General features: G+C 49.2%; 3 protein-coding genes and 1 pseudogene across 16 annotated transcripts; 2 read left to right on the top strand and 2 right to left on the bottom strand.

Annotated features, from left to right (window-relative positions):
* The first annotated feature begins 12,907 nt into the window (after nucleotides 1-12,907).
* LOC131399572 (annexin A2-like) lies at nucleotides 12,908-13,912 on the top strand (annotated as a pseudogene).
* Nucleotides 13,913-35,554: 21,642 nt separating this feature from the next.
* MYOG (myogenin) lies at nucleotides 35,555-37,548 on the top strand. The gene is made up of 3 exons (XM_058533942.1): nucleotides 35,555-36,025; nucleotides 36,776-36,857; nucleotides 37,423-37,548. The coding sequence occupies exons 1-3, from the start codon at nucleotides 35,555-35,557 to the stop codon at nucleotides 37,542-37,544; spliced, it is 675 nt and encodes a 224-aa protein (XP_058389925.1). The 3' UTR covers nucleotides 37,545-37,548.
* A 5,143-nt stretch (nucleotides 37,549-42,691) lies between these two features.
* On the bottom strand, nucleotides 42,692-87,508 carry PPFIA4 (PTPRF interacting protein alpha 4). 13 transcript variants are annotated; one of them, XM_058533852.1, is made up of 29 exons: nucleotides 87,450-87,508; nucleotides 77,207-77,629; nucleotides 74,008-74,109; nucleotides 73,443-73,607; nucleotides 73,058-73,132; nucleotides 72,732-72,821; nucleotides 71,948-72,139; nucleotides 71,501-71,647; nucleotides 71,106-71,240; nucleotides 69,186-69,266; nucleotides 68,788-68,919; nucleotides 68,398-68,460; nucleotides 67,626-67,717; nucleotides 65,172-65,280; nucleotides 63,467-63,675; nucleotides 61,770-62,010; nucleotides 61,360-61,395; nucleotides 61,015-61,148; nucleotides 60,543-60,709; nucleotides 58,347-58,440; nucleotides 57,801-57,882; nucleotides 57,109-57,309; nucleotides 56,351-56,413; nucleotides 53,800-53,975; nucleotides 52,103-52,200; nucleotides 51,214-51,389; nucleotides 49,021-49,089; nucleotides 45,480-45,636; nucleotides 42,692-44,768 (listed from the first exon to the last, which is right to left on the bottom strand). In XM_058533852.1, exons 2-29 carry the CDS (start codon nucleotides 77,438-77,440, stop codon nucleotides 44,650-44,652), a joined length of 3,639 nt encoding a protein of 1,212 aa, XP_058389835.1. In that variant the 5' UTR covers nucleotides 77,441-77,629; nucleotides 87,450-87,508; the 3' UTR covers nucleotides 42,692-44,649. The 13 variants fall into 13 exon arrangements, with proteins under 13 accessions (XP_058389835.1, XP_058389840.1, XP_058389836.1 ...); XM_058533863.1 differs by lacking the exon at nucleotides 87,450-87,508 and adding an exon at nucleotides 55,740-55,766 and having other exon boundaries at nucleotides 44,682-45,074; nucleotides 77,207-79,680; XM_058533864.1 differs by lacking the exons at nucleotides 42,692-44,768; nucleotides 87,450-87,508 and adding exons at nucleotides 45,095-45,339; nucleotides 55,740-55,766 and having other exon boundaries at nucleotides 77,207-79,681.
* Nucleotides 87,509-90,109: 2,601 nt separating this feature from the next.
* TMEM183A (transmembrane protein 183A) lies at nucleotides 90,110-110,429 on the bottom strand. 2 transcript variants are annotated; one of them, XM_058533850.1, is made up of 8 exons: nucleotides 110,280-110,429; nucleotides 110,024-110,113; nucleotides 109,058-109,225; nucleotides 97,698-97,854; nucleotides 96,591-96,771; nucleotides 94,096-94,176; nucleotides 92,093-92,248; nucleotides 90,110-90,789 (listed from the first exon to the last, which is right to left on the bottom strand). In XM_058533850.1, exons 1-8 carry the CDS (start codon nucleotides 110,386-110,388, stop codon nucleotides 90,604-90,606), a joined length of 1,128 nt encoding a protein of 375 aa, XP_058389833.1. In that variant the 5' UTR covers nucleotides 110,389-110,429; the 3' UTR covers nucleotides 90,110-90,603. The 2 variants fall into 2 exon arrangements, with proteins under 2 accessions (XP_058389833.1, XP_058389834.1); XM_058533851.1 differs by having other exon boundaries at nucleotides 97,698-97,851.
* Between the last annotated feature and the right edge of the window lie 17,724 nt (nucleotides 110,430-128,153).

The following is a 128,153-nucleotide window of genomic DNA, read 5'->3' as shown; positions in this document are numbered from 1 at the left end:
TCAGGACACCATCAGGGAAGCGGGTGTTAAGGGAGGCATGGGGGAATGGATGAGGTGTTAGGATTCGCCTCTTTACCCTTCTAGCAGGCAGGTTATTTTGGTCCCTCTGTTGTTTCTCAGCATTGTTCTGGGCACTGTGAGGAGAAGAAAATGGGGAGGAGGGGAAGGAGGAGGAGGAGGAGGAGGGCTGCTCAAGGGCAGGTAGGTTGGAAGGAAAAGATTTCTGGATAGCAAGGAAGGCCCTGGCCTTTCCCCTGTCCCCCAAGCCCCGTCTGCCCCTGCAGTGCCTCCTCAAAGTTCCCTCCCTGTTCGGATTTGGAATCCAGGTCTCTTTCCCTCTCCCCTGTCCCTTCTCCCAGGTCAGAGGCTCCTGTGGGGGAGACACTGGGTCTGTGGGAAGGACCCTGTGCATCTGTGTTGGGGAGGCACACAATGGGTTGGCCTCCAGACAGCACGGAACTGTTGCTAAATCCTGAAGTGAGGATATCGCTTTCATTTCTTTCTTAACCTCATCGTTCTTTCATTCCTTCATTCATTTATTCTATTCAACAAACATTTACTGAACCCTTTTTTTGTGTCAGACAGTGAGCTGAGCACAGAAGATGGAGAGATGAGAAAGCCATCATCTCCCCCACAGTCTCCAGAAAGACCTCCAGACAGGTGGGGAGCATAAGGCACAAATGACCCGAACACACAGCCCTCCTGTGAGGCTCGGAGGTCTCTCCTACCCCCACTGATGAGTACCTCCTCTTGTTGATGGAAAAGAGCTGATGCCAGTGCCTGAGGATCTTTGATGCTATTTGCTAAGGACCCCTGAGGGCTCAGCAGAGGAGCCTCAGGACCTTGGAGGCTAGGAAGGAGGGTCGGGTCTTGGGGATTCAGAACACCGCCCCCACTTTAGCCAGAGCAACTCTGCTGTGACATTTCACGTACGGTTTCCTGGTATGAGATTTTATTTGAACATAAGATTTTATTAGCTCTGTAGCTTTAAAAATCTTGAAAGTCTGAGCTTCAACCCAACTTGTGCATTTTACAGATAAGGAAACTGAGACCCAAAGAGGCAATAACTTGTTCCAACCCATCTGTGAGTTGGGGGCAGAGCCTGGTGCCAGGGGAGACATCCAGGGTGAGCCACGCTCTGTGCCCAGCCCGGTCCCTCCCTGGGGAATCCCTTGAGCACCAGCCCTTTGAACTCAGAGCTTAGGGATGTCAGGGCTCCTGGCTTTCACACTCTCCGCAACTCACAGGCGAGGGAGGCAGGCTGCTAACACACCCAGAGAAACCGGCACCAAGGGGACACGCTTTCCTACAATAACAAAGGCCTCTTTTACAGCAGTTTAGTGTTTAAAGACACACAGCATGTCCCACATACAGTGTCCCATGTAATGCTCACCATACCCCTCAGAGGGAGCAAACCAGGTGTTACTAGGCCCTAATCATGGACGAGGAAACCGGGCTGGGAGAAGTTAAAGGGAGGCCGGGCGGCAGCCCTGATACTGACCCAGACATGCTGTTTTACTCAGGGTGTGGGGTCAGGGGATGACTGGAATCACTGAATCCGTTCGTCTGAAAGGGCTTCCTGGAGGAGGAACCCGCAGGCCCCCCACTCACTCACTTGTTCAAGCAGCATCTGTGAAGGGCTGCCTGTGAAGATGGCCCCACTCTAAGGGCCCTCAGAGCTCAGAGTGTGGGGCTGGAGGGTGGGGCTTGTGTCAAGCCTACTCCGAATTAGCTAGAGCTCCAGGCAGTGAGTCCCATCCTGGTGCCACAGACCAGGGAGAGAGGGCACTCGGCCCGCACAGGACCAGAAGGTCTTGGAGCAGGGCCAAGATGTCCGGTGTTTGTGGAGAAGGGCTGCTAGCATGGAGGAGGGTTTTGTGGGCAGACAGAAAGAACAAATAGTTGGAGCAAGAGAGGCATGTTCTGGGCAAGACCAGGGCCTGGCAAAGGCACTGGCCTCTGGCTGGGCAGCAAGGTGACAGCTAGGGGCCATGCTGCTGGAGGCCCCCTGGGAAGATTGGGAAGACTGGGGTGGGCAGTGCACCCAGTTAAAGCCAGAAAGCCTCAGCCCCCACCCTGGGTCCTCCTGTTAGCACTGGGTGGACCCTGACAACTCGCCAGATCTCTCTGAGCCTCGGTTCTCCCATCCGTAAGGGAAGAATAATCATATTACCTATCTTATTTATTTGAGAGTGCCTTTCAGGTTGTAATTCACTAGAGAGATATGGTCTACTCTACTGGTGATGGGAAGCCTTCGAGGGTTTTTGAGCAGGAGCCCAAAGGATCTGAAAGATGCTTTGGAAAGATGGTCTGTGACCCTGTGCAGAGTGGACTGGAGGCGGAGGAGGGTCAAGCATGAAGACCTGTCAGAGGCAACAGCAGTCCTGGCCAAACAAGATTAAAGCCAAACATAAAAGGAAGCAGTGGGGACAGAGAAGATGGACAAGAGAGATGTCATATAGGACTCCCGGCTTCTTGGCCAGCCAAGCAGAGTGGCCAGGGAAAATGGAGAAGCAAAGAGGGAGCTCGAGTTTCAAGCTTGGGCTCCTGGTGGTAAGTAAGATCCGAAGCAGAGAGGTTGGCTGCCAGGACGGGGAAGGGTGAGAAGTCCTCTCCCAGACAGGTGGGGTGGGATGTGCCTACTCAGGCGCAGGGTCCAGCAGGCTGTGGCAATGGCCAAGAGAATGAGCAGAGCTCCACCTGGGTCATCTCAATCGGGGTGGCAGTCAGAGCGCTGGGAGGGATGAGATCACTGTGGGAGAGGATGCAGAAGAGAAGCTGGAAAGAAGCAGGCTGTGCCCACAGCACTGGGGAAGGAGAAGTGGTAGGATGTGATGACAAGAAGGGGGAGAATGGCTAGAAGCACCATCTTACGCGTTAACACTGGAGCGAGTAGCAAAAGGTGGGGCTGTGGGTGCAGATGAGGCTTTGAAAGAACTTGGCAGGGGGAGAATAGAAGATGGACCGTTAGGTGCAGGAGACTGGGGTAGAAAAAAGGTGGTTGCAGATGGGGAGACCTGCGACTGCTCACAGCCTGAGGGAGGGAAGGAGTGGCAAGGAGGAGACATCAGAGGGAAGAGAAACTGAGAGCAGATCCTGCTCATCAGGGTTCTGAGTGGTTACTGACAGCTGGATGGGCACGGAGCTCCGGGTGCTCCTAGGCCTGGAAGTACTAGCTCTCCACCACCTCCAGGCCCCTCCCGCCCCCACCCCACTGAGTCCTGAGGGAGGCTCCCAGGCCTTCTGCCCCACCCCCGCCCCCACCCAACACTTGGCCAGCAGTGAGCCCGCAGTGTTGCACATCAGTTAAAGAATCAGCCTTCTCCCGGCACCAGCAACTCTCCATCTGGCAGCCCATGCCCGGCTCCCATGCCTGACGCTCGCCCACAGGGCGCCAGCCATGGATTTCTTGGCTTCTCTGCCCTGACTGCAGCCCAAGAGGTGCCTCTGGGCAACGCTGGCCAGCGCTGGAAAACCCGAGTCGGCTCCAGCACTCAGGGGACTGTGAGAGCTCCCACTACCCTCACAGTCCACACGTCCTGGCCAGTACCTTCACCCCCACCACCCGGGACTCCTCAAACCAACCTCCAGTGGTGCGAAGGCAAGGGTGCCCTGCTTCCTCCCCTCAGAGGGCAAGGGGAAATGGAGGCGGGGTTATGTGACTTCTGTTGGAGGGTGGGCAGGCCAGCGTCCCGACTCCCTAGTGCCTCCTTTATTCCTTTCCACCCATCAGGCAGGGTCCTTGACCCTTGAGAGGAGAAATATGCCCACTGCCTTCCATATGTTCTGAGAGGGGAAAGAAGGCCACGAAGACGGGGGGAAAGAGGGAAGGAAGGACGGGAGCAGGGTTGCCAGATCAACTTCAGGACACTCAGTTAAATTTTTTAAACAGCTTTATTGAGATAAAATTTACATATCGTAAATTCACCCATATAAAGTGTACAATTCAATGGTTTTTAGTATATTTGCAGAATTGTGCAACCATCACCATAATTTAATTTTAGAATACTTTTCTCACCCCCTAAAAAACCCTTGCACCCATTAGCAGTCATATCCCAGCCCCTCCTCACCCCTACTCAGCCCCCAGCAATTATTAATCTACTTCCAGTCTCTGTGGATCTACCTGTTCTGGACGTTTCATATAAATGGAACCACACAATACGTGGTCCTTTGTTACTGGCTGCTTCCACTTAGCATAAGGTTTTCAAAGCTCATCTATATTATACCATGAGTCAGTACTTCATTCCTTTTTATGGTGAATAATATTCCACCTTGTGGACATACCACATTTGTTTATCCATTCTTCAGTTGATGGACGTTTGGGTTGTTTCCACTTTTAGACTATTATGCATGATGCCTCTATGAACATTCGTGGACAAGTTTTTGTGTGGACATAAGTTTTCATTTGTCCCGGGCAGATACAGACAGAGGATGTGGCCCTTTCTCACGTTTATCTTGTGTGTCATCATGCTGCCTCGTTGGGAAGCTCTTATGATCCCCTTTAACAAAATAAAACACTGAGGCTCAGAGAGAGGCCTGGGACCACCAAAAGCTAGAACTGAAATGCGAGCTCAGGCCTCTCACTCCCAGCCCAGAGTTCTTTCCAACATGCCACAATAAGCCCCTCTCAGAGAGTCTGCAGTCCACCTAAGAGAACAAGACAGACAGAATGTGAAAAGCAGCATAAGCAATGTGAGCAATCATCTTGTCACTCTGAACCCCTAATTAGGTGCTGGGTGGACGTGTCCTGAGGTGAGGCTTAGACTGAAGCCAGAGGCTCCCTGGAAGAGCAAGGCAGAAAGCTAACAGGTAGAGTGGCCGCTCTCCTCCAGCAGACCCCTGCGACTCCTGGAAGCCTGTCAGAGAGCCCACCACACACAGGTTTTCACAGTGACTGTCGACAGGACCCCGCCCAGCATGGATGGAAGCAGGAGTCAACCGCCGGCATCAGCCTGTCACATGTGGGTCCAACCTGGGTGATGGGCCTGGGAAAAGAATGGTGAGGAGACCTTTGGAAAACTCAGGCTTGGCCACCGACTCCAGCCCCTTCTCTCAGCTCCAGTCTTAGCCTAGCCCTAATTCCCTGAACTTAAGCAGAACCCTAAATGTAGTCTGGAGTTAATCTGTTCCCGTCTGCCTTGCCCCCCTGCCCTGAACCCGAGGCCCCCTCACTGAGAGCACTGGGCTGCAAAAAGTCCCTCACTAAGTGCACTTCGCTGAAGTCGGGGCAGAAAGCTGGGCTGCGGCCTAGGCTCCCTGCCCCTCCCTGGGCCCACCCCAGAGTCCCAAATTCCAGGCCAGGGGAACAAACAGGAGCTTGCTAGGGGCATCCACCCATACCTAAGAGCCGCCCACTCTGCTGGTCAGGTGGGTGGGAGACGAAGAGGTTTCTATTTCAACCGCTGTCCCTGGCCCGAGAGTTGGATGCACTTCATCTAGGGGTTAAAACAGCTCCTGGTACATAGTAGAGCTCAAGAAACGTTTCCTGACTGCGGGATATTCAGAATAACACGATGAAACAAGAAGAAGGTCCAGCCACGTTTTGCTGTGAGACCTCATTGGCTCTCACAGCATTGCTGGTGAAGGAAGTGTAATTGTTTTCCCATTTCACAGAGCAGGAAACTGAGGCTGAGGGAGGCCTGTGGATCTGCTGAGGGATGGAATCCAGAGCCGGAGGAAGCCACCCAGCTCAGGCTGTTGCCTGGGGTTTGGGGTCCCCCTGCTGGCCAGACAGAGGCCTGGGCGGGCAAGGAGCTGGGAAGGGCCGGCCCTTACTCCCAGAGCTCCTGCCCTCCCTGGCCACTCTGTGCTGAGTCCTGAGGCTGGGAGGAGCGCATCTGCGCTCAGGGTTAGGGCAACTGGCAGGTGCACTGCGCAAGGCTCCAGGTGAGACACACCACCACACAAGGGACCAGACCGCACCCTACCCTGACCCTCGCGCTGTCACCTGGAGAGCAAGAGACCATGGGCACCAGTGCCCAGGAAGGCTAGCAAACATGCCACCCTGAGAAACAGAGGGGCTCTGGTCTCCTGGTGCCCAATCCAGTGTTTTTGTTCCCCTTTTTCCAGGTAAAGTCTCCTAGATCAGCCCAAAGTGAAGGCAACACTCCTATTTAGAGAAATCTCCAGAGAAAAGGATTTTCCAGCTTTCTTTACCTCCCCCCACCTCACCTAGCGGCTCTCCATCCTGACAGAGGAAAAGGCTCACTTAGGCCCACGCCCCTCTTGTTCCTCTGGAGATGGGAACTGCTGGCTTCCAGCTGGGGATCTTTTTAGTCAAGTCCTCCTCAAAGGTTGAGTTGGTCTCTCGTGTCAAACAAATTTGCATCAGATCTCACTCTCTCTTCTCAGTGTCTGACTTGAGCACATTTCTCAACCAAGTAGCTTGATTTCTCCCCTGTAAAATGGAAGTTATAATACTTCCACAGTGGGCCATTGGGAGGATTTGGTAACGTATCAAGTCGGTAGCCCTGTGCAGGCGGCGAGAGCTCAGTCAACGTTACTACTGATTATCGTTACTTCATAGTTCTTCCCCCGCCACTTCACTCAAGAGGGGCGGTAAGGGCACAGTAGGCAGGTAGGAGCTCTGCGCAGAAGAGGGTGGAGCGTCTTGCCATGTGCTGGAGATGTCCCCAACCTGGTCACCCTTGTCTGCAAGGGGAGGGGCAGCAGCTGCTTCTCTCCCCTGCCTGGGCCCTGACCCAGCCAGGGATGGCACAGCTGCCGGGATGCCCCAGATGCCTCTTCAGGGCTCGGTGGAGGACAGCTGGGGATGGGGGAGGAGGGTGAAGGGGCAGAGAAAGAGCTCTCTTCTCTCTCATTGTGTCCACTTACCTCGCAGCTTCCTAAGCCTTTCGGGTCAGCTTGGGACCTCTGACCTCACTCCTGCCCCAGCCCTGGGAGTGGGTGTTCCCTCCCTTGTCCTCTGCCCTCTCGTGCCTCCTCCCCAGTGGCTGAACCCACCCACCTGCCCCACCCCATGCCCTGCTCCCTCCCCTGCCCATGTGCTGCCCAGCTGTCACTGGCCTGAGCTGGGCACTCCGCCTGCCTGCACCATGCATGAATCGCCAGCATTCACACTCTGGCCCCAGAGCCTCCACCTGTTCCCCGCGGTCTGAGCAGCAGAGCTGTGTGGCCCCATCTGCTGTCCTCCATCCAGGACTGAGTGCAGGAGACTCAACTCCAAAACCCCCGGCTGCCACCTGCCAGCACAGGGGTGGGAGGACAGGCCGAGGGGCAGGTCTGAGTCGGGGGCCCCCTCATCTCCTGGAAGAGCCTTGTTCTCTGCATCCCAGGCCCACCAGAAACAACCTGCATTCCAGCGTGAAAAAGGCAAGAAGCCACTCCTCCCACAAGGACATTTGCATATTTAACGGCATTCTCTTATTACATTTCATTTCCTCTTGGCCAGCGCCTGAATCAGGGCTGGTCACTGTACAATGTAAACAGAAAGACACAACAGCGGCAACATTTGTTAAATTAATTTTTCATTATACAAGCAATATATGAACACACTTTCCTTGATAAAAAAAAAATGAAACCATTGCAAGCTCAGGATTTTAAGGGACTCAGAGTCTTGTGGGAGAGATGGGGGCATAGATATGTGAGCCAACAATGACAACCAGTCGACATGCTCAGAGGGAGGTCTAATACTCTGAAGGTGGAGGCTGTAGGGCCCCCGGCGGCTTCACCAGCAAGGGACACTTGCGTTGGGTCTCAAAGGATGGGCAGGAGGTTGTCAGGCAGGGCAAAGGGGGTAGTAGCATCCTAGGTAGACGTGCAAAGGCACTGGAGCCTGAACACACGCATGCACACAGATACACCACCATGTAGTGTTTAGACATAGGGTTCAGCAGGAACAGAGGCAAGAGATGAAGCCTTGAATCATTCTGAGGGCAGTAAGAAGCATTAAAGGGTTTCATAAGAGCAACACTTTAGAGAGATGACCCTTGGGGCCACGAGGAAAGCAGGTGGGAGTGGGGCAAATGGAGAGAAGGAACATCAGTTAGGAGATTATTGTGAAAGTCTGGAAGGAAGAGTAAGATCCTACATTGGGCACCTAAGGGGAAGTGGGGGTACAGGGATTAACTCAAGAAATTCTTGTGTAGAAATGATAGGACGTCATTCATTCATTCAGCGAATGTCTTTTGAGGACCTGCTACGGCACTGCGTATTCAGAGATCAAAGACAGTCACAGTCCTAAGAGGGAAAGATGGACAGGGAGACAGATGGTTACAGATCAACTACAATCCAATTGCTATGACAGAGGGAAGCCAGTGAGGGAGAGGCCAAGAGACCAGGCAGGGACGGGGTGTGCAGAGGGAGGGAAGAGAGTCTAGGGCGTTCCTAGATTTCCGCCTCAGAAGATGAGTGGAGACTGGAACCATCAGCAGGGCGAGGACACAGGGCAAGGGCATGTCTGGAGGCAGAGGGTCGTCTGGTCTGGGCCTCTCACTCCCTTTGCTCCTATCCCAGTGAGAAAAGCCAGACGTGGCTTAGGCTGCCTGTTGCCTTCCCAATTGAATGAATTACACAGAAAGCACCTAGAATAATTTCTGCGCAATAAATGTTAAGTTAAACAAAGAAAACATGTAAAAAGTGCAGAAACTTAAAGCAAGACTTGTACTCATCAGGGTACCTCTCTCTGTGAGCCCAGGGAGGGACCTGCGGCCCCCTGGGCCTGAAAGGCAGTCCAGCAAAGACTTCTGACGAAACCAGACCTCAACTTTCAAGGAAGATGTTGTTAAAAGAGAGTGTGGCCAGGACCCTCGCAGACCTTGCCCTATGTATCTCTGTATGGCTGTTCTTCTGTATCCTTTATCATATCTTTTAATAAACTGGTAAATATGAAAAAAAGAGAGAGTGTGGCTATAAACATGCAAACTTGGAGCTCTCTGCAGCAGACGGGGCTCCACAGAGGAAAGGCGAGACGGGCGAGCAGGCTCAGCAGTGCACTCCCTGCAGGAGGCCACAGCATCACTTGTCAGAAGGGTGTGTACCGTGCACTTTGCACATCATGCTCATTGCATGGTACAGTGGAGGAAGTCACCAAATTGTGAATTCTCTTTGTTCTTGTGCCTTAACTATCGTCAGTTTACTGAAATTTTGGAAGAAGATGAAGCAGAGTATGGAGACTGTTTATGTTGATGCTATTGGGTGGTGAAGTCATGGAAACTTGTTGGAAAGATTTTCTAAAGTGCTTCCCCACCACGGGGAATTAAAAGGCTTTGAGGGACCCGACTCATCAGACCTCAGGTGGCTCTCGTCTTACTGATGTGACAAGACTTGGAAACACAGCAATCTGGAAAGGGACCCTGCTGCTGCATCAGGTGCGGGAAGTGCTCGTGCTGAGCTTAAGCTGCACACGTGGACCAAGTCGCTGACCACGGAGACCTGCTTCCATTCTTACAGCGTGACCGCTCCGAACACAGTGAAATCACCGCGTAAAGAAACGCGGTGCTGTTTGATGGACATGAAGTCACGTTTGAGAAGAAATTCTCAGATTTTGATAAGTATGGATCTTGCTGTAAGCTGGGTTTTTTTAACCTTTGTGAAGTTACTGTGCAGTGAGGGCTTATGTGTTCCAGGCACTAGTGTCTTATGTGTGATCCATTCACACCTCACGACAACCCCATGGGGTAGTTTCTAGCATTACTTTCGTTTCACAAGTAATAAAATGGAGACACGGTGAGGTGAAGAGGAAAGCAGGGAGCCTGACCTGCGACCCCGGCAGTCCGACCTCAGTGGCTCCTCCACTTTGTGTGAAGGCGACATGTAGCTAAGTCACCAAGTATCAGCCAGCTGGGTGAGCCTTCAGCTCCAGGGAACTTATTACAGTCAAGTGAATTATGCTCACCAAGAAAACTCAGTTTTCCCAGGATATCAGAAAGCGCTGGATAAATCCCAGAATGTGAAGTGTCCTGTTGTGAGGTATGACTGTGAGCGATGTTTGGGTCCATTTTCTTCTCATGAAACAGCTGAGGCCAGCGCTGAGAGCCAACGCCAGTGACGCAAGCCTGGAGCCCGTGCTGAGACGCACCCAGCCCAGGCACACTCCGCCGCTCCCTTTGTTAAATGCTGTCCTGTCCTCACGGACCTCATTGATATTCTCAAAATTGACGCATCTAACACAGACCTACAAAAGTGCACTTTTGTATAAATGATGTTAATTAAGCTGTGTTTTTTTGTGTGTGTGAGAGTAAGATCAGCCCTGAGCTAAATCTGATGCCAATCCTCCTCTTTTTTCTGAGGAAGACTGGCCCTGGGCTAACATCCGTGCCCATCTCCCTCTACTTTATATGGGATGCCGCCACAGCATGGCTCGACAAGCAGTGTATCTGTACACGCCTGGGATCCGAACCGGCGAACCCCAGGCCACTGCATTGGAGTGCGCGCACTTAACCACTTGCGCCATGGGGCTGGCCCCTTAATTCAGTTGTTTTTGTACTGCTTTTGTGTTGCTGCAAAAAATCCATAAATTTGTTCAGCTACCTTCACTATTGTTATTAATTTTTAAAAGTTATGGACTTCAGTTTCTAAAGTAGTTTACTGATTGATCTTCTCACTGGAGACAACCAAAAATACCGGAAAAATCTTAAAAACCTCTTTTTACATGCATCAATGGACTGGAAAGGATGAAAGGTACGTTCAGAAGCCTAAAATTGTGTGAAAGCAGCCCAGAGAGATAAGCCTCACACTGATGAGCATTTACAATGAGCTTCAATTTTCACAAACCGTGCAAGAGCCAGAGGACTCGTCAAAGGGAGGAGTCTGACAGGAGACCACACACACTCGCAGCGTAAACCCGTAAACCTAGATCCCAAAGGCTGCAATTCATTACAAGGTGAATTCAGAATCAATCTGAGCCCTCCCTTCCTGCCTCAAACCTGGCACTGAATAGAAGGGAGGAAAACATCCCTCTCAAAGTGAAAACTACCAGCTGGCCCTGGGGCAGGTTTGCTGCCCAAATTCACAGTATCTCAACGGTTCAAAAACTCTAAAGCTGAGAATTTACCTTCTTGTTACCTTGAGCCAGCAGTGCCTGGAATAGCAGAGGAAAAACTGTCCTGGTGGGAAGCACCTTCAACCCAGGCATTAGGAATTCCCACAGACACAGTTCTAAGAAACATGAGCTTACAGTAAAGAAAAAAAATCATAAGCCACAAGGAAACAAGACACCATGAGTGAGGTCCCACAACGGGAAAAATAGAGAGTGTAGGGTTCGCGGCCCAGGGCAATTTTGCCCTCCAGGGGACATTTTTGATTGTCACAACTGGGAGGGGATTTGTGTGATGCTGGCATCTAGTGGGTAGAGGCCAGGGATGCTGCTGAACATCCTAGACTGCACAGGACTATTCTAGAGTGTAATCTGATTTTAGGGTCCATATCGACAATAGGGTTTACCACCTCCATGTTGGATCGGGACATCCCAGCCCCCAGGACAAAGCTTTATCCAGCCCAAGATGTTAATAGTGCTGAGGCTGAGAAACCCTGAGATGGCAGAATCATACCCGCAAAGCTTCTATTTTGGTATTATCAGAAAAAAACATATATAATAAATATAAATATAAACTTTAAGAAATAAAATAAGAAATTTAAAATGTGAGTCAAGAGCAGGGGAATATATTATCAAGCAGATATGAAGAAGAACCAATACAATTTCTAAAAATGAACTGAGTAAAACATATGAAATTAAAAATTCAGTGGAACAACCATTTTGGAAAATAGCTTGGAATTATCAAGTAAAGTTGAAGATATATGTAATCTGTGACCCAACAATTCCATTCCTGGTATATGGCCTAGAGAAACTCATGCTCATGTGTTCCAATATACATATACAATGACGTTCACAGCAGTATTGTTGAAAATAGTGTCTTCTCAAAAAAGGGAAAGAACTAACCCAAATATATCAAATAGAATGAAAAATTATAATATATTCATATGATAGACTACCTCACAGCAGTGAAGGCAAATGGACCACAGGTACAAACATGGATTAACTTTCAAACATTATGTTGAGTGAAAGAGGCAAGACCCCAAATATGTACAGATTATTAAGTTAAAAAAAATGGACATAGCTGACAAAACCATGGAAAGCAAATAACTGGTTACATTGAAGTCAGGGTGGCGGTTACCTCTGGTGGGGAAGGGCCAGGGATCAGGAAAGGACACACAGGGGGCTGCTGGACTCTGGGTGATGTTTGATTTCCAGGGTGATTACTTGGTATTTGTTTCATAATTAATTGTTAAGCTGTATATTTATATTTTTGCACCTTTCTGAATTGTGTTACATTTTCCCAATTTAAAAAATGTTTTAAAAATGAAGTGGACAAGGGGACCAGCCCTGTGGTGTAGTGGTTAAGTTTGGCATGCTCTGCTTCGGAGGCCCAGGTTCCTGGGTTCAGATCCCAGGCACAGGCGTGGACCTACACCACTTGTCAGCCATGTTGTGGCGGCAACCCACACACAAAGTAGAGGAAGATTGGCACAGATGTTAGCTCAGGGCTAATCTTCCTCAGCAAAAAAAAAAAAAAGAAGTAGACATGTTTAACAGCTGATGAGAAAAAGCTGCAGTGAGAATTACTGTGCTGGAAGACAGATCTGAAGAAATTATCCAGAATGGAAAGTTTGAAAGAAAGATTAAATTGGAATTCTAGAAAACAGGAGAGAAAGAAGGGGCAATATTTGAAGAGTTAATAGCTGAAATTTTCTCAGAACTGAAGAATAGATAATGGATAACAGTCCACTAAATTGGGAAGCTCAGCTAATCACAAGCAGTATAAATAAAAAGTAATCCACACCTAGAACACATCATGGAGAAACTTTCAGAATGTTTAAAATTAAAAGAAACATAGCTTTGCATCTGGGGACAGTTGCAGCTCTTGTGCCTGGCCCAGCTTCTTTCAAAATGTCTACTGTTCATGAAATTCAGGGCAAGGTCAGGTTGGAGGGTAACCACTCTACAGCCCCAAGTGCATACAGGTCAGTCAAAGTGCACACCAACTTTGATGCTGAGCAGACTCTTTGAACATTGATATGGTCAAGACCAAAGTTGTGGATGAGGTCACCATTGTCAACATTTTGACCAACCACAGCAACACACAGTGGCAGGATATTGTCTTCACCTACCAGAGAAGGACCAAAGGAGAACTTGCATCAGCACTGAAGTCAGCCTTGTCCGGCCACGTGGAGATGGTGATTGAGGGCCTATTGAAAACACCCACTCAGTATGATGCTTCCAAGAGGAAAGCCTCCATGAAGGGGCTGGAGACTGATGAGGACTCCCTCACTGAGATCATCTGCTCAAGGACCAACCAAGAGCTATAGGAAATTAACAGAGCCTACAAGGAAAGGTACAAGACTGATCTAGAGAAGGACATTGTTTCTGACACATCTGGTGACTTCCACAAGCTGATGGTTGCCCTTGCAGAGGGTAGAAGAGCAGAGGAAGGCTCTGTCATTGATTATGACCTGATTGACCAAGATGCCCGGGATCTCTAGGATGCTGGAGAGAAGGGGAAAGGAACCGATGTTCCCAAGTGGATCAGCATCACGATCGGGTGGAGCGTGTGTCACCTCCAGAAAGTACTTGAAAGGTACAAGAGCTATGGCCCTATGACATGTTGGAGAGCATCAAGAAGGAAGTCAAAGGAGACAGGGAAAATGCTTTCCTGAACCTGCTGTATTCAGAAAAAGCCCCTAAATTTTGCTGACCAACTGTATGACTCCATGAAGGTCAAGTGGTCATGTGATTAAAGTCCTTATTAGAATCATGGTCTCCCACAGTGAAGTGGACATGTTGAAAATTAGGTTTGAATTCAAGAGAAAGTACAGCGAGTCCCTGTACTACCACACCAGCAAGACACCAGGGGGGACCCCAAGAAAGTGCTGCCTGTGTGGTGGGAATGACTGAGCCTGAGACAGCACGAGCTCCAGAACTGGTGCTCCTAGGCTTCCAGCTACAGCTGTAGAAAATGAGCTTGCGATTAACAGCCCGCTGTGCCCACTGTGTGAGGATGACGTTAGCATCCCCGCCCCCCAACCTTGTTTTAGTTGCCTAAGACAAGGCACTACCTGCCTTTCCTGTCCAGTCTCTCCTTTTAGCCAAAGAAATGAATGTTCTAAGGGGTTGGAAGTGAAATCTATGCTGTGAAACACCTTGCCTCTTGTATAATGTGTTTTAAACAGATGAATAAACCGAATTTTTACTTTAAGAAATTAAAATATAATAAAAATTAAAAAGAATGAAAAGATATTAAAAGCAGTCAGAGAGAAAAGATATATAACCTTCAAGTAAAGGACAACTAGACTGACAGCTTTTTTCATGACAGTGAAAGGACAGTAGAATAATATCTTTAATGTGCTGAAGAAAAAACAGCTGTATTCCTAGAATTGTCATACTTTAGTGAAAATATCATTCATGAAAGAAAGAGATATAAAAACATTAAATAACTCATGGATTAAAGAGTACACTGTAATCGAAACTTAAAATGTTTACAAAAGCTTAAAAACAGTAACACTACGTGTCAAACATGTGAAGTACATTCAAGCCGCACATTAGAGGAAAATCATAGTCTTAACACGTATGTTAGAAAAGAAAACCGATTGAAAATCAGTGACAAAGCATTCAACCTTTGAAATTCAAGAAAGAACAACAGATTAAACTCAAAGAAAGTAGAAGGAAGAAAAGAATAAAGATAAGAACCAGAATTAATAAAATAGAAAACTGTAGAGAGGGTCAATAATGCCAAGTTAATGTTCTGAAAAGTCTAATAAAATTGATAAAACTCTGGCAAGAATGATCAAGTAAAAAAGAGAATATTAGGAATGAAAAGGGGGAACAGAATTACATTGGCTGAAAGGACTTTAAAAAGATAATAGGATGATATTAGGAAAAATGTTGTGCCAAAAACTTGAAAATTTAGACAAAATGGAAACATTTCTAAAAAATATAATTTATCAAAACTAACTCAAGAAGAAAAAATCTGAATAGCCTTTTAATCAATAAACCAATAAAGAAAGTGAGTCAATTGTTATACCAAAGATTCAAGAAACAATTCCAATCTTGTAAAAACTCTTCCAGAAGTATAAAAAAAGAAAAATGCTCAACTCACTCTATGAACCTAGAATCACCTTGATACCAAACTCAGATAAAAAACAATATCAGAATAGAATTTGACAGGCCATCCTACTCAAGAATCCATGCAAAATCTAAAGAAAATATCAGCAAACTAGATACAGAAAAAATATAAAAATGTACATCTTGACCAAGATGGGTTTATTCTAGGAATGAAATTTGCTTTATCATTTTTTTAAAAAATCAGTTAGAACAATTCACCACATTAACAGATGAAAGGAGAAAAGTCATCTTACTTGCTGCTGAAAAAGCATTTGATTAAATATCCATTCATGACAAACATTCTTAGCAAACTGGAAGCAGAAGGAAATTGATAGAAGATAGCTTTTAAAAACTCACAGCAAACATTATACTTAATGGCAAATCCTTGAAATCTTCCCTAGAAGATTGGGAACAAGAAGAGAATGTCCATTATCACCCCACCAACCTGGAAGTTCTAAGCAAGACACAGAAGGAAAGAAAGGAGAAAAGGAAGAGAGGGAGGAAAGTTATAAGAATTGATAAAGAGGAACCAAAATTGTTATTTTTCACAGATGATAAGATTATCTATGTGGCAAATCTTACGGAATCCACAGATAAATGATTAGAGTAAATAGAAGCACTTTGCAAGGTTACTGGACCAAAAAAAAAAGCAATGTACAAAAATCAGTTTCACTCAATCAATTTTATTTCCAAGAACCAGAAAAAACACATAAAGAATATAACCTTTAAAACTATGATCACTCAAAATAACATCAAAATCTAAAATAACTAGGAGAAAATCTAACAAAATATTGCAATATTTTTATGAAGAAATATCTAAAATTTTATTGAAAAACATTAATGGAGAATTATTATTTCATGTAACAAACACTTGTACAGAACCCACTACATGTCAAGTGGTTCTAAAGCTTTACAATTATTAACCTACTAAATCCTCATAACCACTCCCATGAGAAAGGCTCTTTTATTATAATCATCCCACTTACAGGCAAGGAAACTAGAAACTATCACAAGGTCACAAATCTACCGAGTGACAGAGCTAGCTAGGATTTGAACCCAGGCAGTCCGGCTATAGAATCCATGCTCTTGTATTATGTTGTCTTTCTTAGTGAATTAGATAAATAGAGAGAGAGATTCTATTTTGGTGTGGAATACACAAAATCATAAAGATGTTAATTCTCTCCAAAATTATAAGCATGTCAATTCCCCCCAAAATTAATCTATAGTTTCAATGCAACTCCAATCCAGGTCCTAGAAAATGCCATAGTGGTTCAGGTGCAGCATCCGTCCAGATCTTGAGGTCCACTTGCAGTGCAGAAGCAAATCAGATCTCTACTGGGACCCATGTAGAAGCTGAGGACTGGGCTGTCCCATTCATGAAGCACTCACTATGTTCCAGACACAGCTCTAGAAACGGGGATACAGTGATGAGACACCTGCTCTCATTGAGTTTTTAACCTAGGGGGGACTTTTGCTGCTACTTTTGAAAAAATAATTGGTATCAGATTATCCCTCATGGTGAGAACTTGAAAAGCTGGATAAAACTGTTTGAAGGTACAAAGCTGGCAGCCAGGACTTGAAGGGCCAAAGTCCAAAGTAAAGGAAAATGCACTTAGTTGAGCCCCATGTCCTAAAGACAATTTTCCATGAGGGCACTTGCCTCATTTGTGCATTTGTAAGGCAATGCTTCAAGAAACCCAACAGAAATTTTGGCAATGCTTACAGATCAGGGGAAATGAAATTAGAGTTTAGGGCTCCGGGTTTTCAGTTTAGACACCAGAAGAACCATATCCTACAAGTAAAGGTAACACAGAGGATCAAGTTAGTCTGATCATAGCCTATCTGCCTGCCAGGAGAAAACTAAGCCTCATCTGGAGGACATTAACATTGTAGAGAGCTTCTCCAGTTTCTTCAAATATTGATTTGATTACAATATCCAGCAATCAATCAAAAATTGACAACACACGAAAGATTGAAAGCCAAGAGGAAAAAAAAACACTCCTTCCCTGAAAAAGTCAGATTTTTTTTTTTTTTGGAGGAAGATTTGCCTTGAGCTAACATCTGTACCAATCTTCCTTTATTTTGTATGTGGGATGCCACCACAGCATGGCTTGATGAGCGGTGTATATGTCCATGCCTGGGATCCGAACCAGTGAACCCCGGGCTGCCAAGGTGGAGAGCGTGAACTTAACCACTATGCCACCGGGCAGCCCCTGATTCAGACTTTTTATTTATCAGATACAGATTTTAAAATAACTATGACTAATGTATTTAAGAAAATATATTCAAGGATAGCATATTTCAGCAGAGGACTAGAATCTTTCAAAAAAAATTGAATGGAAATCCTAGGACTGAAAAATACAATAACGTAAACTAAGAATTCATTTGATGAGTTTATCAACTGATTAGACAAAGCAAAAGAGAAAATTGGTAAACTGGAAGATAAATCAATAGAAAATATTCAGATTAAAATACACGCCCCCAAAAAGGGAGGAAAATGTGTGAGACATATAGCACATAGTTAAAATACCAACATACATGTAATTGGAGTGCCAGAAGGAGAGAAAGGAAAGACAAGTGCAGTATTTGAAGAGATACTTCAATAGAAGTGTTCCAAATCCTAGAATATTCCAAAATGGAGCCACAGACTCAAGAGTATCTATAAACCACGCCCCCCCCAAAACTAACTACATTATAATAAAACTGGAGGAAAAAAAAACAAAGAGAAATTTTAAAATCAGGCAGAGTAAAAACACACATTGTTGCAAAGGAGCAACTATAATCTTTCCACTGAACTTCTCAATAGAGATGATGGAAGCCAGAAGGCAATGGAATGACATCTTTAAAGTGCTGAAAACAGCTGCAAATTTAGAATTTTATAAACAGCAAAAATAACTTTGGAGGGACATCAACAAGATGGCAGAGTGAGAGACAGCAGCATTTGTCCCCACACAAAAAACAACACACAACTATATCCACAAACAAAATGGCCCTGGGAGGGCTCAAGAGTCCAATCAAGAACCTACAATAACATCGTGGAGCAAAGCACAGAGAATGGCTCACAGAGAGACCACTGGGAGACTGGCTCAGCTGAGATGGCAGAAGCCAGCTAGAAACAAAGAAGAGGGGTAGGTCTTCAGTGTCAGCCACACATTGGTGCCATCACAGCCCCAGTGGCCTGCTGTTTGCAGGAGCCCGGAAGCCTTGGCCGCTGAGGACCTCAACAGCTCCTGCAGCAGTTACACACTCCCCACAGCTTTCACAGCAGAGGACCCCGTGGTTTCCTTGGCACAGACCCCAGAGGCCTGCTCCTCGGAATGCACGGCAGCCTCACCATATACAAAGCTCAGTTCCAGACACAGAGACCTAACGTGAAAGTCAAAACAACAAAACTTCTGGAAGAAAATAGAAAAGGGCGTCTTCATGACCTTGCAATAGGCAAAGATTTCTTCAACGGGAACAAAAAGCATTTACTCTAAAAAAAGAGACATGAAGACGTTTTAGGGCAGTGAACAGGCAGACCAGAGTGGGAGAAGATAGTTGTCTTACCTACGTCTAACAAAGGACTACTCTTGAGAATATACGAGGAACTCCTACAATCAATAGGAAAATGACAAACAACCTAATAGGAAAATGGGCAAAATACTTGAACAGGAATTTCAAAAATGAAGAAATCTGAATGGCCGGTAAATGGAAAAATGCTCAACTCCATTAGTCATTGGGGATATGCAAACTTTAACCACAAGGGTGCCATTTTGTTCCTTCCAGATAAACAAAAACATTTTGAGTCTGACGATATTTGTATTAGTGAAGTGGAAGTTGTGCAATCACCTTGGAAAACGGCTGTTACATCATCTAGCAAAGTCTAGAATGCATATTCTCTGTGAGCCAGCAATTCCACCTGTATGTATGTACCCCAGAGCCGCTCTCCTACATATGCATCAGGAGGCACCAAGAAGAATACTCATGGCAGCGTAGTATCCAGTACTCCCAAACTGGGGGAAAAATACTTTCCACGGGCCATAGAATTGAGAAATAAGCTGTGGTACATTCACACAATGGATTCTGCACCATAATGAAAAGAAAATGAATTGCAGCACAGGCAACATAGGTGAAAGAAGCTAGTCACTAAAGATGTTCACTTTGATTGTACTGGTAAAATATTCAGAAATATATAAAATCAAACAATATGCCATTTAGGGATAGAAATGTGATAAAACTGTAAAGAAAAGCAGGAGGAATTATAACTACAAAATTGATGATGAGAGTGCCCTGGGGTCACCTCAGACTGGGGAGGGATGGGGAGGTCAGCGAGGCACGCGGGGCAGTGCTGCCGGGTCCCCTTCCTCAGCTGGATGGTGGGAATATGAGTGTCTGCTGAAGTGTTACTTTTATACCTTATAACTTATAAATGCCACTTTCTATGTAGTAAAATTTGATACAACATTGACAACTTCATGTGTTTCACATATGTATGGATTTCTGGTCATGAGGCTCATGATGGAGAAAATGTGGCTGCCTCTGGCTAGGTTCATAAGGAGCAGACCACAGTCACTAACGCGGTCTCCAGCTGATGCTCTTCCTGAGAAGATGGACTGTCCCGGCCATCCTGTTTGTATCCTGTGTTAGTCAGCTTGGCTGCCATAATAAAACATCACAGCCTGGGCGGCTTAAACAATAGAAACTTATCTCCTCACAGTTCTGGAGGCTGGAAGTCCAGGGTCAGGGCACCAGCACGTCAGGTCCTGGTGAGGACTCTCTTCCTGGCTTGCAGACAGCCACCTTCTTGCTCAGCTCACATGGCCTCTCCTCAGTGTATGCACACAGAGAGGAAGGAAGCTGTCTGGTGTCTCTTCTTACAGGGCGCTAATCCCATCATGAAGGCCCCACCCTCATGACCTCATCTAACCCTAGTGACCTCCCAAAGGCCCCATCTCCAAATATCATCATATTACGGGTTAGGGCTTCAACACACGAATTTGGGGGGGTCACAAACCTTTAGTCTATAGCATATAGCCACCCAGATTAGCTCATTATCACTCTGCAGGTTGAGAGGGGCTGAGGCACACAGGACTTACAGAGATTATATGTTTGCAGGGAGTGGAAATGAGAACGAAGACAGGTCCCAAGGACTCTCACTTCACCCCCCAACAAGGTTGAGGGCTTGTTTAGCGTGGGGGACTCAGAAAGCCGCTACCGCTGAGCCCCTTCGCTGCAGGAGGCGCCTGCCTCGCCGTCCCTCAGGTTCTCTGTGCACATTCCCCCCTGCGGGCCCTGCCCGGCCAAGGGCTAAGGAGGGAGCACACCGCTTCTGTGCAATTTCTTTAAATGGGCACTTCCTTCCGTGAGAACTATTCCCCAGAGATTTCCTTGACATCTGCCATGATAGAGAGTCTACACACAGGCTTGGGGCCTGGGGAAGAGGCACAAACGGGAGGAGCTTTAAATTCTAAAGCAGAGAAAAAAAAAATCCTGCCAGAGGCAGAGGAAAATGGGGAAGGGTGGAGACAGGGATCTAGGACGCTTCTGCTTGTGGTCTCAGTATCGGGGCTTCATAGAACAGATGGCCGGGGATTATTTATAACTTGCAACAGGCAGAGCTGAGATCCGTGAAATGTCAGGGGCTTGGCTGACAATGGATGAGGCCGAGGTGGGGATAGACCGCCACAGGGACTCCTAGCCTGCTGGTTTGGGGGGAGGGGTGCCATCATGGAAAGATCGTGGAGCCTGCGCCCCAGCTCCAGGCAAAGTGGGAAGTCCTCCAGAGAACCACTGCGTCTAAGGATAATGATAGTCCCACCAATAATAAGAAAGAAGAGCTAACACAATATTAGCTGACTGGGCGCCAGGCACGAAGTTAAGTGTGCTATTATCCCCATTTGCAAAGTGAGGAAACTGAGGCTTGGTGAGGGTGAGCAACTTAGGTAAATAACCTAAGGCCTCAGCTGTTAAGTGGTGAAGTTCTCTGCCGGGCTCGGGCTCGTGTGGGAGGGAGGAGAGGCCAAGGGTCTAGAGGTCTCTCACTGTCAAGATGACAGAGGTAGAGATCTGGGGCAGGAACTCTGATGGGAGTGGGGAGGGGGCAGTGAACGGCAGACCCAGGGGAGGTAGGAGGGAGGTTCCGGACAGTGCGTGTGGGGGTGTGCGCATGTGTGTGTGTGTGTGTGTGTGTGTGTGTGTGTGTGGTGTAGTGGTGTAGTGTGTACATACACCCAGGTGAAGGCAGTGTGATTTTATGGAGAAGACAATAAATGCTTATTAAATGAATATTTCCTGGCTCTTGAAAACAAGGCAGGCAGTCTGCTGAGGTCTGGTATGGCTTACCCCACTCTGCCGTCTGTCACCTTTGGCGAGTCCCTTCCTTCTCTCTAGTTCTCACTTTCTCCTCTTTAAAACGAGACCATTGGTCTGAGAGTCTTCCCAGCTCTGATCACCTGTGTGTCTATGATTTCACTGAGTAGCAAGTGTGGGGAGGGAGGGTCGGGACATCAGATGTCAGAAGTTAAGCTCTTGGCTACCGACCTCGAAGGCCAAGAGCCAAGCCCTGGCAAGGATAGCCAGCGAGAGCAAAGCAAAGGAAGACGCGTCAGGAGGTGCCGTCTGTTCCGTGTGGCAGGGAGCGAGGCACCGCGTGCACCACTGATGATGCCAACACCCACTCCCAGGGCTTCAGGCACTGGTGCCAGGCACACCCGCCAACGGGTGGATGGAATGTTCCTAAATTCACGACTCTAGGAGCGAGGCTGTCTGTCTCAGAATAAACAAAACCCCAGGCGACTTGATGCAGCTCAGGCTGCAACAACCGTTTTGAATGTCAAGGGGTCCATCCTCTTGCCCCTATTGGTTTACGATTCTGTGTCCCTCTGAATGACATCTTCATTTTTCCCAATGGGTACCACCAAGGTCCAAAGGGCCAGGAATTCACCCCAGGTCACAGAGCACATGGGCTATGACATTCAGGTCAACGCAGAGAAGAAGAAATGGCCCTGAACTCTCACTCTGCCATCGAAGGGACCTGCTTTGATCCCACGGGCTCCACTATTCGGCTCAGCTGGTCAGGAAGCATGTGGTGAACATCTGCCTTGAGCACCTGCTGAGTCCCTGCTCTGTACCCACTCTGAAGAGGAGCTGGTCACCAAGGCTGTCCAAGGCCTGAGTCTGAGGGAGTAGACCTTGATGGAGAAGACTGTCCACTGACTGTGAAGTCAGCCAGGCTGGCTTCTAATCCTGCCTCCACCTTCTATTAGTCCTAGCAAATTTCTTAAGCATGAGTCCAATCTGAAAATTGGAGTAATAATGCCTACCTCACAGACTCACTGTAGGGATTAAATAGTTAATATGTGTAAAACATTTATCACAGTGCCTGGTAAACAGGAAAGACCTAAATGATGATGCAGCTGTTGGTGATGACCTGGTAATGATGGTCACATTGTCGTCCTGGTCAATCCTACTCCAGGCCCAGGGTACTTCCCATGACCATGCAACACCTACCAGGTGACACTAGGTGGAGAATGCAGCTGGCTCTGGGCCCAGGAATCCAAGAAAACAGTGCTCCTCACCCTGGACCAGGAAATGTGAGATCCTCACTAGCCAGCAAAGGAAACAGTCACTTGCAGAAATCTGGTCATAGCCAAGAAAGATGACCAACAGCCACTGGAGCCTTGGAAGGCTGGACACAGTGTCGTGACAGCAGCGCCACTGGGCGGCGGGGAGGGGGGGGCAGCCCCACTGAGAGGGGGTGGGGGGCAGCTGCGCTGAGAGATGGGGTGGGGAGGGCTGGGATGGGGGAGGGCTGGTACCTGAGTTCTAGGCCCAGTTGTTCCCCAACCCACTTCCCAAGGCCTCAATTCCCCATTTATCAATGAGGAAAAGCAAACCGTAGGCTGAGGGAGCCACGGAGACACCTGAAGTCAGGGCTGTTTCTCCACTGTGGGGGAGCCAGGTGGGGGAGCCCTGGAGCATGTGAGGTGGGATGTCAGGTGAGGGAACTCCAGCGCTGGTCTGAGGGAGGAAGGCTGGGCACTTTAGGAATGGAGACAGCCTGCTGAGGAAGAGCGCCTGGGCCTGGAAGGGAGTCCACCCGACCCCACTCGCCACCAAGAGCCATCTCCTTTCAGCAGCAGAAAAGCGAATGGGACCTGCCTTGGGCTGGCCTGAGCCCCCACGGAGGCCGAACACCAACAGGCAATGTGGCTCGGGCACCAGCGTCTGGAGGGCAGAATGCAGTGTTCCCCCAGCCCGCTCTGCAGGGCACGCGCAGATGGAACTGCCCCGCTCCAGGGAGACACTCGGTTCTTGTCTCCATGACACACTGGAGAGGATGGTGAGGAGGCCCCCGGGAAGGACAAACAAGACAGAAGGGCAGGGAAGCCAATCCAAGAAACTGAGCACAAATTTCCTAAAATCCTTCCAGAGGCCTTGAGCAGGTGGTGACAAAATACCAAAGCTAGAAGGGACTTTCCAGAACACTGAATCCAGTTCCCTCATTTTACAGATCAGGAAACTGAGGCCCCTAGAGAAGCCAGCACAGCACATGGAAAGAGACTATGGAGGCAGGGACAGGAATGCACCACAAAAAAGCTGTGTGATTTGGTGCAAGTTCCTTAACTTCTCTGAGCCTCAGGTTTCTCCTTTGTAAATCGGGGACCCATCACCACTCCACAGCCTTGTGAGAAACGAGGAGGTAATGCACACGGACCCCTCAGCACCGTGGCCAGCACACAGTGGAGGCTCAGCAAACATCAGCTTCCATTTCCCAAGGTCACATAGGGGTTAACAGCAGGGCTGAGACTAGAATCCAGACATCCTGATTCTCAACCCAAGAGTTACCCCGAGTTCCTCATCCCAGCTACAGAAAGAGTCCAAGACGAGACGTGCCATCAGGGGTGCGTGGGGAGGGGGTGACGTGATGTCAGAGGGATTTCCTCATGACCAAAGCGCAGGAATGCATTACCACGGGTTCCATGCTGGGAGCCTGTTTGTGTGTGTGCCCGGGCTGGATTAAAGGCTGGGAGTGAGGTAAAGGTCACCCGGTGACCAGTTCAGCCGCAGATGCTGGAATTCAACCTACCGGGGGCAGGGCTGGTTATTCTGTTCCCTAACCCCCAAAAGAAAGGAAATGAATACGCATTCATTCATTCAACAAACATTCACTGAGTATGTGATATGCCCAGAGAAACAGGTTTTCTAATTACCATTTGCCTAGGAGGAAACGAAGGTTCCAAGATATTAAATGAATAAAAGGTCTCACAGCCAGCAAGTGGCAGAGCCAGGATTCAACACCATCTCGGTCTGCTCTTTGCCCCGTGCCACACTGAGTCTCCTGTCTTCCCATGGAAAGAAAGGAGTAAGACTGTGTCTAGGGCTGATGTCCTCAGAACAGAGGGCACAGACAGAGCGTCCTGGGAGAGCTCCCAGCTTGCCCCTTTCTGAGGGTAGAAGTGGCCCTTGGAGGCTGCCTTGTGACCTCATTCCTGGAGCTGCCCAGCTCTCTCTTGGGGCCACCCTGCCCTGGATAGGAATCTCTGTCCAAGACCCCACAGCTCCCTCCCCAGGGCCCGTCCCTGTGACATCCTGTGACGTCATCCTATGACGCCCAGAAGCCATATTCACATCCTCGTCCTGGGCACTGAGGGGCAGGCAAAGAAGGAAATTCAGGGCCTGGGGCGCAGGCACAGTGTCTGTCTGATGAGAGAGACACAGTCTCTGCCCCCAAGGAACCCCCACTCCTTAGGGAAGATGCAGCTCCTCTCCCCAGAGAGCTCCTGAGATGGCGGAGTAGTAGAAGAAGCACTCCTGCTCTCAAAGAGCTCCAGTCTGGTGGAGGAGATGTGGACAGTAGGACGTGGACAATGACAACAGCAGAGCGAAAGCTTATTGAGTACATGCAATGTGCCAAGCACTTTATAAATATGCACTCACTTAATAGATACAACAACTCTGTGAGACAGGTCCTATTTTTATCTTTATTAAAAGGACAAAGAAATGGAGGCACACAGAGGTCAAGCAACTTACACAATAATACAAAGCTAGAAAGTGATAACGCCAGGATTAAAACCCAGGCCGTCTAACTCAAGGGTCTCGCAAGTAAAACAGCAAGAAAAAGTGAGCCATTGGCGGTGCTGGGCAGTCTGGGGTTGCTCTGTTTACCGTGGATTCTAGGGGACCAGCGACAGTAGGTCTGGTCCGAGAAGGCTGCCTGAGGAGCATAGTGTCTCAGGTCTCGTCTGGAGCTCAGGACCCAGGAATAAGAGTCGAGAGAGCCCTAGGGCAGAAAGCAGGCCTGCTGAGATCAGGATGCGGAGGCAGGAGTGAAGGACGTGGAGGCGGGTCCCTATAGGAGGAAGGCTAGTGAAGAGGTTAGATTGAGCACCTGAGAAAGGCCGGTGAGCCTGCCACGGCAAGAGCTGGCAGGGGACAGAGGAGCCCCAAACAAAGAGGGTGTGGGTGGAGAAGAAGATAAGGAAGATAAGAAGATAAGGTCCAGTGGGAGACTCTCCATAGGGAAGGCTCTGGAGCACCAAGCCTGGGACAAGACCAGAGATGGGAACTGCTGAGGAGGCAAGAAAAGCTCAGCCACACACCCCCACCCCCAGGCCCCACAGGGCCACCCGGACACAGCTCTCTTTGGGGCACCCATCTCAAATGCTCTAACTAGTGGAATGTTGAGTAACACACTGATCATGAGCTGGGCTTTGGCGTGAGACGGATCTGAGTTTATGGTCCCAGCTTTACAACTTACCAGCTGCCTACCCTCTCTGAGCTCTGAGTCCTCATCTGCAAAATGATGATGATAGTAATGACCTTACGGGATTATTGTGAGGATTAAATGGGTTACCATTTATCCAGCACTTAGCACAGGGCCTGGCAGAAAGGGCTCAATAAGTAACAATCCACAGGTTATTTAAAAGTTTAATTTCCAAATATTTGGGGATTTTCTAGAAATTTCTGTTATTAATTTCTAATTTAATTCCATTGTGGTCAGGGCACATGCTCTTTATTATCAACATTTTAAAATTTACTGAGACTTGCTCTGTGGCCCAGATGTGGTCTATCTCAGTGAGTGTTCCATGTGCACTTATTGTTGGGGGAACATCCCACAAATGTCAGCTGGAAGAACTGATGGACAGAGTCGTTCCAGTCTTCTTTCCATGTTGATTTTATTTACTTGTTCTATGAATTACTGAGAGAGGATTTTTGGAATCTTTAGCTAAAATTTTGGATTTGTCTTTCTCCCCTCAGTTTTGTCAGTTTTTGCTTCATGTCTTTTGAAAATCTGTTATTAGGTGCATATACATTTAAGGTTAATATGTCTTATTGAGGAATTGACCCCTTCATCATTATGTAACGTCTCTCTTGATCCCCAGTAATATTTCTTGTTCTGAAATATACTTTTTCTGATGCTAATAGAGCCACTCCAGGTTTCTTATGATCAGTGTTCACATGGTCTATCTTTTTCTATCATTTTACTCTCACCTTATCTATGTCTTTTTGTGTCAGGTTAGTTTCCTGTAGACAGCTAAAGTTGGACCTTGCTTTTTTATCTAGCCAGACTACATCTAATACAGTATAGATACAGCTGGGTGTAAACCTACCATCTTGCTAATTGCTTTCAATTTGTCCCATCTGCTCTTTGTTCCTTTTTGCCTCTTTTCCTGTCTTCTTCTAGATTAACTGAGCATTTTTTAATATTCCAACTTATCTCCAGTATTGGCTTATTACCTATAGCCCTATGGTTTATTTTTTAGTAGTTGCTCTAGTGTTAACAATATGCATCTTTAACTGATCACAGTCTACCCCTCAAATAATATTATACCATGTCACGCGTAACCCAAGAACCTCACAACAGCAGACTTCTATTTCCCACCTTCCGTTCTCTCTGCTATTGTTGTCATACATTTTATTTTTCTGTTATAAACCCTACAACACATTGGTATTATTTTTACTTTAAATAGGGACCTATATTTTGAAGAAATTTAAAAATGAGGGAAAGTCTTTTTGTATTTACCCACGTTTACTGCTTCTGCCACTCCCCATTCCTTTATGTAGAGCCAAGTGTCCATTTTGTGTCCTCTCCTTCTTCCTAAAGAACTTCCTTTAACATTTATCACAGTGAATATCTGCTGGTGATAAATTCTGCTAGCTTATCTTTGTCTCTTTAATTCACTTCATTCTTAAAAGATATTTTTCTTGGGTATAAAATTCTTGGTTGACCAGTTTTGTTTTCCCTAAGCACCTTAAAGATGTTGTTCTGTTGTCTTCTGGCCTTCACAGTATCTGATGATAAATCAGCAGGATTTTTTTTTATCTTTGTTCCTTTATACATAGTATGCCTCTTTTTCTCTAACTGCTTTTAAAATTTTCTCTTTATCACTGGTTTTCAGAAATTTGATTATGATATGCCTTGGTGTGGTTTCCTTTGTGTTTATTTGTTTGGGGGTTCATTAAATGACTTAGATTGAGTTCATAGTTTTCATCAAATTTGGAAATTGGTAGCCTTTATTTTTTCTAATATTTTTCTGCCCCTTTTTGGAACTTCAATTACATGTATGTTAGTCTACTTGAGATTGTCCCACAGGTCAGTGAAGCTCCTTTTCATATATATTTTTTTCTCTGTTTTATTTTGAGTAGTTTCTATTGCTTTTTATTCAAATTCACTGAACATTTTCCTGCAATATCTAATCTGCTATTAATCTGTTATCGACTGAATGTTTGTGTCCCCCCAAAATTCATATGTTGAAGCCCTAACCCCCAATGTGACAGTATTTGAAGATGGAGCTTTGGGGAGGTAATTAGGTCATGAGCGTGGGAACCTGGTCTGATGGGATTATTATCCTTATAAGAAGAGACACCAGAGAGCTTGATCTCTCTCTCCCTCTCTCCCTCTCTCCCCCTCTCCCTCTCTCCCTCCCCCTCCCCCTCCCCCCCCCTCTGTGCACATACACTGAGGAAAGGCCATATGAGCACACAGCAAGAAGGCAGCCATCTGCAAGCCAGGAAGAGAGCTCTCACCAGAACCCAACCATGCTGGCACCCTGATCTCGGGCTTCCAGCCTCCAGAGTTGTGAGAAAAATTTATGTTGTTTAAGCCATCCAGTCTATGGTATTTTGTTATGGCAGCCAAGACAGACTAATACATAATCCTATCCAGGGAAATCTTGATTCCTTTTTATTTTTATATTTTCTATTTCTCTCTTTATTATGTTTATATTTTTCTTCAAATCTTTAAGCCTATTGAGCATATTTATAATAGCTCTTTTAATGGTCCTGTCTGCTAATTCTATCATCTCTATCATTTCTGGGTCTATTTCAATTGACTTATTTTTTCTCCCGATTATGGGTCACATTTTTTCTGCTTGTTTGCTGTCTACTAATTTTTGACTGGGGACCTGACATTGTGAATTTTGCATAACCAAGTGTTGAATTTTATCATATTCCTTTAAAGAGTGTTGGACTTTGTTCTGGCAGGCAGTTAAATCAGTTTGATCCTTTTGAGCTTGTCTAAACTTGTTAAAAGCAGATCTAGAGTAGTCTTTCCTTTCCTTTCCTACTAAGGTGTGACCCTTTTGTGAAGCTGTCACTCTGGCGAGTGGGAACGCAAACAATTCCTGGCCCTATGTGAGTCTAGGAATTGTTGAGATGGGCAGGGAAGCAGAGATTGAGGGACTTTTTGAATGACTGGATGTGGAAGGATGAGAGATGGAGAGGAATTACTGGGTGGATGGTGGCATCAGTCACCAATAGGGGGAATATTGGAATGGGGGAGGAGAATGAGTGGATTCCATATCAGACACATTTAATTTTAGGAGACTGCAAGACACATAAGTGGAGATGTCTACCATAACCTTGGATTTGTGATCTGCAGCTCAGAGAAGAGACCAAGGCTTAGAGTATGGACTTGGGAGTTATCAACATGTAACAGTTAAGACCAGCTACCATTTACCAAGCATTTAGTCACACGGTAGTTGAAACCCGGGTGGGAGAATGAGATTACCAAGGGAGATCGTTGAGAAGAGGACTAAGAATATAAGATCTCTCTTAAAGGGAGAAGCGCATGAAGAGACAGAAGAGGAGGGGAGGGAGAAGAAAGAAGAGAGGAGAAGGAATGGTGAGAAAAACCAGAGGGTCATAAAAGCTAAGAGAGCAGAGTTTCAAGGAGAGTGTGGCCAACATTGTCGAATGATAGACCAGTCAGGTAAGATTGAAACAGAAGTCTCCTGGAGTTGGCACCTGGTGAGGGTGTCTGGTGATCTTAGGATCAGCAGCTGTAGTGTCCCAGAGAAGATGGAAGTGAATCCGAGGTGAATGTGAAGTGGAAAGAGTGAGTGTAAATTTCTCTTTCTAGAAGCTTGGTGAGGAAGAGAAGGTTAGTGACAGAGCCAACACTGAAGGTGCTCCATGGAAAAGAAAGGGAGTTTTTGGTGGGAGAGACTTCAGCACGTTTATGGGCTCAGAGGAAAGGCCAGCAGAGAGGGAGAAGTTAAAGATACTTGAGAAAAAGAGGGACAATGGAATAAAGTCATAGAGAAGACAGGAGTAACAAGATTGATAGCACAGGAGGGTCCCCAAGTCTCTACAGTTATTAGGCAGCAAAACTACTCACAGTTGGTGGGAAGACATTATCCATCATCCCATTTTCAAGATAGAAAAATGAAGCCCAAAGGGGGAAGAGACTTGCCTCAAACCATACAGCGCGGGATTTGGCAGAAGAGAGCCTGTCCCACACCCCCAGCCCCTGACTTTCTCTCCCAGAAGGCTCCCTTTGTGTCAGTCTAGGGCCTGGGCCACCCCTGCAGGAACCCAGGGAAAGCTGGCTGTCTGCGTTTCAGAGAGGGGAATGCAGGGAGGATCCTACCAGCACATTCTGGGAAGGAGTGGCTATTGGGAGAGGTCCTGGGGGGAAGAGAGAGCCAGCAGAAAAGCAAAGGCATCTCCACCCAGGCAGCAGCTGCTCTCAAATATGTCACAACTTGTCAGAGAGGCAGGAATAGAAGCCATCCAGGGAGCGGGAGGGGTGGGGTGGCAGGCAAGTCTTCTGAGCCCACAGGGCGGGCAGCACAGGGGGGCTGGCAGGGAGGGGGACAGAGTCCAGAGGTAAGTGTGACAGATATGTGCGGGCAGTTCTAGGTGGGCTGCGACGGGTCCAGAGAACCATCCGTTGCCTTTCAGCGAGACTGAGTGTGGGAGCAGAAGTGGTGACGGGAAAAGGACAAAAGATCCAAGGAGACCTGCCCTCTCTGGTCCTGCGAGTCCATTCCTCAGGCAGAGGCCTGGTCCAGGCCTTCTCAGCACAGTCCTCCCGCCCTGACCCCACGGGCACTTCCTCCAGACCCACATGCTGAGTCAGAGGAAGAATGTCCCTCTCAAATGACCATTGGGATCATTCAGTCCAGCATCTTGATTTATAAATGGGGACACTGTGAGCCAGAGAGGAGAAAGGACAGCCCTGTGCCCTGATGCCTTACCCAGGGCTCCTTCCTCCACCTGCCCGTAACCTCCCGACAGGATTGCCGAACCAGGAGCTGAAGGCCCAGCTCTCTTGGGAACACGAAATACTCTCAAGAAATCCTCACCCATATTTCCAAAGGCCCCAAGGTTCACACCACCACACCCTGCTGAGCCCTGGTACGGTTATTTTTAAACCCAGCTCTGTGCTTTGCGTCCACTGCTCACCTCCCCGTGACCCCCACTCCCTGAGGACCCATCCCCTTCCACCTCCAGGCCGGCACCTCCTCCACCCCAAGGCAGAGATTCTTGATGAATGAGCCTGGCTCCGAGCTCCAGATTCCGGGCAGGGACGGATTTCCCAGTGGTTACCCGATGCTCAGTCCTCAATGGAAACAATGTGTGGCCTCTGGAGGCCTGGGGCCCTCGCCTCTCCCTCTCTCTCTCTCTCTCTCTCCCTCCCTCCCTCTCTCTCTCTCTCTCTGAACTCTCCATTCGAAGCCCAGAGCACCTCCAGCCCCTCGCTGCCTCCTACCTGTGGCCCCAGGCTCACCTGGAAAGCAAATACTCACGTGCAGACCCTCCTTCACCTGTCAGCCTCAGGGAGGGAGAGGAGGCACCTGGATTCAGCCTCCAGGCCTAAGATCAGGCAGCCCAAGAGCCAGCACCCTTCACACTCTGACACTAGTGCTCTGTGCACCCTTTGGCAAGTGACTCCCATTCTCTGGGCCTGTCTCCCGGCATGTAGAGGGAAGAAGGTGGACTAGCCGCTCCTTAGGGTACCCTCTAGCTCCAGCATCCTATGATTCTGTGATCTGTTCTCACCCTGCCACAAAGCCACTGCCCCACAAATAATCACTACGATTTGCATGCCGTGTTCAGGCATCTAGGTCCTGTTGAAATACACATGCCCACCACCCAACCCCCACCTAGTTCTCATCCATAACTCCCAGAGACCCAGCCTAGGAAAAAAGCTGGGGCCTGTTTGGAGAAGCCAGAGACTCCCACCCTCCCAGCCCCTTCTTCTTACTCCTCTATTCCCAGGCACGTGAGACTCGAGAATGGGAAACTTGCTTTGATGTTAGCCAAGCAACTTGGCAGCCCAGGTCAGCCCACCTGCAGGTCAGCAGGAACTGGAAGATGAGAGCTGAGCCTGGGTGTGAAGCTGAGGGGGAGGGGGTGCTAGGAGCAGGTGAAGGGGATTTCTGGCATTTGAAATCCAACCACTACCATGCAAATGAGAGCAGCCCGGCATGCAAATAGCATCAGATTGAGATGGCCGGGTCGGAGCACAAAGAGCCTGGCCTGGAGCCCCAGCTCGGGCACAAGGGTATCCTCTGGAGGGAGCAGGACTGCTGGAGGAGGATGCTGGTCGGGCAGGGGCCCCGTGTGCCCAGCCGGCAGGGGTGGGGATTAGGGCCGGACGCCCTGCTGTCAGCTTGGAGCTGATGGATCGCCGCTGGTGGTGGAGCACAAAGGCTGTTCTGTGCTTGGCACCAATGTGTTCCCATCCATCAGAGGGCAGCCTGCGTGGGGCGGAGTGTGCAGCGGGGGAGGCCGGCCTCTAGATGCGGCTTCCCCACAGCTCAGCTCTGAGAGGAACAAGGTGTGTGAAAGGACAGTCCCCCCCTCAGGGTTTTCAGAGGTCAGAGACACCTGCGCTGCCCTATTTTCCCAGTCCTAGGAGGGTCCGTGCCCCACCGCTGGGCCCTGACATGGTCCCTAGGCCACTTAGACAGACAGGCACAAACACGGAAACAGACAGGGATTCAGTGAAACCCAGACACACAAGGTCACCCTAACCTCCCAGCCCTGCCCTCACCTCTGGTCAGTGGCAGACATCACACAGACCTGGGGCCAAAACTACCCAACCTGAGGGCAAGGCTGAGCCCATGCACAGCTGGCCCAGGTCCAGCCTGCCGGGGCCAGACACAGAGCGGGCTCTCAGAAGACCAGGTTCAGCAGATGTAGGAGAATGAATGAATTCCTTCTCTGGATAATCTTAGCACATTCTCTGGCCTGCTCCTCCATCACCTAACACTTCCCACCTCGGCTGGATGACTTAGTGACCATCTTCCTCACTCGACTGTGAGTACGGTGCAGGCAGAGAGACCACGTCTCATTCACGTCAGTGACCCTGGCACCAGCACAAGGTGTGCAACACATGCTTCTGGATTGAAAGAGCGAGTGAATCAACATACACACGTGGGGCGGGGCCAGGTCCGCCCAGCCCTGCTGCGCTGGCTCCCGGGAGGCAATGAAGACAGCCAGGGGAACAGCGTGAGGGGGGAAGCCAGGACGGAGGAGAGGACAAAGCAAGGGAAGGCATTCATATTTACCGGGTGTTCCCATGTGCCCGGTGCCCTTTGACTAATGTAAGCACCATTCCCGTATCACACATGTGCACAATGCACTCATCACCCCTGTGCCAGGTGAAACACGCGTCCTCTCACGGCCAGATCCACCCTCCGGCCTCTGAATGGGTTGTTCGGACATTCAGCACCTCACTCCTAGATGCTCGTCAGGTCTTCCGTGTGTCTCCTCGCCTCCACACCCAGCTGGGCGTCCTCACATCTTTGCAGGCTTGTCCCATCACCCACTTACCTGAACCCCGAGCGCCACACAAACCTGTCTACCCGATGTCTGCCCCTCCTCTCCTCTTCTCATCCTAATGCTACTTGTTCTTCAAGACCCAGCCCAGTGCCCTCCTCCTCCACAGACCCCAACCTTCAGTGATCTTGACTTGCTATAAACTCCTAAACACTTGTTTGATGGACCTGCCATTTGCAATTGACCGTGGCCCCCATGTTTACTGCTGAATTTCAACAACTCTCTCTTGCACTGTAGTTTAACATTCACTTCAGTGTCCATACTTGCCAACCAGATAGTAAGATCCTGAAAATCACCACGGAACGAGCCCAGTTCTCCATCTTTCGTTTTTTAGAGGACATGGACCTTGTGAGACAGATTGGACCCAAAGGACTCAACAGTGCCACTCCTGGGTCTCCACAGTAACTCCAACATCACTCCTCAACTCAGGCTCAAAGGGTTCAAGTGCAAACTGCGGCAAAGTGCTTTTCTCTTTTTTCTTTTCTTGGTGGGGGTGTGTTAGAAATAGAGATTCTTCTTCAGTCCCGCTGGTCAGGGTTCAGAAGCCACAGGCCCTGTGCCGCACTCACTATCACATGAGGGAGGCCGAGAACCACTTTAGGGCCTCACTGCTCCCCTTCAACATGCTCGGGATTTTTACCGTCCAGCTATGTCCCTTCTCATCCCTGTTCCCTTCCCCAAAAGGACACCAGCATTTCCTGGCTCTTCACCGTGGACAAGGAGAGGAGGGGAAGCGGGGCCTCACCTCCACGCTGACCTTACCTCCCCAGGGAAGTCTTCCCGGATCCAGCACCACTCCTCTTCCCCTTATTATTGTTGAACTGGCTGGAACCTGTAACATCAGTCCCATCTGTCATAGGAAGGAGGATCAGACTTAGTCCACGGGGTCCTAAAGAAAAAACTGGGACCGAAGGAAAAAAGATAGAGGGAGCAGATTGCAGTTCAAAACCCAGAAGGCATCCCTGTGGCCAGAGCTGCACATCAGTGGAACCAGCTGCCTTGTGAGAGCAGCAGAAGTTGGACAATCGCCACCTGGGAAGAGGATTCAGACATGGGGGGTTGGGTAGATCTAGGCAAGCATCGGGGTCTCCTAGATGGTGAGGTACTGGAGGGCAGAGACCCCCCCTTGGGCAGCGCTGTACCCCTTCAGCCCTGAGCCTGAGCCCTTTCACTGCTGGTCTCTGACGCCTGCACGCTTCATCGGGAGCATCAGGCCTCTCAGACCCCAAGCCTGCTGAGAGGTGACCACGGCTGAGAAGACCAAAGATTAAGTAGTCCGTCCTCCACCTGACATCTGAGACCTGCAGGACAGTGTGAAGGGGATGGCTCAGACGGGAAGACGCAGCACAACCGAGCCAGGTCGTGAGGGAGAGGGGAGATGTAAACTGCATTTAAGGGCCTCTGCTTTCTCTCCTTCCCACCCCACCCGCAGCAAGGAATCCAGAAAGTCTTGGTGTCCAAATGGGGCAGGAAATAGAGCTGTGGAGGTGACACAGGGGGACAGAGAAATGATGGAGTGAGAGAGGGAGGAGGCCGGGCTTGATAGACCTTGACCTTGACTTTGTGGGGAAGGGGCAGTGTCGGCTGCTCAGACCCTGACCAGCTGTGTTAAAGAGAAAAGTTCCACTGAACCTGACAAAAAAGAAAAACAAGACCAAAAAGTTCCTCTTGCCTCAGTTTACCCCTGGTTACACAAGACCTAAGAGATGTGATGTCAAAGCTGCTTTGGGAACCCAGAAGTTGAGTCCAGTCTGTGAGTTTCCCTCCTTCTGACCCTGCACATTGAGCTCCCACACGCCTCGGATGGGAGCAGCCTCAGCCTTGGGAGCAGAGCGTTTCAAAGAGTCTCATCTGAATGATACGGTCTGGAAGCAGCGGGATGGATAAATTGACTTCCTAAGACCCCTTCCAGCCTCAACCCACCCTTCCCTGTTCCCTCCTGCCCTGCACCCCGCTTCTTTGTGACTAGCAAGGAGATAGCAGGCAGACCGCCAGCCAGGAGTAATTGAAAGGAGCAGATGAGAGGAGACTGTGTGTCCTCCCCCACCTCCCCTGCCCCACAGGGGCTGCGGAGAAACGAAAACTAATCAAATTACACCCGACGGCCTCCTTGCCGGTGCACAGGAGCCAGCCTGGGCCAGGGGCAGGCTGGCGGGGTGGGTGGGGGCCGGGGGGCGGAGAGGGAAGGGGCATCACTCCTAATCCACTGTGAACGTCTTGATGTGCAGCAACAGCTTAGAGGGGGCTCAGGTTTCGGTGGCGTTGGCTATATTTATCTCTGGTTCCATGCCAGCAGGGAGGGTTTAAATGGCACCCAGCAGTTGGCGTGAGGGGCTGCAGGAGCTTGGGGGCTGGTGGCAGGAACGAGTCTTTTCCGACCCCATGGAGCTGTATGAGACATCCCCCTACTTCTACCAGGAACCCCACTTCTATGATGGGGAAAACTACCTTCCCGTCCACCTCCAGGGCTTCGAGCCACCGGGCTATGAGCGGACTGAGCTCAGCCTGAGCCCTGAGGCCCGAGGGCCCCTGGAAGACAAGGGCCTGGGGACCCCGGAGCACTGCCCAGGCCAGTGTCTGCCATGGGCGTGTAAGGTGTGTAAGAGGAAGTCTGTGTCCGTGGACCGGCGGCGTGCGGCCACACTGAGGGAGAAGCGCCGGCTCAAGAAGGTGAACGAGGCCTTCGAGGCCCTGAAGAGGAGCACCCTGCTCAACCCCAATCAGCGGCTGCCCAAGGTGGAGATCCTGCGCAGCGCCATCCAGTACATCGAGCGCCTGCAGGCCCTGCTCAGCTCCCTCAACCAGGAGGAGCGCGACCTCCGCTACCGGGGCGGGGGCGGGCCCCAGCCAGGGGTAAGTGGCCATCCCACCCACCTGCCCCAGGGGCGGGGGCCACAGGGAGGCCCCTGGGCAGCCTTGGGACCCTGTGGTGGGGCTTAGTCAGACGCCTGGGGCAGCTGCCAGGCAGGGTCTTAGGGGGCCGCAGGACCCTGTGTCAGAGCTGGGCGGTCCAGCTGACCTCCTGGGTCCCCATGCCCTTTCCGGACGAGGCAGAGGCAGCGAGGGGAGAACAGATGTGGAGGCGGGTGGCTGAGGACTGAGGGAGGGACCCAAGGAGCAATCCAGAGTCAGCCCTGGTGGGGTGAAGAATCCCAGGGCCTAGGGACGGGCCCTACAAGAGAAGCTGTGCTCCCCGCCCCACCCCTCTCCTGGGTGCCGCTAAGCAGAGAGAAAACCACTCAGTCTCTCTTGTGGAACCCCAGCAGGCCTGCACAGAAGTGACCCTGGTGGGGCCGGCCACTCTGCTCCCTCACCCTCTCCCAGAGTCGGGAGAACCACAGACCCCTTTGCGACAGTCTTATGAGGGCAGAATCGCCAGCAGGACGGAGGCCAGGAGAGGCCTGGAAGCAGAGGCTCTGTGGCCAGGCGGGGGCATGAAAGAAGCTGACTGTGAAGATTTGGTGGGGGTAGCCAGGCTGGAGGGCTGCAGCCTGTGGCCCACCCCCTAGCCTCACCACAGGTGCTCCTGCCCATTGGGCCTGGACAGAGAGGCACCACCGAAAGCACTGTGCCCTGACTGGGGGCCTTTGCCCTATCTTGTAGGTGCCCAGCGACTGCAGCGCCCACAGCGCCTCCTGCAGTCCGGAGTGGGGCAGCGCACTGGAGTTCGGCCCCAGCCCAGCGGGTGAGTGAGGCAGGACCCTCGGCCCACATCGCTCCACCTGTCTCTGGCCCAGTGTCCCCTCACCTTATTCCCGGCTCCAGTCCTCTTCCCTGGCCTCTCGAGGGACCCGCTGGACCCAGGGCCCCGCAGGGTGGACTGGGAGGCCCCATGCCTCCCTGAAGCCCTGAGCAGCCAAGGACAGGCCAGGCCTCCTGCAGCTCCCCCGGTGATGCCGGGTGGCTGACCTTCTTCACACAGAGGAGAATGTCCCTGCCTCAAGGGTCCCTGGGGATTGCTGAGTCAGTGCTGCAAACCCGGGCCAGCTAAGGGCAGCTCCAGTCTCCCATGATACACCATCCTGGCTCCACCTCTGGCTGGAATAGCCGCTTCTGAATCCTAACCCCACTAGGGGAGCTCAGAGAGGAGGCACACACATTCACATACACATGCACACCATCGGGAACAGCATGGGCTGGGGAGTTTTGCTCACCCAAATGTCCCAGAAAACCTGCGCCACACCAAAGGGCTCATCCCCTGCCCTGGGTCTTGGGCCCCCAGGTAACATCCTCCCACTGTCTCCTCACAGATCATCTGCTCACAGCTGACCCTACAGATGCTCACAACCTGCACTCCCTCACCTCCATCGTAGACAGCATCACAGTGGACGATGTGTCTGTGGCCTTCCCAGATGAAACCATGTCCAACTGAGATCATCTGCCAGGCTGGGCATCCGTGAGAGCCCCTCAAGCTGGCCACAGTGCCACCACTTCTGCAGCAGGGGTCTCCTAAGCCAGGCTGTCCTGATGCCAGGAAGCCAGCCCTGGGGCTGCCAAATGCCAGACTATCCCCCTCCTCATCTGTGCCAGTTAACCCACCACCCCGAGAGGGAATGGATGCTCTCATTTAGCTGACTCCTCAGAGCGGAGGGCATCCCGTTTCCAGAGAGATAAAGTGGGGACCAGGGTGCCCCCTTGCGTGTGCCCCCCAGGGGCAAACTCAGGAGCTTCCCTTTGATCATGATGGAGCCTCCAATCCCACCCCCTCAAGAGAAACAGTTTGAGAGGAAGACGGTATCCTGACTGGACCAGCTGTGCACATCTCCTGTCCTTGTCTCTTCCTGACCCAGTGGCTGGGCTGGGCCCGCCCTGACCCGGGGAGAAGAAGGGGAGGAACGCCCTCTGTTCCCAAGTCCCTGGGGGGCCAAGCTTTTGTGGTGAATATCGGGAACCTTACAGCGGTTTTATGTTTTGTTTTGTTTTGTGTTGTGTGTTGTTTGTAAAGCTGCCATCTGACCAAGGTCTCCTGTGCTCAAGCTGCCAGGGACAGGTGGGGTGGGGGGCAGGGGTCTTGGGTGATTTCTTTTGTTAACTAAGCATTGTGTGGTTTTGCCATTGTTTTTTTTTTTTTTTTTTTTGCTAACTTATTTGTATTTCCTTTTTTAAAAAATGAATAAAGACTGGGTGCTAGAAGAGTCTGGGTGATGATGCAACAGGGGGTGCCCATGGCTCCCCGCCCCGCAGTGGTTCAGACTCAGTGGAGGTGGGGCTTCCAAGGATGGAGAGGTGGGTCTCCAGAGCATGGGAGGCACCATCTTGCTGCTGGTCACTAGGCGCCGGGACCCTGCTCTTCTTGCCATGACAAAGGAAGCCAGGACTGGTCTACAGGCAGGGTGAAACCAGACTCCACACAAATCCTGTGGGACACGCAGGAAGCCCCACTGAGCATCGAACCACAGACACTGTTCACAGCCCAAGGCCCTCTGTCTCCTATCCCAACAGATCCCTTCCCTCCTATTAACTGAGCGTGCTCACATGCCTGGCGCTCAGCCCACAACCAGCGGGCAAGGCTGCAGAGCTAGAATTCGGGCCCCTCCCCGATCCCTGCCTCTCCTCAGGTGTGACATTACCAGGAGCCCTGTAAGGAAGGGGAGGTGACTGAATCAGGGGGTTGGGGTCAGACACTGTCACCTCCTCACAGGCCAACCCCTCACCACACGCTTCATTCCTCCAGGCTGAGGGGATTCTGGCTCCTGCCTACAGCTCAGAGGATGAAGGAGGGAGGAACAAGCACTGGAGGAGAAGCTGGTTCTCTTCATATGGGATGCTGTTTTCCAAAGCCTGGCTTCCTGGGGAAGAAGGTGGGTGGAGACTTGAGAACAAAGATTTTGGATGGAGATTACATAAAGATTCAAGGAGGAGGTATCAGGAGCTAGAATTCGAATGGACCATGAACATCTGCTAAAAACTTTATTATTCCCACTGTTTCAGGCTAAGTGTGTCTGATTTATTGCAAATTACAAGTTTCAGAATCATTACAGAAGTCTGGGGTACTTTCCAGATCCCACTCAATAATTCGGGGCCCTTGACAACAAACCTTACCCAGTTTACTGACCAGACTCTCGTGCCCATTCTGCTCTTGCTCTGGGCTCAGCTGGGCAGTCCGCCCACTCCTGCCCTCTTGACTTGCTCCTGAAGATGGGGGTCAACACTCTGCCTAAGGAAAAGCAGGCTCCCAGAACTGGGTGAGAGCGTCTCCCGGGGCCTGCTCATCCCAAGCAGCAAGTCAGGGCTGGGCCTACTGGGAATCACAAACTGGCCTCATCTGCCCCCATTTGTGGGATGATTTCCTTCTTGAATCTGTCACTGTATTTGCAGGCTTACCTTCTAGGAAGGGCTGGAATACTACGTCATCCCCACAACTCCAAGCTCTCCAATTCACCCCCTTATTACCCACCGAAAATACTGAACTACACATTCAAGGGGGCTCTTCTCCCCTCAGGTTCGCTGCCCCTGCCCCTCCCGAGCTCCCATGGTGGATACAGTCCCGTGTCCTCAGTTGCCCCCCTTCTTACTGAGGCTTGAGGGGCCAAGAAGGACACTTACCTCTATTAAGCAGCCGATAGGCTCTGGGGTGCTGGCTATATTTTTAAAGTTTATTCCTCTTCAGTTATATCAATTGCAAACTGAGGTTCATGTTCATAACCTGGTAAGAATGAACAGTCCTCAGCAGTGGACATTAGGGCCCGTAGTTCCGGGCCATCGTCAGGTGTAGCCACTGTCTAATTCCTTCTCTTTCACAGATTTAAGTCCTTAAGCCTCCCACAGGGAGGAACAATGTGCCGGGATTTCACAGGCGTGAATGGAGAACTGCAAGCCAGCCCAGCCTCACTCGTTATTTTCTAAGAATAAACAATTGTCATCAAAGCCCAGGCACTTTCTTAAATTAACAAATGCCTGGCCTTCACAACTGAATTACAGATAAGACTCCAGTTAATGAATAATGAGTGGTAGTTCTTTAGGGAAATTAGCTTTAATTCGGTCTCCAGTGGAAGCACCTGCAATAAATCAAACCAGGTTGATCAAAAGTTGCCTAGTAATGGGCTTTGGGGAACCTGCCAGAAAAAAGACAAGAATTCCTTGAAACTGCCATACCAATTGTTACTGTGTCAACAGGAACTTCTTCAGTGTCTAGGTAAGAGTGTGAACTGCACAGTGCTGTGAGTACTATCTGCTACACTCCAACCAACACTCTTAGGCATCTAACTTCTCGAAGCAATCTATTCGAAAAGAAAACCTTTCTAAGTGCCATAGGCCTATGGGTGGCTGGACCTCCGGGAGAGGGAAGTAGAGAGGGGAGAATGGAGAGTGAGAGAAGAGGAGCCCCCTCGGCTCAGGTGTCTTGTTTCGTGGGTAAGATGCCACCCCAGCGTGTCACATCCCTTGGACTTGTCTGCATTCCTGGCTTCTGGGCTCTAGGTTGGGGCAGAGGCGCCTGCAGGTGAGCAAAAGCTCAGGAAGACTGACGGCTCCCAGTTGGGCTGGATCTTGGCTAAGGAGGCACAACCCAGGCCCAATGGGACCCTCAGGTCTCCACTCCACAGCGATTCTGGCTGTGCTCTCCCCTTAGCCACAGGCAACCACCAGATCCAGACTCTGCCTCTCACGCTGCTGGGAACATTCCCAGGGGAGGCAAAGGAACGTGTTCTAGGTGAGAAACCTAGATTCTTCTTTCTTTTCTACAAATGCCAACAGAAAAACAATGTTGAGGTCTCATCCCAAGCTCAGCATGTCCAAAATCAAACTCATTTCCACATAAGCCTACTCTCCTACCTTCCCCATCCCAGTGGATGGCAACACTGGGACACTGAAGTCTTCCTGGATTCCTTCAGATCTCATTCCTGTAGCCAGCTGGTCACCAAGGCTGGTTGATTCTACCTTTGATCATGGAGAGTGGGAAGGGAACCCCAGAGGCCTGTAGGCACTAGGCCAGCACCTCCCCTCGCCTGTGTGGCCTGGTCTTGCTCCCATCCTGTCATCTGTACCCAAGGGCGCTGCCATCCTGCACCACCAGTGTTTGGGACACTGTCAGCCTTGGAGAAGACACAGGACGTATCGTGCATTATGCTGCCCTCAGGGAGTTCACCATCCAGGTGGGAAGAAACATGGCCCCACGAAGATCACAAAGACTGCATGAGTCATACAGATGCACAGGTTTGGGAAAGGGAGCTGGGGGAGGCTTAGCTGAGGGGCAGGGGCTTGCACTCACTTAAAAGAGAAGAAGTGGGGCCGGCCCGGTGGCGCAAGCGGTTAAGTGCGCGCGCTCCGCTGCGGCGGCCCGGGGTTCGCTGGTTCGGATCCCGGGCGCGCACCGACGCACTGCTTGGCAAGCCATGCTGTGGCGGCGTCCCATATAAAGTGGAGGAAGATGGGCACAGATGTTAGCCCAGGGCCGTCTTCCTCAGCAAAAAAAGAGGAGGATTGGCAGATGTTAGCACAGGGCTGATCTCCTCACAAAAAAAAAAAAAAAAAAAGAGAAGTAACATTTCATAGGCACTCCTGGCCAGGCCAGAAGTTTTAATGGACACCTTGTAGTCAAGGACGAGGGGCTGCAGCCAAAAGACCTGGGTGTGAGACCCACATCTGTCTCTTAGCAGCTGTGCAGCTTCAGCCTGATGATTTCCTGTTCTGCAAAATGGTGACGACAACGCATCACGGGTTGTGAGGATTAAATGAGCTAGCATACTGAGCACGCTTAAAACAGCATCTGGCACACAGTTTTTAGCTTTACTTAATAATAATCCTTATAAAAACCCTGAGATAAGGTTGGTTCGTGTATTCATTCAAGCATGTCCGTCTAGGGATATAGAGATCAACAAGACTGACTTCAGGGAGCCTCCTCACAGCTCAGTGTGCAAAACAAAGCAGGAGACAATGACCACACAGTACCACAGTGCACAGTGCCAGGGAAGCAAAGAGCTGTTGGTTTTCCATCTCTGCTGGGGAGGGCGGCTGGCACCTCCCAGGCAACGCCTGAAGTGGGTTTAGAAGGTTCGCAGCTGCAAAGGCAAGGACAGAAGCGCCTGTCTGCCTTCTGTGATGGGGCTGGGTGCACACAACGCTTCTGAGTTAGGTGGACTCGAGACTCGTGGGGGAGAGGGCACCGGAGCAAGTCCTGAAGGGCTTCTCACGAAACACTGAGGAGCTGGACCTCGACCTAGAGGTGGGGGGCTGCCATAAGTGTGAAGACGGGGTGATGTGACAGAGGCGTTTCCAGCAGTAACTCTGGGAGCAGCAGGAAGGCTACGGGGAGAGTAGAGCAAGACCGGGGAGTAGGGAGCAGAGGAATAAAGCCAGCCTGGCCCCAGGGCTCCTCACCCCTTCTTCTCCACTCCCTTGCCACAAGCAACCCAAACAGTAACCTTCCGATCCCGTGGTTATATAAGCAACACAAGGTTACTGACGACAAATTTTTTAAACTCTGACGTTTACCTCCCAGAGCACAGCAGCACTTCCGGCTGTGGAAGAAGCTGCACATATCAGGTGAGCTCAGAGTTAAGAAAAGACCAGAGCCATGTATACATTGTCTTAAAAGCAGGTTGTTTATTGGTACGTACACACCCACACTCACACACCCCTGCAGACCCATTCCTGATGTACTGAGCCAGTACAGTACTGAGAAGGGACCTGACAAGATACAGAAGGCTGGTGAGGGGGCCTCAGCTCACTGGTGACTCTCCAAATATAGAAAATATACTGACTGTGAGGCCAGGGATACACCAAACAACAGCCTTCCATCCCTGTGTGCACAGGCTTCTCTTCTCCGTCGCCTCCCTGCACCTCTCCATCACATCCCAAAATGCCCTGAATGGACCCACGTCCCTGCTGCCTTAGGACATGACCAGCCATGACTGGGGATTAAGTTGCAGAGGAAAGACGGGCTGAGTCTCCCACTGAGCTAGCCCATCGCGAGTCCCCTGAAGGAGTTAGATGGCCTTGTGGTCCCCAACTCCCCCAATCTTAAGAATCTAGGGTTTCTACATAATCTTATCCTCCACATCCAGGGACAGGGGCTCTTTCTCTCCCTCCAGCTCATCTGCTGCTCGAGAACTCCTGCAGCTCCATTTGCAGCGGCCTGACACGGAGGGCAGGGAACAATCAGGGAGAGCAAGGGCAGTGGTTGCCTTGACCAAGCCCAGGAGAGCCCACCCAGCCCAGGTGACGTTATCATCACCATTTTGCAGAACAGGAAATCACCAGGCTGAAGCTGCACAGCTGGTAAGAGACAGACTGGTGGACCTCTCCTCCAAGGAAAAGGAGCAAGAGGCCCTGAGCCCCGGCACCGCCCAAGCCCCATCTCTCCTGGACGGGAAGCTCTGACCCATTAACCTACCTGACAGCCTCACACCCACTCAGAAGCCAAGTCGACTGGGTTGCAAACCAGCTGCTCAGCCACCTGCAGGACAGCACCACACTCTCCAGGAAACGTGCTCCTCTCCTCTCCCCTGGATGAAGCCCTGGGTTCCATCAACTCACCCTGGACTTGGGTCCCAAACACTTCTAGGCACCTCAGCAGGATGAGGAAGTGCATGAGGAAGGATTTCTTGGGAATGACATTCCTACCAAAGCAGGGCCTGTACCCCTCAGCCCTGGTTGCCACCATGGTGCTGGAGAAGCAAGTGAAGTGGTGCGAGCCACGGGGTCTCACGGATTTCTGGAGGAGGCAGTCTCTGCACACCAAGAGAGCCAAGGGGTGGGTGACTGGGGACAAGCAGGAGAGTGACAGCCGTCACCAACACTGGGTTTCCTCAAGCTGGAAACTCACAGAAAAGGAAGCTTTATTTTCTTCCCAGGAGATCAGGGGAAGGAAGCCTCAGACTACCTTTTTCCCAAACTTGATTTTAAGGTCAATGTATACTCAATCCACTCATCAGGTATATTCTTTTGGGGCTGGGATTACTAAAGAAGTGGGGCAGAGTGGGAAACCACGGGGAGAGATGCTGGGAGCAGAGTTGGCACCGCCCCAGAGCCAAGATCCACACAACCCGCTGCCCCCAGTCCAGCAGCAGCTCCACCCACAGCTGGGGCAGGAGGCATTCCCACTGCCCTTTGGGCTTAAGGCTACCACAGGCCATTGGCTCTCCCTCCAGCTGGCCTGCCTGCACCACTCACTAGGCAGGACAGCTGAGAGTTTCCCAACCCTCACACTTGGACCAAAACTCAGGGGCCCATTTATCTCAGATTCTTCCCAAACTCATGTCTGGATTCAGCTTAAGCCAGGGCCTGGAATCTCCACCCCAGCTGCACCATCCCGAGGGAGAAGCGGACCTTCAGCAGCCCCTCCCAGCCCCTATGGTGGCAGGAGCTGCAGTTGGAGGCAGGAGCTGCAGTTGCGGAGATGAGCTGCAGAGGAATAACGCTGGGACGCCTAAACCAAATGTCAGACCATCTGGCACAGCCCAGAGGTGGACAGGGACCACAAGACCAAACAGCTCAAACGAGGCAGAGTCTGAAGTGCCCTTTTCTTGGAAGGGCCATCATCCCCAGCCCTGGGCCTGGCGTCCTGGTCTCTGGTGGAGGTCGTGGTCCAGCCCAGGCCAAGTCCCGAAGAGAAAGAGTGGAGTCACACCCACCCTGGGCTGCCGTCCTCTCGCTCCTGCAGAATCCCAAGCATGGACAACCTGAGTGCCGGCACACCACCAGGAGACCCAGCCACATCCTTGACAGGCTTACAAAGGACACACGTGGGACTAGGGGGGAATACGGTAGGAGGACGAGTATATTGTGAGATCCAGGGCCACTGGCAAGTCACAGATGAGACTAGGAGACATGGGAGGAAGGGGACTGAGCAGGAGGGGTCAGGGCGTGGGAGCCTGGAAAGCCAGCAGGAGGAAGCCGGCCCAGGGCTGTGGCTAGTCCTGGAAGGCGGAAAGCATGTGTCCGTAGAGATAGTGGGAGTGAGCTAAGAGAAAAAGAGACAGGCATCGCCGGTGAGCTAGCAGTTAGTCCCCTGAAGGCTGGCGTTGCAAGGAACGTGGGGTGCTTGCCCGGGCCAGACGGAGCGGGAAGGGCAGGCCGGGCAGGAGGCCGGGGCGGCACAGGGAGGCCGGGGCCGGGCCCACTTACCCCGAGCCACAGGCACCCCGGTCAGACTCGGGGCGGGAGGGGTCAGCAGGAATAGGTCCGAACCGTAGAAGTCTCCAGTCTCAGCGCACCCGCCGTCCCGGCTGGGCGGGGTCGGCGGCCGCGGGAGAACACAGAGCCCGGTTGGCGCGCGCTCGCCAGGCGGGCAGCTGTGCGCCCGGCCCGGCCTTGCCTACGCCCGCCGCGCTCCACCCGAGGCGGACGCCCGCGGCCTGTCACTCACCTTCGGGCACCACCTTCTTCGGCGGGGCGGGCGGGGGCTGCAGGAGCCCCAGCGTGGACACGCGGAAGCCCGCGGTGAGCGTCTCGCCGCCTGGGGGTTCCCGCGGCCGGAAGCGTTTCCACCAGGAGGGCGCGCGGCGGAACACCTTGTCCTCGCCCTGCAGTGGGGACGCGCAGAGGCCAAGGGGCGGTTTGGAATGGCCACCCTCACTCCCTGGGCAGGAGGCGGGGGGCAGTTGAGGCTGGTTCTAGGCGTACCAACTCGTCCCTTTGGAGAAAGGGAGCAAGGTTCCTTCCCCTTTCTGGCCCTTAGGTTTTCCGTCTGTAAAATGGCTTGCGCTCAAGTGGATGAGTCCCAGGGGCTCTCCCCCTCTGGAATTCCCTCTCAGTGGTGGGCTCTGTCATCATCCTGCAGGTGAACTCTCTTCCCCGCCCCAATCATCTCAGACTGGGCTTGTTATGCCCTTGACCTTTCCAGGATTCCTCTTCTCAGCCGCCTCCCATGGGTGGAGTCACCAGCCAGCTCCCATCCACCCCCACCTGCCCTTCTGGGGCCTCAGTGTGGCTGCAGCCTGTCTGCTGGAAAAGCCTGGCTCAGGAGACCTGGCTTTCAATTATGGCTCTGCCATTTTACTAGCTGTGTGACCCTGGGCAAGTTAAGTGACCTCTCTGAGCTTCAGCTTCCTTATCTGTAAAGAGGAATGACCTCTGCCCTATGTGTTTCCCAGGCTGCCTATTCCTAATGGGATCAGGTGAGAACACCTGTGACAGTGAAGGGTCAGGCAGATGGCCAATCAGAGGCAGCTTCCTCCAAAGGATGCGGTGGGCAGCCCCCTGCCATCTGCCAGCCAAGTCTCCAAAATGACCATCTCTGCCAAAGGGCCCCCAAGTCCTCGCTCTACATAGGCCCCTCTGCACAGGCCTCCCCACGCACCCTTCCAGCCCACATCCACCCCATTAGAAGCCACACCTCATCTCCCTCCACCCTGTGTTCTGGGAACTGGAGCAGGCCCAGTGCTGCCAGCAGGAAAAAGGACACACCCCCAGTTCCTGCCTGCCAGCCCCTCCTGCCCACTCCCAGGGTCTGCCACCTGGGCCCTAAGCAGGCAAAACGCTCCCATCAGTTGTCAGCACCACGTACCTCCGTCCTAGCAGGGATTTTACATGTCCTTATGAGATTATTTCATTAATCTCTCTCTCTCCCCACCCCAGTCTCTCCCTCTCTCTGTCAAATTCTGTGATCCAGGGGACAGAGACCATGACCTCTTTTGCTCCAACCAATGATCCCAGTCACTAAGCAGTCCTGGGAACCTGGCAGGCACTCAGTAAATATTTGTTCAGTGAATGGATGGCAGCTGGCCCATCCCTGAGTCTATCAGGAACTTTCCTCATCATTCCTGTTCTCCCATGATCCTGCCCTCAGCCAAACCCAGAGCCTTTCCCCGCCCCGCCCCCCTCTCTCTCTCTCTGTCTCCGTTTCTCTCCATTTCCACCTCAGGCCAACCTGAAGGGCTTGTCTATTCCTCCCCTGTCCCCCAACAGTAAGATGTTTTTCCTGCTCCCCGTCTGCTCATTTCCCTGGAGTCCGGCTCTCCATGTAGGGGGAACTGGATGCAGCCCAGCAGGGCCTTGAAGCTGGGGAAACTCAGAACCAGAAGCTGGCAGAGGGAGGAGTCGCAGGGATGGTTCAAGGTTGCTGCCGATGGCTAGAGAGCTGGACAGGAGCAGTTTCCTTGGATCTCCGACCCACACACACACACCAACTCTCACTTTATTCCCAGGAGCTGGCCTTCTACTTTGAGCTTCCCGCAAGAACCAGTTCTCTCCAGCCCTACACTGAGCTGCATCCCAGAAACCCACTGCACTGCCAGATGACACCACCTACTCAACCACTCCACCCAGCGTCTGCGGCCTGAGAGGCCAGCTAGCTCCGCGTGCCTCCAGGAGGCCGCGGGACGCAGCAGAATGCACGCAGCAACCAGACACACATTGGCTCCAGTCCTGCTCTGCCATGCATCAGCCCATGAGAGCAGGTAAGTTACCTCTCTGAGCCTCGATTCCTCATCTGTCCGGTGGGACAGGAACCTGTTTCACATGACGATTGTCAGCACAAAGGAAGATGTCTGCCGGCACTGCACCACCAGGTCTGGCCCAGTGACTGCCACGAGTCAACATTCAAGGAATATTTTTGTAAGGACTGAAGGAATAAACAGCTTTCTAAATTAGAAAGCACCATACAAATATATATGGGGGTCATTTTCCCTAGCTGCATCAAAGAAAGCTAAGATCCTAGGTGTGTGGGGAATAAGGAAGAGGGTCCACACTGCAGGGGCACTGGGAGAATTAGGATCTCTGAGAGTGGGGACAGCTGGCAGGGTCTGGCAGTTTATCTCTGACTGGAATACACACTCCACGTTTCCAGGTACCTCTGTGAAGAACACACCCCTCCACAAATGCCGTGTGTTCCTGAGTGTGTCCTGTCTGCTGAGGCCGGGCAGTCATCCACAGGGGTGGGTTTAGCCCTGTTAAACCAACTAAGAAGGGACTAACTGATATGCAGGTAACACTAATGGTGTCCCATGAGGAGGCCCAGAAGTCTCAACAGAGGCATTGGTGAGGGCAGGGGTGTGGAGAAAGGGAAGTTGCACAGAAAATGGGGATCAGAAACAGATCTGACGAAGATGGAGAGGGGAATGGAGAGGAGGGGAGGAGGAGGAGGGAGTGGGAGGAGACAGAGGAGGGGAGGGAGGGAGAAGGAGGGCGGGGAGGCAGCAGCAGGGCCTGAGGAGGGGCTGTGTTGTCAGGAAGCAGGTGCATTCTGGCAGCATCTCTAAGGGGAGCATTATGGCTCAGAAGGTCGGGGCATTCCCCTGACACAGTCAGCCTGAACTCAAGGGGAAGGCCAGACGAAACCCAGTGGAAGGGACTGTTTCTTCAGTGACCAGCGGGCTGAGGGAGGAAAACCTTAACTGGGTGTGAAGGTAGACACAGGAGAGAAACTAGAGAGGAGGCTGGGATGGTGAAGGCCTGAGCTGTGTGGGGCTGTGTCCAACTGCCCTGAGGGACAAGTGAGCAAAGGTGGATTTAACGACCTCGCATCATGTCTGCCTGCAAACAGCCACACTACTCTACTACAAGACAGGGATCGTGAGCAGGCGGGAGATAGGCGGTGCTGACAGCACTGAAGAGATGGGGTCTGGGAGATGAAGAAAAGGTGTGACCCCACAGAGACGGCCTTTGGGGGAACCTCTGATCCTCGTGGTTAGGAGGTTCGGGGCACAGAGTTGGGAGATGCTGCAGGTAGAACATACAGGAGCCTTCAGCTTCTGTACAAGGAAGGAGTTTCATGGAGACTTCTCCAGGCCTATTCAGGCCGGGCCTGCCTCTCCAGTCCCCTGACATCATCCCCATTCCCTGTGGCTCTTCTCCCTTAGGCTGCCCCACCAATCACCAGCCCAAGGAAAGCAGAACTCATGAACTTCCATCCAACAAACCAAGAATGACTGCATCCCTGAGGCCCCTATTCACAGCCAGGTACTCACGACATCCAGCTTCCGGTCTGTGCCCAAGGCCAAGAGGTTGTTGAACTCTCTCTCCATCACCTGGCGTGCCTGGAGTCCACAGGGTGAGAGAGGGAGAGTGGGAGGGCTGTAGTAATGACCTCTGTGCCATCTCTCACCTGTCTCCCAGGGGTCCAAGGGCAGAGATGGGGTTTTCAGTGCAGGGAACCCATTAGCCTGATGCTGCTCCTTCAAGCAAACCTCAGTGTCCTCTTAGAAGTGAAACTGTAAACCTTAGGATTCTTTCATATGGAACAAATTAGAAAACTATAATTTTTTAAAAAGTAGGATCACAGAACACATAGAGGGACAGGCATCACCTACTGGGGGAAAAAACCCACATTTTTTCTCTAAGGGAAAATCATGCCTTACAGCTTTCCTGGAGGGCAAATTAGCATGGAGACCATGGGTAATAAGGATTTAACGTACTTAGATTAAAGAAACATACTTCATAAGGCTCCACATCAAAAATGTAACCGAGGAAGACTGCTCGGTCGTGGACATTGGTGGCCCTTGGCTGCGTGGTGCGCAGAGGCTTTCTCTAGGCCTCCTAGGAGTTTAAACTCATTAGGAGGTTTGGGAAATGCCAGAAACAAAACAAGTTTTCAAAACTGCCGCCAGATAATTTTAACCGTTTTTAATGAAGGATTCCACTGGGTCAGATCCCACTTCCTCTGAGAGCCAAGCTCAGTGAACAGGACGGGAAAGAAGCAGCGAGAGCACCCTGCACCGTTATGGGTGTCCTGCTCTCCACAGAACTGGATGCACTGAGAGAGAGGAAACAAAAGACAGGAAAACCAGCCCATTTCCGGGTGGGCAATATTAACCATGGAGCTCAGTAAGGGTGGTCTTCGTCAGTACTGGGAACATAACGTTTTTATAACTGACTGAAAGGAGAAGCATAGTAAATTTTCAAGTATCCAGATGACACTGCTCCTCTGGGCAGTGCAAAGTGAGGATGACACAAACTTCAGGTGTGTCTCACAAAGCCATGTGAGTGGGCAAGAAAGCAGCAGAGGAGGTGGGAGGTGGGCAAGTGTAGAACAATTGCATCTCAGGGAAATCGAAGCTCTTCTTAGAGATCGAGGGGATCTGTGCTCTCCAATCTGACTGATTTGGGGTCACTGCAGAGAGCCTATAGGACACACTGGCCCTGTATGCTGCCATCACCCCTAAAAGGCCAACACCCCCCCCCTCCAGAATTATGAGGCATCACAGCCCTACCCTCACACAAGCAAAAATGCGTCTGCTCCCGGAATAGCTTGTGCAGCCCTGGTGGCTGAATTGCAAGAGACCTGACAGCTGCAAACAGTCCAGACAAGGGCAGCTAACACAATCAGGGCAGGATGCGAGTCTATAAGAGGAAAGGCTAAAAGAATTAGGACCTCTCTGTCTGGAGAGACAATGGCTTGGGCCCAGAGGCAACACAGTCCGAGTTTATGGAATCACAAAGGTAAGCACTGCTCACAGCAAACATCCTCATCAAACACAGAGGATCAGGAAGAGGCAGTCCCTTCCCAGGGGGAGCCTGACAGCATCTTTAGGACAAATAAGATCAGGAAAGACTTCACACAACAGGGTCCACTGCCCACAGGAAGTCAGGAAGGCCCAACGTGAAGAGGCTCCAGAGGATCTAGAAGTACCCAAGGTGGCAGCTCTATAACAGTTATGAAATGCAATGTAAGGAGACATATGATCTTTTGAGCTGCGGACAGTGGACAGAGCCCTGGCATGGACAGGCCCTGGGCTGCGTTATTTGGTCTATTTAGCTTTCTGAAGCCTGGGGGCCCAGAAGCAGATCCCTAGGGTGGGACACACAGGAGATAAGGGCTGTCTGGTCCCTTTGGGCCTCTGGGCTAGTTCTCCTCAGAAAAGTCAGGTCAGACTGAGGAGAAGTCAGGCACAGAGTCCCTGCTGCAAGGACGGGGCTGGGAGGAGGTGGGGTGCCCACAGCAGCGCTGCGGGCCGAGCCACGTGAGTGCGGTATGTGCAGGACCCTGGTCTCCAGGGGCTTGGTTACGCACAAGGACCACGTCGAGTTCTGAGGACCTCGTGATCCCCTCTGGGACAGGCCCCGGAAAGGCCCCTACAGACCCGTCAGCCTGTGTGTGTGTGAGAGAGCAAGAGAGTGGGGGAGAGGGAGAGCTGAGACAGACCAATTACAGGGACGCCCACCTGGGTGTTCTGCGTGGGGATCTGGAGGAGCAGGGCCAGCGTGTTGTGGTCAAAGTTCTCGTTCAGGGCCAGCAGGGCACCATGCACGCCGCTCTCATGCAGGCTTCCTGCGTAGTCCCGCAGCCCAATAGACTGCACCCAGTGGACCACCTGGTCGTTGGTCCAGACCAGCACATCTGACGGGCAGGGGAAGAAAGGGGCAGGAGACAGCGGATTTGGCCAAGAACCTGTAGGGACAGAAGTAAGCTCCCAGGACCCAAAGCTCCAGTCCATCCTGCTCTCTGGCTCCCAACTTCCCATGTCCTCTGTCTGTCCTCCCTGGTACCTGGGCTCCTGGAGAACCAGCCCCACCTCTCTCCATCCCTGCCAGCCTGCAGGACTCAGGGTCAGGCCAACAGGCTCCCGGCCTCCTCCCAGAGCCCTGCCCAGGCCATCCCCTGCCCTTATGCTGGAATGGCCCTTATTCTTTCCACCTTCCAGTCTCTTCTAAGACTTGCCTCACTTTCCTGTCCAATCCCACCCAGATCGCCAAGTTCTGGGAGCACTTTCTCACACAGTCTGTAGCAGTGTCCTGGGAATTTCACTGTATTTGACTAGTTGGTGGCCACTGTCTGGTATAGGGGTAAGGGGTTACAGCTGACCGGGCAGAGGCTTCTTCTCCACCAGATGGTGGTGCCCCCTGGGCACAAACTATGTCTCCCTCCTCAGACCCAAAGCTCCCTGCTCCTAAGGCTGAGGCTGTGTCTTCTCTCCCAGATCTGGAGCACCCCTGAGGCACAGAAGGCCTCCTCTCCCTTCTCTCGGCCCAAGGCAGGGGTCAGCAAGGCAGCCCCCGCTCCCCCTGACTCCCACTCCTTTCAGAGGAGGCCCACTGAGCTGACCATCTTACCCTTGATCTCATGCTGGCTCTCCTCCCGCCTCTTCTCCAGCTCCTTCCGGTCATAATTCAGCGTCTTCAGACACATGATGCCATACTGAAGACTGGGTCTGCAGGCACACAGCCCCCAAGCCAAGGCCTCAGCAGGGCCATGTTCCCACCATGTCTGCCCCACATCCAGCACCAGCCACAGCATGTCCAGACCTACATCCTCCAGCACAAACAGCACCCTAGCCCGCTCACACTCCTCCTTCTCCCAGCTACCTCCCTCTCTGCCTACCCCATGTCCTCCCTCAGCCAGGCTGTGGGCCTGAATGATAGAAGGAAAGTTCTCTGAATGAAGCAACATGCCCCCACTCTCCTGGCACTGGAATCACACAGACCCTACAGATATCCCCTTGTAACCCCATTTCACTCAGAGTCCTTACAACAGCGTACACGCTGCTACATGATCTGCTCCCTCACACTGATACCTCTGCTATTCTGCAAACATGGCAGGCACACTTGGCTTATGTGCCTCAGGGCCTTTGTCCCGGCTGCTCCCTCTGTCTGGAACACTCCTCCTCTTGTCTGCTCATTCTCGTCTCCTTTAGGTCTTTGCTCAAATGTCATCTTCTCAGTTCAACAGTCACCTTGTCCACCTGATTTACAACTGCAACATTGCTGTCACCACCCCAGCCCACATTCCCAATGCCCCTAACCGTTCTAATTTTTTCCCTAGCACTTTTTGTCTATTTACATACTATATAGTTACTGTTCCTTCTCTGTCTCTCCCAGTTAGAATGTAAGTGCCAGGAGGGCAGGGAACTTTGTTTTGTCCACTGATGGATCCCTAGAATAGTGCCTGGCACATAGTAAACACCATAAATGCTTAATGAATGAAATGAAATAATTCACGGAAAGTACTAAAGGCACTCAAATAGCACCGGGTGCACAGTGAGCACTCAATAAGTAACAACTAAGCCAGGCTAAGAACCATAGAATCTGTAGGTGAGAAGGGACCCAGAGGCCATCAGTCCAAGCTGCCATCTGATGCAGGAGACACCTCTGCAGCATCCTTCCGAGAGGTGTGAACGCCTATGCCTGTCACCTCTGGTGACAGCAGAGGTGGCCCATTCCATCTGGGGCACAGTCACTGTAGTATTCTTCCCTAACTTGAACAGCACCCAGTCATTCAGCCCCTGGTTTTGCCATCTATAAGATGGAGCAACAGAATGGAAGGTCCCTCCCAAGTCCAACTGCTTCTGCCTCTAGTATTGAGGCCACTGCTTTGTGAGATAAACTATGCTGACTGCTCCCTCCTTCTCAGAGCTGAGAGGCTCAGAGCTGGGCTGTGGCAGGCAAGGACCCAGACCTTTCCTCTCCGCTTGGAAGGAACTGGACACCTAAACTGGATGCTGGGTTCAGTTTGAGTCTTCTCAGGGTAAACAGAGAGAATTCAGCAAGCCCAAAGACAAGTAATGAACTTCAGAATCTCCAAGGAAGTGAAGCTAAAGAGAAAGGACTTTTTGTCTAAACGGTTGGAGGTGAGGGGACCAAATCCTCAAACTGCAGGATGAGATGAGGATTCGGCTTTCGCAAGAAGGAGACTTTTACCGCTCAGAACAGGCCAGGAAAAGAGATGGAGGCATCTCTATTCCTAGAGACAGACCCCCAGAGCTGGGGGAGACCCACGTCGGGAGGTGGCCCTGGGCCCCAGCCTTGCTCACCGGTGGAAGCTGTCCACCATCTTCAGGTGGACTCGCAGGTCCTTCCTGGTCAGGTGACCCAGCATGCGCGCATCCACCAGGCTCTCCATGAAGTAGCTGCGGTACTGGGGAAGCCCCAGGCTGGGCAGCCACTCGTTTCCAATCCACTCGTGGTTCACGTCCCCGTAGCCCAAGGTCTGGGGGAACAAGGTGGACAAGCTGTTGGGCAGGAAGGCAGTGCCAGCAGGTTGCAGCCGGCACTGCTGGTGGAGAGAAACATCACGCTATCCTCCATGGCAGGTCAATAAAACTTGAGCTTATTTTCACTAAGGGGCTGGAAGTGGTGGGAGGTGGAGATTTTAAATGGAACTTTTCAAGACCTTGAAATGATACGGTTCCACTCACGTATCAATTATCTACACTAATGAACAGAAGTGACTATCCAGGCAGCAGATAATATGAAATCCTTCCTGTCAGCTCTGGAATGCATTTGCGGTGCTGGGCGGCAGTCTTGCCTTCCTGATTCTCAATCTGCTTCCAGCCCACTGAGCCCAGGGACCAGCTGCATTACCAGGACCTGCAGAGTGGCAAAGGAAGCCAGTGTCTCTTGGGAAACCGACCTCACACCGTCCACAGGGGAGTTAGGTATTGACTAAAGACGTGAAAAAACAAAAAGGACGGTGCCTGCGCCTGAACAGCCAGCACTCAGTTCCCTAAGGCTTGGTCTCCACTCCAGGAATTCTCCAGAATTCCTGTCCTTTGTTTTTGCTGTTTATTCGTTGCCTCCTGCCGTGAGCAGGGACCTCCCCCACCACCTGTCTCTGGAACACAGTTTTAACAGCAGCCCTGCGTCACTCTCCTTCCTCACCCTACTCCATTGAAAATTTACTTTGTTAGCTTTTAAAACAGGATTGTTGATACACATAAGAATACAGGTAGCATGTGTTGGTTATGAAGGTCTGTGCCATCTATGGACACGCTGTCACATCCACCTCAGGCTCGTCCCCCTCCGGCCCCTGCCCCTGGAACATGACCACTATGCTGAGTTTTCTGTCCATCACTCCCTTGCTCAAAAACAATTTTACAGTTCCTACAATCACTAATGTATATTTCCCTAAACAATGTATTATTAATTCTGCTTGTTTTTGAGTTTTAGTATAAAACTCTACGAATCTTTTGGGACTTACATTTTCCACGTGACATTATATGTCTAAGATTCATCCACTTCCTCTGCGGACTGTTTTACTGTGAATATGCTAGAACTGACCTGGCCCATCTCCCACTGACAGGTCTCCCTGTGCGTGTAAACAGCACGCTCCACATTTCCTTCTCCTCACGGCACTTACATCTATCTGACATCTTGTCCATTTGTCTGTCTACTGCCTGTCTCTCCCTAGAACAGAAGCCCCACGAGGGCTTAGTCTGTTCACTCTGTATCCAGAGAGCCTAGAAGGCCTGATACCTAGTAGGTGCTCAGTAATTATTTGCAGAAGGAAGGAAGCAGTTTGGGGGGAGGGAGGGAGGGAGGGAAGAAAGAAGGAAGGAAGGAAGGAAGGAAGGGAGGGAGGGAGGGAGGGAGGGAGGGAGGGAGGGAGGGAGGAAGGGAGGAAGGAAGGAATGGAAGGCCTTGGCTCAGCTCACCAGGGTGCCCCTGAGGAACAGGGAGAGGAAGAGAGTTCCCCCACCTAAGTCTCATTATTCCTAGGAAGAGACTCAAACTGGGGGAGAGGCAGGCACGATGGGGCACAGCGCTCCAGGGTTCCTCCCCAGCCATCCTGAGAAACCAGAAGTAGCTAAAGGGGAATGAGGAGGGAGGGGCTCCAGCAGGGAAGAGAACGTGTCCAGGCTCCTCAGGTGACGAGGGACTCGAAAAGACCAGGACTCAGGAGTCCTGCGGGGAGAGAACCCGCTGGGAAGCTACTGTCCTGAGAACTGGTTCTGGACAAGGAAAGGGGGTCTACCTGAGCCCAGCTGCCCTCCTCACTGTCCTAGCGGAACAGACGCAGCGTGTCAGGGGAAACAGGCCAAGTCAGGAAGCCTGGCAGCCTCCAGCCCAGGCCCCGTCAGGGAGACGGCAGGCACGGACTGGGAACGGGTGGTGACGGGGCAAGCTTGCTGGGATGGTCAAGAGAACAGAGGCTGTTGCCCGTGTTTGCGGTGAGAAGGGAGCAAACGTGTGTGTGGCAAAAACACCTTCCACACCTCCCAGGCTTGGCTGGGAGCCAGGCCCTCCCAACCCTCCCTGTTCCTCCACCGAGGACCAAGCACAGGGGCAAGGACTCTGTTTTCAGGCCCATAGCAGGCACAGACTCCCAAGCCCAGCTCTTCTCTATTGCAGCGCACCAGTGGCCAGGGTGAGCTCATGACCCCTGGAATGGACCACACACACACACACACAGAGTCCCAATCCCATTTCTTTCCCACCAACCCTCCAGCCTGAGACCAGAAGCAATCACCCATCAGGGATACCGAGCTCACGTGAGATCAGCTGCAACCCCTCTGGCTGCCCACAACCTTCCCGCACCCTCGGTGGACTCATCAGCGCTAACCCCAGGCCCAGGGCCAGACTCACTGGCTTTGTGGATGTGGCCAGAGTTTCCATCTCTTCATGGGTGACCCAGACATTCCCAGAAGACTGCAAGCAGAAAGGAAACCTAGCTGGTCCTGCACGTGGGTCCCCAGGATCCCCATCAGCCTGGGAGCCCCAAGAACGACGACAAAGCTCCTTCCCTAGTCCTCCCCCAGGCCCCGCCCAGGGCTCTGCACACAGTCTCGCTCTGAGTGACTCTTTTATCACTGTATCCACATTACTTAGCACAGAGCCTGGCACAGAGAAGTGCTCCACAAACGTTTCCCAAATGAACGGTGCAAATCTGGAATAGGGCTGACCCCATCACAGGGATGGACCACAGTGAAAGATTTTCCCCTGAGGGTCCATGGAGTAGCCTGCATTTCTGTGGAGAGGTGGGAGGACCAGGACAGAATTCACAAATGCCCTACACCCTCTGCTTCCCCGTTCCCCCAATCCAGCAACAACACAGAACTCCAGAAGTCCCATCCTGCAAACTCTGCCCAGAGATCTGGAGCTGTTGGCAGAGTAGGGATGGGGAGATGGAGCCCACAGGTGGTATGTGGGAGGCAGGGAACTAGGCCTACTCCGTCCTCCTAGAATCAGAGTCACCCCCTCCTGGAGAGCAGGTGGAGCCCTCTGTGGGGCTGAAAGGAGGGGCAGGACTCAACGCTACCATCTGCCCAAAGACCGGTGGGAGACTTTGCAAACACTATTCCAGGGCTTCTGAAAGTGTCCCGGGTGAGGGAGAGGCCACTCACAGTCCTGGACGTGGGCGGGGCGGAGGGGCTGGTCAGCGACACCATCTCCTGGATGGCCAGCCATAGCTTGAGCCGGTGCAGGGCATTGCTGATGCCAATCTCCCACTGGATCTCTGTGTCCGACAGGGCCGACATGATGGCACCACTCTTGACGTTGGCCCGGCAGGCTGCCACATACCAGGCAGGCATTCCCACCCAGAGCTGCAGATACGGGGCCCAGAGGGTAAATTCAGGCCCTTCCCCAAGATCTGGACCCCGCTGCCAAGAGCTTGGCAATACCAAGGGGCGAAGGCCCAGCCTCATCCCTGGTCTCAGAATAGCAAATGCAGAGCAGAGGAACTTCGAAATGTGGAGATGACCATCATCAAATTCCTCTCTTCCCCATATTACAGTGAAAATCTGAAGCCTAGGAAGGTGAAGGGATTTCCCAACATCACGTGGGTGATGGGAAGAGCCAAACTGGCTGTGAAAGCCTTACAGCTTAGTGACAATTCGTTCCCCTTATCCACACTAGCTACCGTGAGGCATCAGTGAGTAGAATCAATTCTCTCCTCAAAAGCAACTGGGTGTGTGTGTGCATTGTGGGAGCAGGGGGAGTTCTACGGACACCACCACTCTGCCCGAGGAGTCCTCGTCCCACCCCACACACCCTTCCCACTGGACCCTAGTAGACTTCCTTTGTCCAGGCTTACCTCCAGCCAGGAGACCACAGTAGGGCCGTCCCACTGGGCAAAGGGCGTTCCTTTTCTGCGGGCATCTTCAAGCAGCTGGTGTCTTGCAGGAAGAGGAACAACAGACTCACTGGTCCTTCCTTCTCTCTCCACCATGCTGACTTCCTGGGACCACGCACTCTGCCAAGAGCTGGACTCCCACCACCCCTGCTCCCCACCTGTGTGCTATGCCTGAAGCAGCAGGACACCAAGACATGGGGCAGTAACACCTCTTCAGCCCCAAAGGGCCATGTCTGCACATGGCCTGACACACAGACATTTCAGTCTGCTCTGCCAGAGACCCAAAGGCCCTGGGTCACTCTCTCACAGCCCCCTGGCCTCCTTCCTCAGGTCATCCTAAGAACCACCTCCCAGCTCCTGCTGTGCCCACATGGACCAGGCCTGCTCAGCTCAGAAAGGGCCTTGCTGGGCTCTGGCTGGCTGAGCTCTGTCCTATGGCAGCCCAGGGGAAGGGCAGTGGGTGGGAGCTGAGCTCCACCCTCGCAGAGCCTGGCCTGCAGCTCTTACTTCTTCTTCAGCCGCCGGTCCTTCTCTGCCTGCGTCCCCAGCTTGGCAGGTACCATAGGCTCCTGCAGACCGAGCTCCGAGTCTGTTAGGAGAACTAGAAGGGAAAAGATGGCATGTCAGCCAGGACCTCTGCTTCTCCTCTCGTGGCCTGGGCTACGACTGGGGTGCAGACCAGCAGGAGGCTCCTCCATGTATGACAACCCAAGAGGGCCTATGGGGACCACCCATTATTCCCAGAGCCTCCGCTCAACATCCCTGCATCCAGGTGAACCCAGTGGCATCAAGTGGTTCACCCCCGCCCAGAGAGTCACCCCTGGGAGCCTCAGCCCTGGAGGTGTTTTCTAGCTAGTGGACCGAAGTTGTCCCACCCTAACAGCAGCAAAATCGTAGACAGAACTTGTCCCTCCTCCAAACCACGGAGCAAAGGAAATCCAGAAAGCCAGACATGAGTGGGTACAGGGCTACACAAGTGGGCTACGAGGCTGAGAAAGGATTACCCCGACCTGGGTCAGCGGTGGGGAAACAGCGTGTCTTGGCCTCTTTCTCAGGCTGCACTCATTTGGACAAAACCACAAGGGAAGCATGCACAGCTCTGTCCACTTCTATCAAGGAACTCCTGAAGGGATGCCAGCACCCTAGAGAGTTCATGGCAGGAGCAGCATCTTAGAATTCATTTAAGTCCTGGTCACTCCGCACAGTGCACAGAGGGCAGCAGGTGTGGGTCACCAGAAACAGTTAGAGATGCTGCCTTAGGTTCAGGTGCCAACATGGTGTGGGGAACATGGGAAGTCAAAGGCTTCACACAAAATGCCTCTTCTCTTGCACCAATCAGAACTTCTCAGCTCCCCCTCCCCATCTGTGGCCCTCTCCACAACACCCTGCAACCCCTGTGGACTGGGGCAGGGTGCTCTGCCTCTTTCCCCACTGAGGCTCCACATCCTGAGCAGAGGTGCTTGCCTTCCCTCCTCCTCCTCCTCCACCTCCTCCCCCCCCACCTCCTCCACTGCATCCTTCTCCTCCTCCTCCTCGCTCAGCTAGCTATGTTCTGATTCACAACTTCCCGAGGTGCAGGAAGGTATAATTATGCATTTGGGTTCAAAGGTTTCCTTCTTCTAGTGATCAGGTTCCTTCCTTGCATGAAATTCGTCAGTGCTCCCACTGCCTCACGGGAACTTCTAAACCTCTTCAAGGCCCTTGTGAGCTGGCCCAGCCTAGGGTCCCAGCCCACCTCCCCCACTCCTACCGCCCCCTCCCTTCCCTACTCTGAAAAGACTCAATTGTATACAAAACTCTTGCACCCAGAATCTTTGCCTTTCTCAGACCCCCTTCCCCTCACACACACACACCTTTTCTTGGTGAATTCCTATCTAGCCTTCTAGCTTCAGCTCTGGTGTTGCCTAGCAGAGGAAGCCACTCATGTTGCCCCCACCACACCATAGTTCAGTTCTGACTTCCAGAAGCACCCCAGGCATCACTCTCTCATGATATTGTTTTGGAATCGCCTCTTTATTTTTTCCTTTTCATTAGACACTGAGCTCCTTGAAGGAATGGACTATTGCTCCTTCACCTAATACTAAGCCTTGTTTACAGCAGTGCCCCAGTAAACATCTGTTGCACAAATGACTAAACAGATGAAGGAAAGAGGCGGAAGAAGGGAAAGACGGAGACAGCTAACATCTACTGAGCACCCACCACCTGCCACGCACGTCCTGGAACTTCAGATACTGCACTTGCCCAAGCGCTCACTTGATACAACGTCTACAGAGCCATAATTAGGCATTATGACGTTTTGAGTCCTGGAGGCCAAATGTACTAGAAATAAGCTCTGATCAAGAACTGACTCTCCTAAAGAAAGAAGAAAGGAATTTCTCCTGGAGGTCCTGAGCACAGTACATCAGAAAACCTCTGAATTGGGATGAACTTCAGAGGTACAACGTTGCACTCAATATAGGAATCCCTTCTACAGCACACCAAATAAAACGCCATCCACCCGCCGCCTGACACTTCCCTCGGGAGGCAGCCCCTCCCGCCGTAAAGCAGCTCTAACAGAAAATTGTGCTGCTCCGGAGCTGAAGTCTGCACGCCTGCGGCTTCCGCCCACTGGCCCCTGGGAGGCAGGCAGAGAAGGCTGGATCCAAGTACACCTCCTGCTCTGACCCCATACTCGCACCCATTCGCTAGGAAGGGGCCAGAGACCATGTCCCGCGGTTTCATCCCGGCTCAGCTGGATCAGCCTGCCCTTCTCCTTCTTCCTGAACAGGCGACCGGTGGACGACTTGATACCCTTGCGCTTGGCGCCCTTGTGCAAGGAGTCCTGGCTGCTGTTGCTGCTGCTGGGGTTGCTGCCCTGATCCTCCAAAGCACTAAAGGATAACAGCCAGGAAGGGGTGGGATGAGAAGAAACACACTTAAATTACAGTAGGAGAGGTGGAAGTTAGACCTCAGGAAGAACTTATGGTAAGTGTCAGAGTTGGGGTCGGGGTGAGGGGCTATGATCGGAGCAGGTGACTAAAGGAGACACGGAACTGTCCCTCCCTGACGGTGTTTCAAAGAGAAGTGAGACGTGCAGACACCTGGGACAGGTGAGATGCAGTCCGTTCAGAGGCAGACGGAGGGACAAGATGGCCTCGGGGACAGAGAGACTCAAGGTGGGGCCTGGTCCCCTTACCTCTTGCCTTCTTCCTGGCTCAGGGCTGGGTGGCCAAGCTTCTCCAGCCGCAGCATCCTGGGTGAGGAAGGAGGAGAAGTCTCACATTTTATGGTGGCTTTATCCTCTCGGTTCTCTTCCCGAGACACTGGCGACTGAACAGACAGTGGAGCCGTCAGGGGATAGAGGGAGAGACCTGGGGCCTGCCTACCCAGCCCAGACGAGGCAGAGGAGAGTGGAGAAATGCAGTGGGGAGGCCCTTGCAGCCTGAGTTCAGACTCAGACTCAGGGCCCAAGGAGGAGAAGCCAAAGGGAAGGGCCTGGGAGAATTAAATCTTTAGCACCTGGGTCATCAGGAGCACTCACCAGCAGCTTCCTCCTATTCTTTCTTAAGTCACTGGGCTGGAAGAGAAAGTGAAGGGTGAGCTCGGACTCACCTTCTGGATGCCTGGAAGTCAACCCGAAGGGGAGAAGCTAGGATTCAGTGCCTCACACACACATCACAGCAGAAAAAAGGCGGCCTGGAAGATAAAGCAGGGCTACCTCTGGAAGACAGGAAGAGGTGCGGGCAGTGGGTGAGCCTCTTAGGCCCTTTCTAGACCCAGAAGGACACAGTGGTGGCCTGACGTGCCAGGCTCTGCACACGTCATGGGAAGAAGATGTGGAGCCCGACTAGAGAGAGCAAGCCCTACCATGCTTATCAGCTCCCCTTGGACAGCCCCCAAGCAGAGCCCAGTCATGACAGTGCTGTTCCTCAACTGCCCCAAGACTCTCACCAGGGTCATGACCCCCATTCGGTCCAGGTCCTGGGCAGCACTGCGGGAGGTAAGCTTAGGTGTGGAGCGGCCGCTGAGCAGAGGGGACGCGCTGGCCAGGGACAGGGCCGTCAGAGAGGTGGGGATGGAGCCACGTTTGCGCAGCTGGGTTAGGTTCAGGGCCTCCATGCTGCCGCTGGTCACTCGCATCTCAATTTCCTCAGCTCGAAGCTCTGTGGACTCCTTCTCCTCCTGGATCATCCTAGGAGACAGGTAAAACCGGACCGCGGCACTAGCCCCAGCAAGGGCCAGCAGGAGGCAGGTGCTGGGTGAGCCCAGGCAGAAAGCAATGCCCGGGGAGCCCCGATGTTTCTGGCATTGCCAGTACATACGAGCCCTCACAGCATAGTTGGTTCTATCCCACTGTGGCTTGGAAACATTTTTTCCTCCTACTTGTTAGCTGCCTAATGTAACAAAACTCCCCAGTTTAACAAAAGCAGTTGCTGGGAAAGGAGGCAGTGTAGTCAATGGTACAGACCATCCTGGAAGTCAGAGTTCTTGACCTAACTCCTTGACTGACTGCAGGGGTGACCCTGAGTCAGGCCTCAGTCCCCCCATATGCCCAAAGTCAGGAGTGGTCGAAGTCAGTCGTTCCCAAACACAGGACCCTTAACTGACGCTGAGCCCTGACGGAGTCCTCTCTGTCCACAGAAAAAGGGGAACAATAACAGTAACGTTGTGTATCGGGGGAGGCACTCGGGGGAATGTGTGTATGCTCACACACGTACACATACACACACACACACTGATGTACAGGTGCCAAGTGTGCTTCAGGGCAGGACTTGCCTTTATTCTGAGAGTCTGTCTTTCCAGCTTCAGGGATGTTCACATGTCCTCTTTTGTAGAATGGTTGTGATAGGAAATGGTAGTTATCTTTAATGCTTTACTTTGCGGAATAAAAGTTGGCAATCCCATTTTATTCAAACTTCACAGAAGTGCCCTTCTGGGGGGGGGTGGGGGGGGGTGTCTGTGTGTGATGCTCTCTTTCTAACTGGTCTGTGAAATCCAAGCATGGAGACCACTGAACCAAATGACCCTGTGGCCTGTAAAGCTCTGATGACCAGCTTGGACTTTCCTTTGCTGTTTGTCAGGAACATTATAAACTCTCTACAAAGGCAGGGAAAAGTGCAGGTCTTGACAACTTTCCCTGCCATTGGTTTCTAGGGATGGGAGACATGGCACAGTGCACCAAGTTTATACCCAAGTTTGAGTCCTGGCTCTACCACTTACTGTGTTGCTTTAGGCAAATCACTGAACCTCTCTGGTTTCTGTTGCCTTGTCTGTAAGGTGGAGATAATGCTGCCTCCCCCAGGGACTGTGGTAAGACTGACAATAGCATTCACACAGCTCTCACCCCGAGGTGGCCTCAGTAAATGGGAGCTACACTCTTGGTGATTATGTTTAGCTGCACAAGCTGGAGGAACACAGCCTCCCAACCCCTGGGAGGGGAAATGAACCCTGAGAGGTCAAGCTGGGGTCCTGCCCCTTTCAGTTCAGCACTGGTCCAGAACCTTGCCTGATGCCCCACGCAGGGTCCCTAGCCTGTGCACTCTAAGGTCAGCTGCAAGAAACAAGCAAACACTGCCGGATTTTTCCTGCAGTGCCCAAAGGGGGCCGATGTCCTTGAAGGCACCCCACGCCTTCCACCCCGCCCTCACCTGATCTCCTCGTTGATCGCATCCAGCTGCTCCTGCAGCATCATGGCCAGGGTCTGGGCATCGGAGTGGCCGCTGGGGGAGACAACACCCATGGAGCCCACCAGATCCCCTGGCTCATCCTCATCCATGTCAGAAATCTCGGGGTCACTGTCAAAGGCAGGGGCAGCCTTGGGGGCCACCACCCCAGGCAGTGGAGATGGCTCCCAGTCCTTAGCAAAGAAGGAGGATAAAGGGTAACAATAAGACACACCAGGTGGCCGAGGAGCAGGACTCCGCACTGGACCAGCAGCACCAGCATCTCCTGGGAGCTTGTTAGAAACGCAAAAGCTCAGGCCCACCCCAGACCTACTGATTCAGAGCCTACACCTTAACAAGATCCCTGGGTGATTTACTTGCACATTAAAGTCTAAGAAATACTATGCTAACTAACTCAAAGAGCTAGATAGCAGAGTGCTTAGAACAGATTCCAGAGAGAGACTGTCTTGCTTTGAATCCCGGCTCCACCAAATCCCAGCTGTGCAACCATGGAAAAGTTGTTTAACCTCTCTGTGCCTCAGTTTATTCATCTGTCAAATGGGGATAGTAGTGATACCTACTTCATAGGTACTTGTGAGGATGAAGTGACGAAATGCATGTAAAGCACGTAGCACAGTGTGGGGCACAAAGTAAGCAGCACAGAAAGGCCATCGGTTCCCATGAAGACAAAGGGGGACTAGAGCAAGGGAACATGAGAAGGCCAAGCGGGCCTGCCACGCATCTCACAGAGCTTCAGCACATCGCAGGACCCTGAGAGGGTCAACCCTGAGAGGAGGCAGCTTCTCAGAAACCATCCTATAAACCTCTTCGGTAGACAAAGGCCAGAAGACGAAAGAGACAGAACCAGCTGGGCCAGAGATGTGCTCTCACCCATCCTCCACGACCCAAGCCCCAGCTCCCCTTAGGGCTCTCTTCTAGCTCCTGCAGCCCAAGTCTGAGCTCCTAGGCAGCTGCCATGTTCCTATAACCAGAAATAAGAAAGGGCTGAGGAGCCTTCAGACTGCAATGCCCCCATCAGACTCGGGGTTTCCTAAGGCAGAGATGACTCTTCCTCCATCAGACCAGGATTTCCCTCCTCCCTGCTGTATCTCCTGTGCCGAGAGCACATAGAGGGCCTGGGCTCAGGACAGAGCGCTAACAATCACGGGCAGGAAAGAGTCACGCTTTTCTGCCCCTTTTCTTTCCTGTTTCCTGACAAACCCCCAAGGCAGACTCAGCAAGAACTTAGAGCTGCTTCTCAGAAAACTTCAGGTGCCATCCCAAGGGCCAGTTATCTGCCATTCCTCGCTCATCTCCCCCATAAACCACAGCTTTTGTTCCAGAAGGCTTGCCATTTCCATCTTGCCCCTGCATCCCCCACCCCACCCACTAGAAACACATGCCTGCGCACCCAGGCACACGTGCACACGCTTCAGTAGGGCCTCGGGGACTGGCTGGCTGCCTGCCAGCCCTCACCTCTCGCCCACCAGGAGGCTGAGGCGAGGAAGGGCACAGCTGTTGCAGCTGATGATGGCCCCAACCCCAGGGCTGCAGCTGTCGTCCAGCGGAGGGCAGGGGAGGATTTGCACTGCACGCCAGCCGTCTGTGAAACTGGAGCCAGGCACGTGGCCGAACTGACCCCAAACTCCCCTGGGAGACCCCCCCCACACTCACCCCTCCATCCCCTCACCTTGGCAGACTCTTCCCGAAGTGCTGAGTAGCCCCGATGCAGACCTGGGGGCGCGTGGGTGGCTGTGTTCAGGGAGAAGTGCTCGTCAGCTGCACTGCCCATGTGCGACCTCGAGTGGTGGAGGGGGAGAAAAGACAAGCCCTGAGGACTGGAGCCCCAGCTCACCACCACTGGGCCCAAAGAGTTGAGGGATCTTCAGCCTGGAGAAGAGAAGTCTTAGCAGGACACAGAGCTATTGTAAATGTTCTAAGGGCTGCCACGTAAGCAAGAGATTAGATTTATTCCCTGATGCTCCAGGGATCAGAATGACCCAGGAGAGAAAGTTCTAGGGAGGCAGCTTTCCATTGAACACAAGAAGCACCTTCGAAAGGCAGAAATTGGCTGATGATGCAACCAGTGGCTTTAAAAAAGCTGAGCTCCCCATCCAAGAGGTGTTCGAGCAGAGGCTCTCTAGCCATCTGACGAGAATGGTGCGGGAGGGCTCCCAGCATTGAGGGAGGTTGGAAAGGACAATCTCTAAAGGTCCTTTTAACCTAAGGGTCTTTGTTTCTTGATCTTCTCCCCAGCAACTTTCCCCAGGTCTCCTCATAATGTGGACTGAGTCCCTGGCTGAAATTCAACCCAGGCATACTCCCCACTCCCAGGAAGCTTCAGGAGGCCCTGATGCTGTATCAGAGACGTGGGCTAGAGAAACCACTTTTGACTGCCCCAACGGTCTATTCCAACCCTGAGGCTTTAGGATCCCAGTAACGATCCTTTGGAATATCGGGAAGCCCCCCCAGTGACACTTCTTCCCTGTGCCTTCCCAGTTTGGAACCCTTTAGGGAGCCCAGAGCAAAGGGACAGAGTGAGCCTACAATGGGTTACACAAGGTAGCTGGAAGGAGAGGGGAGTTTCTGTTTGTCCCCCTCTTCTCCCCTGCAACTCAGTCCCAATTCCACGATGGGTCCAGTGCTTCCATAGTCAAAGCCAGGAATTCCTAACCATTAAGGTACACCAAGCAGTTGCAAATAGCCTGGTGTACTCTGGGCCCTGTCTTTTTAATTGGGGGGCTGGTCTCTTCTGAGCAACCTACAGGAAGAGAGAAGCAAGAGGAACCCAAATACTATTTTCTGTCTCTGTTCCCTGCTTATCTCCATGCTCCTATACAATAGTGCCTGATGAACGTGAAGATGGTCCTTATGTGTCTACCCCCCCAGACATCCAGGGGCTTCTCTTCTTCAAACTGAACATCCTTTCCCTCATTCAAGCCTGCCCCTCTGCACATATACATATACACACTTCCTTTAACCTCTCTTCAGGGAAGCTGATCCCTACTTCCCTGACAGCGAGAGCATGACCGAAGAGAACCTCAAGGGTTCTGATCTAAGAGACTCTGGTTTGCAGAGAAAACAGCCAAGATCCAGGAGTGTTACGTGGCATCATCCACTTCCGCCTCTCAATCGTCACCCTGCCTCTCCGGGCAGAGAACTCAGCACAGGCTTGAGGTCTGAGTTCAGTGTTCACTGCTTCACAAAATACGAAGCAAAATCCACAAGTTCCCTAAAATATGGGCTTAATTCAAGCATTAGGTGGAAAGCTCCACTCACCATCTCTTAAAATGTTCTCAGGAAAAGGGATACCACAGCCATATGAGTATCATGGCATCTCAACTTCCAACAGGAAGGGAGCTCTTTTTTTTTTTTTTTTTTTGTGGGGAAGATCAGCCCTGAGCTAACATCCGTGCTAATCCTCCTCTTTTTTTTTTTGCTGAGGAGGACCGGCTCTGAGCTAACATCTATTGCCAATCCTCCTCCTTTCCACCCCCCCCAAAGCCCCAGTAGATAGTTGTACGTCATAGCTGCACATCCCTCCAGCCGCTGCATGTGGGACGCAGCCTCAGCATGGCCGGAGAAGCAGTTCATCGGTGCGCGCCCGGGATCCGAACCCGGGCCGCCAGCAGCGGAGAGCGAGCACCTAACCGCCAAGCCATGGGGCCGGCCCGGAAAGGAGCTCTTGATGCCTCATTTCTCTCTCTCCTGCGGTCTTCTGCCTGCTACCTGCACCTAGGTGGTCTTTGGCTCTCAAACAGCAACCCTCCAGAGCCCTAAAGACAGTGTCTCAGAAGAACCAGAGTGAACCAGACACTCTCCACAAGCAGGCCCTGTGGGACACGGGTGAGTATGTAACTCAGCAGATCTCTCTCAAGAGCAGGCCCTCTGTCAAAGAAGCAGGAAGCATGGCCTGTGTCCCGTGGCACTGGGGAAGGAGCATCCCTCAGAGTACAGGTGCTCCCTTCTAAACTGCCCAAGTGAGCTGGGTGACTTTGACCAAGTTCTGTGAGCCTCAGCGTCCCACCCTGAATAGGAGGAGGACCTGGAGGTCCTTGGCGGTCTTTTGGTGGGAGGAAGTCTCCTTCGTCAGGGTCCATCCAGGACCCCATCCTAGCAAGCCCAGCCTCCCGCGCTCCAGTACCTGGAGTGGATGCCATCCACAAACGGCCCCCCTCGACCCTTCAGCTGGTCCACCTCTTGGCGCAGCTTCTCAATCTCTTCGGATAGGTGGCCCTGTGCCAGGCAGACCCCAGTTGGGGGTGGGGACGGGGGCCAGGGAAGGGCACAGAAGGGAGAGAGGGACAAAGAGGATAGCAGAGTTGGAGAGAAGCAGAAGAATGCACCACAAAGTCCAAAGCCAGGGGCCCCAGGCCAGGCCCACAGATGACACCAAAAGAGAAGCAGTCCAACTGGAAAGTGAGCAGAAGGGTCGGCAGCAGGCAGGCAGAGGGGCAGGGCCAGAAGAGGGGTCTGTCTGGGGAAGGACTCTACCGGATAGGCCTGCTGAGCCCTCACCACCACACAGATGCGTGGCAAATGAGGCTGGGCAGAAGAGGGGCCCCGGTGCCCTCCCAGACCTCACGGCCTCTGCTGAGGAAGGGATTTGGCTAATCCTCCCAGAATCACCAGACTCTCGCCTTACCAGGTTTGAGGCCCCGCCAGATCCTTTTGTTGCGTCCTGCACTGGGCCCTGCCTCTCTGCGGCCCACTCGGTGCCTACGCTTATGGCCTCAGTTTCTTTACCGTGGGTGGTGATGTATGCACCGTGACTGGCTCTACTGAGGATTAGTGAGACCAGGGATGTACATGGACTGACAGACGGGCCGATGCAGTGCTGGCTATCAGAGCAGCTGCACGGCAGCACGGGTGTTCCTTCCTCACAGCACAGCCAGCCGGCCAGCCTGCAGCTGTACCTTGTGATGGTGCTGCTCCTCGATCTGCCGCTGGGAGCTCTCCAGCTCCTGGATCAGCGTGTTCTGGGGGAGAACAGCTGTGAGGGGACCCCCGCACTCTTTCCTCCAGCTCCGGCCCGCCTCCCCCTCCCTGCTGGACCTGACTCTCGGCCTGCACCCCCAGCCTCACCTCCCCAGGCCGGCCCACGGCTCCCAGCCTCACTCCATGCCCTGACCAACCCCTCCCATCCCAACCCGGCCCCAGAGCCGGCTCTGCTCCACCTACACCAGCCCCCGTTCGCTCGCCCCGCCCCCGCCCCACCCGGCAGCCCCGCCCACCCAGGCCGGCCCGGCTCCACCCACACCCGCCCTGCCCCTTCCCTGCAGCCCCGCCCACCCCGACCCTCGCACCTTCTCCTCCAGGGCCGCCATGCGCTCCTGGAGGTGGAGCTGCAGGCGCTCGGTGGACTCGCTCAGCAGCCGGTCCACGGTGTCGGAAAGCCGCTTGTTGTGGTCCTCGTTCATCTTCTCCCGCTGGCGCACCTGTACAGCCAGCCCACTTCGCACCAGCCCATCCCAGGGCCATCTCTCGGCTCTCCCAGGGAGCTACCCATCCCCTGCGGTTCTAGCCTGCTCACCTGTCCCCTCTCTCCAGCTCTCCTGACCACTTCCTCCCACCCCTTTGTGGCTCTGTCCCTGGCCAGGTCTTTCCCCAGCTCCCACTTCCTCCATGCCCCATCCACAGACCATCCTGGGAGGCTGCCCTGGGGTCAGGGAAGGGGCCTGAGAGCCTAGCGGGGTGCCCTCACCCTTGCCAGCTCCTGGTTCTTCTCCTCCAGCTGGCCCTCCAGCTGCCGCAGGTGCTCAATATTGCCATGCCGTTCTTCAGCCTGAGGGCATGGATAGGTCAGTGCAGCCTGCGGATCATCTGCCTCCTGCTCAGGCCTCATATCCCAGGCACCCTGCTGCCAGGGTGGTCTTCAGGGATCAGGGCCTCAGGTATCAAGAAAGCCCAGCCCTCCACCTATCATCTGGGAGCAGAACTGCCATCACCACTGCCAGGTTTCCCCCCCACCTCCCTCTTCCTGCTCAGGGCCTGCCTTAAAACATCCCAGAGCTGGCAGCTCAAGAGACTGTACATTCTCCCCACACTTCCAGAAAAAACTCCACTTGAAAGCATGAGCTACCATAAATCTCCTCTATGCCTCCAGATAGATGGACCTGCACTTAAGAGTATGGACTCAAGCCAGACTCCTGCATCAGATCCTGGCTCCCTCTCTTCCCAGCTGTGTGACCTTGGGCAAGTTACTGAACCTCTATCTGCCTTAGTTTCCTCAACTGTAAAATGTGGATACTAACAGCACCTATGCCCATTGGACCACTGTGAGGACTGAGTGAGATAAGCCACGGCAAACACTTGGGACACAACAGGCAGTCGACAAATGCTAGCCGTGATTATTCCCTTTGTTATGAAACCAGCCCAGGTAGAGAGATCTCCCCTTCCGTGCATGGATTCCCAGAGATGAGACCCCATTGCTTCTGCTGACAAGATATTCCAGACTATCACACTTCTTCCAGTGAGGAAATCCATCCTTAAAGCCCTCCTTCTATGACTCACTTGAACACATGAATCACTTCATCCCTTCTTGCCAGTTTTGGGAGATGCTAAAGCTGACTGCTCAGCATTCAACACATAACATCCTCCACTGCACTTGAAACCCAGCCCTTCATTCCCAGCGGCTGGAAAAACCTTCGAGACCACCAAGCCCAATCCCATCATCATAGTGATGATGACATCATCATAGATAACAACTGACCCCCAATTAGGGAGGGAGGGACTTTTCCCAGGTCACAGAGCCAGTCAGTGGCAGAAGCAGACCTGGTCCTGGGTCTACTGAGGTACAGCCAGGCTGCTGTACTGTCCCCAAAGCCACCAAGCTGCCACGGTGGCTCACTGGCCAGCCCCTGGAAGACAGAGATGCTTACTAAACACTGGCTTCTTTCTCCCCATGGGTGGGGGGTAGTCATGGTGATCCCACATGAGCCCCCCTGAAAGCTCCCAGCCTGCTGCAAACACTCCTAAGTTCTGTTGACTAACCCACCGACCATGTGTGTCCATACATCTACCTAGCTCTTCCAGAACCCATTCTGTTTTCAGCCTGCACACCTCTTAGGAATTACTATCATTCCATAAAGTTAACTGTCCACTGGGTAAAATCATATTTCCTTTTATTCGTCCTAAAGCTGCAGGCTTCAAGCAACCAGGGGTGGTCCCTAGATCTAGAATGCTCCAACTTGATAAAGAAAGATATGCTCAGCCTAAACTCCCACCCACCACTCCTTCAAGGATATACAGAGTTGGATCATATCTCCTCTCCGATGTCATCTCTCCAGAGATGGAAGTCCTAATTTCCCACCCCAGACCCAACAGAAGGAAGTATTAACCACAAGGTGTGAACAACAATAGAACACTGTGTCAGCACAGTCTCCTCCGCTTCCCCCAGTGCTTCACACCCCTTCTTAGGGGCCATCACACGCCTGTGGGGCGATGAGGGCAAGGCTTAGGCGTCCAAATGACAGGCACAGATAGTGTGTTTCCTGGAGTCACACAGCGAGCAGAGGTTTCCTAGCTCCCAGCCTGACGTGCCTCCCACTCTCTCCACTCACTCACTCGCTGCCTGGCTCCATGACAGTTCAGGAAGCAGATCCTCAGGCCCCACCCCACTTGCCTTGGTAAGGGCTACAATCCTCTGGGCCAGCTCAGCCTCCACCTCTGGCAGCATCTCGGCCTTGCGCATCATCTGCCGCAGCTTCTGCTCTGCCACCTCCAGCAGCTCCTGGAGGTGTCGGGCCTTCTCCTCACACTAGCAAAGTGGGGGCAGGGAAGAGTCAAGAGGGAGCACTGAAGCCTCCCCACCCCCACCCAGCCTCAGTAGAGAGCAGGTGACAGGCAGAAGCAGCAAGGGACAGCCTTGGTTCTTGGCTGCTCAAGGGGCCTGATTTCCCCTTTCCCAAGGTGACGTGCAGCCCCAGGGGCTCCTGGGCCATCAAGGGAATGTTCTGGCATGATCATCAAGACCTCCAGGGTCAAGTACAATGCCTCCCCCACATCTGGAGGAGTTACCTGGCGGTGCAGGGACTCCTTATTGGCCAGCTCATTCTGCAGTTTGTCATTGAGGTCATGGATGGATGTGGCCTCACGCTGAGCAGCCAGGTAGCGCTTCTCCAGTGTGGTGATTCGCTCCTCCATGTCCTCCTTCTGGGCCAGAGCCTGGGCAGGGGAGAGGGCAGGGGAGAGAAAGGTATCAGCTTCTCCCTGGCCCCATCCTGTCTGTACCTCACCACCAACACCTGGCCGGCTGTACCTCCTCCACACTGCCCTGCCACTTTCTGACCTTGACCCATCCCTCTCACCACTCCTCCCCACACTGGACCCCACCAGGTGTTCAGTCTTCCACTGCCCAGCCCTCGCCTGGCCCTCCCTCTACACCCAGGGCATCCAGGCAGCTGCCCTCCTGAGTGCTGAATGCCTACACCCAGCAGGAGGGGGTAAGGCCGGGTCCTTGCTCACCTCCCGGAGCTCCCGCTGATGCTTGCTGCTCAGCTCCTCCGACCTGATGAGGTCCCGGCGGGCTGTGCCCAGGTCCTCCTCAAGTTCAGCCACAGCTGCTGTCAGGGTGACCAGTTGCTCCTGGGCCTGGCTCAACTCAAAGTTCTGCTTCTCCAGGATCTCCTGCAGCTCCTCTACCCGGCCCATGTCCTCCTCCAGGGACAGGGAGCCACAGTCAGTCATTGGAGCCCAGGCATCCCACTCCCCTGCCCCACCCCGAGGAGGTGGGAGGAGGGACAGCACATCCAGAGTAGGTCACAGCTCTGCCCCCAATTTCAGAGCACATCTCCAGGTACACCTTCCTTCCTCTGGGCCCCGGAACTCAGTCCAGACAACGATCGAATACCCTTGCTCTCCTATGCATCTCTAGAAAAACAAGTTCTAGTTTTACCTGCTGTCTCAGCCCCTGGTAACCTAGAAAGGAGCAGGACTAGGGGAAAGGAGGCTCAGAGAGAGAAGGGATCTTGCCTGAAGCGGACACACAAGGTGGATAGCACCTAACAATTCAAGCGGACAAGCACTTTATGTGCCCAGCAGTCTGTCGGGAACTAAAACAAAAATCTACAGATGTCTCTGCAGATGAGGTAGCGAAAGAAAAAGAGAAGAGAAGTGGGAAAGAGAAGTGGAAATATTGGAGAAAGCACTGAATTTAATTCAAGTAGCTGCTCCACTGAACTTGTCAGGGTAGGCCCCACCTCCTGTCTGGGGGAAGATATGCCCCTGCTGTGCAGCTCTCATGACCCACCTTCCACAGGCGTTTCGGTCCCAGCTCCAAAGTCTCCTCCTCTTCTGCCACCCCATCCCGAACCCCTGCCCCCTGCTTCAGGGCAGACACCTGTAGGGCACAGCCCCCAGGGCAGTGAGTCAAAGAGAGGAGAACCTCCTACATATTCTAGACCCTCCTAAGCCTCCCGCCTCCCAGAGAGGGGTGCCCAGCCTTGCCTTGGCTGGCAGTCTGCAGCCAAGACAGTGGGGAGAAACCAGATGAGGAACAGAGCGGGGCAAAGGGGTAAACTGGCCTTGGCTTCCAGAAGCTGCAGTCTACAGATGGAGGGTGAGCAGGTAACTTACCTGTTGATGGGCACCTGCCAGCTGCTCTTCCAAGGTGGTAACTCGTTCCAGGGCTGCCCGGAGCCGCTCTCGCACCTGCCCAAAGTAAGGGGAGATGGAGGAGGAAACAGGAACCCCACTGGACTCAGGCTGGAGGAGCCTAGGCTTGGTCTACCACTGTTGGGCGTGAGACAAAGAGAAGGATCTGCCAAGAGGCAAATTTCTGAGAGGGAACCTAATAGGAGGACCCTGAAATTGGGCCAATGGTAGGAGGGAGCCAGTTATGAAGCTAGAAGGCAGTTTTCCCGAAACACAGGATACAGAAATCACAGAGACGGGACACATGTAGGCTCCAGGGAAGCCGGGCTGGGTGAGGGGTGCGCGGGGGGTGGGCCAGGCTGAGTACCTTCTCATCCAGGGCCTTGTGGTGCTCAAACAGCGACTTGAGGGCCTTCAGTACCTCCACCTCACTGGAGACCCCTAAAGGTGACTGAGCCTGGCGCTTCACCACAGTCATTCGCAGTGACCGCTCATGGCGGGACACCAGGCACTCCAGATGTTCCAGAAGCAACTGGCAGGGACCAGGGGAGGACGAGAGGGAGGGCTGTCAGCATGTGCCCCAGGGGCTACAAGCAGGGCACACATGGTCACCAAGTAGACACGAGTACGGCCATGTGTACCACTGTTAAAATGCTGAGATACTTCCATGTTGGTAAACAGCTGCTGCCCTGACTGCAGACCCACCCCAGGCCAGCTGCCATGGCCTCTCCCAGCACCCCAACCTCCCCATGAGCCCCCGACCACAGGTGAAAAGCCTAGCACTGATGGAGGAGTGATGTGACTGTGCCCCCAGAACATAAGCCAGGAAGAGGTAAGGGTGGACCTGGGGTGTGCCTGGCCCTGGCGATGCCTGATCCCTTGGTCCAGGGCTTCACGCCCCCCACACATGCATGCCAGATCACCGCACTCACCCTTGTGTTATTCTGCTCTGCCTTCAGCTCTGATATCTCTTCCTCCCGCTCTAGAAGCTGCTCCCGGCACATGCTCAACTCCAGGGTTAAGGTGGCAAATTCCTGAAAACCCTAAGGCCCTCAGTGCCTGGCGGTTCGCCCCGAGCAGTGTCCTGCACACCCGGTCAACGGTGGGGTCCTCTCACCCATCCTTTACCTCCACCACCCACCCCCAGAAAAATCCCTGTCCATCCACACTGGAGGGTAGTACCCCCCAGCTAGCATGTGCCTCCCAGAGGGTCCACATCTCTGGGACCTCCGTGCATTCCAAGCTGTGTTAGGGCACAAGGAAACAGGGCTGGAAGCTAGGGTGAGAAAGTCCCCGCGTCTGCTCTGCAGCCCCTCCCCCTCCAGCCACCAATATAACCTCACCATGTCCTCCCTCCCATTGTGTACTTGTTTCCCCAGCAACCCAATGACACTGCCCTTTAGAAACCAATGGAGGGCAGTTTCGCTTCTGGTTTGGCATCGTAAGGTCCAAACAGAAACTGGTAGGTATCAGAGAAGAAAGAGAAGGGCTATGAAGTGAGTGCCTAGGGAGCTCTCCCATCCCCTCCCCAGGGCTTTGCAAGCTGCAGGTGGCCAGGAAATGAGGGTACTGAAGGACCCACCTACGTGGGAGCAAGAGAGCAGGCAGACCTGCCCAGTCGGCCACATGGCTCCAGCTCTGGCTTCTGGGATACATGCTTACTCAGGGTGCCTCCCAGCACAGAGGCCAGGGCACCTGCTGGTTTTATCAAATACCCACGCTCTGAGTAAACGTAAGACACCCTCAGAGACCTTTCCAGCCAACCCTCCTCCACCAGGACGAGCATACAGGGGGAGAGGCTGGCCCCGCAGTTCCAGGCCCATCATATCCTATTTATTTAATTAGATAGCACCTCATTCCAGAAAGGTTTTCAGATAAATGGCCCCAACTCTGTGGATGCCCAGGGTCTGGGAGTGACTGAACAGCAGCTGCAGCCCCATCCTAACCTGGAGCCTCCCTCACACACCAAGGACTCATGACCAAAGGAAGAATTCCAAAGCAATCCCCTCTTATCACTCCAGACCAGGCAAAGGGGACAAGAGCGCTGTGGGAAGGGGACAAGGGACCCAGAGATGCCAGAGACCAAGAAGCCATGGACCTCTGATCCTACTCCTTGATTATCACAGGCCATGGCCACAGGCAGTCAAACATCTCACACTCTGGAAGGCCAGGCCTGGACCCAATGCCGCTTCCCTTTTCAGCTTACACACATATGTACATGTGTACAGGCTCACACACTCACTCACATTTGCATGCGTGCACGCACACACGCACACACTTGTATCCAGAGACAGGACTCAAAGGCTTGCCCCCAGCCCCACACCATGACACCACCACCAAAGGCCTGGTGCTCTCTCCTCCCCTGCCCTCATGCTCAGCCACTGCCTGGTGTCCCCACCCCAGGACACCTCCGCCCTCCCTCCCCAACTCCAGCCCATCTGACACACTGCTGCAGGGTGATCTCCCAGAGCACAACGTTGTCCACAGATGCAAACTTCCTATGCTGGTTTTCAAGCTTCTCTCTCACAGTTCCTTTCCACATACCCTAAGACCTGGTCCCCCTGGCTCACCTGCTGTTTCCAGTACCCAGAAGGCCTTCCTAATTCCACACCTTTGCTCAATGGGCTCCCTCCCCCGGGAGAGCCCAGCCCTCTATCACTAGCTGTCACTGATGAAATCACATCCATCTTTCAAAGCCCATCTCAAAGGATATGCCTCCTTGGGACTTTTCTAGGCTCCCCAGTAGAAGGCTCTCTCCCTCTTCTGAAAACTGTGTGGAACAGTGGTTAAGAGTACCAGCTTAGGAGCCCATGATGTAACCACAAATACTGTGAGCACCTACTACGTACCAGATCCTGTGCTGGTCACTGGGCACACAGTGACAAGCAAGACATAATCCCCGCCTTCATGAAGCTCCCAGTGTAGGGCTGGGATCAAATCTCAGTTCTGCCCCATCACCTGTGTGACCTTGGACAAGTTACCTAACCTCTCTGAACCTCCATCCTCTAATCTATAAGACAGAGGTCTAGTCGTCTCTCAAGCGTTGCTATGAGGATCAAATGAGCCAGTGTATGGAGAGCACTTAGCACAAGCCCACCAAAGGCAGCTACCTGTATCACTGATACTGTTTCAACAACCCTTTGGGGCTCCTCTTCGCCTCCTGTACATTCTCTTCCAGTCATCTGGGTTCTTGCCTATTTCCTTTCCAGTCTATGAGCTCCCGGGGGCAGGAACTGCTCCTTCATTCAGGGCTCGTTCAGGGCCCCATGCACAGTGGGGTAGATGGGCCCACCTCCCACCCCAACTCTTCCCCAGGGCTCCACACTCCTATGGAGGAAGTGTCACAGACTCTGCGCCCCGGGCAGGAAACACACCACCCAGGCGCCCTGGCTCTTCTCCCCACACAGAGGGAAGGGACCTGGAGCTGTCCTGAGCTCCTTGGCTCCTCAGGGCTGCCTCCCCACACCCCCGCAGCACCCGCACAGGCTGGGCCGCTGTGAGCAATCAGTTTCGTCGTTTGTAAAGTAGAGATGACGGGGATAATAGTCCCAACTTTATAGCTGTGAGAATTTTGTGAGGTAAACTCCACACAAAGTGCTCAGGACACAGAAAATACACAACAGTGCTGACTACTACTGCAGTAGTGGTGGTGTTGATGGAGGACCATAAGACGGGGGTCAAGACAATTAAAGGTGGAGCTTCTAGATTCAGCTCCACCCATAATTCTCTACGTGATGCCTCTTGTGTTCCCACCTGTGGGGGACGGGGTGATCTCTGAGGCTCCCCACCCAACTCTGCAGTTCCCCACCCATCAGCTCTCACGGGCATGAGCTGTCTTTCCAGTCTAGGCTGCCCCCCACTGGCCGCAGGGGCTCACTGCAGTTGGCACTATGGCTGGGTTTTCTTCCTGCATCAAATTCCATCCATTTCTCCAGGTGAAGCCAATTCCAAACTGGGGCACTTGGGAGTGACAGGGAAAGGACTTATGTAGGCAGATGAAGGAGAGTGAATGCCCTGTGAATTCCATTGGTTGATACGCAAATAGATGCGAGAGCTCAGGGCCCAGAGGATGCTGGGCTCAGGAAGCCTGGGGGCAGTGGGATAAGGGAGGTGCAGACCCTCGGGCCTTACCTGGGGGAGTGCAGAGTTAAGGTGGCGCTGGAGCTGGTCCCGCTCATGCAGGGCGTCCTGGAGCTGGCTCTGCGTGGCCACCAAGGTCTCCTGACTCTCCCAAAGGGACTCCAGCAACTTCTCCCGCTCATCCAGCATGTTCACCATCAGCTGCTCAAAGTTGGCGTCAGCATCGGCGCCATGGGGAGGCCCCAGGGAGTCCCCCTTGCTGATTGTGGGCATCACCTCACACATGGTGAGGGTGGGCAGGGCCTTCTCAGCGTCTAGGGACAGGGGAGGGGCTCACAGGGTTGGCACCTCCAGAGGGACCCAGTGCATGGGTCTCAGAGTGAGCAGTGCAAGGTGAGTGGACAGGTGGGCAGGGGCTTCTCCCATGGCATCAGTTGCTCTTGCTCTGAAAGGGGCCTGGTGCCTGGAGTGCCCCTGTGGAATGGAGACAGAGGGCCTGGCTTAAACTCCCAGGTCTGGGGCTGGGTGTCCTATGTCCCCGGACAAGCGGACAGCAGCCGAGTGTGGCCATGACAGGCAGGGAGAGCAGGGCTGGAAAAGGGCCCTTTGTTTAGACTGAGCAATGGAACCTGGCAGAATCCCAGCCGGGTCCAGCGACACCCATTGTTTCCGGAGGGCAGTGGTCTGTGGGAGAAGAGACTGCTGTGAGGCCCAGCTGAGTGGAGAAGGGCATCCAGGGGAGGGGTGTGGGGAGAGGAGGCAGGAACCCGGACCAGAGTGTGGGAAGGAGAGGGCAGTGTTGGCGCATGCCCCTTCGCAGAAGGTGCCTTCCTTAGTTCTCCCAAGGAATGCAGAGGCCCACGGCTGCAGCCTCGGCCTCCAGGTCCCCCCACCCCCAGCTGTCAGAAGTGCAGCCGCAGTGGAGTGTTTCCCCCAACCACATGGCTTGCTGGCCAAATACAGAAATGATTCAGTCAGTGGCAGGGGAGCAGCCAGCAGGCTGCCCAGAGTCCTCCTGAGACCTGGGGGTGGGAGAGGAGGAAATAGGGTCTCTGCCCACCCCTCCAGCCTTCTGCCCCACATTCAGGCCAAGGCAAGCACAGAAGGGGTTAAAGAGCTCTTAGTTGGTGTGGGTCCCACACAGGGTTGAGTCCCAGGATCACAAGAACAGGGGCAGAGTAGCTCCTCCCCTGACCACTGTCACAGCATGGCTCCTTGGAGAGCACAGGCCAGGCATTGGGGCGGGCACAGAGGCCTGACCTGCTCCTTGCCCAGCATTCAGGGAGGAGGCTCTAGCTCAAGGCATCCCCAGCCCTGAAACCTGGCAGACAGAGGCTTCCACTCTGAATCACAGCCTGCCACCTCTGGGCTGGAGCAGGCACTGACCGAGCGAAGGAAACCAGGGTGATGTCCAAGTGGGATGTCATTCTCCTAGGGCAGGGCTGCCATGTGGGGGCCCCTGTCGTGGCTGGGAACCTTCTCCCTCCGTGTAACTGCTCATTGCTGGCACTGCCAGCTAACGCAGTTAGCATGTGCACAGCCTGGCTGCAGTAACGCCTTGAGCCTGGCACAGGGAATCCCAGTGGTCAGAGCAAAGGAAGGTGTAATGAGGAAGGCACCAAGTAGCAGGGGATTTCTCTGCCTGCCATTGGCTCCCAACCCCCCCTGCCCTTAATCAGTTTGCAGAGGGAGCTATCTTCAGAGCTCCTGTTGCATGAGGAATGGGATGTCAGGCACCCAGCACGGCAATGGGCCCACAGATGCTCCATAAATGGTGCTTTCCTTCCTTCCCCCCCTCCCCATTTGTGAGACACAGGGGATAGCTTCTTGTTCCACTCAGGTGGCAGACTGGGAGAGTCAGGGAGAAGACAGGAGGCATCCGGACCCAGCAGGAGGTGAGAGGTCAGGCACTGGGCGGCACTGGACACCCCTGGCCTGTGGCAGGGCTGAACCCAGCAGGGGAACCAGAGAAGGGCCCCTTCCACCTGAACCGCCTGGCATTCCCTCCCCCAAAGTACTGATGACCTAGGCAGAAATGGGGGCAGCAAGAGGGAGTCTGGGAAGGAACGTGGGCCTGGATCAGACAAGAGAGCGCCAGCTTGCAAAGCCCCGAGTGCGCACCCACAGCCACTGCCAGAGGGCCCAGCAGTCCAAGCAGGCATATGGGTGTAGCCCCACACAACCTCATGCACACACACACACAGAGGTGGTACAGGAATATGGAGACCTAGGACAACAGGCATGTGGCCACACACATGGTCCCAGACACAGAAACTGGATGCAGACTCTGCTCCAAGGGATCCTTTCCCCAAGCTGGACAGCCACTCAAGAGGCTAGAGAGGCACCAAGTAGTAGCCTGGTCTGCACCCTGCTTCCCCCAACATCCCTGCCCCTTGCAGCAGCTGGGAGCAGATGGCAGGGGCGGCCACCCCAGTCTTGCCAGAGCTGCCACCTCACTGACGCCGATACCAGCCATTCCTCCCCTTCTCCTCCCACGGCGCCCGGGCCCCTCACCCTGAATGCTCCTATCTGTAAGGTCGAAAGGCCACGATGGCCCCACTATACCTCTCTAAGCTTATCAACAGCCAGGCCCTCATGCCCCACCCCCCCACACCCACTCCAAAAAGAAATGAGAGAGGAAGAAGAGGCCAGGCTAGGGAAGGGGCCCCTTGTGGTGGAATCTGCTCAGGACCCTGGGAATGGCCTCAGGCCAACAGACGCCCAGGCAGTTCACAGGGTAGAATACAGGAAAAGGCTGGCACTTAGGAGATCAGCTGGGTGACCTCGGGCTTGTCACCACCTACTACAGCCTCTGCTGTAAGACGGCACCCACAACCCTTGTTTTGCCCACCATAGAGGGAAGAGATCATGGATAAACAGAGCTTAGAAAAGCAGGAAGCACTACCGAGGGGAGTATGAACGACCTGAGTGGTGGGCACAGGCAGGCCTGTGGGTGGGGTTTCTAAAGCTCCTCACAGGAAGGGGTGGGAAGAACAGAACCTCAGGCTGCCCGCTGTGACGTGCTGGCTATTTGGTCCAACTTGGCCTCCCCAAATTCTCCTGGTCATTCTGGCAACTGAGAGGCTGGCTTCGGCACCACTTGCCCTTTCCCAGCCTCCCCCAAACCAGGTGCCAGGTAGCAACTCAACTTCCCTGCTGAAATGCCATCATGTACAGCAGGGTAAAGACGAGCCCAGAGGGGCTGCCAGGCAGATGCCCCCAAGATGACTGTCTAGGACCTCCTGCCCTTGCCCCCCGAATGCACAAGCATTGTGAGCAGAAGGGAGCTCCAGGACAGCCATGTCGGGATACCTGGCTCCTTCTAGCTCAGGGGCTGTCTTTAAATAGCACACTTATCATCTCAGCCTAACAGAAGCCTCCTCAACTCCTGCCAATTTCTAAGTAACACTCACGGGTCCTGATTCAGAGGCAAAAGCAACCAGCCCCCAAAGCAAGCATTTGTGGAGGGTTTTGCTGGTGAGGAGTGTGGGCAGGCTGTGAAACAGCAAAAGAGGGCGTCAGAGTATGTGTGAGTGTGTGTGTGTGTGTGTGTGTGTGTGTGTGTAGGGAGGGACTGACCAAAAACCAGGCCTCTGGGCTTATAAACAGAGAAGGTAAACTCTGAGGCCTCTTTGTCTTCCTAAAAGTCACCCCACCTTTTCCTAACAGGAGGGACGGACACTTGTCTGATGCTCTGGCTGGCCACACACACAAAGGCTGGCTTCCCACTGCCCTACCAGATGGCAGGCCCCACTACGGTGAGACAGCTCGGCAAGGGCACAGCTGCTGGCCCCCATGGAGGCAAAGGGCCAGGGCGAAGCTGCCAGGAGCTGTGCTCAAGTCTGAGTGTCTATGAGCTGGGCAAGAGGGGGGCCTCAGGTGGGAGTCCCTTCAGAGCAGAGAGGTGAAAGAGGAGGGTCACACAGCCACTGGATTGGAGGAAGGGGGAGGAAGCCTGAGGAAATGCAGAGGGAGTAGTCACCCAGGAAAACAGTAACGATTATGATAGCAGCTACGATTTATTTGATATCTACCACATACCAGGCGCTGTGTTGTCGGCTGACATACATTAACTTACCTTAATCCTCACAATTTCTTGCAAGGAACACATAATTCTTCTTCCCATTTCACAGATGTCAGAGTTGGGACTCAAAGTCATGTAACCAAGTCTACACAGCTAGTAGGAGAAAGAACTAGGACTCAATTCCAGTCTGCCTGACTCCAAAGAGGGGTAGGGGATGGAGGAAGAGGATAGGTGAACACGATTCCAAGTCGTGTCTCCTCCAAGGAGCCAAGGCAGCAGCCTTTCCCGCCCTCATCAGGGCAGTGGCAGCCTAGGGACAGCTCACAGCTCACCTCAGCCCCTCTACCTCTTCTCCTCTAGCCTGGGGGGAGGCCTCTGGCCAGCAGCTGTCATAGTCACGAAGTGGCCCCTTCCCCAGTGGAATTGACCCGTCTCCAAAGCCCCATGTACCACCCAGAACCTCTCCCTCACCCCCTAGCTGGCTCCATACTGAGTTGTAAGCAGTCCCCAAGTTCCCCACACGCTCCTGCAAGAACTATAGGAACAAACATTCTTCCGAGCCCTCAGCCCCCCTCACTCTGTGGCGTTTTCAGATACTGGCCTCCCAGTGGAACGAAGTCCAGCTGCCCACCTCTCCTTCCCTCTAATACAGAAGCTTCTCCTCCTCCCCGTCCCTCTCCCTGTCTAGCTCACCACCCCAAGAAGCCTTGCCCTCACTCATCCTCTCTTCCGAAAGCCCAGTCGAGCCTCCTCCCCTGCTGCTCCCTAACCCTGCTCACTGCCATGCTCCCAGAGCCTACCTATTGCTCATGAGCTCCTAGCACCTCACCCGGCCTGCCTGAGTCTCCCTCTCCACGTTAGTCTAAGGAACTTCTGATCACCCTTTATTTATACCTCTCTTTGTGGCACATCATCTCACAGATCAGCACCGGCTGCCAGCCCAGGCACTCAACTTCCTAATGCCCTGCACATGCAGGTAGACACAGGCAGGGGCGTCTCTTTATCTGACAGGCTCCCCAGGCCTGTCTCTGTGAAGCCCATCTCTCCAGCTGCTCCCCAGGAGTTAGTTATGGGCCACCTCTTCCCAAGACATGGCCAACCACCTGGGTGAGCACACACCTCACTGTCCAAACCTGGGCCTTCTTGGGTGTGAACAGGTTAACAATCATACTGGGACACAGGTGTAAACTAGGGCTATCCCAGGTATGGGACATAAACATCTGATTAAGGTTTCATTTGTATAGAAGGGCTCCAAGTCTAAAAAGAGGTTAGAAAATCCCCGCTTTAAGTATTGTCTGCAGAAGGCTCTACAAAAATAAACACATGTTCTCTCAGAGAGGCAGCACAGCCATGCAACAGCGCGATAAATATGGGAGGGCTACACAGGTGCCATGGGGGCCACCAACTGCACTCCATATTCTAAATGTCTAATAGAGATCACGTATTCACACAAATCAAGATCAAAGCCTGCACCACTGAACACAGCACACAGCTTTGGCTGAACTTGTGTCATTAAGTACAGTAACCGTAGCCATCTTCTGCTAATCAGAGCCATTGATTAATACTTATACGTGTCCTCAAATAACATTTTCAAAAGAAGAAACAAAGTAATAAGTGTGGCGTATTTGGAGAATAAAAATCTTTCTTTTTTTGTGTGTGTGTGAGGAAGATCAGCCATGAGCTAACATCCGACGCCAATCCTCCTCTTTTTGCTGAGGAAGACTGGCCCTGGGCTAACATCCATGCCCATCTTCCTCCACTTTATATAGGACGCTGCCACAGCACGGCTTGACAAGTGTCGCGTCGGTGCACGCCCGGGATCCGAACCTGCGAATCCCGGGCCGCCAAAGCAGAGCGTGCGCACTTAACCACTGCGTCACCAGGCCAGCCACTGGAGAATAAAAATCTTTCAAAGCTAGGGGTCCCCGTAGAACAAATATAGGTCCTCTGGTGTTAGGAAAAAAATGCTCACAAGTCTCTGCATTAGGAGATCAGTGCATCAGACGAGAGAGCCTTCATGTAGCAGAAAACAGAACTGCCCAGGAGGAATCAGGAACACAGAGCGGAGTGCTGTCGGGTGCCATGGTGTGAAAGATCTGGAGTACACAAAACTGCCTGGAGAAATGCAGGCGTCACAAAAAGTGTGCATATGTATGTGGTTACACACTCTGGGTTATGTGTGTGTGTAAGCAAACAGTCAGGAGAATGGGGTCCTGAGAGCGAGCAAGCAGGTGTGTACAGCATGCAACTGTGTTTGGACATGTGTGGTCACGAGTATACGTCAGGGCTTATGATGGTATACAACTGTGGGAATGCGTGTGTGACTGTGTGTTTAGTCACGAGAGTGAGTGTGTGTGGTCATACAAGCACATGCATCTGGGAGTCATGAAACCACCTACATTCGTATGGGCATGTGGGCCCCATGAAGGCGTGTGCATGTGTGTGATCATGAAACCACACTACCGGTCATGAGTAAGTGTAAGCCCACGTGTGGTCCTGAACCTGTGGGACATGGGTAAGAGGGAGAGCGAGGAAGGATAGGAATGATAATGAAGGAATGAAACTTGGTCCAGACGCTCTGCCCCAAATAAGGGCCAAAGTTGTGGGTACCCCACAACTGGCCTAATGTGAGCTGAGGTCTAGGAACTGGGCCCAGCCCACCTTTCTACTTACCACCCCCCCATCAGAGCTGCACCGCAGGGCTCCATGTGCATTAGAGATGGCAGCAGTCACCCCTGGATCTTCCAGAATGTCCACTACTCATGGAACAGCCCAGGCCAATTCCTGGCCTGGCACCACTCCCCAGGCCCTCCACTCTCAGAATCTCTCCTCTAAGCCTAACACAGGAGAGCTCTCTTCTGTAGCAGCTGCCAAGGACAACTACCATCCAGGGCCCACCCCGACCCCTTCCTGCTACCTGGACTGCAGATTCCTGCTTGGAAGGGTTCTCTGAGGTCATGCAAGCCAACCTCACACTCTGTGTGGGAGTTCCTTCCACACATCCCTGACAGCTCAGTCTTTACTTGATTATCCTTTGAGAATAAGGAGCTCACTAGTAAATGAGGAAGCCCTCATTGTCCTAAGGAAGCTTTTTCTTAAATTGAATGGAAACCTCTCTCTCCTTTGAAATGACAGTTATCCATCTGAAGACAGTGGCCAGGAAGTCACATCAGATATGTGTTTAATTTACAGGACTGCAACTCTGCTGGCTGGGCAAAATAAAGGCCTCTAAATGCATCTGACACTTAAATACAAAATTATATTTTACATAAGTACTCTTTTTAAAATCACTGTATACATTACATGTTTATATAATTAATATACAATGTATATAATGTATATTATATCTGCACATTAACATCATTGTTCAGAGTTATAAACCTAAACCAGTATACCATGCTTTATGGGAGATTTAGGGATTTTCACTTTATCTACTGCCTACAGAAGTGAATTCCCCCACTGAAATGTAATAGCACTGTACTGGGTCCCCAGAGGCTCCTCTGCTCCAGGTTAAATATTTCTAGTTGCAAGGAGACCCTGCTTCATTGAACCTAGAGGATCAGAAGGCAGACCTCTTCAATTCAATCCAACAATTACTTATTGAGCAGATTTCCATGAATCCAACACTGAGCTAGGAATTGTTATGGATACAAAAGGCATGTAAGATATGACCTCAATACTTGAGAAGTTCACAGTCTACTTGAGAGAACACAGATGCACAAGTATGTTCCAGGGCAACACAGAGCAGCATGTGACCAAATATCCAGTCTCTGGCACAGCCTGGGGGTCAGCGCTGAACACCTCCTGGAGTATGACCAATTGAATTAACCAGTGGTAGTTTCTCCTCCAGCTGCCTCAGAATGAAGCAGCCCCAGCCAAGGCCTCTCAGCCCCTGACCGATAGGCAAGAAGCTGCTCTGTGGTAGAGTTGACTGCACCTGGGTAAACAGAAGACACCAGGGGGGAGGCGGGGGCTACAGCTCAGAAAGCAGAGCAATGAGCCCAGCAGTAATCATGCTGTGTGACCACTGAGCCAGCGGCCAGGCAAGGAAGAGGGGAGTCCTCAGGTTCTGCCGGGCCTGGAGTTTCACACCACCCTAGCCCAGAGCTCCTCCCCCACCACCATCCCCCCACTGGCCCTGCCCCATGACATCCTCAATTTCCACAGGTCCCTTCCAGTACAGCAAAGGCTGAGAGTTCCCTAGAAGCAGCCCTCTCAGAGTCTGCCAAGTATCACGGCCCCTCTGAGGACCTTTTACTCCACTGGCCACCTGAGGTGCCACGCTCCTGTGAGCCAGCCCTATATGTCCTCCAGAGCTAATTACAGGTCAGTGAGCTAGCAGGCCAAGTGGGGGACAGCAGGTGACTTCATGTGGCTGCAATACACACTCGCCCCTCCCTCTGACTCCACTCCCTCCCTCCACTTCTCCCAATTCCCCACCTGGGACCTCGACTCTGAGGCAGCTTTCACTCCCTAGTCCTCCCTGCTCGCTGGCGCGCACACGCGCGCACACACACACACACACAACTCTGGACCACTCAGAACCACACCTTGTTTCTACAGCAACCCATCAAAGGGCCTGAAGCCCCAAAGCAAAGTATCTCGCATAACAGCGAGCTCTCCCATATCCTAAAGCCCCCTCGGCCCCCAGCTCCCTAGCCCTGCTGAACCTTCACCCCTGCCTCATTGCCACCACAGCCAGACGGGCCTCCTCTCCACTGGAGGCTCTGAAAGGACCCAAGAGCAATCCCTGACAACTCTTTACAACTCTGAGACTTCAGCAATCAACGCTGAGAGGAGACGCCAAGTCCGGCTGCCTGCCCTGCCCTGCCCCTCCAGTCCCTCCTAACAACCCAGCTGCCAGACCCCATACACTCCACAGTTCCGACCTCATGACACGCCCAGCAGCACACGCCCAGATACACACCTACTTCCCCCACACTCCTCTATGTCCCAGAGATGATTCGCCCGCTCTGCTGGCTGTCTAGTGCACTCCTGGCCCCCAATAACCATTGTGCTGTTCATCATCTCATTATTTTGAGGTATCATTTACCCCAGGCAGCCTCCTCAGGCCTCAGGACAAAGTCCCAGAAAACAGCCAAGGGAAATCACTCAAGCTGTTGCTTTTGCTAAGGCAGCTTCCCTTGGGACCACCTGGCCAGTTAATAGTGGTAGGGGCAGACGGGTTGGAATCCAGTTCAGACAGCTGTTTGAAAGCATGGGGACAGGCTCTGTCTTTTTCTAATGAATAGCGATGTAACAGAAGGGGGGGTGCTGTTAACAGAGTGCCCATGGTGTGTACCTTTCAGCTGCTCCAGGGCCCTAAATTGCCTTAAGAAGATGCAGCTCCTAGCATGGTGTCCAGCACGCAGTAGTGGCCCAACAAACGTTTGTGGGTGTTGAACAAAGTACTAGGTGCGGTTCCAGCACCTCTGGAAAGCCCGAGGGAAGTCCCTGAACCCTGCCGCTGAAGGGTCCCTGAGCTCGGGCCAGGAGGGGATCTGCACGCTCTGCGACGCCCCTCTCTCACATCTGCTCACACGAGGACAGCCCTCCCGGACACCGCAGGGTCTGTTTGCTAGCTCACCTCAGCAACGAGTGCACGCTGTCCAGGAGCCCTCCTCATGATCGGCGAAGCCACCCGCACCACGACCTCCATCTGCCCACCTCCCAGACCTGCCGGTCTGCACTGAAAAACGGCCCTACGCGGCCCCAAGCCCACTCCGCACCCAGCCTTCGGGTCCGACGTCCTCCGGGTGGCCCCCACCCCGCAGACCTCAGCAGCTGCTCCCCCTGCCGCCCCGGGAAGGCACCTAAGGCCCCAAGGAGGGCCTAGAGGCAGGGAGGCTGGAGGGCAGGGCGGCCGTAGGGACAGGGGTGCAGGACCGGGATCCGGAGGAGCAGGAGGTCAGGGGACAGGGGTACAGGCGGGCCGGGGGGCAGGCGGGCAAGGGGACGGGGCGGGACCAGACGGGACCCGGGGAGCGGCCGCCGGGCTTGGGGCGCCTCTCCTCGCCTCCGGGACGGGTGGGGGCGCCCACCGGCGGGACACACGCAGCCCCCTCGCGGCTGACGGAGGCGAACCCTACGCCCACCCCAAGGCACAGGCGCCGCCAAGGCCGGAGGCGGCACAGGGAGCGGACCGGCCGCCTGAGACCCCACGTCCGGACTCAGCGGGCCGCTCCCGAAGCGCGCTGACAGAAACCCCGGCCCGGCAGGGAGCTGGAGGAGGGAAGGGGCAGCCTCCCCGACCCGGCCCCGGACGCTCACCCGTCTGTGTCGCCGACCGCCGGCCGTGCGCTCAGCGCAGGGACCGCCCGCGCCCGCGGAGCCCGGCGTCCCGGACGCCGAGCGGCCGAGGGGCCGACAAGCCCACGGCCAAGCCCCGCAGCCTCCGCCGCGCGGAGCGCCCGCCCGAGGCCCCGCCCCTCCCCCGCCGAGGGCCCCCCCGCCCGGCTCAGGCCACGCCCCTCCCGGCACGTGACGAGACGGCGCCGGGTCGCCTCGCCTTCTGGTCCCCTGGAGTGGCCGGCGGGGCGGAGTCGGGGACCAGGGCCAGCGGCCCGCCCCCTCCCAGAGTCCTCCTCCTGGTCCCTATCCGACCACCTGCTCCTAAATCTGGGCCTTGCGTGTCGCCAATGGTGCGTCCCACTTCGCGCCTGCTCTTTCCCGCCCGTTTATTACTTCTCCTTTGGTCACACCCATTTTTTTACCCGGAGAAACCTGAAATCCAGCTACATTCCCGTAGTGTGCACTTAAGTGAATTGTGTCGTTTGCCTGAATTCAGGAACCTGGCTGCGCTAACACTGTTACTATAAAATGAAATGTTCGTCTATCACATATACATATCTCAATGCCAAAATTCCTGACTGACATATTTTAGTTAACTCTCTCATTTTCCTCAACTGCCCCTTACCCTGTCCCCTGTGGCTATTAATGCATCTTTCCCATCTGGTTTGTGAAGTTTCATCACAGTGCCTGCTCAACACTTTACAACACCCAGGAAGCACTGCTGTAAGTATGAGGAATTTTTACATACATAGACATAGATACACACACGTTCTCTATCAGCAGCAAATGCTGTGGTTGCGATCAACAGCACATAAAGCCTTTCATTTTTTTGTTTTCCTCACCCCTATTGGGCTTAGTTTCTCTGTATCTTTCGTAGACGACAGGGAAATCTGAGTAATTCTGATTTATTTAGGGGGTGAGAAATGAAGCTAAATTTGTGTTATTTTCTTTGACCCTCAGAACAAAATAAAGGTATATATTTAAGGAAATGAAAATTACAAAGCAGTTTTTACAAAAGCAGTCCAGAAAGTTTCAGCTCTTCTCCAGATGGTTTGGGAGTCTCATCAAAAGGAATTCCCTGAGACACTTCATATCCTTTCACTAATAAGACATGAATCATCCTAGAAAAGACAATTCAGCCAATGCAGAGGGAAGGCTGAAGCCATGACAACCACTGATAACACACTTCACCAAGAGTCTGTCAATATTATGCTAAGAGAACAGCTGAGGCAATATCTAATATTATACCTATCATCCTACCATGGAGTTTGATACAAAAACTCGGAAGTTGAGTCAGAACACAATTATTAAGCCAAATTTATTTCACTCCCTTTTAAAAGTAACTCCTAAAGGGAGACATACAACCCACCAGGACAATGTCCTTCTGCTCCATGGCATCTTCAGTTCAGGGAACCAGGGACTCTGCCTCTGTCCTCCCACTTCAGAGGCAACTTCTGATTGTAGAGATTTGCAAGGCGCTTATTGTCCTTGGGTTTTTTGTTTTTATCATTTAAATGCCCAAATTCTTTTTTTCACTGACACAGGCTCACTTTCTGTGTGAACAGCTCTAGTACCACCCTCAGTGTGGGGTAAGGTTAGCTGTCAGCAGCAGTATTAAGCAGATGCTTCCTAAAAATATCCTTTAAATAGCAGCGGGTAGGGAGGATGGTAAGGAAACAACAACACACTAATTTAGCAGTTTGGCTCATGGTAAGAACTGCCCCCAGAAGATTTTCAAATTTAAAGAATATCATCTTAATGCCCACCTCATGGCAATATCCAGCTAATATCCAGCTCACAGGCTAATTTGGGGGGGCGAGAGGCAAACACAAGCAGCAAGGTTATCTTGTTAGCAAAACAAAACAAAACAAAACAACCCACCCATGACCCTCTTCTCAGAGTACACCAGCGACAGCAATCCTGTGACCTACAAGACACTAGCATGTCTGCAGGGACGGGAGGCCAGGCTCCTGCAGGCACATAGGACGAGAGGCAGCACAGGACAGAGCAGAGCAAAGTCACCAAGTGCTTACTGTTCAACAGGCTGGTTTCAACATGGGAGGCATTTTTTTAATGACCTTCAGCATAATAAATACATTTCTAACAATTCAATGAAAATATCACTATCCTTCCTGCAATAACTTTCTTGGTTTGTTTGACATTTTACTTAGAAACACATATGTGAAAGATTCTTTCATCAATTTTACATACCTTTCAGGACAATGAGGGATAAGGTATACCACAGTCAAATCTGACTCACCCTTTGTACACTTTGCCTACTCCTTCTGCCACCATCTACCTCAAGAAAAACGGGACTAACCTTTTTAACTGTGGTATAGCAAAAAGACCTGGGGCAGAATCCTGGCTCTGCCATTTCCTGGCTGTTATAAGCAAGTCACTGATTCACTTTCTGAACCACAGAATGGGAATAGTATCACCTACCTTGCAGGACTGTGAGAATTAGAGAGATTATGTAAAATTCCTAGTACAGTACAAGGGCACAAAGTTATTATGACCGTATCAGCTTCATGCAAAAAAATTCCTAAAATCCAAAACTGGCAAAAGAATACTTATGTAATAAATATCCAAAAATCATTTTTAAACAAAGATACACAAGTCAATCTTCTAAGACTCTGAAAAACTTTTCACTTGCTTTATTTCTGAAGAGTAAAGGGAGAAAAGAAAATATTCACTTGAATTTGAGGGGCAGCTAATTGGAAGCAACACAGCAACAGCTGTAGGCCTCTAAGGTTCCTCTGATCCAGGAGGGAATGCTGAAACTTCCTTGTTTGGAGATTCAAGAGTTTAATTTTTCCCTAGAGCAAGATCATTCACTTTTGCTGGAGAAAATAATAAAGAACAAACTCAATAGCACCAAAAGGGGTTTAACGCAGAAAATAGGGCCAGGCTTCTCCTTTCAAATGCAAATTTTTACATTAAAATATATTTATAAATCATAGTTGTTTTTCCTCTTGATTCACTCCTTCTCCTTCCCCTAACAGGAGCCCCAGGAACCTGAAGAGCATGTGCATTACTAACCAGATATACCATCCAGCCACCCCTTCCAAACTGGGATCCAATTACTAATGGACTGGCCTAGCTCAGGGCTACCCACAGGAATGGGAAGCAGTAACTAGGCTCTCAGGGAGAATGGATACTGAGGATGCCACCAGTCAAAGAGTCGAACGCTGTGCACTGGGTCCAGGATGACTTGCACACCCTGGTCACTGCGCGGTTTCCGACCACTACGGACAGGAGAATCTTGGAAGACCAGTCTCACTCGATGATGCCGCATGTCCGTGCTCACATTGATAGTAAACTGGGAAGGAAAAGCAAATTCAGTACCCAAATTAAACAACCTTGTTTTCTTACGGCTCACTCTGAAATGAGACAGTCTAGACAAAATTACACTGGCTAGGCCACAAGATAATCTCTAAATTATAATACCAATACCTTTGCAAAGATGTAAAAAGTTAAGTGATTTTTATAAGTTCTTCTTAGCTTCATATATTTAAACTATGCTAAAGAAAGCTTCTCAAATGGCTGAGTAAATTAAGATACATGCACAAAGACTGGCATCGAAGCCAACTTTTACAAATTGGATTAGAGCTGTAAGAGATACAGGGATTTTGATGAGATATTGTTGAGCAAGTCAAGCAAGATGCATGAAACACATGTGATCGCATTTTTTATAAAATAAACCACAAAATCTTTCAACATGTTTATGTACATGTAGGTCTGTCTAGAATTGTGTGAGTATGAAGTACATGGAGTATGAGTATATAGCTAGGTCATTCACATGGCTTAACCTGGAGGGAGGGGAGAGGAACCTACAATAAAAGCAGCATGTATAACAATCTCAATTATACAAAATTACTGAAGACAGTGGGTGTATACATTACAGAACAGCTTCCAAAAGGTTAACTGCAGTTATAGGATAGTGGAAGTCTAAGTCACCTTTACTTTCTCAATGTATTTATGTATTACTTAAATTCTTTACATGAAGTACGCATTATTTATTTTACCATTAAAAAAAGAATAAAGCTACTTTCAGTGTGTGGGGGGACCCCCACATATCTCTGAACATAACCCTAAAATACAGCAAAGATAAACTTCATGAACTCTCCAGCTGCCAATCCAGTCTAAAATTTTTTAAGCCTGGAAAATATGCCAGAGGCATTTGTGTTGTTTCCTAATCTAATTCTTAGGCTAAGCCTTGAATAGTCAGAGCATCACAAAGGACAGAGCTGGTCACCCTACATTTTAATATTCCCTTTATGACACCACACGTATGCCTCAAGGTCTTGACATACAGTGCTCAAGTATAAGTCTCATCATTACCCCTAAGGGGATAATGTTTCTCAAACATTAATGATCACTACCCAAGAGATGCAAAAACATTCCCTTTACTATAGAGAAGGAAACAGAGGTAAAATATTCTCAGACATAATTAATTGCTCCACAAATCTGTCTGTTCTTAATATACAACTCTGCTTTCTGACTTTTTTTTATTATTCTGCAAAAATTTCTTCCTCAATGGTTAAAGTTACAAATTTCTTTCAAACCCTAGGTATAGTGAGAGTCTATGAAAGAGCTGAGGATGCCATCCTGTCTCCACTTACCAGGGTGAATATCATTCCCATGACAATTGGAATAAAGATGAAATTGAGGGTGGTGACCTGCAGTAGGCAGCAGTCCTGGTCTGGGTTGGTATGAACATCCTCATACTGAATGGGAGGCTGCAACCCTCCCATACACTTGCTCTTCAATCTAGGGGACTGAAGAGAACTGAGAATTACTTCAGTGGCTTAGAGGAAATGTTTAAGGCTCTAGGACTCCGCCAATGAAAATCCTACAGCTCAACTACAGCTAATGAGATCCATTTTTCTACTATCTCCTCTCTCTTTTGCATACCAGTTTTTATACAAACCAAGGAAAACCTGCCCTTTGAAAGAAGAGGAAACACATTTGGATGAGCAGTGTGGCAGTGGGTGTACGCTTCATTTAGATGGTATTTCCTGCCATCTGGCAAGAAATGGAAACTTACAGCTCTATCAGAGGCTCTCCACTGTTGTCAGACTCCCAAGAACAACTGCTACACAAGGGCTGGAAGCAGAAGCAGCCCTTGAACCCCAGGCACCATGAAACAAGAGTCTCAAGTCTCAGAACTCGGGCCGGCCCCGTGGCTTAGCGGTTAAGTGCAGGCGCTCCACTACTGGCGGACCAGGTTCAGATCCTGGGTGCGCACCGACGCACCGCTTCTCTGGCCATGCTGAGGCCGCGTCCCACATACAGCAACTAGAAGGATGTGCAACTATGTGCAACTATGACATACAACTATCTACTGGGGCTTTGGGGAAAAAAGAAAAAAAAAAAAAGGAGGAGGATTGGCAATAGATGTTAGCTCAGAGCCGGTCTTCCTCAGCAAAAAGAAGAGGATTAGCACGGATGTTAGCTCAGGGCTGATCTTCCTCACAAAAAAAAAAGTCTCAGAACTCGAGGAATCTCAGCATTCCCTCTCCTCAGTACTTCTGGCCTCAGCTTACACACTGCTAAGACTGCCCCTCAGCGCCTCCCCAGAAAGGTCCTATGGGGGACTTGCTACCAACATCTAACGGATATCACCGACTATGGACATCTTATTAAAAGCAAATGATCAGAGTCAAAATTCTTCCCTAGAATGACGTTTTTGAAAAAAATCAATAGAAAATATGATTTGCTTTAATTACAAACTTCTCTATAACTCACCTGCCATCAAGTGAGGGATAACTAATTATAACGTGTCTCCTCCGTGGGATACTAAGTAGGGGAGACAGACAGGAGAAATGAGACTGCTGACGACAAAAAGCAAAAACAAGTAAAACAGACCCTCAGGGTGGCCAGAGCTCAGGGGCAGCCCAAGCAGCAGGCAGAGATAGAGGGGAGAGTACCTGCTCTTCTTATTAATAGCCTTTGGCAGTCCCCCTCCTCAGGGCTTCCCCAAATCGCCTCAGACGTAAAACCACGTAAGTTACTGTTGTTTTCAAGTACATTTGCTTTGAACAAAAACATTTTAAGGCAAATAACCTCAGTACATTATAACAAGTTTTCCCCTTTTTCCCACTTTTAGGAAGTCTTCAAATACACAGAAATAGTGCAATAACCTCCTGTGGACCCTCTACCACTGGGTATTTTGCCACGTTTGTTCCCCCCACCTCTCATTTTATATATATGCACACATATAAATCACACACACTTCAGGGGAGTGCAAACCCACTTGAAAGTAACAGTGACACTCCATCCTTATCCAGCATGAATACAGACACTGACATATAACCACAATATCATTATCACACCTAAGAAAATTAACAATTTCATATCATCTAATATCCACAGCATATTCAAATCTCTGTCTCAAAAATGTCTTTTATAGCTCTTTGTTCCCCAATTCAGTATCCACTCAAGGTTTACTCTTGGCATTAAGCTAATACATCTTTGTGTCTCCTTCATACAGAATAGTTCCTTCTTCCTTTTCTTTTCATGGAATTATTATAAGTTTTGATTTTAATAAGGCAATTTTATGCCTAGTGAAATTTTTTAGAACAAGACATTACCTGAAAAACAAAGAGAAGATACGACTGCATACCTGTTTTTTGAACTTGAAGTTGAATTCCCACATTGGTTCCTGTCTGTTCCCAACAATCTTTCTGCACCAGAAAAGTAAGCACTGTAAGAAAATAAAAATAAAATAAACCAAAAATAAATAAATGATAGAAAAGAAAAAAATCAAAATAAGAAAACAAAAAGTAATAAGCAAAAACCTTTCTGACAGCTCTAAAGCCAGCCACAGCCCATGCTGAGATTTTACTTTGGCACAGATGGAGACCCCCCAATTTGACACTGGTGAAACATGAAAAGAGGCAATCCCAGGGCTATTCAGTAAAGAGAAGAGGAGCCAATATAAGTCAACCTCAGAGGCTACTGAGGTCAACCCCTATTGTTCTTATCTTCAAAGACAGAAACATGGTCTCTGGAGACTGGGGCATTCTCTGATTCAGCAGGCCACTCCTCTATATTAAAACATAAGGGCAGCCAGTAGCCACCAGGCAAGATGATGACAAAGCCACAAGGCAGGCAGAGATGGCTGGCCCTGGAATAGGAGCAAGCCACTCAGGACCTTCTGGGAGCAGACAGCGGTGTGGAGGCTACAGAGCTGGGCTGAATTCAGTCTAGAGCAAGCCCCTCAGTGAAAGTCAGGCTACAGCCAGGGTTAAGCACAAGAAGTTAAGTACCTCCCAGGGGATAAGGGGTGGGTCGTCCGCCGTGCCAGCTGTCCTGCCCTTCAGACATGCCCTGTACGTCCTGCTGTTCCATCAAAAATAATGGGCTTGGCTTTAAGGGGCAAACACTTCTGCTGCCATCACAACGGCTCCAGTGTCCCACACAAGCTATGCTACTGAAAAGAAAGAGAGGGAGAATCAAATACGAAAAGCTGGAGTCCAAGAACATGGGACGACTTCCTTTAGGCATGCCAGCAATTCCCTGAATGCCATGCGATTGTGGTTATACAAGTGGCAAAGCCATGCATGGGACACCTGCCACTGCAGGTCCCATATCCTCTTCAGAAGATCTCTAACAACAAGGCACAAAGAAGCAGCCAGGTGGCCTGGGCTTCCTATCCAGATTAACACATTAGTTATCATGCCACCTTGGCTTTTTATAGTCTACTTTCAAAAAATTAATATACAGTGATAAGAATATGAAGACACGGGTGTTTCAGAATTAGGCAGTAGCTCTTGCATTGTGCACTGGAGCCGCTAGGATGTGTCAAGCTTGAGGAGTTTGCCCAATGCTGCTCTGCTCCCAGCAACTAATTTGCACCTGGCATGGTTAGCTTTAGGATGATTCCCACCTCACCAGAGTGAGTCTGATACTATCGAATGTTTCTAGGGGAGGGAGACTGTAAATGTAAGATGATACTGTCCACTCACATTACAAGCAGAAGCAGCTCCTGGGAGAAATTCTACTCATCCAGCATTCTACTCCTGCCTTAAATCCATCAGCTAGTGTGATCTTAAATAGAATTCAACCAATGGCCCTGGGAAAAACCTTGATGATCTTGAAATCAACAGTACCTTTTTAATCAATATGTATCATACTAGAGCTAAACTAGGAGAGAAGAATCATTACATAACATCCAAAGCACAAAAACAAAATACAAGAGAATAAGAAGTGCTACAGAACACCAGATTTTGGGTAGGAGGAATAATAAAAATTACCCATAAACTCAAAAGCTATAAAATTTAGACAATGGTATTAGCTGAATGAGAAAAAAGCTGAGACATCAACTTGCCTAAATAATCCTATCTGCTATACTAGTCTAGCTTGGCAAAGGTGCGCTGACTAGGTATTTCATCATAGAGGAAAAAAGGAGAGAATGGACCAAAGGCTAACAGACCTATTGACAAATCAGAAGAATGCCAGAAACTTGAATACAATGTATGAATATAAACCACTGAGGAAATCCCGAGATACAAGAAACAGCCTAGAACACAGGAAGAATTTTAGGGTGCTAAAGTCTATGAGTGGGAGTACCTGACAGTCTCTGAAATGACCCACTCCAGAACCTGACAACAGCGGGCACTTAGCAACTAATGGAGTCAAGTCTACACCAGAATCCTCAAAGGAGGTCAACAAGAAAGAGGAATCACAGACGTCAAGGTCATATTAGAGAAAATTAGTAAGCTGTTGATGTTATATCTTTGTATCACGATTTAAAGCACCTTTTAAGAATTACAGTTTACATCTACCACTTGAATTGTGCTCTTCTTAGCCCAAACCATCAAAGCCATCTAAAGTGGTCCAATGTACAATGCATGAAAATAAATTAAAACAAAGAGAATAAGGAATATCCTACAAGCACAAGAAAGCTCTAAGGTAAAGATAACGTAAGCCAGCCCAGCACAGCAGGAATGTCTTAGAGAAGTGAAATCCCTGAGCCCTGAAAGTTTACATTAGTCCCCTAGCAGCCTGGTACCTACAGCCAGAGCCCTCCCCATCAAGGAAGCTGAGATAAGCCATGATAACAGGCCCACCATACAAGAGTCCATTAGTTGAACCCCAACACTAATTCTCACTTACTTTGGAATTCTTTAATGTGCTGGGCGTGCTTTCTGGAATGGCTGGATTCTTGGAGATTCGAGCAGCAAATGGCTCATACATATGGTACAGAGATCGGATCACACATGCCCGGAGACAGCGCAGCTTCTCCATTGACTCTGGTCGCAGGCGCAAAGGCAGAGAGGCATCCAATGTGTAGTGCCTGAAACATGACACATTACTCCTACCAACAGGTGACCTGTCTCTCCTGCTGTGGGTCAGCCTCCTAGGACTCCTGGTCTCTGCATGACTGTACTATTCCGCTGGCCAGTAGTTTATCCCCAGCGCGCTTGCTCTCTCTCATTCTCATACACACACACACCCCATCATCTCCTTCACTTCTCAGAATTCATATATATCTTGTAATCCTGCACTTCTCCATCCATTTTAAAATTTTAAATCCTCACTATTTCACTCTAAAAAAAGGGCAAGTCTCTGACTTGATATCAGTAAAATATACTTTAGTTGCTCAAAAAGAACGTGTACTATGGAAGGGCCACCAGGCTCTCCTGTCACACGTCTCAGCAAGCTCTCTACTCCCTGCTACAACATCCCTTCCCACCACATCCTCACTGGCAGTTCAGAATCTTCACTCCCCTTCTGCACTCGGTATCCAAAGCTAGCCCTCTTACTACCATATCATCCACTCTCTCCTCACCACTACAACTACATGTAGGGCAGCATAAGTACAAGAACTACATGACACTTCAAGATGACTAGCAAACCTAAGAAACTAAGCCTAGTTGGAAAGATAAGTAGATAGGCATCTGTAGCTCATGAATATTCTAGCTAAGATAAACTCTGAAGAAAAGTCAAGGACAGTTCTTTTTGAGACCTGAAGCAAGACTTTTTTCAGAAAGGGGATACTGGATGGAGGGGAGGGGGCAACCATAGGGAAGACAATAACCTGGATGAATTAATAATATCAAATTTAAATTACAGAAGGGCTCAAGGAGTCCAAACCTAGGCTCACGCCCAGGCCCGGAGCAGAGAAAGTGAAAAGAGGTGACCATCCAGGGAGCAGCTCCAAATCAGAAGCAGCAATGAACTCAGCCACACACACAACAGAGCGAGCCCTCTGTGTCGCACCTTCGGTACAACCTGGTCCAAAAGGCAGCCGTGCAAGTGACAGTCCAGGCGTTCTTACAAATCAGGGAAAAATTCACAATGTCCTCAGGACGGATATAGGCGGCTAGCAAGAGCCAAATATCCATGGGATACTCTTCTCCAGCCCCATCCAGATCTTCTGAAACAGAAAAGAATATCACCTTCGGCCTTCTATCATATGCATATCTAAAGATCTCCAATCATTCCATTCTCCCAGGGCTGGGACAGTTAAGAAAAAGGTTTTAACCTTTATAGGTCCAAGGAATACTCTCAAACTCATCATTTCCTGCTTATTCAAGCTGTTGGAAACTTTGGGTTCCCGTTGCCCAAGTGAACAGGTCTTGTTCTTAAGGCCTTTATTTAACAACTATTTACACTATTTTGAAGTTTTCAAAGTACCTTTTGCATACATTATACCATTCAACTCTAATAATCCTTCAACAGAAATAAGGAAACTATTATTGTGCCCATTTTACTAATAAGAAAACAGATTGCCACCTCATCAAGGTAAACAGAACCAGGTTTTGACTCCCAGTTCCAGCTTTGCCCTTGATCTCCCTCACAGTCCCACCCACCAAACAGTCTCTTCACTTAGTCATTAACAAAACAAAACTGATTGTAAGATGGAATGTGGAAACCTCAGAGTGCAAACTAAATAAAAAACCAGGGACGTTACAGTATATTTTTTTTTTGCTGGAAAGATTGGCCCTGAGCTAACATCTGTTGCCAATCTTCCTTTCTTTTTTTTTCCCCTCCCCAAAGCTCCAGTACATAGTTGTATATTCTAGTTGTAAGGCCTTCTAGTTCTTCTATGTGAGCCACCATCACAGCATGGTTACTGACAGACAAGTGGTGTGGTCCTATGCTGGGCTGCTTACGTGGAACATGCGGAACTTCAACCACTAGGCCATCAGGGCTGGCTCATTACAGTATGTTTTCCTCACTCAATAACTGTCTGTAGACATGTTTCTTTTCAGCTAGTTTCTCAGTGTTTTATCTCCAGTTTGACCTATGATCCTGGCCACAGGCATTCAGTATTCAAAGACACCCTGTGATAAGGTAGCCCCAATTCCTCCTCCTTCAGACCTCATTAGTGTTAATTCTCTTAACCCTGAGGTCCACTATATATCTCAGGTTCAAGTAAAAACTCACACTCCATAAAGACACCTGAATCTGGGCTAACGCTAGCCCTAACCTTTAATTCAGACCTAGTCACAAAACTACCCAAAAACCAGTTTTCTTCTTTCTCTTTCCTGGGGAAAAAGGCCCTACCCCAACTCCCAGAAGCAGCCTCTGCTTTTCTAGCTAACTGCTTCCTGCAGCTCTATGACTCAATCAGATTCTTGCGTTAGGTTCTTCATAACAGAGACCAGCGCCTCTGAAACAATATCCTTCTGGTTCCTATCCTTTCTTGTAATCTCCAGTTACCATCTAAGGCTTAGTCTACCATGTCTGGGCCCCACCATCTCCCACGTTAAATCTCTCCCTGAAAGAAAAGGCAAATGGGGCTGGCCCTGTGGCGTAGCTGTTAAGTGCACGCACTCCGCTGCTGGCGGCCCATGTTTGGATCCCAGGCGCGCACAGAGGTACCACTTGTCAGGCCATGCTGTGGCGGTGTCCCATATAAAGTGGAGGAAGATAGGCACAGATGTTAGCCCAGGGCCAGTCTTCCTCAGCAAAAAAAGAGGAGGACTGGCATGGATGTTAGCTCAGGGCTGATCTTCCTCCCAAAAAAAGAAAAAGAAAAAGCAAATGACCATCAGAATTTCCACCATTGAAACCCATATGGACTTTTACAAAGCAGAGTGCTATTAAAAATTTTCTGTCTTTAGGGACAAAATTCAGTAATTACTGAAGAATTGTCAGTGTTTTAAACATAATTATTACGAAATTTCTAAACATAAGAAATGGAATCAGTAATGGAAAGCTTCACAGAAATAAGCCATAAAGGACATAAAGAATTTTGATAGGCATAGGTTAAGAGGAAAGATATTCCAAGCGAAATAAACAGCTAATATGAAGCCTAGATACTCAGAAAAATAAGACATATGTGAGGGCAATAGAGAGACAAGTCTAACGAGATTTTGATGATATTAAGAAATTACTGCTAACTTTTTTAGACTTGCTAATGCTTTTTATTTTCAAAGATTATTTATCTTTTGGAGATAACTACCAAAATACTTACAGAGATAATAATAGGATATCTGGAAATAGTTTTAAAATAATCCAGTGTGTGTGTGTTTGTGTGTTGGGGTGGAGAGTGGGCAAGTAGTGGTTGAAACAAAATTGGCCATAAGTTGATAACTGTTGAAGCTGCATAACAGCTACATGGGATTCATTATACTATTCTCTCTTGTTTTGTATATGTTTCATTAAGAAGAAGCTAAAAGAGGAGTGGCGTCAGCAACACGGTGGAGTGAGCTGTTCCCTGTGTCTCTCCTCGTTCGAACTACAACTAAAAGGACATTCATCGATCAGTGGAGGACACTCACACAGCACATGAGGATGCCTGAGAGACCCAAGCAGCTATATATCTGAAGATGGATGGACTACCCACCCAAGGAGGTGGTGGAGATAGGTGAGCACCCTCTGGACCCCAGGCAGCCCAGCACACGCATGCAACTACTTTCCCGGCTGGAGCAATCATAGCACCACTGTGGTCCCGAGGGTGGGAGCATGCCTCAGCGTGACTGTGGAAACAGGTGATGGCAGCCCTGAGTCCCCCATGTGTCTGCTTCCCCATCTAGTGGAAGAGCCCTCAGGGCCATGCAGCCCACAGAGAGGTACAGGTTTGCACCCAGTGGGGAAGCCCTGCCCACCGAGCACAAAGGCTGGTGCAACCTAGGAGCAGAGGGTGGCTGAGCTGCCGCTCAGGCGAACAAGCTCCCAGCTGCCACGAATGCCCACTGTACTGCTGTGGCAACAAAGGGGGGAACCGTGTCTCGGCAGGACTGTGGGAGCAGGCAGCAGTAGCCCTGAGCCCCTTGTGTGATCACTCTTTTGTCTAGTGGGAGAAACCACAATCCCACCGTGGTCCCAGGCAGTGGCTTTGGCTTAGTCCCAGAGGGGAAGTCCCGCCAACCAAACACAACAGCTGGTGCGACCTAGAAACAGAGGGCGGCTGAGCTCTGAGTCTGGGCGAACAAGCTCCCGGCTTCCATGAATGCCCATAGTACCACTGTGGCCCTGAAGGGGGAACACAACTCTGTGGGTCTGTGGGAGCAGGCGGCAGTAGCCCTGAGCACCCCACGTGACTACTTTCCCATTCAGTGGGAGACCCCACAGGGCCACTGCAATCCCAAGTAGTGACCCAGGCTCGGACAGCCACACCTGACAGGGATCACGGCAGTGGGCTCAGATTACACAGCTCCCGCCCCCTCCACAAGTGGCAGCAGGTGGAACCTGTGTCCAGAAACTATCACTATGCACCAGCACAAATCCACTCCATCAAATCATATAAAGAAATATATTAATACTCGAGACCAGAAGGAAAAAGACAAGCGCCCAGAAACCAATCCTGAAGGCATGGAAATCTACGATCCAAAAGACAAAAAATTCAAGACAACTATCATAAGAAAATTCAACAAGCTAGAAGAGAATTCTGAAAGACAGTTCCATGAAATCAGGAACCAAACTACTGAACAGAGAGAATTCTTCACAAAAGAGATCGAAACTATAAAGAAAAACCAAACAGAACTGTTAGAGATGAAAAACACAATGGATGAGATAAAGAAAAATCTGGAGTCCTTAAACAAAAGAGCTGACAATATGGAGGATAGAATTAGCAATGCGGCGGACAGGAACACAGAAATGCTTCAGATGGAGGAGGAGAGAGAACTTAGACTAAAAAGAAATGAAAAAATTCTCCAAGAAATATCCAATTCACTTAGGAAATGCAACATAAGGATTATAGGTCTTCCAGAGGGAGAACAGAGGGGGAAAAGGAGCAGAGAGCTTGTTCAAAGAAATAATAATTGAGAATTTCCCAAACCTGGAGAAGGAGATGGAATTATACGTAAAAGAAGCCAAGAGGACTCCTAACTATATCAATGTAAAAAAGACATTCTCCAAGGTAGATATTAGTGAAGCTGGCAAAAGTCAATGATAAAGAAAAAATATTAGAGCAGCAAGGCAGAAGAGATTAACCTACAAAGGTTATCCTTCAGGTATGATGGAGAAATAAAAACTTTCCCAGATAAACAAAAGCTGAGGGAGTTCATTGCCACAAGACCCACTCTACAAGATTTGATCAAGAAAGCCCTCATACCTGAAAAAAAAAAGAAAGAAAGGGTTTACAAAGCCTTGAGAAAGAAGATAAACAGGCAGACAAAATCAGAAAATTGGAACTCTCTATCAGAACAGCTTAGCAAACACTTAATTATAACTCTAAAGATAAAGGGAAGGAAAACATAGAAAATAAATATTATCACTTCATTTTAACCACTAATTCACAACACATAGTGGAATAAGTGTGACAACAACTTAGAAGGGGAAGAGGAATGGGATGAAACCCACTTAGACTAAGGGAACAAGAGGCTAATTATACAAATCACATGGTAACTGCTAAACAAATAATCAGAACAAAGACACAAATGATAAATAAAGAGAAAACTGAGAAAACCATCAGAGAGTGCCACCAAACTGAATTAGCAGTCCAAAATACAGGGGACAAGAAACAACGGAAATACATAACAACTGAAAAACAAGAAATAAAATGACAGCATTAAGCCCTCATATATCAATAATCACTCCAAATCTAAATGGATTGAATTCCCCAATCAAAAGACACAGACTGGCTGGATCGATTAAAAAACAAGACCCAACAATTTGCTGCCTCCAGGAAACACATCTCAGCTCTAAAGACAAACACAGGCTCAGAGTCAAGGGATGGAAGATACTCCAAGCTAATGGCAAACAAAAGAAAGCAGGTATTGCCATACTCATATCAGACCAAGTAGACTTCAAGATAAAAAAGGTAATGAGAGACAAAGAGGGGCAATATATAATGATAAAACACAGTCCACCAAGAAGACATAACCCTTATAAATATATATGCAGCCAACACAGAAGCACCGAAGTACATAAAGCAACTATTAACAAACCTACAAGGAGATATCTACAACATAATAATAGTAGGGTACCTTAACACCCCACTTACATCAATGGATAGATCATCCGGACAGAAAGTCAATAAGGAAATAGTGGACTCAAATGAAAAACTAGACCAGATGGACTTAATAGACATATATAGAGCACTCTATCCAAAAAGAGCAGATTACACATCCTTCTCAAGGGCGCATAGAACATTCTCAAGGATAGACCATATGTTGGGAAACAAGGCAAACTTCTATAAATTTAAGAAGATTGAAATCATAACAAGCATCTTTTCCAACCATAATGCTATGAAACTGGAAATCAACTACAAGAAAAAAGCAGGGAAAGTGACAAAAATGTGGAGACTAAACAACATGCTACTGAACAACCAATGGATCACTTAAGAAATTAAAGGAGAAATCAAAGAATATCTGGCAACAAATGAAAATAAAAATACACCATACCGACGTGCATGGGATGCAGCAAAAGCGGTCCTGAGAGGGAAATTCATAGCAATACAGGCTCACCTTAACAAACAAGAAAAATTCCAAATAAGCAATCCTAAACTACACCTAACAGAATTAGAAGAAGAACAAACAAAGCCCAAAGTCAGCAGAAGGAGGGAAATGATAAAAATTAGACCAGAAATAAATGAAATTGAAACCAAAAAAATAGTAGAAAGGATCAATGAAACAAAAAGCTGGTTCTTTGAGAAGACAAACAAAATTGACAAACCGTTAGCCAGACTCACCAAGAAAAAAAGAAAGAAGGCTCAAATAAATGAAATCATAAATGAAAGAGGAAAAATCACAATGGACACTACAGAAATACAAAGGATTATAAGAGAATACTATGAAAAGCTATATGCCAACAAATTCGACAATCTAGAAGAAATGGATAAATTCTTAGACTCATACAGCCTCCCAAAACTGAATCAAGAAGAAATAGAGAACCTGAATAGACCAATCACAAGTAAAGAGACTGAAATAGTAATCAAAAACCTCCCAAAAAATAAAAGTCCAGGACCAGATGGCTTCTCCGCAGAATTTTACCACACATTCAAAGATTTAATACCTATCCTTCTCATACTATGCCAAAAAACAGAGGAAGATGGAACACTTCCTAACACATTCTACGAGGCCACATCATCCTGATACCAAAGCCAGACAAGGACAATACAAAGAAGGAAAATTACCGGCCAATATCGCTGATGAACATAGATGCAAAAATCCTCAACAAAATATGGGCAAACCAGATACAGCAATACATTAGAAAGATCATACACCATGATCAAGTAGGATTTATACCAGGGACACCAGGATGGTTCGACATCCGCAAATCAATCAATGTGATACATCACATTGACAAAATGAGGAATAAAACCACATGATCACCTCAATAGATGCAGAGAAGGCATTTGACAAGATCCAACATCCATTTATGACTAAAACTCTCAACAATATTGGTATAGAAGGAAAGTACCTCAACATAATAAAGGCCATATATGACAAACCCACAGCCAACATCATACTTGATGGGGAAAAACTGAAAGCCATCCTTCTGAAAACAAGAACAAGACAAGGGTGCCCACTCTCGCCACTCTTATTCAGTATAGTACTGGAAGTTCTGGCCAGAGCAATTAGGCAAGAAAAAGGAATAAAAGGAATCCAAATAGGCAATGAAAAAGTGAAACTCTCACTGTTTGCAGATGACGTGATTTTATATGTAGAAAACCCTAAAGAATTCATGAGAATACTATTAGAAATAATCAACAACTACAGCAAAGTTGCAGGGTACAAAATCAACTTACAAAAATCAGTTGCATCTATGCTCTAACAACAAACTAACATAAAGAGAACTCAAGAATACATTCCCATTTACAATCGCAACAAAAAGAATAAAATATCTAAGAATAAATTTAACCAAGGAGGTGAAAGACCTATACAATGAAAACTTTAAGACACTACTGCAAGAAATCGATGATGACATAAAGAAATGGAAAGATATCCCATGCATGTGGATTGGAAGAATAAATATAGTTAAAATGTCCATACTACCTAAAGCAATCTACAGATTCAATGCAATCCCAATCAGAATCCCAATGACATTTTTCACAGAAACAGAACAAAGAATCCTAAAAATCATATGGGGCAACAAAAGACCCCAAATAGCTAAAGCAATCCTGAGAAAAAAGCTGGAGGCATCACAAACACTGACTTCAAAATATACTACAAAACTATAATAATCAAAACAGCATGGTACTGGTACAAAAACAGACACAGATCAATGGAATAACTGAAAGCACAGAAATAAAACCACACATATATGGATAGGTAATCTTCAACAAATGAGCTAAGAACATAGAATGGAGAAAGGAAAGTCTCTTCAATAAATAGTGCTGGGAAAACTGGACAGCCACATGCAAAAGAATGAAAGTAGACCATTATCTTCAGCCATACACAAAAGTTAACTCAAAATGGATCAAAGACTTGAAAGTAAGAACTGAAACTATAAAACTCCTAGAAGAAAATATAGGCAGAACACTCTTTGACGTCAGTCATAGAGGGATCTTTTCAAATTCCATGTCTACTCGGACAAGGGAAACAAAAGAAAAACTAAACAAGTGGGACTTCATCAGATAAAGAGCTTCCGCAAGGCAAAGGAAACCAGGATCAAAATGAAAAGACAACCCACCAGCTGGGAGAAAATATTTGCAAATCATATATCTGACAAGCAGTTAATCTCCATAAGATATAAAGAACTCACACAACTGAACAACAAAAAAACAAATAACCTGATCAAAAAGTGGAAAGAAGATATGAACAGACATTTTTCGAAGGAAGATACACAGATGGCCAACAGGCATATGAAAAGATGTTCAGCACCACTAATCATCAGGGAAATGCAAATCAAAACTACACTAAGATATCACCTTACACCCATTAGAATGGCTATAATCACCAAGACAAAAAATAAGAAATGTTAGCGAGGATGTGGAGAAGGGAACGCTAATTCACTGCTGGTGGGAATGCAAACCGGTGCAGCCTCTACGGAAAACAGTACGGAGATCCCTCAAAAAATTAAAAATAGAGGGGCTGGTCCAGTGGCATTGCAGTTAAGTTCGCGTGCTCCGCTTCGGCGGCCCAGAGTTCAGAGGTTCAGATCCCGGGCACAGACCGATGCACCGCTTATCAAGCCATGCTGTGGCGGCATCCCATATAAAGTAAAGGAAGACGGGCATGGACATTAGCTCATCTTCCTCAGCAAAAAGAGGAGGATTTGCATCAGATGTTAGCTCAGAGCTAATCTTCCTCACACACAACCCCAAAAAATTAAAAATAGAAATACCTTACAATCTAGCTATCCCACTTCTGGGTATTTATCCAAAGAACTTGAAATCAACAATCCAAAGACACTTATGCACCCCTATGTTCACTGCAGCATTATTCACTATAGCCAAAAAGTGGAAGCAAGCCAAGTGCCCATCGACAGATGATTGGATAAAGAAGATGTGGTATATACACATACAACGGAACACTACTCAGCTATAAAAAAAGACAACATCGTCCCATTTGCAACAATATGGATGGTCCTAGAGGATATTATGTTAAGTGAAATAAGCCAGACAGAGAAAGACAAACACTGTATGACTTCACTCATATGTGAAATATAAACTAACACACAGACAGAGAATAGTTTGGTGGTTACCAGGGGGAAGGGAGATGGGGGGTGGGCACAAGGGGTGAAGGGGTGCATTTATATGGTGACTGACAAATATAATGTACAACTGGAAGCTCACAATGTTATAAACTATTATGACATCAATAAAAAAATTTAAAAAAATAAAAAGAAGCTAAAAGAAAGAAGAAGGAGAAAAGAAGACTAGTCTGACTAGAATGAAGAATCTAATGGGGGTAAAGTGGAGCAAGGAAGTAAAAGATGAATTATAGTTAGGAGTGTGTAAGCCACAAATCATATATCTGATAAGTGAGTGGTATCCTGAATATATAAAGAACTTTTACAACTCAGTAATAAAAAGATAAACAACCCAATTTAAAAATAGGTAAAGGCGCCAGCCCGGTGGCATACTGGTTAAGTTCGCGCACTCTGCTTCGGCTGCCTGGGTTCACAGGTTCAGATCCCAGGCACAGACCTACGCGCTGCTTATCAAGCCATGCTGTGGCAGGCATCCCACATATAAAGTAGAGGAAAATGGGCACAGATGTTAGCAGAGGGCTAATCTTCCTCAAAAAAAAAAAAAAAAAAAAAATAGGCAAAGGATTTGAATAGACATTTCTCCAAAGAAAATATACAAATGGCCAATAAGCACATGAAAAGATGCTCAACATCATTAGCTGTCAGAGAAATGCAAATCAAAACCATGAGATATGACTTCACATCCACTACGATGGCTATAATTTGAAAAGTCAGACAATAACAAGTGTTGGCCAGGATGTGGCGAAAATGGAATTCTCATACATCGCTGGTGAGAATAAAAACGGAAACTTCAGAAAACAGGTTGGCGATTCCACAAAAGTTAAACATAGAGTTAACAGGTGATCCAGCAATTTCACTCCTAACAGAAATGAAAATATATGTCCACACAAAAACTTGTCCTTGAGTGTTCACAGAAGCATTATTCATAACAGCCCAATAACAAGCAATAAAAAGGAATGAAGTACTGATACATGCTACAATATGGATGAACTTCCAGACATTATGCTAAGTGAAAGAAGCTAGACACAAAAGACCACATGTGATATGATTCCATTTATATGACATGTCCAGAATAGGACTATAGAGACAAAACAGTAGATTACTGGTTGCACAAAGTGAGGGTGAGGGGGGAGCAGATGTGGGGAGGGTGAGGAAGAAATGAGGAATGATGCTAATAGGTTTGGGGTGATAGAAAAATTCTAAACTTAGATAACGTTGATGGCTGCACAACTCTGTGAACATACTAAAACCACTGAACTGTACACTTTAAAGGAATGAATTTTATCTCAATAAAGATGTTTAAAAAGTTTGTAAGCCCTTCTGTGGGATGTGTCCAAAGATAAACAAAAAAAAAAAAACAAAAGAAATCTCTAACAGAGGGCCCGCCCCGTGGCTTAGCGGTTAAGTGCGCATGCTCCGCTGCTGGCGGCCCAGGTTCGGATCCCGGGCGCGCACCGATGCACTGCTTCTCCGGCCATGCTGAGGCCGCGTCCCACATACAGCAACTAGAAGGATGTGCAACTATGACATACAACTATCTACTGGGAATTTGGGGGAAAACATAAATAAATAAATAAAATTATAAAAAAAAAAATCTCTAATAGAATGGTGATGATGAGTAGGGACTTGAAGCGAGAAATTAAGGAACAAAGAAGTGCAAGAATGTCAATATTAATTTTGGGGTTCTGGAAAAGAGTGGTATCATTGACAATAACTGGTGCAATTGCAAAGCAATGTCAGTTCATTAATTTATTGATTATTTCAATATATTTTAACAAATACAAACATCTGTTATCTGATTCTCAAGTAGAGGTGAAAGTTCTGGTAGATCTCAGACCCAAAATACACATTATTTACTACATTAGCTTCCCCCTAACTCTAGCTGATCATCAGAACAACGTTAGCTTTAAGAATAACTATTCTGGGATAGTTAGACAGCTGGAGTCTGATTCATTAAGTTTGTAACAAACCACTGAATGATGGTTTGGCACATTATATACTGTTTATTTTTGTTTCATTTGCGTAAGTTTTATTGCTACTAAGATATACCTATCACATACTTTTCTATTTCCCAAAGTACTTATTAGACATACAGTAGACATTAATAACTGCAGAGCACTTAAAAGCCCATAATAATATCTAACTTTAGCTGAAATGAAATGTTATATACAATCCACATATTTGGGAAAACATTTTTTGTCACATCTCTGCTTCCTTATGCATTCAGAAATCCAGAAATGCAAAGACTTTTTGTTTACATGTTGCCATAAGGGTTTTTACCTGGTAATGACATGTTCTCAATGAATGGCTATTCCAGTCGAGTTCAAGCTCCAGAAATCTGACTCTTACCAATCTCCTTTCCCCTCATATGTAGACAGAAGTAGAAAGCCCTGTTCTCTTAGACCCTGTCCCACTACTAAGACTCAAACTCTAGTTCTCCACTGGTATCACCTCTTGTGCTACTGAGAAGGTGACAACTTCAAGTGATCACCACAGGCTAGATGAATAACCTGAGAGAGCAAGCCCAGTACCTTTGTGCCTCTTGCTTTTCTTTTTTCTAGAGGCGGTTCTCTCATGGATGCTCTCCTCCTGGGCATCCATCTCATCACTGCTGTCAATGATGTCACAGGGCTCACCAGCCCCAGAAAGAGCTTCCACTGCAGGAACCTGGGAGGCTTCCAAGCCACAAAGAGATTTTACTAGAAGAAAATAAGGAGAGAATGAGATAGCAGAGTCCTACCCAGAAATATGAGTGGCTTAGGCAGGATATCAGCATCCATGAGGGAAAGGAAAAAAAAAAAAGCAAAAGCAGTGTGAGACTCTACTGAAGAAAGCTGAAAATCTAAACAGAAAGAAATTTTAGCATTTTAAATACAAAAAATCGGAAAGCAATGGGCAATCTGACTCCCAAGTTGCAGAAACTATCTCCTTAGAAGTGCCAACTGCAGGCTGGAAGAAAAGGGGAGTGCATCATTCTTCCACTATAAACCCTGCAGGATAAAAGCAAACGGAGAATGCTATTCTTATTTGCATAAATTCTGAGGAGCAATGTTTGAGAGGAAATGATTCCAATTTAACCCTGTTCCTGCGCTGAAGACAGTAGGCGTCATAAAAACACAAGTTCAGGGACCCATGAGTAGAAAGCTTGCCAGTAAGAGAAGCTTGGGAAAAGAAAAAGAATACTTCAGGTTACTGCATAAAGAAGCAAACTGCAGAGTAAGGAGAGAATATGTGTGAACTACAGTAAAAAGATTAACAAGTAAGAAGAAAGCAGTAGAAATTACAGGAGAGTACACAGATGGTTTCTAATGCAAAGACAAATAAAATATTACCGTCACTGCTCTTGGCTAGCCCTCCCCCCACCCCCTCCCGGAACGTATGAGTAACCATCGAGGAGAGCAACACGTTTATGGGGAGATGCGAGAAAAACAGTGAAGAAAACGAAGCACCTCGTCTGTCCTCACAGCCTGAGGCTGAGAGCCTCGCTGGACGCCTACCTTCCTGCTGGACAGCGTTGGCCACGGCTTTCTTGACCCGTCCAGACCTCACGACGGCCGGATCCGAATTGGCGTAGTCGGCCACGGTCACTGCAACACAGCACCAGGCTCGCGGGAGGAGGCCTCTCCCCCGGGCCCCCGCGCCCCGCAGGCCCGGCCCCCCGCCACCCCGCTCCCCGCAGGCCGGACCCAGTCCCCCCGCGCCCCGCCGGTCCAGCCCCCGCCGGCCGGCCGGCCCCTCTCCGCCCTCCTCCACCTCGACCGGAGCAGGCGTCGTGGGCCCGGAACTTGAGTCGCTTCCCTCTCTTGGGCATGGCGCCCGCGTCGGGGCGAGGCCGGCCTAGTGGGCCGGGACCCCGGGCCATGTCTCGGGCCGCAGAGGCGGCTCCGCAAGCCGCCGGCCAGCTCCGCCCGGCTCCGCGGCCATCCCGCACCTGAGCCCGCAGCTCTCGCGAGAACCCAGACAGGACTCCGCGTCGCGTTGGCGGGCGACGCCCCTCTTCAGAAACCAATCAGGGCCTGGTCTGAGAGTACGTCATCAGCCAGCGCCTACGGGTCACCTGCTCCCGGGGCCGTCAGGCGGGTCGCCGCTGTCCTCGGCGGGTTGGGTCCTCGCGGTTTCTCTTGTAAGACCGTCGGTGTCCCAGACCTGGAGCGCGCGCCTGCGGTGATCGGCACTGCGGTTACATCCCGGTCTCCTCGGTGTTCCTGCCGCCGCCTTTGTCCACACTGCGGGCTCACTTCAGCCTCAGTGCTCGGGCTGTTCTATCTCAGGCCGCACCGGCTGAGCGCCTGCTGTGAAAACATGGGTTTATAAGAGTCTTCACTCTAATTTCTCACGCAAAAGCTATATATTTCTGAATTCTCAAGATGGGGCGCGGGGGGGAGTGTTAAAAGTTTTTAGATCTACCATCATCCTCCGAACAAAATACTAGAAGGATCAATGAGGAAAGTATATTGTGTTTCCTTTGAATTGAGAGAGAAAAAGGTCACTGAGCGAAGGTTACAGAACCGTGAGGGAGCAGGAGCGTGGGCTGGTGTCACCAGTACGAATAAGAAGTTATTTGGTGTCCAGAGTTATGTTCTGTGTCCAAACGTCCTTGCAGCTCCCGAAAGGTGCTAATTCCTGGCTTGAGGAGCACAGCACTTAGAGACTGGGTATCCAATCTACTGGATCCCCCAGAGAGGGCCACCCTAGGATACTTAGGAGAGCCCTGTTTCTAATCTAATTACCAGGTACATAGAAGTTCATTAGAAGCAAACCACTAGGCTTTTACTAATGTTGTATAACAGACTGTTACCAGAGGTTCATGCTAATAGGTTTGAATCAATCAGGAATTATAATTGAGGCTGAATTATTAATATTATTAAATTATTTTTTAATTAATTTTTTAATTAATTATTAATTTAAAGTCATAACATGAAACAAGAGTCTAATAGACTGTTACCTAAAAGAAAATTGTTTCATGGGGGCCGGCCCCGTGGCTTAGCGGTTAAGTGTGCACACTCTGCTACTGGCAGCCCGGTTCGGATCCTGGGCGCGCACCGTCGCACCACTTGTCTGGCCATGCTGAGGCGGTGTCCCACATACAGCAACTAGCAGGATGTGCAACTATAACATACAACTATCTACTGGGGCTTTCGGGAGAAAAAGGGAAAAAAAATAAAAAGAAAAGAAAATTGTTTCAAATAGTTTTTCCCTGTATACATAATTCATGTAGTCAAGTTCAGAATGCAGGCATTCTGAGCCTTCTCATTTCACATTGTTACCAATAAAAAATTCATAAGACCCACATGAATTCATAAGATCCACATGCATGTAGATTTCTGCTCATGTGGCACCCTGTTGGAAACACTCAGGCACTGGGACTCTGGAGAAAACCAAAGGTGCAAAACACATAAACCCTCTTAATTTGCCATCACTATCGCAAACTTGAAGGTTTTAACTGAAATGTTCTCTAATTTTCAGCAGTATAATTACTATTTTAATGCGTTGGAATGAAAGAAGTGGTAATCCCAAAACTGTTTATTTCATCTTTCAAAATTTCAAGAATGAGAAGGTCTTAAGCAGGGCCCCTGAGACCCGTAAGTCCTGTGGCCACTGTAGTGGAGCATAACATGCATAGATCTCTGATACCACCTTTTATTTCAAAGCAACAACTTTTCATTTATGGCACTGTTAGCTTTCAGACCCAAAGATACAAGTGCTTTCTAGAAAGATAAGTTGTGAAAGTTACTAAAAGCGCTGTTATATTTAAATGCAAGTGGAATCTAGTTATTAGCCTAGCTATTAGGAACAAGGTGGAAGGAGAATGTTGTAGAATCTTTGTGCTCAACAAAGTGGAAAATTTGAGGACAATTCATGAATACATATAGCATTAGGATGCTATTTTTCTAGATTATATCCATCCTACTTTTTTGGTATTAAATGTCCTTTATTTTGTGCTAATGGTAAATGGTGGTGGTGGTGGTGTTTGCTTTTTAAAGTTCTTTCTTGTCAAAACCTAAAGGTGGCAAATCTACATTGTTTGCCAGAATCTTCTTTTGAATTTTAATGGCCTGTGAAATCCTAAAGCCTAGGAACTGTTGCTTTAGAGGCATTGGAAATTATTCCTTCTGATTTGAAGAAATACATGACAGTAGAATTTCCTATTAGAGGCTGTTTGGTGTAATAAAGCAATATAGAAAAGTAATAAAGAGCGTGAATTTTGAAGCCAGGCTTGTCAGAGTTCAAAAAGTATCTCTGCCACTTAATATCTACATAACCTTGGAAAAGTACTTAATTTTCCTGGGCCTCAGTTTCCTTGTCTATAAATTAAAGATAGTAATAACACCTGCTTCATAGGGTTAGTGAAATAAATTAATTAATCCGTGACAAGTGTTTAAAATAACAGATAGTGATCACACAATAAATGTTAGCTATTATTATTGTGGTGGTGGTGGTGGTAGTTAAAATTGTGGTGGTTCTTGCTATTTAAAGATACCTTAGGTGAATAATTCCTCTTTGCTGCTACTGCATGAAGAGAGAAAGCACAGGGAAATCAGAAGCAAGACATCCCACTCTAGTGGATTAAAATGCTAGAAGAACAGTTGATATTTATTGAGTACTTGTCATGCAAGTGGCAGAGCCAGAATTCAAACTGAGGACTATCTGGCTTCAGAGCCCATATATAAAATCACTGAAGCATACTACCTCTAAAATGAAGAAAATCATACTAAAGCTTTGCTTTTGAATGATATTAATAGCCTAAACACATGTGGAGTCAAACAATGGCTAAGATGGAGAAAATTTGTAAGATAGAAAACAAACTGAAAAGGTACTTAAACAATGAATTTCCATGATGTGCCAAAGCTGTGGAGAAGGTCTGAGAAGAATCTGATTCAAAATAATATTCAGTGGCACTATGAAAAGTACATTAATTAAATCTAGAGAAAACTGTTTGTGACCAACATTTTATATACCTTATAAAATATAGTATATGGTAAAATAGTTATCTAGTTAAGTTCAGATAGAGGCTGGGTGTCTTTCAGTTAAAAATAATAATAACAAATAGAGTAGTGTAGAAACAGAGAGCTCAGATTCTAGAAGCAGACGTCTGGGTTTAAATCCCTGTTTCTCCTCTTAATAGCTACATGACGTTGTAAGTGAGGGAAAAAAACCTTTTTCCTCTACCCTCTTAGGTTCTGTGTCTGGAGCCCAGCAAATTAAACTAACAAAAGACAGATTAACAGGAGGGGGAAAAAACCAGTTTATGTGTGCAACATGCATACGCTCAGGAGGCCTCAGTGATGAGTAACTCAAAGAGGTGACTAGAATTGGGGGTTTATGTACCATCTTAATAGGTGAAGGAGAGGAGAAGAAAGGCATTTATGGGAAAACAAATGACTTTTTGGAAAGATAAATGGGTTTTAAGGAGAGCAAACAGGAGATAAGAAAGTTTGTAACAATGTTTTTGTATCTTGGTATGAGTGGTCCCTTTGTCTCCTTCTAGGCCATAAAATTTCCCTAAATAAGGGATTTGTTTTTGTTTTTTTTTTTGTGAGGAGATCAGCCCTCAGCTAACATCCACCAATCCTCCTCCTTTTTTGCTGAGGAAGACGGCCCTGGGCTAACATCGGTGCCCATCTTCCTCCACTTTATATGGGACACCGCCACAGCATGGCTTACCAAGCAGTGCGTCGGTGCGCGCCCGGGATCCGAACCAGCGAACCCCGGGCCGCCGCAGCGGAGCGCGCGCACTTAACCGCTTGCGCCACCGGGCCAGCCCCTAAATAAGGGATTTGGAGTAGGTTTTATTTGCATTCTCCCTTCTGGGTGTAGATTCACCCTGAAGAGGAATTTATGGTAGCCTTATTTCTCAGAAGTTGCTGCTTTTAGTCAGATAAAGGAAGCTCCGAGAACGCTTTTTTTTTTTTTTCCTGCATCTGTTGAATCTCAAATGTCGTTAGCTTAAAATAATCTTTATACCAAAGTGACGTATTTTGGGGTGGCACATTCTAATCTCCTTCAACTGCGAGCAAATTACTTAATCTCACAAAATTCAGTTTCCTTATCTACAAAGTGGGCTAAATAATGGTACCTGATTCATAGAGCTGTTGTGAGAATTAAATGAGATAATATATGGAAAGCTCTTTGCTCAACACCTCGTACATAATTAGCACTAAATAAACATTAGCTATTATTATTTGCTGCAATTACACTAGAAATGTATTGGTTTGAATCAGTAATTCTCAACTTTGGCTGCATAATAGACTCCCTGGTGGGATTTTATAAAGTACCAGTGGCCTACCCCCACACTCAAAGGTTCTTATTCAATAGGTTTGAGATAGGGCCTGGGCACCCACATTTTTTTTTAATCCCCAGATAACTTTATCTTCAGCCCAAATACATTCATGTGCCACATAACGATGTTTCAGTCAAAGACGGATTGCATATGTGGCAGTGGTCCCAAAAGATTATAAGGGAGCTGAAAAATTCCCATCACCTAGTGACACTGTAGCCATTGTAACATCGTAGCACAACACATTACTGACGTGTGTGGTAATGCTGTGTAAACAAAGCTACTGCGCCGCCAGGGGTATAGAAGTACAGCACACACAATGATGTACAGTATAGAAACTTGGCAATCATACTAAGTGACTATGTTACAGGTTTGTGTATTTACTATACAATACTTTTTATCATTATTTTAGACAGTACTCTTTCTCGTTATTAAAAAAAAGTTCACTGTAAACTGGTATACTGTGTTACGCCAGAAGCAGCCTCACACATCTCATGTTTATTGCATCTCTTGATTGCATCATTTTCTCTTGTGCTTGATTTATTTTCATGTTGTTTTGTTCATCATGGCCTCTAAGCATATAAAATCCAATATTAATGTTGCCAGTAAGAGGCCATATTGAGTGACTGACTTAGAAATGAAATTAAACGTGGTTATAGACTACAAGGTGGAAAATCAGAGATGGTTATTGCTCACTAGTCAGGCATGTCCCATTCTACCATAGCTACGAACTTGAAGAACAAGAACAAAGTGATGGAAGCTCTTAAAGGATCTGCTTCATTGAAGGCAACAAGACTAACAAAAATTCAAAAAGGGCCTGTATCCGACATGCAGAAACTTCTAATGACCTGGATTGAAGACCAGAAACACAAGCGTATCCCTCTCAGCACCATGATGATAGTAGCCAAAGCAAAAATTTTATTTGCAATGTTGAAAGAAAAGACTGGACCTGACTACGATGTTGAATTTACTGCTAGCTTTGGGTGGTTTAAATGATTCAAGAGTTGTTATTCATTACATAATGTGAAAGTGAGGGATGAGTCTGCAAGTGCCGATGTGAAGGCAGCTGAAGAATTTTTGGAAACTCTAGATAAGCTGATGGTGGAGGAAAGTTACTTGCCAGAGCAAATATTCAATATGAATGAAACCTCCCTATCACGGAAATGGATGCCTGAAAAGACATTCTTCCATAAGGAGGCCAAGTCAATGCCAGGTTTCAAGGCTTTTAAGGACAGGATAACAGTCTTGCTTGGAGGCAATGTTGCAGGTGACAAATTGAAACCCTTTGTGATCTGGCACAGTGACAACCCCAGGGCCTTCAAGCATTTCAGTAAGCACACACTGCCAGTGTCTACAGGAGCAATAAGAAGTCATGGATGGCCCAGCTCCTCTTCCAAGATGCCCTCCTGAATTGCTGTGCCGGTGAAATGGAGAAGTACTGTTTGGAGAATAACACACCTTTCAAGACTTTTGTTATTGTTGATAATGCTCCCAGTCATCCTCCTTTTATTAGTCATCTTCATCCCAATATCAAAACTGTATTTCTTCCTCCAAACACGACCTCTTTGATCCAACCAGTGGATCAAGGAGTTATAGCAGCTTTTAAGGCCTCCTACCTGAGGAGGACATTTGCCCAGGCTATTGCTACAACTGAGGAAGACACTGAGAAGACATGAAGCAATTCTGGAAGGATTACAACATCTATGATGCATCAAGAACCTGCTTGGGCTTGGAGTGATGTCACCAAGGAGTGTATGAATGGCATCTGGAAGAAGACACTTAAAAGGTTTGTCTATGACTTCAGGGGATTTGCCAGTGGTTCCTGAGGAACTGACTAGTGAGGAGTTCTTGGAACTGGAACAGGAACACATAGCTGAAGAAGAGGCAAGAGAAAAGGAAACTGCAGGAGAAGAAAAAGAAGAACCCCCAAGAAAATGCACAGTGAAGGGTTTAGCAGAAGCTTTTGCAGACCTCCACAAGCTCCTTAAAAAGTTTGAAAACATAGACCCCAACACAAAAAGGTTTTCATTAATAGAGAGGAATGTTCATGGTGCATTATCTGCTTATAAGCAAATCTGTGATGAAAAAAGCAAGCCACCATGGACATATTTCTGAAAAGAGTGATACTTCCTCAAGAAGAGCCTCAGGCAGGTCCTTTGGGAGGTATTCCAGAAGAAGGCATTGTTATCATAGGAGAAGACAGCTCCATGTGTGTTATTGCCCCTGAAGATCTTCCAGTGGGACAAGACATGGGGGTAGAAGACAGTGGTATTGATGATCCTGACCTCGTGTAGTCCTAGGCTAATGTGTGTGTTTGTGTCTTCAGTTTAACAAAAAAAATTAAAAAGTAAAAAAAAAATAAAAAATTTTAAAAATAGAAAAAAGCTTGTAGAATAAGAATGTAAAGAAAGAAAATATTTATTTTATTTATTTTTTTTTTTGTGAGGAAGATTAGCCCTGAGCTAACATCCGATGCCAATCCTCCTCTTTTTGCTGAGGAAGACTGGCCCTGGGCTAACATCTTCCCCTACTTTACATGGGACGCCACCACAGCATGGCCTGACAAGTGGCGCATTGGTCCGCGCCCAGGATCTGAACCTGCAGACCCCAGGCCGCCGAAGCGGAGCGTGTGAACTTAACCGCTACACCACTGGGCTGGCCCCAAGAAAGAAAATATTTTTGTACAGCTGTACAATGTTTGTATTTTAAGCTATGTATTATTACAAAAGAGTCAAAAAGTTTACAAAGTAAAAAATTACAGTAAGCTAAGGTTAATTTATTATTGAAGGAAGAAAAATATTTTTTATAAATTCAGTGTAGCCTAAGTGTACAGTGTTTATAAAGTCTACAGTAGTATACAGTAATGTCCTAGGCTTTCACATTCACTCACCACTCACTGGTTCACCCAGAGCAACTTCCAGTCCTGCAAGCTCCATTCATGGTAAGTGCCCTATATACTTTTTATCTTTTATACCATATTTTTACTGTACCTTTTCTATGTTTAGATACACAAATATCACTGTGTTACAATTGCCTGAAGTATTCGGTACAGTGGTACAGGTTTGCAGCTTAGGAGCAACAGGCTATACCGTATACCAGGTGTGTAGTAGGCTGTACCATCTAGGTTTGTGTAAGTACACTCTATGATGTTCACACAATGACAAAATTGCCTAACGACGCACTTCTCAGAATGTATCCCATCAGTAAGTGATATATGACTGTGGTGAGCACCACAAGTTTAGACTGGGGACCAAGAAACTGGGGGCTACAGGACAAATCTGACCCATGCCTATTTTTTAAAATAAAGTTTTATTGGAACACAGCGACACCTATTTGTTGACATATTATCCGTGGCTACTTTCACTCTACGAGGGCAGTTGAGTGATTGTGACAAAGACCGTATGACTCTCAAAGTCTAAAATACTTACTACATGGCCCTTGACAGCAAGTCTGTTGACTCCTGGGTTAGAATGAAATGCCTTGTCTGCCTACACCACATGGGGGCAGTATAGCCTCATTACAGGATCAAGATTTTAGGGACTAATAAAACTTGAAAATTGACTGCAAAACTAAACACATCAGGAATTATAGAAATTAACATATTTTCCTACCTATCAAATGCTGTCTCTAGTTTCCAAACATGCACAAGTCTATTCTATTTCTTTCTGTTGATTCCCACAGCCAAATCTAGCCATGATTTTCCTAGAATGGTGGACAGAAAATAGGAGCTTCAGAAAACTTAAGGGGCAGCTGGTTTGAGTAACACCCTAGATAAACACTCCCAGACAGAAACACTACACAGCTGGGCCACTGGGGCTGAAAAACTGAAACTCTTGCCCAAGGGAAAGAGCTGTGAACACACAGAGGTTTGTGCAAATCCTGTCTGTGTATTTGGGAGAGAGGGTTTGTGGTGTTAAGTTACTCGATGTTGTTGACACATCAACATGTCTTTGAGGAAGGGACTCCCCAGGCGGAGAGTCCAACATCGCTTATTCTGGAGCAGTCTGACTCAGAAGCACCTGGGACAGACGTGTCCTCCAGGAGAAGGACCAGGGTTACTGAGGACAAGAAGGTGTTTTAGAAAACAGCAATCCCAGGAGAGTCAGGGGAATTTCTTTTTTTTTTTTTTTTTTCAGGCCCTAAAAGGTTTTATTTAATTGAGAAATAATTCACACACCATAATAATCACCCTTTTAAAGTGTAAAATTCAGTGTTGCTGTTTTTAGCATATTCACAAAGTTGTACAACCATCACCAGTACCTAATTACAGAACATTTTATCACGCCAAAAAGAAACTCTATATCAATCATCAATTTTTCCCCATTCCCCCCTCCCAAGTCTCTAGCAACCATTAATCTACTTCCTGTCTCTATAGATTTTCTATTCTGGACACTTCATATAAACAATATGTGGCCTTTTGGGTCTGGCTTATTTCACTTAGCATAATGTTTCCAAGGTTCATCCATGTCATAGCATATACAGGCACTTCATTCTTTTTTATGGCTGAATAATATTCCATTGTATGGAATATCATATTTTGTTTATGTATTTATCAATTGATGGACATGTGCATTGCTTCCTCTTTTGGCTATTTTGAATAATGCTGCTATGAACATCCATGTGCAAATTTTTGTGTGCACATATATTTTCCTTTCCCTTAGGTATCTACTTAGGAGTGCAATTGCTGGGTCATATGGTAAGTCTGTTTAACTTTTTGAGGAACTGTCAAACTGTTTTCCTAAGCAGCTATACCACTTCACATTCCCATCAGCAATGTGTGCGAGTTTCCACTGCTCCACATCCTCGCCAACACTTGTTATTGTCCATCTTCATCATCATGGCCATTCTAGTGCGTATGAGGTAGTGTCTCATTGTGGTTTTGATTTGCATTTCCCTAATGACCAATGATGTTGAGCATATTTTCATGTGCTTATTAGCCATTTGTGTATCTTCTTTAGAGAAATATCTACTCAAATGCTTTGCCTATTCTTCATGGGTTGTCATTTTATTGCAAGAGTTCTTTATATAGTCCAAATACTAGTCCCTTACCAGATATACAATCTGCAAATCTTTTCTCCCATTTTGTGGGTTGTCTTTTTCACTATCTTTATAGCATCCTTTGAAGCACAAAGGTTTTTAATTTTGAGGAAGCCCAATTTATTTATTTTTCTTTGGTTGCTTGTGCTTTCAGTGTCCTATCTAAGATGCCATTGCCTAACCCAATGTCATGAAGATTTACATCTAAGTTTTCTTCCAAGAGGTTTACAGATTTAGTTCTTTGATCTATTTTGAGTCAATTTTTGTATGTGGTGTAAGGCAGGGGTCTAACTTCATTCTTTTGCATGTGGATATGCAAGTTGTTCCAACACCATTTGTTGAAAAGACTATTCTTTACCCATTTTGTTGTCTTAGAAATTTCTGAACTCTCTTCTATTTCATTGGTCTATCTGTCTGTCCTTATGCCAGTACCACACTGTCTTGATTACTGTAGCTTTGTAGTAAGTTTTGAAATCAGGAAGCATAAGTTTTCTAACTTTGTTTTATTTGTTGTTGGTTTTCTTCCAGATTGCTTTGGCAATTTTTGGGTCCCTTACATTTCCATATAAATTTTAGGATCAGCTTATCAGTTTTAGGGAAAAAAAGGCAGTTGGAATTGTGAAATAATAAGAAATGTATATATTGGTCTCTGCCCCTTGTTCCTGACACAGAGTTCCTCAAGCCCCTGTACTCTCCTGAGTGATAGAAATTGTCTTTTGTTCTAATGAGGTGACTCTGGGTGGGCTCCTGGATGGTCACCAGAAAGACCCAACCATCATTAGAAGGTTGGCACTTTCAGGCCCACACCCTCCCTATCCTCCAGGGAGGGGAGAGGAGTTAATCATGACTCCATGATGAAGCCTCCATAAAAATCCCTAAAGTAGGGGGTGTGGACATCTTCTGGGTTAGTGGACACATCCGCATACCAGGAGGGTGGCATGCCCCAACTCCACAGAGACAGAAGCTCCTCTCCTTGGGACCCTTCCAGATATTGCCCTATGTACCTCATCATCTAGCTATTCATCTGTATCCTTTATTGTATAATAAACTGGGAAATGTAAGTGTTTCCCTGAGTTCTGTGAGCCATTCTAGTGAATTATTGAACCCGAGGAGAGGGTTGTGGGAACCCTCGATTTATAGTCAGTTGGTCAGAAGTACCAGAGGCCCAGACTTGCAATTGGCATCTGAAGTGGGAGTGGTCTTGTGGGACTGACCCCTTAACCTAGGGGATCTGATGCTAACTCCAGGTAGATAGTGCCAGAATTGAGTTAAATTTTTTGGTGTGGAAAAACCCATATATCAGGCATCAGAAGTAAAGTGTTGTGAGTATACTAGAAGGATAAACAGAACTGTTTTCTTTTAGAATTTTGAAAGGGATTTTATTAAATCTGTATATCAATTTGGGGAGTGTTGTCATCTTAACAATACTAAACCTTCTAATTTTATTTTTGACTCAATACTTAACATTAATGAAAAGCCACAAACTAATTCAGTGTCTCCAAGACCTACTCTTCTGTCATCATTAGTCTAAGCCTCTAACAACCTGTTGGGCTACAGATGTCCAAAACAACCCCGTTGGCTGGAGTTGAGAGCTAGTGTTGCAAACTGTTCTGGGAAGATTATTTCCACAATGAAGTAGCCACTAAATTACTGCTTAAGTCCAGTACCTCACCTCCCTTTTGTGCTCTGTAGTCCAGAAACATGTCTTTGAAAGACAGAAAATCCAAAATGAGAGCAGCCTGTTAAGTATGTCACCAGCCACCTTTATGGGGCTGTAATGTTGTTGGAAATCCACCAAGTTAAATCCAGGATGCCTCCAGTAGCTGCTCCTTCATACATTTTTCTACCAAGGAAATATATTCATTAAAAATAGGCAACATAGAGAGTGACATCAGTATCGTGGCAGAGTGAGTTTTCCCCTTTAGATTCTCTCCCCCAAGATACAACAAAAAGGACATTCGCATACCAACAAAGGACACTCACACAACACAAAAGATGTCTGAGAGACCCAGGCAGCAGTACATTGCAAGGCGGACGTGCTGGAACCCCTGGAGGAAGTCAGGAGAGGTAAGGAGAAATCCTCCCCCTCCCCATTAGATCGGCTACTCCAGGTCTGCATGGTTCCCAGAGAGAGAAGGGGGAAGGGCGACCCTCTGCAAGAAAACCATTGTTCTCCAAGTTCTTACACAGCCTGTGGGAAATTCCCATACAGGGGAGACTGAACTGTTGCAGGGGTGCTGTCAACATCTGAGTGCCCCAGGAGAGCACCCAGCAAGGGAGCAAGGGAAGAAAGAGAAGCCCCCAGGATCGAGCAGGGAAAAGAGAGAACACCTCCCCCCACATGCCGGGCACTTCAGCACAACTGGTCGGCCAGAGTGCCTGCAGATCACAGCAGGCTCAGAATACACACCTCTTGACCCCCACCCAGTGGTGGCAGGTGGAAACTGTGACCAGATATTTTTAAGACGAGGAAAAATAAGCCAACATCGGCAGGCACGATGCAAAAATATATTAAATGCCTAGACCAGGAGGAAAATGACAAGCACCCAGAAATCAATCCTGAAGGCACAGAAATTTATAACCTAAATGACAGAGAATTCAAAATAGCTATCATAAAAAAGCTCAACGAATTACAAGAAAATACAGATAGATAATTCAATGAAATCATGAATTCTTCACAAAAGAGATTGAAACCATAAAGAAAATCTAATCAGAAATGTTGGAGATGAAAAACACAATGGAGGAGATAAAGGAAAATCTGGAATCTTTATAGAACAGAACTGACAATATGGAGGAAAGAATTAGCGTTATTGAGGATAGGAATGCAGAAACACTCCAGATAGAGGAGGAGAGAGAACTAAGACTAAAGAGAAATGAAGAAATTCTCCAAGAAATATCCAGAGAATTTAGGAAATGCAACATAAGGATTATAGGTATTCCTGATGGAGAAGAGAGGGAAAAAGGAGCTTGTTCAAGGAAATAATAGCTGAGAACTTCCCAAATCTGGGGAAGGAGCTGGAAATACCACTGAATGAAGTCTATAGGTCTCCTAAATATATCAACATGAAAAGACCCTCTCCAAGGCATACAGTAGTAAAGCTGGCAAAAGACAATGACAAAGAAAACATACTAAGGGCAGCAAGACAAAAGACAATAATAACAACATATAAAGGAATTCCCATCAGGCTCTCAGCAGATTTCTCAACAGAAACTTTACAGGCTAGGAGAGACTGCAATGATATATTCAAAGTTCTGAAAGACAAAAACTTTCAGCAAAGAATACAGCAATAATATCCTTCAGATATGATGGAGAAATAATAATTTTCCCAGATAAACAAAAGCTAAGGGAGTTCATTGACACACCACCACTACAGGAAATGCTCAAGAAGGCCCTCATGCCTGAAATAAACAAGAAAGGGGATACAAAGCTTTGAGTGAGGAGAAAAATAGGTAGGAAAAATCAGAACAAATGCAGTTCTCTTTCAGAATAGGTTAGCAAACAATTATAAAAATCAAAGATTAAGGGAAGGAAAAGACCAAAAATAAATATAACCTCATCATTTTAAACACACTCACAACACAAGATGGAATAAGTTCTGACAATAATAACTTAGAAGGGGAAGAGGAAAGGGATCGAATTGACTTAGTCTGGAGATAAAAGGTCATCAGATAATGGACTATCTCATCCACGAGATTTTTTATACAAACCTCATGGTAACCACTAAACAAATAATCAGAACAGAGTCACATATGATAAATAAAGAGAAAACTAAAAGAATCATCATACAGACCTATCAAACTGAATTGGTAGTCCAAAACACACGGGACGAGAAACAAAGGAAATGCAAAAGAACCTGCATATGAGAGAAAAAATAGCAACATTAAGCCTTCATATATCAATAATCACTCTAAATGTAAATGGATTGAATTCTCCAATAAAAAGACATAGAGTGGCTGGATGGATTAAAAAACAAGATCCAACAACATGCTGCCTCCAAGAAACACATCTCAGCTCCAAAGACAAACACAGGCTCAGAATGAAAGGATGGAAGACAATATTTCAAGCTAATGGCAAACAAAATAAAGCAGGTGTTGCCATACTTGTATCAGACAAAGTAGACTTCAAGACAAAAAAGGCAATGAGAGACAAAGAGGGGCAATATAAATAATAAAAGGGACATTCCACCAAAAAGACATATCAATTATAAATATATATGCACCCAACACAGGAGCACAGTACACAAAGCAACTATTAACAAACCTAAAAGGAGATATTAACAACAACACAATAATAGTTGGGGATCTTAACACCCCACTTACATCAATGGATAGATCATCCAGACAAAAAGTCAATAAGGGAACAGTGGGCTTAAATGAAAAACTAGACCAGATGGACTTAATAGATATATACAGAGCACTTCATCCAAAAACAGCAGACTACACATTCTTCTCAAGCACGCATGGAACATTCTCAAGGATAGACCATATGTGGGGAAACAAGGCAAACCTCTATAAATTTAAGAAGGTTGAAATCACAACAAGCATCTTTTCTGACCATAATGCTGTGAAACTGGAAATCAACTACAAGAAAAAAACTGGGAGTGACAAAGATGTGGAGACTAAACAACATGCTATTGAACAACCAATGGATCATTGATGAAATTAAAAGAGAAATCAAAAAATATCTGGAGACAAATGAAAATGAAAATACACCACACCAACTAATATGGGATGAAGCAAAAGCGGTCCTGAGAAGGAAACTCATAGCAATACAGGCCAACCTTAACAAACAAGAAAAATCCCAAATAAGCAATCTTAAACTACACCTAACAGAACTAGAAAAAGAAGAACAAACAAAGCCCAAGGTCAGCAGAAGGAGAGAAATAATAAAAATTAGAGCAGAGATAAATGAAATTGAAACCAAAAAGAACAGTAGAAAGGATCAATGAAACAAGAGTTAGTTCTTTGAGAAGATAAACAAAATCGACAAACCCTTAGCCAGACTCACTAAGAAAAAAAGAGAGAAGGCTCAAATAAAACTAGAAATGAAAGAGGAGAAATTACAACGGATATCACAGAAATACAAAGGATTATATGACAATACTATGAAAAGATATATGCCAACAAATTGGACAGTCTAGAAGAAATAGATAAATTCTTAGACTCATACAACCTCCCAAAACTGAACCAAGAAGAAATAGAGAATCTGAATAGACCAATCACAAGTAAAGAGATTGAAACAGTAATCACAAACATCCCAAAGAGGGTGGGGTAGGCAGACTCTGAACTCACCTCCTCCCATGGACCAGCCAATTTACAACTACTCTTGGAAAAATTACCCCTGAGAGAGAGACAAAAACTGGATAAGAGGAATCCCTGCAAAAAACAACAATCCTAATTGATGTGGAAGAGGCAGAAATTCCCTTCTGGAGAGAAAAAAGTCACCTTCACAAGCCACAATGCTTCACGGCTGCCCGGGAGCAACCCAAAAGTATGCAGCCTTCCCTGGAAGAATGGGGGACCTGAGCCAGGGAGTGTTCCCACTATAGGCATTTTTTAGACCCAGCACAACTGAGATGAGTGGCCTAATATCTGACTTTGCTTGCTGCTAACAACATTGGGGAATACCCTCAGAAAAGCTGGTTCACAAAGAAATTAAAGCCGGCTCTTAAAGGGCCCATGCACAAATTCACCCATTTCAGAAAGTAACCTAAAATCACCAGAAAGAAAGGTGCACAGTCCTTTGGTGAAAAGAGACTCACCTGATAGGCTCTGAGTGCATCTCAGTGAGAGGTGAGACCTTTCCAGGGACTGGGACACTGGCAGTGGCCATTGTTGTGACCTGGTGTGGGCGTGCAGACACAGACACTGGCAGATGCCATTGGAGATCTTTCCCTGGCCTGCTAGCCCAGGGTCTGCCCCACCCACTAGAGCACCAATTTAGTCTAGCTCTCCCAGGGCAGGCAGCCTACCCTAGGGACTGGCCCCACCCAACAACAAGCCCTTGGGCAACTTGTGGTGCTAAGTGAACTGACTTGATTCTCTGCAGCCTGGGGGGTGGGTCCACCTCTGTGGGGCAGAGCATGCACAATGAGTGGGTGGAGAGTGTGGAGCTCCTGCCTTGGAGAGACTGGGTCCACTTCAGGAGGTCGGGGGAGGACTGTGTGGACTGTGTGTGTGGACCTAAAGGCAGTGGGCTTTCTCAGCTGCAGAAGACTTGTGCTTCTCAAAGAGCTGCATAGATGATTGGCCCCACCTTCCAAAGCCTGAAACAATTGGGTGCTCCTGTGCCTGAGGCTAGCCCTACCCAGCTGCAATCCTCAAAGAGCTGACAAGAGACTTAAAGGCTGGAGGCTGATAGCAATTATAAGCCCCTGAGCCTAACAATCAGCTACAGTGGGGGCCTACTCACTTAATAGAAATACTGCAACAGGAATGTGCTATTAGACCTTGCAGCCAACTGTGCTGGGGCTCCCCACACCCAATCAAGACACTGAAAGGCCCACAACAACTACAAGCAGCTGAGCATTACAACAGCTGGCCAGGGGGACAGCTCAGCCTCCCTGGGCACCTACAGGAAGGGCAACCACGCCACAACAGAAGGACACACGTAGCCCACACAGAGGTCATTCCTGGGAACATTCAGAACTGGTGACGAGAGGGAAGCACACTGCAGGACCTCATAAGACATCACTTATATAAGGTCACCTCTCCAAGATCAGGAGACATAGGTGACCTACCTAATACATAGACACAAGCACAGGGAAAGAGGCAAAATGAGGAGGCAAAAGAATATGTTCTAAGTAAGGGAACAAGACAAAACCCCAGAAAAGGAACAAAATGAAACAGAAGTGAGCACCCTACCCGACCAAGAGTTCAAACAAAGTGTGTTAAGGATGCTCACTGATCTTGGGAGAAGAATGGATGAACTCAGTGAGAACGTCAACAAAGAAATTAAAGATATAAAGAAGAACCAATCAGAAATGAAGAATACAATACTGGAAATGAAAAACTCACTAGAGGAACTCAAAGCAGAGTAGAAGATACAGAAGAGTGGATCAGCAAGCTGGATGAAAGACTAGAAGAAATCACCCAAGCTGAACAGATAAAAGAAAAAAGAATTAAAAAGAGTAAGGACAGTCTGAGGACCTCTGGGACAACATCAAGCACACTAACATCCGTGTTATAAGTGTCCCAGAAGGAGAAGAGAGAGACAAAGGGGCAGAGAACATATTTGAAGAAATAATAGCTGAAAACTTCCCTAACTTAAGGAAGGAAACAGACAACCAGGTACAGGAAGCACAGAGAGCACCAAACAAGATAAACCCAAAGAGGCCCACACCAAGACACATCATAATTAAAATGTCCAGAATTAAAGATAAAGAGAGAATCCTAAAAGCCACAAGAGAAAGTCAAGTTACATACAAAGGAAACTCCATAAGGCTATCAGCTGACTTCTCAGCAGAAACCTTACAGGCTAGAAGAGAGTGGCATGATATATTTAAAGTGCTAAAAGAAAAAAACCTACAGCCAAGAATACTATACCTGGCAAGGTTATCATTCAAAATGAAAGGAGAGATAAAAATTTTCCCCAATAAGCAAAAATTAAAGGAGTTTGTCACCAAGAAACCACTACTACAAGAAATGCTAAAGGGACTTATTGAAGGAGGAAAGAGAACACCACAAATAGGAAAAATTATCTATTTCCATGATAAGAGGATAATGGATACAAATGCACAAAAAAAGAGGTTAGATATGATATCAAAAACATAAAATGTGAGAGGAGGGGAGTTAAAGAGTAGAGCTTTCAGTAGAGCTTTCTCAAACTAAAGAGACCATCAACTTAATTTAGATTCTTATATATGTAGGTTATTGTATATGAACCCCAAGGTAATCACAAATCAGAAACCTATAAGAAATACACAAAAAAACTAAGAGAAAGGAACTCAAACATAATACTAAAGAAAGCCATCAAACCACAAGTGAAGAGAGCAAGAAAAGAAGAAAGGAACAGAGAAGAACTACTAAAACACGGAGAAAAAAGTTTAAAAATGGCAGTAAGTACATACTTATCAATAGCTACTTTAAACCCCAATGGACTAAATGCTCGAATTAAAAGGCATAGAGTGGCTGATTGGATAAAAAAACAAGACCCATATATATGCTGCATACAAGAGACACACTTCAGACCTAAAGACATTCACAAACTGAAAGAGAAGGGATGGAAAAAGATACTCCATGCAAATGGGAATGAAAAGAAAGCTGGGGTAGCAATACTCATATCAGACTAAATAGACTTTAAAACAAAAACT

Source organism: Diceros bicornis, chromosome 38, assembly GCF_020826845.1.
Source record: "Diceros bicornis minor isolate mBicDic1 chromosome 38, mDicBic1.mat.cur, whole genome shotgun sequence".
Classification (NCBI taxonomy): Eukaryota; Metazoa; Chordata; class Mammalia; order Perissodactyla; family Rhinocerotidae; genus Diceros; species Diceros bicornis.
The sequence above is the reverse complement of the archived record's forward strand: the minus strand, read 5'-3'. Positions and strand labels throughout refer to the sequence as shown.

Bases quoted from the DNA above. Each gene is read 5' to 3' on its own strand.
- MYOG (XM_058533942.1), top strand. From the start codon at position 35,555: ATGGAGCTGTATGAGACATCCCCCTACTTCTACCAGGAACCCCACTTC. The intron at 36,026-36,775 runs GTAAGTGGCCAT...CCTATCTTGTAG, and splicing joins GGGGCGGGCCCCAGCCAGGG to GTGCCCAGCGACTGCAGCGC. The intron at 36,858-37,422 runs GTGAGTGAGGCA...GTCTCCTCACAG, and splicing joins GTTCGGCCCCAGCCCAGCGG to ATCATCTGCTCACAGCTGAC.
- TMEM183A (XM_058533850.1), bottom strand. From the start codon at position 110,388: ATGGCCCGGGGTCCCGGCCCACTAGGCCGGCCTCGCCCCGACGCGGGC. The intron at 97,855-109,057 runs GTACTGGGCTTG...TTTCTGTTTCAG, and splicing joins GAAAAGCAAGAGGCACAAAG to AAGATCTGGATGGGGCTGGA. The intron at 96,772-97,697 runs GTGCGACACAGA...GTCATGTTTCAG, and splicing joins TGGACCAGGTTGTACCGAAG to GCACTACACATTGGATGCCT.
- PPFIA4 (XM_058533852.1), bottom strand. From the start codon at position 77,440: ATGTGTGAGGTGATGCCCACAATCAGCAAGGGGGACTCCCTGGGGCCT. The intron at 63,676-65,171 runs GTGAGGGGATGG...TTCTTTGCTAAG, and splicing joins TTCGGGAAGAGTCTGCCAAG to GACTGGGAGCCATCTCCACT. The intron at 56,414-57,108 runs GTGAGTGGCCTC...TTCTGCTTGCAG, and splicing joins CCCCGCCCACGTCCAGGACT to TCTTCTGGGAATGTCTGGGT.